Source organism: Sciurus carolinensis, unplaced genomic scaffold, assembly GCF_902686445.1.
Source record: "Sciurus carolinensis unplaced genomic scaffold, mSciCar1.2, whole genome shotgun sequence".
Lineage (NCBI taxonomy): Eukaryota > Metazoa > Chordata > Mammalia > Rodentia > Sciuridae > Sciurus > Sciurus carolinensis.
The window spans coordinates 2,202,649-2,346,827 of NW_025920120.1; the positions used below are offsets into that span (position 1 = coordinate 2,202,649).

The 144,179-nt window shown below is 38.3% G+C and overlaps 1 pseudogene; it reads right to left on the reverse strand.

The window, feature by feature from the left end:
- Window positions 1-26,632: 26,632 nt before the first annotated feature.
- On the reverse strand, window positions 26,633-27,590 carry LOC124973739 (CCR4-NOT transcription complex subunit 4-like; annotated as a pseudogene).
- Window positions 27,591-144,179: the final 116,589 nt, after the last annotated feature.

Below are 144,179 nucleotides of genomic sequence, written 5' to 3' on the forward strand. Positions count from 1 at the left end.
AATAACCTGCTTTAATAAAATTTTGTCTTCTCTAAATATTAATTAATATGTTCAGAGTTTCTAAAACAAAAAAAAAATTAATGAGGCTACGGTATCTTAAGTTAATCATAAGTGTTTCAAGTTAAATAGAGTGGAATGTTCCCTCAAACTATGACTAACAGGTTCCATTTTTTTAAGTTTTGGAGTTTGTATTCATTTTAGGAATCTGATAGGAAAAAACAAATTTTCTGATTTTAAAACTGATGCACACTTTAATTCCTTCATTAGTATAGTTTCTAGTAAACAAAAACTGATTCTTTTTCTAATTGTAATCTTTTGGGGGGAAACTAGGCCTATTTAGGCTTTCTGTAGTGTACATTGGTATCTATCATTTGTTCTCTAATCTCTGAAGCTAATATTCTTTTGTAGAGCCACTAATCATTATTACCAATGTGTATGCATTTTAAAAAACATTGCTGAATACTTAATTGTACTGAATGAATCAACAGAGTACAGGGAGAGCCCCATGTTGGAAACAAAGATATGATTCCTATGCTAGAATTTACTGAATTTTTATAATACTTTGTAAAGGCTAACAGACTCATGAATAACCACAAAAGAAGATATAATGGATATTGAGTAATGCTGAATAATTAAGGAGTAAGGAGCCATAAAATGAAGGAATGATCAAAGTGAGGCAAGTTAGTGGTAAAAAAATATACTAAAAATAAGTCCTAAAAATTCTTTAACTCTTCTTGCAAAGAGAGACAGGGATTATACCTCCTCCCCTTGAACCTGCACAGACCAAGAGAGTATGTTTGAGTTTTGATGGAGTTTTGTTTTTGTAGTGCTGGAGAGTGAACCCAGGACCTCATGCATGTCAGGCAAGCACTCTACCAGTGGCCATATCCTTAGCCCAAGAATATATCTGAAATGACACGTGACACATGAGGCTTGGTCACATAGAAGTTTCCTTTCAGGAAATTCTGTATCAGAACTCATTCACCATGCTGTGAAGTACCCAAGCCACATGCAGCAGTCATGTTCCAGTGCTCTGTGAACAGTCCCAATTAAGCCACACTTACCTGTGTAGAAAATAGCTTGGAAGTACATCTCCGAACCAACTATTGTAGCCCAGGGTTATCTGAGTCTTCCGAACTGAGTCCCTAGACATTGTGAAGGAAAAAGAGCCAAGACTGTTGTGCACTTTCCAGGTATCTGACCTACTCATTTTTAAGCATGATTAAATCATTGTTTTATTCCACAAATTTGGAGTTGTTAAATATAAAGGTAACAAAGGGCTGCTTGCAGAACATTTAAACATTGTCTATTCTTGTGTTCTCAAACACTATTTTATTTGCTTTAACTGCCATATATTACAGGTTTTTATTGTGCAAAGGAAAAAGTAATTGAGAGGGTAAGTTACTCAGACAACTTTCTTGTACTGGTAGACAACAGAGGTAGCTGTTACTATAATTATCAAAAATCTAATCACATATTTTAATCTCCATCTTAATCCTATAAGTTAGGAATCACCATTATGTTTTATATATAATTATAGTATAGTGGGGTTTAAATCTATAGAGGCAGTTGACCCAAGGACAATTCAGACTGAATGGACACCAAAATCCTTTCTTACTGCATGAACTAGTGCTTTCATTATTGTGAGAAAGTAGAAGAATATTCAAGGGAAAACAATATGATAATAGTTTCTAACAGAGTAGTTTCCTCCTCTGTATTGAAAAATATTGAGTGTGCTTCAATATCTTGTTAACATTTTACATATTAATGCAAAGATCTGGTACAGAAGGTTCTGGGTTGCCTTTTTCTCCACAATATTTAGAGTTGAAGAGGATATTGAATTAGTGTATGTGGTGCATATATTCAAGAGGGCAATCTGAACAGAATTCAACCAAGCTGTGGCTCTTGAAAATAAAGATTTCTCATAAAAGAAAATGAATCATTGTCCTTGCCCATTGCACTAAATCTCTAACATGACAGTAACCAGAAACCTGAAAAGAATCACTTCAAGTAGACCCTGTTTTGTGGCTCTGGCCCCACAGATTGATTTTATATTCAGGATTAGAATATGGCAGCTGCCAAAAGCCATGAGTTCAATGGTCCATTCAGAGAAAAACAAAATTTTCAAAGAGACACCCAGTGAAGACAAAGAACAGATATGAAAAAGATCTACTGGTCCATGCTCTCAATTTGGATGTTTACAATCTCTAAAAATAGACATTGAAGGCTAATATCAAGTTTAAATATAACTTCTAGACCACTTGCTCATTAAATCTTTTATATTTCCACAAGAAACAGAACTAAAGAGAAATCATTCAAATTATATCATTTAAAGTGAGAAATTCCAGTTAGTGCTGTTGTTAAGATTCTGGGAACAGAATACATATAAGAAGGGGTAAGACCCTCCCCATGACCCCATCAACCTAGCTCTCTTTTAGAGATGGCTTGAGTCTGTGAAAAGGGAGCAGCAGTTGATTGAGATAATTTCCGGGGATCATTTTTGAAACTTTTTTTTGTGTAAAGATATACAGTTAGGGCATTGTAGGTATTCAAGAGCTATGAAGTGCATCTATTGCAAAGTTGCTCTGACCTTACTTTGGAGTCTACTAAGGCTTTTATAATTTGAATCATTAAATAGGGCATATTTGTATAGCTTTATGTCAGCTGACAATTTCTTAAGGCAACTCTATATGTAACTGCAGAAAAAATCCTTTTGTTTTATGGAACCTACCAAAGGATAAGTGTAGATTCAAGTGCAAGATTTTTAAAGTGAATGGAAAATGGAATACATAAATATTAATACTTCTGTTTCCATAATCCAGAAGAAATTTCTCCCAATTTTGTTGGTTCTATTTAAAGGTATTCAGATAATGCAATGCAACTGAAGTTCATGATAACAGAGTATTTTTCAGCATGTAACTAAACAGAATGCCAGTGTTCCGGTCAGGGCAATGTGATGACTGAGCAGGAACCAATTTCTGAAATGGGTCTGATATTTCACAATGTGATATCCTGATAGTGTACCTAGTGACATTAATCAAGGGACTGTGGAGGCTCTGATATGGCTTGGATCCCACTGTGCTCTGCAGGCTTCCAACAAAGCTTGACAAAGCACTCTGCACACAGGTTTAGATGTATGAGACCTAAGTAGTGTGAGCTGTGGAGCAAGTCTGAAGAGAGCTAGAGTGCACCTTTTGGATTTTTCTTAGTTATTTCTTCTTTGAACTTGTTTTACAAATCTGTGCTTGCTGCCAACCAATCCAAAATCAGCCTGGAAGACCAGCCAATAAAGTACCCAAATTTTTGAATCAGCACATTTGGCAAACAATTATGGTACTTTCCAAAGAAGGTGAAAAACATGGATTTGGGGTGGGAAATATTGAGCAATTTAAACAATAGATCATATTTGCAGCTTGATGATGGGATATTATAAGAAGAGAAGTCTCAAGTCAAAATTTTGAACTAAACATTTCTTTTTTATTGCTATTCCAAATCTAAACAAAAGAAATCCCTGACTGCAAAGTGACACATTCTGAGTTTACCAAACATTTGCTTATCTAGACACTCATAATGGCATTTGACTACAGGCAAAACTGATTCCTTCTCAACCCCCAGAATTTTCCTAATTTTTATATAGCAATAAACAAACCAAAATGTGCTTATCCAGAGTCTGGCAACTCTGTGAAGTGATAAGCTGAATGATTCAGTCACATTTCTTTCTTATCTTCATTAACACTCCAAATAATTGGGATATTAATCCCTATTCCACTGAACTAAGGTTATTTCAATGTAATATAACTTGCTGTGCATTGTATCTGAGCTGTTGTTCACATTCAAGAAAACTGTTGTACCCCTTATAGTGTACAATGAATCAAAATTCAGTCTATAAAAATTTTAAAAAATTTAAATAATTTTTAAACAGTGAAAATATTTTTAATATTCTTTATATTTCCTTTGGAAGGATGGAGTTCATAGGAAATCTACTTCAAGTAAGCACTTCAATCACCCCTTTTTTGTAGTCAGTGCTTTAGAAATATAACTTAAGAGTATTTCTTTAAAAATTTAATAGTTATGATTTACCTTAGTAATCTTTTCTTGTGTGTTAAAATTCTAATGGGCAAGAAAATTTTTCTAAAAACTGTTGCCTGCAATTTCAGTCCTATAAGTTTCTTTTTGCTTTCTTAGAGAGACAAAATTTTTCACTAGTATTTTTCATATAGTATATATATACACACACACATACATATATATACATGTATGCATATGAGATCTCATACTCTTCTTCCTGAAAAAAGAATATAATTTGTAGGTTAAAGAAGTCAAATTTGAGCTCTAAGGCAGGAAACTGTTTCTCAACCTGTGTACATTCCTGCTTTCCATACATTAATTTTCATGCTTAAATTATGAAAGTCTTGAAAAAATACATGGCACTTAAAAAGGATTAATTAATGATGAATAATATATTTAGAAAATGGAATTTGCTTTATTTATTTGCATATGCACCCATGTTTATATGCCTAATTGAAAAATATCACACAACTCTCAGTCTTGAAGACAATCATATGCTGACTAGAATAATGTTAGAGAAACTCTGATACAATATGAGCAGGAGTTCTGGGCTCATATCTTAGGATATCTGGATGTTCAGCAATTATACAGTTATGTTCCTCTTCACTACATGTCCTCACCAATTTCATTCTTGTATGCAACATTCTTGCCATTTTCTTTTTAACTATACAAATACCACCCAAACCAATTGGCTAGGTTCCAGTTCACCTCCTCCTGGTGTTCTTTCCTAATTAGTAAAACATTTACCAATTTCCCCTCCCCTGAAATTGTGTCAAACTAGTAAGACCTTAAATATGCATGGGGTTATCTTGTTCATATAAGGTATTTATTTGGTATGAATGTCCAAAGAGTCTCTTAAAATCCTTGAGAATTAAGACTACACCTTACAAAATGCAGAAAATACTTATACCATCAAAACTCAAAAGAAATAGGGAGATTAAAGACACACATAAACACTCAAAGGTCATTTTGTTAACCTGAGGGGTCTTGATAATGACTGACTTTCACTTCCTGATTTATAGTTTTTGTATATCAAATTATCAAATAGTCAAACTTTTCATTAAAACAAAAAATAATAAAATAATAAATATCCGAATAGAAAAAAAGACAACATCTTGAAGTCCTATTATTTATATATTCATAGCAACTACCATAATGTTAAATGTGTTATACTTGATGCTTATGAATTCTTGTTAACTGAGTCACACAGTGCTTAATCTGAGTCTCACAGTTATTTTTACATTTTGCAGTTACTTGTGATACAGGGAATATTACAGTCTCTTGGAGTTTCAAGTTCAAAATTCAGGTTATAAGTCTCCTTTGGACCATGTTATAGTTAGGATATGGAGAATAGATTCTTTCCACTACAATTTGTAGCTCTTTGTTTTAATAAGCAATATACAAAAAAACATACAAAAAAAACCTTCTATATTTTAAGGGTTTTATACCCAAATTTCTGCTGCAAAATGTTAGCCAACCAAACTTTCTAAACAGGGCTTTAGAGTGATCAGAAATATTCCATCATTTAATTTGTATCTATTCTATGAACTCTGACACTCAGCATTCACATTTTTCTTTTATATCTTATAATTTAAAGATTCTAAAGAATAATATCACTAATTAAAAATCCTGGTGCCTAGAAAGTTCATGTGAAATAATTTGTTTCATTGCTGTATCTGATTACAAATTATTCATGTCTCAATAAAGAGTAAACACTAAATGAAGGCTGTGCATCAACTACATGACTGCTACATTAGAAATTTCTGGCTCTTCATGTTTTGTTGACTGAATGCACATTTCAAAAAGGCGGGATTGCCAAGTTTTACATTGCTCCACCAGTGTTTAAACAGTCCCAGATAGAACACAAATATTGTTTCTTAGGTGTACTTACTTACTTTGAGCCTCTAATTATATTAGAATATATTGACAGAACCAATGAATCTAGAAAGGATTTGACCACACATCTGCCCCTCTTTTAAGGTAACCCTAGAAATAGTTGTTGCTTCAAATCTTAACCAAGGTTTTGGACTATTTTGAATGTTAAATGAACCTAATTTTTATCACTAATGATTAAATAAAAATGAATTTTTGGAGTTACTTGAATTAGTATGTAATTTTCTACCCATTTTACTTTCTGTCTTATTAATACCTATACTATTGTTGACTGATGCCAGTAAAGATCAACGAATTGTCTAATGAAGGCCACCATATTCAGAATATTCCAAAGTGATTCCACAGCATTTCAGTCAGCTTTTGCATCACTGTGAATAAAAGAACTAACAAGAACCACTTAAAAGAGGAAAAGTTTATTTTGACTCATGGTTTCAGAGAGTCAGTCCATGGTTGACTGACTTCATAGCTCTGGGTCCACAGTGAGGAATAACATCATGGTGGAAAGACATGGTGGAGGAAATCAGCTTAAGGCATGGCAATCAGGAAGCAGAAATATTGCTCACCAGGGGCAAAATATATATCCCAAAGTCATGCTCCCAGTTACCTACTTCCTCCAGACATACATTACCCAGCCTATAGTTATCACCCAGTTAACCATATAAGTGGATGAATCCACTGATAAGGTTAAACATCTCATAATCTAATCATTTCACCTCTGAACATTCTTTTATTATCTCACACATGTGCTTCTGAGATCATCTGTCATCTAAACCATAATGCACAGGAAATTAAAAAATACCTTCAGTGTTTTTGGTAGAACTTGGAGAACTTAATAACTGAGTTTTAACTAGCTTCTCTTCAGAATTAGTGATCTTTTTTTAAAAAGCAATATAGATTTTCTTCTGTTTAGCTTCTTTATTTGAGGGGAGTTTGTTGCATTCAGGAAAATAATTGCACTGTGTCAATGGAGTTACAGCAATGGTCCTCATATTCTTCATTACCCACTATACCCAAAACATGTCAAATAAAAAAATAATTTAAATAAAATGAGTACAATTATTATGCAACATTTTAAAATATCTTTTTGAAAATTCCTTTTGCAAATAGATTTATCTGAATAAGTTCTTACTTAGAACTTTCAGAGTTCCCAGTAGAGAGCATATATAGGAATTGTATAGTCACTGATTTGTAAAAACTAATTAATTAAATACTTATCATGTGTGTGGTCTTATGCAAAGCAGGTAGCATATATGATCACATTTTAATCTTTACAGTAACCCTTAGAGGTAAATGTTATTTTGCCCATTTTTAACTACATAAAGTGAGGTTTAGGAAAAATAACTTATTTTACATCACACAATTATTGTGACACAACCAATGGTTGTAATTGGGAGCCAGTGTGTTCACAGTTAATTGGTGTGCTCTGCTCTTAACAGAACCTTAAAGCTTCTCTTAGTTCTGGGAGGTTAGTTTACACATCAATAACAGGGGCATGTAAAAGAATATGTTGCATATTTAATTTGATTGGAGAAGGAAATTTGATAATAATATTGCTAAGAGAGAAGAGGTATTTAAAACTTTTATCTGTTGACAGGGTGTTACTCAGTGATTGAGTAATTGTGTATCATGTTTTACTTATGTTCTACCTCTAGCACTACAAAACAAACAAGATTTGATCTCTGAAAAAGAAAAATCATTCAACTTAATGAAAGGGATTTGAGTAATAGCATAGTTTTATGAGATTTTAGAAACTAAAAAAATATTATAGTCATCTATTCAGTCATTCAATGGGCAGATGTTTTTTTTTTATTATAAAATTGTAAACAAATGGGATACATGTTGTTTCTCTGTCTGTACATGGCGTAAAGGCATACCATTTGTGTAATCATAAATCTACATAGGGTAATGTTGTTTGATTCATTCTGCCATTTTTTCCCTTCCCCCCTCCCCTCCCACCCTTCCCCTCCATCTATACAGTCCTTCCTTCCTCCATTCCTGACCCCCTCCCTAAACCCAACTCCAACCCCAACACTAACCCTTCCCACCCCCCATTATGTGTCATCATCCACTTATTAGCGATATCATTCTTCCTTTGGTTTTTTGAGATTGGCTTATCTCACTTAGCATGATATTCTCCAGTTTCATCCATTTGCCTGCAAATGCCATAATTTTATCGTTCTTCATGGCTGAGTAATATTCCATTGTATATATATACCACAGTTTCTTTATCCATTCATCAATTGAAGGACATCTAGGTTGGTTCCACAATCTGGCTATTGTGAACTGAGCAGCTATGAACATTGATGTGGCTCTATCTCTGTAATATGCTGATTTTAAGTCCTTTGGGTATAGGCCAAGGAGTGGGATAGCTGGGTCAAATGGTGTTTCCATTCCAAGTTTTCTAAGGAATCTCCACACTGCTTTCCAGAGTGACTGCACTAATTTGCAGCCCCACCAGCAATGTAAGAGTGTACCTTTCTCCCCACATCCTCGCCAACACCTGTTGTTGGTTGTATTCTTGATAATTGCCATTCTAATTGGGGTGAGATGGAATCTTAGGGTGGTTTTGATTTGCATTTCTCTTATTACTAGAGATGTTGAACATTTTTCCATATGTTTGTTGATTGCTTGTATATCTTCTTCTGTGAAGTGTCTATTCATTTCCTTAGCCCATTTGTCGATTGGATTATTTACATTCTTGGTGTAGAGTTTTTTGAGTTCTTTATAGATTCTGGAGATTAGCGCTCTATCTGAAGTATGATTGGCAAAGATTTTCTCCCACTCTGTAGGCTCTTTCTTTGCATTGCTGATAGTTTCCTTTGCTGAGAGAAAGCTTTTTAGTTTGAATCTATTCCAGTTATTAATTCTTGCTTTTATTTCTTGTGCTATGGGAGTCCTGTTGAGGAAGTCTGGTCCTAAGCCGACATGTTGAAGCTCTGGACCTACTTTTTCTTCTATAAGATGCAAGGTCTCTGTTCTGATTCCGAGATCCTTAATCCATTTTGAGTTTAGTTTCGTGCATGGTGAGAGATATGGGTTTAGTTTCATTCTGTTGCATATGGATTTCCAATTCTCCCAGCACCATTTGTTGAAGAGGCTATCTTTTCTCCATTGCATATTGTTGGAACCTTTGTCTAGTATGAGAAAATTGTATTTATTTGGGTTTGTGTCCGTGTCCTCTATTCTGTACCATTGATCCACCTTTCTATTTTGGTACCAATACCATGCCGTTTTTGTTACTATTGTTTTGTAGTAGAGTTGAAGATCTGGTATTGCGATACCCCCTGCTTCACTCTTTCTGCCAAGGATTGCTTTAGCTATTCTGGGTTTTTTATTCTTCCAGATGAATTTCATAATTGCTTGCTCTATTTCTGTAAGGTACATCATTGGGATTTTAATTGGAATTCAATGGGCAGATATTTTGAGCACCTTTTGAACACTGTCACTGAAAGAAACCTCGAAATATGCAGAAGGATATGTTTAGGCCAAGGTTTCTTCAGTGAAAGTTATGCAGAAATCATATTAGGCAACACATATATTCCAAGTGTAAGAATTGATGAAAATACCTCATTAAAGTTTTCATTGTGATTTTATTCATTATTATGAAATTATATATTGCTAGTGAGGATAACACATTAAATGTGGCATATAATGTCACTGAACTCATTGTGACTTGTGATGCAGTATCAATAAATGAATTGTTCCATCTCCTTGTGTGTTTTCAGATTCTATGTCCTGACTGCTAAATTCACTTTCTAATTCTAATAATTCATAGATTTATCTGAACTGAATTTTGAAGTAGGTACTCAAATTGCATAAAATAGCAACAGCTTTCAGTCTTGCATTCAAATTTTCATATATTTTGTTCTTTTTCCTATGCCTCCACAGTGAATAAGTCATCCAGTATTGTATTCAATAGAAGAAGCAAGAGCAGACATTCTTGTCCCATCCTGATCTCAGAAGTAGAACTTTCTATAATTCACCTTTAACTAAAATGTTTACTGTAGGACATTGTATTTTGGTACTCTCTCTCTCTCTCTCTCTCTCTCTCTCTCTCTCTCTCTGTGTGTGTGTGTGTGTGTGTGTGTGTGTGTGTGGTTCTGGGATCAAACCCAAGGTCTCATTAATGGTAAGTAGGTTCTCTGTCACCAAGCTACATTCCTGGTAGAATATTTGAAGATAACACTTACAAAATCAAGAAAATTCTCCTATAATCCCTGTTTGCTGATTATTAACAATGAACCATTTTGTTATTCTATCAAATCACTTTTTATCTATTGCATTGATTGCATTTTTGTCTTCTATTTTGTCAATGTGATGATGACCAGCAATCAGTTTTACATACTAGAATAAGCTGAACTTGCTTGTGATTTAGTGTCTTATTAATTTTTAAGGATTTAATTTGCTAATAATCAATTTAGAGTTATTGTGTCTATGTTATCACAGCTTCTAATGTTAATTTCCTAGGTACTTTTTCATATCAAGGGTATTATGATTTCATGGAAAGTGTAGGGAAGATTTTCCATTTTTTTCTTTTTTGTAATAGAGTGTCCAAGGTTGGTTTTGTTTTTATTTATTATTTAAATATTTTCAGTAATTCTCTTAAAGTAATCATCTGGACCTGAAGACTTGTGTGTGTTTGATAGGGTGGTAAGGTACAAATGAAATACTTCAGTAGTTATATGATTACTCATTGGCAAAAAGTTGTGCAGAAACACTTTTTATTCATTTTTATATTTGCACACCTGTTTTATATTCTTATTAAATGCCAATAAATGTAACATACACTTTCTCTTTTCTTGTTGATCTATAAAAATTATTTTATTAGTTTTCCCAAAGCAAAAAAATTTAAATTGGTACATATTCTCTTTGATATTTATTTTGTATTTCATTAATTTCTGCTCTTATTTTTAGAATTCTGACTTTGTAATTCAGTCTTTTTCTAGTTTCTTGAGATGGATGCTTAGATCTGAGATTTTCTCTTTCTTCTCTTTTAATTTGTACATAAAAGACTATATACTTTATGTTCAGCATTGTTCTTTTTGCTCAGGATTAGTTGGATCTTCTGGGTCTTTTGTTTTTCCATATGAATTTTAGGATATTTTTTTCATTTCTGTGAAGCACATTCATAGGTGTTTTGATGGGAAATGCATTGAATCTACTGATAACTTTCTGCAATATGGACATGGTAACAATATAAATTCTGCTTATCTATATACCTGGGAGTTCTTTCCATTTTCTAGTGTATTCTTCAATTTCTTTCTTCAGTGTTCTGTAATTTTCATTATAATTGACATTCACCTCCTTGGTTAGGTTCATTGTTAGGCATCATTTTTTTAAGCAACTGTGCATAGAATTGATTTCCAGATTTCTTCCTCAGTCAATTAATAAATGGTACATAGAAAACTTATTGTTTTTTGTATGTTGCTTTTGTATCTTGCTACTTGGTTGAATTTGTTTATCAATACTAGAAAGCTTCTGAGGGAAACTTTAGGGTCTTCAAATATAGGATCATATCATCTGCAAATAGGAATAATTTGACTTTTTCCTTTCTTGTTTCCATTTCTTATATTTTTCCTTCTCTTGCTTAATTGCTCTGATCAAAAATTTAAGTACTGTATTGTATAGGAGTGTTGAGAGTGGACATCTTTGTCTTGATTCTGATTTTAGAAGAAATGTTTCCAGATTTTTCTCCATCAGTATGACGCCAGCTTTAGGTTTGTCACACATAGTCTTTATGATATTGAGGTAAGTTCCTTCTATCCCTAGATTCTTCAGTTTTTATCATGAAGAGGTATCAACATTTTTCAAAATTTTTTCTGTATTTATTGAAATGACCATGTGATGTTTGTTCTTATATTTATGTGGTGTATTACAATTTTATTGATTTGAAGATTTTGAAATACTCATGCATCACTGAGATGAAATCAACTTGATTATGGCTTGTGGTCTTTTTAATGCAATTTTAATTCAATTTGCTAATATTTTATTGAGGATTTTTGCATCTATGGTTCATTGATGATATTTTTCTGTAGTTTTTTTTTCTTTGAACTGGCCATATTCAGTTTTGGTATTAGGGTGATATGGGCATCATAGAATGAGTTTGGAAACATTTCCTTTCTTTAAATTTAAAGGAATAATTTTAGAAATATTTGTATCAGCTCTTTTGTAAATATTAGGTAAAATTCAGCTGTGAAGCATCTAGTTTGCTTTTCATTGTTGGGAAGCTTTATTATTGCTTTAATCTCATTTATTTTTGATGTGTTTATGTTTTTTATATGTTTTCAGTTTAGTTTTGGTAGGTAATATGTGCTTAGACATTCCAATTTATTGGAATATATTTTTTCAAAATTGTCCCCAGTGTTCCCCTGGATTTCAATTTCTTCTGTTGTGATAGCCCTTCTGTCTCTCTCTACATATATTAATTTGGGCTTATCAATCTCATTAATATGTCCAAGAGTCATATCTTTGTTTACTGATCCTTTTATTATTCTTTTAATTTCTATTTCATTAACTTTAACTTCTATCTATATTATTTACTTTCTTCTACTAGTTTTAATATTGTTTTGTTCTTTTTTCTAAAACCATGTAATGCATCATTAGTTGTTTGAGATCTCGCTTTTTTTATAATGCAGACATTCAAAACTATAAATTTTCCTTCTAGCTTTTGTCATATCCAGAGATTATATTATGTTTTATTTCTAATTTTTTATTAATTCTGAGAGTTTTAAATTTCCCTCAAATTTCAATGACCCCTCATCATTCAATAGTCTATTGTTCAATCTCCATGTGTTCCCATAATTTTTGTAGTTTTTCTTGTTTCTGATTTCTAATTTCATCCCATCAATATCAAAAAATCATTTATGAGATTATTTTAATCTTTTTGCATTTGCTTATCATTTTGTACTTGTTTTATGGCTTAATATGTGATCAATTTGGGGAAATATTTCATTACTGACTGAATTGTTGAATAAAATATTCTATAGATGTGTGTTGAATTCAACTGATCATTATGAATCTGATCATCCTTTCTCAATTCAATCTCATAATCCTTTCTAAATTTTATCTGATCTATATCTGACAAAATCTGATGTATCTTTATAGATTTTCTATCTGGAAGTCCTGTCTGTTAGTGAGAATGGTATGTTGAAATCTCCTACTTTTGTCTTATTATATTGTTTCCCTCATTTATTTTACCCTGTATCTATAATTTCCCATACTCCAACAGGTTGAGAAGCTGATTTGGGAGACCTACTATTAGCCAAGAATAAACCTTTCTTTTACTGCTCAATCAGAATGGTAGAAGGAATTGATAGAGGAAAGCATCTCATAAGGTCCCAAAAATTCTGAGGGGGAAAAAGGACTGAGTTTATGGTAAAAAATAGGAAACAGTTATATCCTTTACATGCTTGGGAAAGTATTTGTGGAATTTTCAATCTTAAATTTGTTCACTGGTTTCCTATTGATTATGGTGGTGGTTGTCAAATTTTTTAAAAAGACTTCAAATCTTTTTACAAAGGAATTACTTCATGGGGGTCCATTAGGTACAAAAAGAGAAATACTGATAACTTCTACTTGCAGTAGGAAGTAGGGGTAAGAATATGCCCATTCTCCCTAAATTTATCCTCCTCCTTCACTTATACTGGCTTTGAGGCCTTATTATCTTTTTACCTGTTGATCCCCATCTGTATCCTAACTACTCCCTTTTTATCAAATACTTTAATTTGTGGTATTATAGGGTCATAGTTTATGCAATGTAAATTTTACTCACATTCTACTATTATGACTTGTACATGATGCCTTCTGGTAATGTTGTTATACATATCACTTGAGAAAATACATTGAGTTTACCTTTTTTGTTTCTTAAACCTCTAACATACAATTATTATACAATAGATGCTGAAAAATATATGAACAATGGATCAGCTATGCTTCCTATTATGTCCTCATTTAGGCCAAGAGCCATGCTATCTTTTGATAACGCTTCATACTTTTCCTTGTATTTACTGACTTTATAATACCTTCCAGGAGAGAATCTCACCTGGTCTCCTCTTATTATTGGAGGCTGATTTTGTAGGAACATCTTTAGTACAATATCAAAAACGTCAGTGCCTGTCATATTTGTTTTCTATGGTTACTGTGACAAACTACCACAGACACAGTGACTGAAAACACAAATGTGTCATACTGATATTCTTTAGGTTATAATTCCAACATATGTTTCACTGAATTAAAATAAAAATATCAGAAAGGTCACATTCCTTCATAGGGGGTCCTAGGGGAAAATCTGTTCCTCTCCTCTCCAGCCTCCAAAAGTCAGCAGCATTCCTTGGTTTGTAGCCCTTTTCCTCCATCTTGAAAGCCAGGAGGAGTGGATCAATTCTTCTTACATTTCATGACTCTGATCTCCTCTCTGACCTTCCTCTTCTACTATGCAAGACACTTGCAATTATTTTTGACCCTACAGATAATCTAGGTTAATCATTCCAACCCAAATTTCTTAGTAATTTCTGTCACATTGGTAACATAATCACAGATTACAGGGATTAGGATGTAATGGCTTTAGATTCATTTATCTTCCTGTATTACCTGGAACTAACAATTAGGATAATGTTGAGAATAATACATCACAATTATATATGTACATTTTTAAAGTTTTTTTCTTTATTTCATTTCTTTCTATATTTCATTTAACCCAAACAATAATTAGCAAGGGTAGTTCTCACATCATTTTCCTTACAATAGTCTTACAAACTTTAATTTATTTATCTATTATCATATGGGTAGTTCTAATTACATATCTGAGTCTTCACTAGAGAATAACTTGAAGGTATAGATTAAAATTTTGTTAATTTCTGAATAAACCACAACTCACATTTTGTTCTATTTAGTCAAATTACTGACTGAAGAAGTTATTATTCAAAGGGAGTTATGTGACTCATATAAACCAGTGTTTAATATTATAGGAATTACAACCATAATTCAGATATTTACAAAGCTTAGTTTTTGAACCAAAATTATTTTCAACACACCTCAGTGCTGACAATGCACTAGTTCTTCATACTGTCTTCATAGAAATCATAAGTAAAAGATGTGTTCACACTGGAAAAAAATGTAGTATAGAGGTTTTATACCAGTGTTATTTTAATGTAAATTTTTCTGGTTGAAAGTTTTCTAGAAAGAAATTATGATGCTTTATGTCAAAAATTATAGCAAAAATTTTAGTACAAAAATCATTTGTAGATTGTGTTAGAGTGTTTTCTGCTTTTGTCAGCACCAAATCTACTATTTGTTTAGGCATGCATCTGATATAAGAACTAGAAATTATGAATATTGAGGATTAAGAGTTTTTTTCTTCTTCTAAATAAGTTGATAATGTTGAAGAACAAATAAGTTAGTGTTAGGAAATTTGAGACCTTAAGAGAGTGTAAATTTATTAAAACTGAGAATGTGATGGTCTCAATATTCTTAAGTTGACAATGAAAATGCGGGAACTTTCATCATATTAAAGAGGCAGCTTTACATGTAATCTTTGCATGTACACATCCATGAATTCTAGCTAGAGAAAGCATAATTTGAGTTGGAAATCTGGAGATGGTCTAGACTGGAGTCTCAAGAACTTGGTTATTGGCAACTTGAATGTTGTTTGATGGACCCATTGGTATCCCCTGTTCTGTATTTATTTTGATTTTAAAAAAACATAAGTCACAAAAAGCAGAGGTGAGTGTTTTTTCTGTAGACAAATAAGACTAGCCCTCATTATAGGAAAATTTCAGTCCCTAGAGTTATATTTAACTTTGTGTTTCTTATTAGGATGCTATGAAGACCTATTAGAGCCTGAGCTAATACAAATAGGGTGTAATCACCTTAAGCCCTATTGCTCATGGCAAGGACATATTTCTCCCTCTTAGCTTGTTGAGAAGGATAAATGTCTTTGGGATTCACATGAGTAGGAAAAAAAAAACTACTCTACTTTACATAATGTACCACCAAGACAAAGTGAATAGAATATCTACAATCTTCTAAACATATGCTCTTTGCCTGACGTTTATTGACACTTTACCTTCAAGAGTATAATTTAAGTTTAACATGCCACCTATTTTGTCAGTGCACAAGTGTTCACTCTCAAGGAAGTATAGAATAAAGTTTTCTGAGACTCCTAATCTCTTGAGAAATTACATCTATTATGCAAGAATATCTGTTTAAAATGTTTAATGAAAGACCATAGATAAATACAATACATAAAACACAATTTTATTTTCCTCCTTGGGAATGAGTCAAGATTGACACAAAGTAGTTCAGAGTTAATCTCCAGGACAGTTCTGAGAGACTAACAGAAGTATCCTCCACAACAATATGTGGTAAGTATAAAGCTTTAGTAGAATAAACATAATTGAAATGTCATCTTCTTAATAGGTTTAGAACAGAACAAAATATTACAAGCTTCTTTCTCTTTTTTCCACTAGTGCCTGGAGATGATACATAAAAATGTGCAGGCCTCTGAAGACCACTTTCAAGTGAAATTTAACATGGACAGATGAGTATCAAACAGAATTTAAGAACAGGAATGCAATTTTTATGAACTTAATAATGTCATCATTTCTTTCAAACCAAGTTGCTCATTTTCTGCTGCATAGATTTCAGTCTAACCTTAATAAGAAAATAGCAATTCCTGTGTGTGTGTTTTTCTTCTCTGAAGCTATAATATAAAATAGCATAAATCAAAGCTGTTTTGACAGATGAACAACACAATTTTGTAATAAGATGAAAATGAAAAAAAAGACTGAAGAGCTGATAAAAGATGAGTTGGACTGGGAGGATTGATGTCAGAGCTGAAGGCAGCATTAAAGATTAGATGCTCATTGAATTTTCAGCAAGCTTGGTGACCCATTCTACATAAATGAAGTTTGTGATATGTAATGAAAGCTTTTTATCTTCACTGAAAGCAAATAAGTAGGTATTTTGTGGCAGGAATGTTAATGTTATCTCGCATTTGTTTCTGAGCAAGAGCACATTAACAGAGTAGGTTTGAAAAGAATTTCACTTTTATAACATCAGGTGCTGAAGGTATTAGAACAAGGTCACGTCTGTAATGTAATGAGGGAAAATTACATTATAAACGTGCAGTGCTTAATAATATATTCAGTCTCCTCTGCAGGGTGAATGCAATATAGGATCACCTCAAATTACTAATTTTCATTTACTCCAAATGATACTCAGACCCCCAAGCCAAATTCAAAAAGTTAAATAATAAAGGCAAACAGGGTGAGGGAGGATTAGTGAGACTCATAATAGACAACTAACCAAAATTAATAGAGTCAAAATACCTGTATGTGAACACAATTTGCTTCAAAATTTATAAATCAGCAAGTTTGGATTACTTTATACAAAAAAGTCTTGGAGGTCCATATTAAGTGTTTGGGAGAAATATCATAGCAGAGAAAGGCAAATGAGAGAGAAAGGTAAGACATTGCTTGTTTTACATTACATTAAAATATAAGAGAAGGTCAAGCAATTATTGGGATTATTATCAAAAATGAGATGGGCTAGAACATAAAATGTCAAAATTCTTGAAATGTGGGTTAATGCAAGTGAGAATTGTTCTATTCCTTTTACAAGTACCTATGAGGGACAGGATGGTTAGCATGTATGCAGAAAGCCCACCATATCTGGGCTGTCAGATCTTGGGAAGTATATCATTTTTCATAATGGATCACTAGGTATTGATCACCTGGCTTTAAGGATTTGGGTAATCATTCCTACAGCCTTCCTTGCACCAGAAACAAACTCATGTAGCCTCTCTTCTTGACCTAAATATCATTGACCTACTTGCCTGACCCTTTGTCTCCTGGGTCATGATTTCTGCCTTGTTGTTCATTCCTGCAACTAAATTAAAACTTGTTGTGATAAGACTAAATGGAGATTTAATTATGAGAAACCAATTTTGACCTCCATCTATAAAATCCTTCAAAGCAATATAACAATTTAATTTCCTGATTAAGCAATTAATTAGAAAAGTATAAGAATAAGTAAAAGAATAAGTAGAAAAGTAAAAGAAAAAGGTGTTCAAAATAACAATAAATCTTTTTCTGAATTAGAAATTTGTTTTAGCAAGAATTCAATTATAAATTAAATGGCAATACCATTTAATAGGTATAAAAGCTACTTCTTAGAAATCCTTTGACCAATGCTATTGATAGGTTTATACTGGCTGTATCACAACCTGAAATTTAGAGTGCCTAGAAGTTAGTAAATTATAAAAGCAGATTAGTCTAATAAATGATTAAGTCATGGCATCCAAACTTTTAATTTTAGAACTGAAAATGCTGAGTCTTAGAGAGAGAGAATAGCTTGCCCAAAATCACAAGGTAATTACTAACAAAAGTCATAAAACTTTAGAATCTAGGTATTCAGGTTCTTGTTTTGCTACAAATAAAACAAAATATTTATTTTACTGACTGGAATAGTTATTCTCCAATCTGGTGATTATTTGTATAACCAACACTTGGGCACTACTGAAGGAAATTAAATTCAGAATCTCTGGGGGGTAATGTGATCACACATATGTTTTAAACTTCTTCTCAAGTGATGCAATGTAGCGAGATATGACTGAATTACATTGGACCATTAGAAAATTCCATTATAAACTATTGCAATTCCTTTATCCCAGGACTAGAGCACTGTTTTACCCAAGGTAATTTTAAGAAAAAATTATTATGATCAATTTAATGATTAGCATAGAAATGCCACATATATATTTTCAAAGCTCCTGACAAGTACTCAGTTAATACTGTAGGACATGTATCAAGGAAAGAGCCAGTGTTAAGGTAACATGGATCTCATTTTTGAAGAAACTCAGAAAATAAATTAATGCTTCTCTAAAGGTTATAGAGTAATGTGGGAACTATTTGAGCTCTAGTGATTACAAAATCAGAAGATTAAAAAATAATCCTGAGGGTGTACTTTAGGAACAATTTACTCCGAAGATATATGGAAGATTTATGAGTGAGTTGAAATCATTTTTGATCAGAAATAATTTCAACCCAGAAAAAATATTAGGGCAGAGCAGAAATGGTGGTAGGAACATTGTCAGAGAGAATATGTTCTTTATTCACATTTTAAAGGCTAACTGTTTACCACTGAAAGAATAAGAACTATCTAGAAAATTAATACAACTAACAGGAAGCCTGGAAATCAACCAGTCAATGTTGTGCGAGGAATAAAATTAGACTCCTAAAACCAAGGTAATCCGTGAACTCAGTACATACATATCACCCAAATATAGCAAATGCTTGAAAAACAAATAGTAGAATGAGAGACTACAATTCAATGCTATAATACATAGTCAATGCTAAGGAATTTGTGTGGCTAAATGAATGTTTAGAAAACAAGTCCATTCCCAAAACTAAAGGTTGAATGCTTTCTCTGAAATGCAGATGATAATCCACCATCAGTGGGGGTAGGGAAGAAAAGACGTTCAGTGGATTAGACAAAAAGGAATAAAGGAAAGGGATGGGGTAGGAAAAGGAAAGACAGTGGAATGAATTTGACATTACTTTCCTGTGTACTTATATGAATATACCACAGTGAATCTCATCATCACAACAAATTAATTTACAACAAATAAACTATTTACAATGAAAATAACTATGGTAAATGGCAGAAAGATCAATAGAAGGAAGGGAACAGGGGGTGGGATAAAGGGAGGGAGGAGGGGAAGGAGAGTACTGGGGTCCTAATTAGAATAAGATATATTTCATGCTTTTATAGTTATATCAAAATGGATTCAACTGTCATGTACAACTAAAAAGAACGAATAAAATAAAAAATAAAACAAGAAGAAAGAAAATAAGTACTTTGGGGATTTCAGAGACAAGGAGAACAAAAGCTCCCAAATGATGGTCAAGGCAAAATCTAAATACCTGACTTTGTAGAAAATAAACAATATTACTTCTCCTAATTTAGTTATTTCTTCAGTGCTTGCTTCTTCAGTCTATTGTCTTGTTACTTTCCACTTCATGTAGCTTTTATCCTGGAGGTCGAGAAGAAGGAAGCATTAAGAATTGAAAGTGACCTTTCTGATCAAGCCTTCTGCAGATTCGCACAAAAGATGCATGTGGTGGTCTCTTTATTCACCCCAGAAGAAGATGTTTATAGACATCATTCCCTTGCCATCTTCTAATTAAAAACTTCCCCTGAAATGGGAATGAATTATTGTGAATAATTATAATTCTGATTGTATATTAAAAGGTATTTATTATTATACAGCCTCAGAATTTTGTCTTCTAAAGAAACTTGTTAGAGAAGACAATGGTGAGTAGAATGGAATAAAAGTGTGATAGTATCATTATGGGTGCTGTAATGCATGGCTCCTTATTTTCTTATTCATTTATTTAATCTACAAAAGTAGATTGAATACAATAAATACTACTCAGAGCTAAACATGGCACCTCTAAAAATGAAAGTTAAGGTTGATCTGTCAATGAAATGGAGTGATAATATTATGATTAGAAATAGTATAGTCTCAGAACTAAGCAGAATGAAAGGCATACTGTTAATGTTATAGGAGAAGTAATATTGTTGAGTGTCATTCAAACCTGGTACTTCATCAATTTTTCTTATTTAAGAAAAGGGAAACATCTACTCACTTTTTGCATGACAGAGAGATAGAATGCAATGTTAGCTATACTTAATTCTTATTCATTGGCAAGTTGTTAGTAATTCAAACTCACACCTTCTATTCTTGCTTCACAACTTAATCTCTCCTATTTCTGCTCTAGTCAAACTTAGTTTCATCCTTTTCCTGCAGTGCTGTAGCACACACCTAACTAGTCTTCGTGCATATGCTACTAATACTCCTACAGCCACTTCTCTAAAATTAATGAGTGAAATTTCCAAGAAGCAAATCTTGGCAAATCTTTAACATTGTGCTTACACAGCAAGAGAAAGGAGGTTCTGTTTGTGCAGTTAATTATATCCCTAGCAACTAATGTAGAATCAGACACAAAATAGATGTGTAATAAATGTTTTGAATGACTAAATAATGTAATTGTAAACTTGGGAGAAATATTTAGATATTTATAAATTTCATGAAATTTAACCAAACTAAAAATCTATTTTGCTTCTTTCAGATCATGGAAGTCACAATGAGACTTCTGGAACTTAGAGAATTGAAAAAGTAATATTAATGACTCATAATATGTCATAAATATAAGTTTATGCATATGTGGAGTCAGGCCTGGGTGAGTCTGAGCACCGGAGGCCCTGCTGCAGCATGAACGCTGCCACACAAGCACAGCGAGCCAGCACCAAGTTGAAGGAAGGCTCGCTGCAGCCTGCAGTCATCAGACCCAGAAACAGTAGGAAGGCCTGTCTCAGCAGCCTGCCCCACAGCACCGCGGACATCCGGGACCTCAATCTCCCACTTCTCACCCTTCATTGAGAAAAAGGAAGTGGGGCAGAGCTGAATGAATGCCAGACTCAAGAAATGACCAATAGTGTTTGTACGTTTTGGACCAATAGCATTGGTACATTTTCAAACCCTAATTAGCATAACTGTTGACCAATCACAGTAACCCAACTGCTATATGAACCCTTGCCACCAATTTCCAAGCTTATTTGGAGGAAGAATACCTAGCGGGAGGTTAGTCATCAAGGTGCTCGTGTTCTGCTCCCGATCGTCAACAAATGCTTATTCTCATGGTGAATTGCTTTCTTCGAATACAAGAGAGAAGAACTTTGGAAGAAAAAGAGGGTGAGTTACTGGGGTGCCCTGCACTGCAGCATGTCTGGGGAGTGGCATGGGTCCAGTTTCATAGTATTTCTTTTTGACCTTCCAGAGGTCAGTATGTGCTGAACATGCCTATACTGACTTTTTACTTTTGTTTTTCTCTTGTTATTGGAAAATGCAAAAGGTGCTTTGAAAGATACATCTGAAATACAGGCTCTTAGATGATGGTGGAAGAAAATTTGAAGTAGTCAGATACTAAGTTCAGGAAGAACAAGAAATAAATGTACAGGGGAGACAAAAGAACCTGCAAACGAATATAGTGTTAAGTCTTGATTTACATGTGCTTCTGTACTTATGCACATAAATGTACACACATTTTTAAATCAGATAATTAAAATTTATTCCAAATATTTTAACTCCAGTTTTATCAGGATTTTTGTGGACTTTCCCTCACAAATTAAAGTATATCTTATTTGTGAATTTAAGCATCTTAAGCCCTGGAATTTGTTTCCTTGATCAAAATGGGCTAGTGTGTTAAGATGAATTTACTAATGTCTGATGATACTAAAGCACTATAATATTGACTTGTAATTCAGGTTGACAGAGAGTTGATCTGTGACATATTGAAAATGTTGAATTATCTCACAATATTTAGGAGTCTCTTGTGTTATTTTCATGGTCAATACTAGGTTTAACCTTGGTGTGTAAGAAAAAAGTTTAGATATCCATGTTGAATGATCTGTCTCACCTGTTTCCTGAGGGTCACAGAGCCAGTGATAGTTTATGAGAGGTGAATGTTTGCTGAGGTTCATTACTAGCCTCTGCACAGGCTAAACTTGGGCTTTCCAGACCCAGTCTGGGCTTAGGTCTGCATATTTCCTGAGGGTCACAGAGCCAGTGATAGTTTATGAGAGGTGAATGTTTGCTGAGGTTCATTACTAGCCTCTGCACAGGCTAAACTTGGGCTTTCCAGACCCAGTCTGGGCTTAGGTCTGCATATTTAGTGTCATTCACTTGAAGCTGTTTGCTAATAGCCCCTGTTATTTCTTCTTTGACCAGTTACTTAACAGATGTTAATTTTTCTAATATTTTGTGGTGCTATTTTATATTACTTTATTATTGTCATTGATTACAACAGTTCTATTGTGCTGAGTATATAGCTAATATGATTTCAGTGTTTCTAAGTTCTTTAAGACTTACTTCATAGCCCAGTGTATGGTCATTTCAGTAAGTGCACCAAACATACTTGAAATTTAAAAAAAGGCAAAAAAACTCTGCTATTGTTAGATATAGCAATAGTTTTGTAAAAATAATTTAAGTTGGTTTGCAATGTTCTTCATATCTTTTAATTTATTGGCAGATTCTTTTGAATATTAATATTTCCAACTGTAATTATGGAATATTCTATTTTTTGCTCTCATTCTGTAAAAATGTTTCACTGTACTTGGAAACTATAATTAAATATGTAAAGCATGTGTGACTGCTATTGTGTCCTCATGAATTAACACATTACTATGATGATATATTCCTTCATAACTTTGTTAATATCTATTGCCTTGAGATCTATTTTATCAAACATTCCGGTATGCTTACATACACTGAATTCATGATGCATTTTTCATTAACTTACTTAGAATTAATGTTTTAAACCCCTCTTCTCAGCTTCTGCCATTAAACTTGCTCTTAATTCATTAAACTTTAATAAAATTGCTGACATTTTTATTTTGTCTACCATCTTATTAAGTATAGCCTATTAAGTACTCTTGCATTTTGTTTCTCTTTTTTTCTTATCAAAACTTTTAAAATTTGCATTGGAATTACCTTTAATTTTCCTCTCATCTTTGTAAATAATGATTCTTTGCATTTTTCCAAAATTATTAGGAATTTAATTTTAGGGATTTAATATTTACTTAAATTTTCTAAGTTCATTCACATTTACTACTGTATCATCTTATGTAAAACGTATTTTCATGCATATATGTATTCTGTCTTTTTCACATAGTTGTCATATTTTTATGTCTATATTAGGGAAGAAACAGTCATACCTCGCTGTTTTATCAACAGTTATTCTAGCTGTTCTTTACTTTGAAGCGTTTTCTTAGTAGCTTCAATAATAATTCAGATTGTCATGTTTATTGTAGTTGTTTTAAGTATATTGCAACCAATGTATGAATCAGGTATTTATTGGTCAGAATTGTGAATAGAATATGAAGATCCCATCTCTAGTTTTCTGAATTTTTTGCAATGTGTTCCATTGCCTGTTTATGAGGTGCAATTTCTTGTTTCCCTGACCACAAAGATTGTTTCTTACTAGGGGCATAATCATCTCATCACCTATGTCCCTCAAGCTGGAGTCAGGAAAGGTAGACTGTGAAATGAGTACTTCAAAAGCTGTCTGCCTGGTTCCTTTGCATGTGCCTGCCTTAACAGAGTTTGTCAGTTGTTAAAACTCCTGTAACTTGAGCTGATTGCTTTTTACATTTTGGCCACATCTAATGGTTGTTTGAAGAGTTTCAGCACCCAAAAGGAACTGACTCTATTATTACAAGAAGACAAATGTCATGAAACCAAATATTAATGAGGTATCAATCATTATGTTCTTGTCTCCCATTCTCAGACCTTACAATTTTATATTCTGATTTGACATGCTTGTACTGGGAAGTTACAAAATTACAATTTTTTTAAACTCCATGTTAAATTCAGTAACTAGGGATCAGTATTCATATTTTTATGCTTCTTCTATATCCCCACATGAAATAGTAATTGTAATTGGGTTAATACTTTGTTTTTAAATATTTAGGGGAACTTCAATTTCTAATGTTATAACCAATTATGCAATTCAGTACTTATAATTAAAACACCACATTTTTTAAAAGTTTATATATATATTTTTTTGTAAACAAATGGGATACATGTTGTTTCTCTGTTTGTACATGGCATAAAGGCATACCATTTGTGTAATCATAAATTTACATAGGGTAATGTTGTTTGATTCATCCTGTTATTTTTCCCTTCCCCCCACCCCAAAATACCACATTTCTAAATGATTAAAACAAAACAATTGCATTCTAATAGACTTACCTTGAATAGAAGAAAAGGTGTACAGAAATTAAACACTTACTGTTTCATAAACAATATTATGTAAGAGTGGACTGCAACATTTTACTATGGATTACCTACTATCTACCATAATTAAATGAGCACTTATTAGAAGTCTCATCAGTGTGTAAATCATGATGTCATGTGCTCTTATACTTATGTAAATTGACTTCTCTTATCCATAGCCACAAAGATCTAGCTATTTCTCTAGATCATGAAATGTTATTGGTCTGAAGGGAATACAAAGAATTAGAGGGAGCTTTGTAGATTCATCTATAATCTTGCTGAAGATAAGAGAATGAATGCTTTTCTGTCAAAGTATTCTAGTATGAAAACTTCTGTGTGCCACACATTAAAGGCAAAGATGAGATAAAATTTAATTATGTAAATTATGTATCAGAGTATGGACTTGCTGTATTCTACTTGAGAGAATCAGAAGATGAACAAACTCTCTTTTGCACATCATCTCAAAAGCCCAAATTAAATGACAACACTACTAAGAATGACTCCTTAGAAAACACTACCTCTAAATGTCACATAGGATCTTAGACCCAAAAGGCCTGAAACCTTCAAGGGTAGAAGAACAAAACCATAAATATTCTGGAATCAAACTTATATTTTTACATATACATAATATTTCCTCTGTAATTAAAAACAAGACTGAAAGGATAAATATCTCTCCTTGAACAGCTTCTTTTCCACACGAAGTATGTCTGTGACATGTTACCAAAGAATAATCAGAGCTCTCAAATATGCTCAAACTCTATTTATAGCATAGTGTTGATGTGTGTATCAGTCAAAATAAGTAAATGCCCTACCAGTTAGAGTGACTTTAATCCCTCAGGTTCTCATTAATTATATATTAAAAATTGTTTTAACCACTTCACTTTTGTATGTGAAATAAGACTTTTTTTTAACTATAACATTGGGCTGTTACAGAATCACAGTTTCAGTGTCCATATATTTGTTTTTCTTTTTTTACTTATATGCCATAATAAAGTTTGGTAATTGTCCTATTTAGCAAAATGCTTCCAAACATTGACTTCGTATAATACTCCATCATCCTAACAAAGTGCAAAATTACAAGGTACCTGTCTAATTAAAAATATTTTAGATGATAATACTTTTTTTTACAGAAATTTCCATGAGTAATAAGAACCTTCTGTTATCCAACAGTTCCCTCCCTACCCACCCAACAAAGAGAAGCATGAGTCATTCAAGAATTTTCAAAGGCTTTCAGTGAAACCAAATTCAAGTCCATAGAAGTACTATTGAAGTGTGGTTTGCTGTGTGTTTAAAGGGCATGATGCTATTGCATGGAAAGGCTATCCAAGAATAGTAGCCTGCCTGGCCTGGAAAACTGACAGAATTGTAAATTGCTCAGTGCTGCTGCAATTGAGGGAAGCTTTGTGGCAAGACCAAAAAGGTACAATTAAGAGAGTTGGCATTGGTTCATGCGGCAGATATAGGAATCCAGAGCCAAGACCTTTGGCAGTTGTTGTATGTGAAAAGTTCTAAAGAGATGTGTGTGAAAGGGAAAGTTTGTCTTGGATGAAAATTCCTGCTAACTCAGGTATGCTATAGCTTTTTGAGAAACATCAAAAGGATCCAACCCCAAGTCATCTTCTGGTTGTTTAGAAGAACCAGAGACATATGCTGCTTGCCAGTCTGTAGAGAATGATACTGTTTTTTTGTGATGTGAAGAGACTCTGTGGCTCTGGTGCCATAGGCCAATTACTAGATGTCCATGGGGAGCTGGGAAAAGGAGGAAAACCACTTGGGATCGGGTTGGAATGGCAAAAATTGGCAGAAAATAGTGACTGTGAATCTGTTAATACCTCTTCAAATGGGGACCTTGTACTGTGATTGGATGTACTTTGGGGGATGACTGAATTGGATTTTGATAAATCAGGTGGTGGTGAAGGTGTATCAGTGTTTGATATCTGCTGAGAATTACCACAGTTCCCTACAGTGAGAGATTCTGAAGGTGTATCAATGGTGCTCTGCAGTGGTGTCACTTGGTTCTTATTTTTATCAACTGAATCCATAGATAATTGAAGAAAATTGGAATTTAACTTATACAATTCTTAAAATAATTTCTGTTCATATTTTTGGTGTGTATCAACATGAATTTCCTTTTTTGTGAAGATCACCTCCCCATTCATGTAGGTACATGCTGTCAGGTTTTGGACACTGCGTATTCTGAAAGAAATAAATGCACCATTTTTATTTATTTATTTTTTGCACCAAGGATTCCTTAAGAGTTATGCTATCTACCACGACATTGTTGACACACTGTATAGCACTTATAGCATTTTATGACCAGATATAGGTCAGATATAAGCCCTGGCACTAGGACCCTGTAATCCTGCATATGATGTGCTATTATTGATGACAAACAGTGTGTTTTACCAAATTTTGCAAAGTATTCTGGTTGTTTTAAAACCCCTGGGTCAGCTAGGCACTGGGACAGACTTACAACAAAGACGAGATTTTTTTGAGAGCATATACACTAGTCAAATATTTGTGATTTTTCTGTTTTCTCTCATTTTGTTCTCATTCTTTCTCCTTTGCAGTTCTTCCTGGGAGAGTGGTTCTTGAACTTCTGGATCTTCTGAATGTGGCTTTCTATGTGCAGGACAAAGACCATTTTCATCAGTGCAACTTCTAGGCCAACAAAATTGACAAATCCGGTGGCCACGGTAGGTGCAAAGGAAAAAGTTTATTTCATATATCTCAAGGACTCCATGCAAAGACTGCATTCCACAGGATCTTCCTTAGCATCAGGATTTTGAAACATCTTCATGTTTATTCAACAGTGGCAAATGTTTATACTAATTTATGGGGAAAGGAAGTTGAGCATTGAGAGCTAAAATGTAGAACTTTGAAGACCCACCTGCCTTTCCTCACTTTTCCCTTAGTGGACTCCACTCCACGCCATTTCCTTACAAGAGACCACTGAACTAGCGTAAGGGGAAAAACTCTTCATAACCAGGCCACATTGCTTCAGAAGTCCAACATTTATAACTGAGAGACAGTCTCAGCTTTTGGTGGGTTCCACAGCCAGACAGTCACCATCTTACATTAGGGTAAGACTTCCCATGTACTTATTTTTTTGAGAAATCTCCTTGTTATTTCCTTAGTGTCTGTGTTTTAGATTTCCACCACAATGTATAAGGGTTCTGTTTTCTTTATATCCTGACCAATGCTTCAAAAAATTCTTTAAAATTTTTTAAATAGTAGCAATACTAATGGAGGTGAAGTAGTATCCCATTGTGTTAATGATTTGCATGACTTTAATGACTAGTGATGTTGAACATCTCTTTTGGTATGTATTGGCCTTTTGTATGTCTTCGTTATAACGTCTCCTCAAGTGTATGCTAGTTTTTGCAGACTACCATAAAAAATACTGCAGGCTGGGTGGCTTAAACAATCACTTTATTTTTTCATAGTTCTGGAGTTTGAAAAGTCTAAAATCAATGTTTAGACAGTGTTCAGCTTTTGGTGAGGGCTCTCTTCTTGGAGAGTAAGCCTGTGGTGTCTCTGAAAAACTCAATAATCCTGTTGAATCATGACAACTGAAGATCTTATTTAATCTTGATTGCAACTATAAAGATCTCCCTTCCAAATATATTGTCACATTAGGGAATAGGGCTTGAAGATTTAAAATTTGAGAGGACACAAAGTCCATAACAAAGTATTCTGTCCACATTTGAGTTCTATTTGTTATTGTTGTTGAGATAAAAAATTTTAAAGTATATTCTGGATATTAATCATTTATCAGATACATGCTTTATACACATTTTCTCCTGTGGATTGCCTTTCTATTCTGTGATAGTGCTCTTTGAGACACAAAAGGTTTTCATTTTGATGTAGAACAGTGTATTTTTCTTTGTCTTTTGGTCACTGACCATCCATGTCAACCAACATATCAGCTGTTGCAGGATCACAGTGCTTATGTTCAAGTAACCCTTACCCATAGCCTAACATTACATCACAAAGGCTATCATTTACCTCTCTTACTCTCATCACATATCTATTGTGTCAGCTAATATCATGACAGGAAAGATAAGTACAGTACAAGAAGGTATTTTGAGAGATAAAACCACATTCACATACCTCGTTAACAGAATTTTACTTTTCTTACAATATTTTGTGTCTTTGGTTTTCATACTCAAGAAATAATTGCTAACTGCATTGTCATGAAGCTTTCCCCTGTTTCCTTATAAGAATTTTATAATTTTAGCTCTTCTGCTTATGTCTTTTATTCATTTTATTTAAGTTTTATATTTAGGATAAGGGAAGGATCCAACTTTATTCTTTTATTTAGGCACATACATTTTCCACAGACTGTCAAAAAGATTGTCCTTCCCCTACTGAATATACTTGGTATCTAAAATAGTATGATCATAGTGTAGTCACTTTTATCCATGGATAGGATGTTCCAAGACTTGTGGATGCCTAGAAATGTAGATAGTTCTAAACCATGTACATACACTGTTTTTACCTATTTTGTGCAAAATTTCTATGATAATTTATAAAATAGTCACAGTAAGTTATTAGTGATAGTAATAAAAAGTAACAATAATGATAAAATAGAACAATTAATAAAATTATACTGTAGAAATGTTATGTGAATGTGGTTTCCTCTTTCTCAAAATGTCTTCTTAAATCCTTCCTGTCAATACAATACCTGTGATGAGATGAAGTGAGGTGAGTGACAGTCTTTGTGTTAGGCTATGAATAAAGGTTACTTGAACACAAGCACTGTGATACTGCAATAGTTGATTGGATGGTTGCTATGGCTACTAAGTAACTAGGGGACAGGCAGTTTATATGCTGGACAAAGGGATGATTAATGTCCTTGCACAGATGATATTTTATTATTATACTCACAAGAGCATGCAATTTAAAACTTGTAAATTGTTACTGTAATTGTAATACTGAAATTTAATATTTTTGTGCCGTGTTTGACCTTAGGTAACTGAACCACAGAAGGTGAAACTGGACAAGGAGGACTACTGTGTAAGTGATTATTTCTCAACTTTATACTTCATTCCATTAATTTATATGTCTCCACTACCTTCCACTGTGCCTTTTTTTGTTTGGTCTGGTTTTACTTTTTTGTGCTGCTGGGGAGGAAACCTAGAGTCCTTCATCATGCTAGGCAGTTGGTCTACCAATGAACTTCAATATTGCTCCAATGACTATAACTTTGTAGTGCATTTTGAAATCAAGATGGAAGTTGTCGTGATCCTTGATATTTCCAAATACACTTCAAGGGGATAAGTTCTATTTTTAATAAAGGGAACCAAAGAGTAAGAATATAAAAATACTACTTTTTGTTTTTAATGTGAGATAATTTTTAGTATATTCAGATTTGTGCAGTTATCACCACTAATTTTAGAATACTACAAATACCCTGTACTTGTTACTAGAGTGTACCACCACTCTATCATCTAATTAAACTTTAGTTTCTATAGATTTTGTTTTTATGGATATGTCTGTTTTGAATTGTTCATGTAAATGGAATTATACAGTATGTGAGTTTTATGTCCACTTTTTCACTTAGCATAATAGCTTTTTAGATTATTTTCTTTTTATTTTCACAGACTTCATTATGATTTATTGTTCACAAATACAAATGGGGCACAACTTTTTGTTTCTATGGTTGTACATAATGTAGATTCATACAATTCATGTAATCATATGTGTACATAGCATAGTGACATCTTTCATTCCATTGTGTTCCACTGTCTTTCATACCCCCACACCCTCCCCCCTCTCATTTCCCTCTATGTAATCCAAAATTACTCCATTCTTCTCTCCCCCCCAACACCACCCATATTATGTATCATTATCTACTTATCAGGGAAAATATTCAGTCTTTGGTTTTTTGAGATTGGATTATTTCACTTAGCTTGATATTCTCCAGTTCCATCCATTTATTTGCAAATACTATAATATTATTCTTCATGGTTGAATAATATTCCATTGTGTATATATACCATAGTTTCTTTATCCATTCATCTGTTGAAGAGCATCTAGGTTTGTACCACAATCTAGCTATTGTGAATTGAGCTCCTTTAAACATTGATGTGACTGTGTTTACTGTAGTATGCTGATTTTAATTCTTTTGGGTATAAAACGAGGAGTAGGATAACTGGGTCAAAAGGTGGATTTATTCCAAGTTTTCTGAGAAATCTCCATATTGCTTCCCATAGTGGCTGCATCTATTTGCAACTCCACCAGCAAGGTAAAAGTGTGTCTTTTCCCCGACATCCACCCCGAATCCTATTATTGCTTGTGTATTTGATAATAGCCATTCTAGGTGGACTGAGATAAAATCTTGAGGTGGTTTTAATTTGCATTTCTCTAATTACTAGAGCTTTTGAACACTTTCATATATTTGATAATTGACTGCATATCTTCTTCTGTGAAGTGTACAGTTCCTCAGCCCATTTTTTGATTTGGTTCTTTGTATTTTTGTCGTAAAGTTTTTTAACTTCTTTATAAATTTTGGAGACTAGTGCTCTATCTGAGGTTCATGTGGAGATTTTCTCCCACTCGGTAGGGTCTCTTTTCACATTATTGATTGTTTTCTTTGCAGAGAAAAAGCTTTTTAGTGTGAATCCATCAAATTTATTGATCCTTGTGTTCATTTCTTGACTTTAGGAGTCTTTTTAAAGAAGTCTGATCCTAAGCCAAATGAATATTTGGGCATATTTTTTCTTCTATTTGGTGTAGGGTCTCTGGTCTAATTTATAGGTCCTTCAACCATTTTTAGTTAAGTTTTTGCAGGGTGAGAGAGTTTTAATTTCATTTTACTTCATATAGATTTCCAAATTTCCCAGGACCATTTGTTGAACAGACTTTTCCTCCATTGTATGTTTTTGGCACCTTTGTCTAGGATGAGATAAATATATTTTTGTGGGTTTGCCTCCATGTCCTCTATTCTGTACCTTTGGTCTGCCTATCTATTTTAGTGCAAATACCATGCTGTTTTTGTTTCTGTTGCTCTGTAGTATAGCTTGAAGTCTGGTACTATGATAACTCATACTTCACTCTTTCTGTTCAGGATTGCTTTGGCTATTTGAGGTTTCTTATTCTTCCAGATGAAGTTCATGATTTCTTTCTCTATTTCTATGAGGAACATCATTGGGATTTTAATTGAAATTGCAGCAAATTTGTATAGTGCCTTTAATAGTACAGTCACCTTGACATTATTAATTCTGCCTATCCAAGAACATGGGAGATCTTTCCATCTTCTAAGGTTTCATTAATTTCTCTCTTTAGTGTTTTATAATTCTCATTGTAGAGGTTTTTCACTTCTTTTGTTACATTGATTCCCAAGTATTTTTTAAGGCTATTTTGAATGGAGTGGTTTTATTCATTTCTCTCTCAGAGGATTCACCACTTATGAATAGAAATGCATTCGGTTTATATGTGTTTCTTTTATATACTACAATTTGCTGAACTTATTTATTAATTCTAGAAGGGTTCTGGTGGAGTTTTTTGGATCTTTTATATGTAGAATTTTGTCATCATCAAATAGAGATTGCTTGAGTTCTTCTTTTTCTATTCATATCCCTTTAATTTCTTTGGTCTGTCTGCTTTCTGTGGCTAGTGTTTCAAAGATGACGTTGAGTAGAAGTTGTGAAAGAGGGCATCCCTTTCTTGTTCCAGTTTTTAGAGAGAATGCTTTCAGTTCTTCTCCACTTAGAATGATGTTGGTTTTGGGTTTAAAATATTGAGGTATGTTCCTACTATCCCTATTTTTTTCTAGTGTTTGAGCATGTAGGGATGCTGTATTTTATCAAATGCTTTCTCAGTATTTATTGAACAATCATTATTCTTAACTTTAAGTCTATTGATGTGATGAATTATGTTTGTTTGATTTCCAGATGTTGAATCAACTTTGCATCCCTAGGATAAAACCCACTTGATCATGGTACACTGTCTTTTTAATATGGATTTTATGCATTTTGCCAGAATTGTGTTGAGGATTTTTGTGACTATATTCATCAGGGATATTGGTCTAAAGTTTTCTTTCCTTGTCTGGTTTTGGTATCAGAGAAAGATAGTAGGATATGATGTGACTATCAGGGTCATAGGTTATTCTGTGAGTCTCACATGCCATAGTGAGGTATAAGGTAAGTGTCAGTGGTTCCAGTGACAATATTATGTGAGCTTCAGAGGCCACATTGATGGCATGATGTGAGTGTCAGAGGCCACAGTGATGCTATTTGTGAATGAGGTTACAGGGAGTGTTTATGTGAGTGTCAGAGGCCCTTTGAGGATATTATGTGAGTGTCAGAAACTCCATTGAGGACATTGTGTGAGTGACAGAGGTCAAAGTGATTGTCTTATTTGCATGCCAGATGCCTCAGTGGGGATATTATGTAAGTGTCAGAGGACACTGTGACGGTATTGGGGGAGTGTCTGAGGTCACCCTGAACAAATATGTGAATGTGTGAGGCCAGTATTTGCATATATATATATATATATATATATATATATATATGTACACTAGAAGGTTTTATAGAAGGTTATATACTGTACTGGAGTTTTAAGCAAGATGGTGAAAATGATGGTGATGATTATGGTTGTAGGTTACCAGGTAATGATAACTGCCATTCTTTGAGTATTCTCTTTGCATAGTCCACTGTTAGGTTTGGGGATGAAATTAAGTGTTCTTTAAATACTAAGCAGAAAAGTTACTAAAACATAAAATCATCTTTCAAATCATCTTTCAGTGTGAGTACAAACAATCCTTGCAGGTACCTAGTATCTTATTCTTTCAACTTTATCTACCAAGCACCTACTGAATCCTGAAACAGATATGCACTTCTTTGTTTCTGTAGTCCTATAAAGTAGAAAGTGATATCTCCATTTTACTGGTAAGAAACCTAAGGGTCAAAGATGTTAAGTATTTTGCAGAAGATCACACAGCTATATAGCAGTACCACCATCAAGATAAATCTTGAGAGCCTCTTTCTCATTTTCCATTCTGCCTCCCATCTTTATATCTGTTTCAGGATTCAGTAGGTGCTTGGTAGATAAAGTTGAAAGAATAAGATACTAGGTACCTGCAAGGATTGTTTGTACTCACACTGAAAGATGATTTGAAAGATGATTTTATGTTTTAGTAACTTTTCTGCTTAGTATTTAAAGAACACTTAATTTCATCCCCAAAGCAAAAACAAACCAAACAAACAAACCAAAAAAAAAAAAAAAAAAACACCATTTTTTACTATATAAAGTGATACATTAAGTCAATGATCTACACTGGCAATTTTCAGTTTTGCTAATGAAAAGTCATGTAATATGCATAAAAATCATGACTGATCTTTTGGCTGAAATGTGAATTTTTTCTGTATGTTTTGTGTTTAATTCAACATTTTAGACTCTTCACATTGCAAATTGTGACTTAGTGATAAGTTCTATAATACTTGAATGAAATCTGACATCCTAGAATACCACCTACTAGAAGCCAGGGAAGTTCCACAAATAGCAATGGAAGGGTGCCACTCATCTCTCCTTTTCAGGTACACACATAGCTTTGCTATACTTTTCAAGAGATATAGTTTTCCTCTGAAGAGAGGAAGGCTGTAAGATGGAATCCAACCTTGTAATTTACAGGAAAATAGCTGAGTCTGAGTGACTGAGTATGTGTTTCCAGGTCTTTGTTGTTGTTGTTGTTGTTGTTGTTGTTTTGTAGTTGTAGATGGATACAATACCTTCATTGCTGAGGATCAAACACAGTACCTCACATGTGTCAGGCAAGTGCTCTACCACTGAGCCACAAACCCAGCCCCAATCCACATCTTTTAAGTTAGTAATAGACTGTGAGTTTGTCATGTAACTGTAGAGTTAATGTTCAACTCTTCAGAGCATATTATTTCAGGGATGCAACTGAAATGTCTGTGATATGGGGAAAGAGAAAACAGTAACTCACCTGTTTCTACCTGCATTGGTTTCCAGCTACTTCTCTGGTTTTGGGTGAAATGACTCCTGCCAAATAAGCACACTGGCATTTTGTGAAGTCATTACCATTCCTGAGCTACTTCTGACTAGTTCTGCCATATCCTCAGGATGTTATGGAATTTGGGACAAGTGTTTCTACTTAGATCACTCTACCCAGAGAACTTCATTGTCTCTTTAGAAGGCCAGTTGTCAAGGGAAGAAATTTGTTCCTTTTAGAGGCAAAAAAGTAATCACATAATTGATCGGGCTTTTGGAGTATTTATGTTTTTACACATCAAATTGTTCTTGAGCCAACTGTATACATACTATGGGGCGCCGAGTAACACATACTTGGAGGAGGAATTCATTTTTCCTCTTTATGGTTGAACATGCTCAGATGATCTTGGAAGGTCCAGTATAGGGCATGGAAGAAAGGGGAACCTGAGAAGACTCATCCAACACCTTCCACAGTTATGGGATATCTTTTTCAAATTGTGATTTTTTTTTTATCTTTTGTATTTTATAAATATCATAAATAATATATGAATATGTTCTTACATAAGATTTAAATAATAAAATAACTATATAACTCCTATACAGACACTGTGCTTCAGTCCCCAATTCTTTGTGCCCTGATCTATCGTGGATATACACACACACATTTGTGTTCCCTGCCCCTGTATTTGTCAACTGTCAATAATACGAGTTGCATCTTCCCATTCGTCTCCCTGTGTATTTAGAAAACCACAATAGCTTCTAATATGTATTTGCTTATGAGTTAGCTTGAGTGCATGAAATGTGTAAAAGGGGGTATCTTGATATGTGTTGGTATACTACTTGCTTTGTTCAGTGCATGTATCTATATCTTTAGTGATAGATGTTTAGGTCATTTCTAGTGCTTTGCTATTACATATAAAGAAGTCTTTAGTATCCTTGTGCATATATCTTTGTATACATAAGCAATAATATTCAGGATAGATTTCTAGAAATTGCTGAATAAAAGATGTTACAATATGAAATTTTCATTCCAGGCTAGATTTCTCACAACTTGTCTGTAATCACTTAGAACAATTTCTAACAAATGAGAAAAAGTTCTACATAAAAGTATTAAAATATGGAATAGTTTGAATACACATTCTAGCCACACAACATGTTTTCAAATGAATTTTCAGTGAAAAGAGGAAGTGAATAGAACTTATTTTTTCATAATGAGAAATATATCTTCATTTTCCTACAATTATTATGGTCAAATAGGTCCATGTAGATAACATTATAATGAATGAAGACCCAGGTGTTCCAAAGAGTAAAGGAACAATAAGTGAGTGTAGAAACTGAGAAAGTTACAATGATGACTTACAAGGCTTTGTAAATCCAGTTTAGTAAGATTATTTTCTAAATGCATGATAAAATGATTTTAATACTAAAATGCACTCAATTCAAAAGTCTCCATGTGAGTCAGGAAGATGTTTATTTTTAAAGTAAGAATTATGAAGATACTATGAATATCTGGTGTATGATTTTTATTTAAAAAAGCTAATTATGATAAATAAGCCAAATTATATTTGGAGGATTGCAGCTAATTTTCAACCATAGGACCAGTCGTCTTATTGTTGAGGAATACAGTGATTTCTGCTATAAAGAGACACAATGCACAGAAAGCTGCCCACAAAGGTCTCACATGGGCACCTCCATGTAGAAATAATTCAGTTAACTCATGATACTTTCAACTGAATGACAAAATCTGCAGCATGTTCCCCTCTGCAGTAACTATTTGTAATAGTTATTACTGGCAAATGACCTGAAAGGTTGCCCATAAAGAATGAATGAATGAATCTTGCATATCTATAACAACAGAGCAGTCTTCAAAATTAAGAGAACTACTTCTATGCAGAATATATAGAATATGTTGAGTTAGACAAGGGGTGGAATAAAATAAAGGTAGAGAGACTTTTACCTTCATATGTGAAGTAATGACAACTATTCACTTATTTTTGAGAAAATCAATGCAGATTTTATTTAAAAAACTAAAATATAAATAATTACTTAGTGGAGAGGGGGTGAAATAGAGTCACAAGACATATAAGTCAAACTTTTATGAGTGTGTCAATTAATAGAATTTTGTCTTTTGCACTATGCAAATTTACTTCCCAAAATATAAAACAGCATGTCCTGAAATAAAGCAGAAACAAATGAGTCTAATGGTACATCAAATTAGCAGTATGTTCTCCCATAGAAAAGAATTATTTTAAGGAAATGAAACAAGCATAATGCTCATTCTTAAGGATATATTTCAAGGATAATATACAATGCAAATAAATATTAGATTCCAATCAGAAGGCTTTTGCTAAGAGTTTTAAGATTATTGTAAATTAAATATTAAAGGTCAGAGCACTACAGTAAATGAGTTAGCACGGCTAGAAACCAAGGTCTCACTTTAAAGAAAAAATTAGAAAATACAAAATTGAAAAGTAGGTAAAGGTACTGTAATGGTAAATTTGAATTCAGACAGCAATATAAATTCATATATTTTTAAAAAAATTATTTTCCTGCCCTGCTCAATGAAAGAAAACAGATGATAAGACATCATAGCAGCACTCAAACACTGAAAATGTAATTTTCTGAAAATAGTTTGATAGTATCTAACAAAAATTTAGGTAGTGCACACCGGTATTCCTAAGGACTGGGCAGACTGAGACAGAAGGATCACAAGTTTAAGGCCAGCCACAGCAATTTAGTGAGGCCCTGTCTTAAAAATAAAAAGAGCTGTGGATGCAATTCAGCTGTAAAGGGCTCCTGATTTCAATCCCCAGTACAAAAACAGAAAAAGACAAAGAAATAACAGAAAACAATGTAGGTGGGTATATATTTTGATTTAGTAGAACCAACCACTGGGAATTTACTATGTTGTAATGCTCACCCATTAGGACCAGGAAGGTAATATAAATTAGTATATAGTATGCTGATTTTAAGTCCTTTTGGTATAATCTCTTTAAAAAACAAAATATTTAAGCACAATTTTGTGACTTTGAAATTATATATATATATATATATGTATATATAATTTATTTACATGTTTGAATGAAATTCATTATTTTGTCTGATTAAAATTTACTAATGAAAAATGGGAACAAGAGTATGTTAAAAAAAATAGGGTTCTCAAAGCTGCCTTTCTACTCAAGGATCCTCAGGACATTTTTATGAGCTCCATGAGTTTAAAGCAATTTTCATGTTTATATCAGGAGCTTTATTTTACTTAAGATTTGTTGGTATTTATACTGATGGTGCAAAAGCAATGTGGGTAAACAGTGTTGGCAATAAATTGTAAAAAAAAAAGCAATGTCCCCAGACTGTAGTAGCAGTTCATGTTAATCAGCACAATTTGAGTTGCAAGATGAATTAGCCACTGTTCTAGGGAACATTATTTTTACTTGGAAGAATGACTGGCAAATTAAGACTTTACCAGATATTTCCATTACATTTAATTCAGCAAATTGGTAATTTGAAAGCAAATATATGATGATATTTGTTGCCAATTATAAAATGTGAACTTTCAAGTGAAAATTAGCATTATATATGTATATCATTTTATATATATATATATATATATATATATATATATATATAAACTTGATTTTTTAAAAATATTTTTCACTGAAATAACACTTGGAAAACCTGCACAACTTAGCCAAAATTGTCCAAATAACCAATGTGGACTTACAAAAGTGTAAACATACTATTTGTCTTTCAGTGCTTGACATTGGATTTAACACAAACCCTCCAGATTTATCTTTGTTGTTGAAAATAACATCATGAATGGCAAAACATCCCTTGAAAGTTCAGAATAGATTAGTGGATTTTAATGTAACACAGAGTACAGTGCTCACTAATACCAAATATGAGTAACTTCTAAGAAATTATCTCATGCTCTTTAGTGTTGTTTCAAGGAATGTCTACAGTTGTCTACAAAGGATATTAAAATCACCTTATATTTTTTTCAGCTACATATTTGTGTGAGACCTAGTATTTTCATTTTAACAAAACCAACATGTTGCAACAAATTCAATGAAGAAGTAGATGCTTTTCAGTTAGTTGCAAGAAAATTATAAAAACATAAATCAATTTTAACTCTTTCAGTAATTTTGTCTTTCTTTTTGGAGTGCAATCATAGTTTTAACCAAAGAACATTATATTTGCTAATCTCCTTAAGCCAAAACCTCATCTTTGGGGGAAAATGGCAGTTTTCAAGGACAAGAATTTTCCTTCCTTCCTTCCTTCCTTCCTTCCTTCCTTCCTTCCCTCCCTCCCTCCCTCCCTCCCTCCCTCCCTCCTTTCTTTCTTTCTTTCTTTCTTTCTTTCTTTCTTTCTTTCTTTCTTTCTTTCTTTCTTTCTTCTTTGGTAATGAGGATTGAACTCAGGGGTATTTAACCACTGAGCCATATCCCCCATCCTCTTTGTCATTTTGAGGCTGGGTCTCCCTAAAATTCTGAGGCTGACCTTAAACTTGTGATCTACCTGCCTCATCCTCCCAAGTCACTAGGATTACAGGTATGTGCCACCATTCCTGGCTAGGACACACATAAAGATTTTAAACATCGAAAAGCAGACATTTAGAGGATGAAATCTTGGGCAGTAGGGTTTTTTTTTTACTTTTAAAGCATTAGTTAAAAGTCTAAATGGCAATTTCTTCATATCTACACAAAAGATAATTATTTACTCAAAGGATTTGATGGAAAAGTTGCTCAGCTGCTGTATTTCTACTTCTCTGGATTTTAACAGAGCAGGTATGTAGTGTGCTGATATTTTTTACTGTGATTGAAGCCAAATAACTAGCGTTTTAAATGACACTGAGTCATTTAAATTATAAATATACTGAATAACACTGAAATATTTTATGATTTTCTGGTGACTTCTTATTAAATTTTATCTTTATTTATAGTCAAATAAAATTTGGAAAATTAATTCAGCTTATTCAGTGTTACTGAGACTTGTTTTATATGACTCATGATTTGATAAAATTAAATAATGTCTGCCAGGGTCCAGCCCTAGCAGGAGTCCATGGGTTCCACACTGGGAAATGGGGCACAGGGAGACAGCATCGGCGATGGATGGAGAATGAAAGATACAGACTCTAGTTCTGGTGCAATCAATCCCACTTTATTCTAGGGAAGGCTGGGTTTATATACATTTTTTTCAAGCTATAATGGCAGTTTTGTGGTTAATATTAAAGAAGTTTCCAAAGCATAGGCAGAAATTGTTTTTAACAAGGAACAGAAAATTATGAGAAAACAGTAACCTTACAGATTATCCTTACCTAATCACAATTGTTTTAAGAATATCTAACTATGTCAATGAACTAATACAATATTTACTTCCTTAATATCTGAACTCTATGTGACCTAAGACTATTCTTATTATTCTCGTGGCTATTATTCTTGCGGTTAAAACAATAGACAAGTAATCTCATGTGACTATCTCTACTAGGTCCATCTGGTTAATATCTGAATTGCTGAGTTAAGGGGTACAGTAGGGCAGCAGTCCCAATTGTAATTGTGTAGCAACATTTATTATAGGGGTGACATATTCTTTGTAGGAAGGAAGGAATGTTATGAAACCTTATTCTCTTACCTCACCACCACACATGAACAAAACCATCGTTAAAATTTAACCAGCCTGTTGGAGACAAAGGCAGATCTACAACTATTTTCTCCAGAGGCTTTCAGGGACTCATTGTATGGTTGCAAAATTATTTTTAATTTTGTTAGTGGTAAAGACCCATTGTTTTTCAGATTGTAGGTAATACTTTCTGGAATTTTTGTTGTATTCCCTTCATCCCCTTAAGCAATCCGTTCAGACTGAAATGAGTAATATATTATCAGAGAAAACACCATGCTTTGGAGCAAAACATCCGGAAATTCCTTTTAGGATGAGCCTTTGCAATCATCCTCCGGAGGATCTTTTGTCAAGCACTGGATGGAATTCTGGACGCCCCCGCAAATGTCTCAATAATTCACTTAAAAGAATGCATTGTGCCTCTGTAGGGCAAACGATCATAGATACATAGAGATACATAGAGATAGATGATAGATAAATTTATGAATTTTATTATAATTTTGAATAAAATATATTTAAATATGCCTCTCATTATTTGACCTTTTTGGTTTTTTTTCTTTCAAAATTATTATTTTTTTACGTTCAGATTTTGTTTTATGATTTGAGAAATTATAGTAAAAAAACATTAAGTAGCTTAAGAAATTTACAACCTAAAAATATCACTTACTCTTTACAACTAAGAATAATTATTTTCAAATTGTAAATATTTGCATACATAAGTATTCAATTCAATGAAATTATAGTAGACATCTTTTGAAATGTTACTACAAATATAATTCTGGGAACATACACTATTTCTGTGATAATCAGGTGATAATTTGTAATCAATGCATGTTGTTATATCATGCTAATTTAATACTCTCCTCTCCCTTCCCCTAACAGTATAAGCTAAAGGTGGGACTCTGTGTGTGTGTGTGTGTGCGTGTGTGTGTGTGTGTGTGTGTGTGTGTGTGTGTGGAGTGTAATCACAGCAAAAAGCCATTCTAAAGCCTCTCTCTCAAAATTATATGAGCTGATAGGTCAGTGTCCTGATTCAACTTAGGAAAAGGTTATATTCTGTCAAACTTCATGTGTACACAAAATGCTGCATTTATCTATTCACATATATATTACATTGCCATGTGGATTTGCTGATATATTTTCTTCAGGTATTTCCTTTAAATAATTGCAACCCCCTCTCCTTTGATGGGTCTGAGGTGAGACCATCTCAATTCAGTGCTAATACCATAGGGACAGCAGCTGACAATGAGTAGTTATAAAAGCAACAGTGCAGGATTTATTAGTTTCTGATGCTCTATAACTGAACAGTAATTGTCATGCCATTCCTTAGCAAATCCTCCTGGGCAGGTGTTGCTAGAAAAAATTGAATAGAGCAGACTGATGAGGGAAAAGATGACTCCTTCTTAAAAGTCATAAAAGAGACTGACCTTTTTTTTCTCATAGTAGATGAACCACATGTATGAATTATCATAGGAACGCAAAATAATTTTGCTTGAAGAGAAAGCATGAAGAGTTTTTAAGAGAAAGTAAGTGTATATGTTTGGAATTTCAGTAATATTGATCATTTCTATTTACTGAAACACTGGTATCTCATTTTTCTATTTATTTATTAAAATTTGACAATTTTACTAGTTGTAGAAGAGTAAGCAGTTAGCCAGACATTATTAGTCTTAATTTTAAATGCTAAATAAATATTTATTGAACAAAAGTCCACTGTTGGGTAGTAGGAGTAATACAGGAAAAATGTATGTTGAATATATACATTTTCAAATATAAATACACATACACATGTTTGCTACATGCATGTATATTTATGTGTGTGGCTGTGTAGATCTTCTTACAGAAGCACTTACATAATTAGCACAACAGGGATAGAAACAGTTATTTTCTTCATCATTAAAGTCTTCACTCTAACTAGAACTTATGAGGTACAATTGAAATTATTTTAAAAACCAGGACATCTCATTTACATATGAAATTGAGTATTTTGCCTATGAGTTGATCAAGTTTTGTGAGAGCTTTAATGAGAAGCAAAATGACATTTATTCTCTAAGAAATTTTGATAGGCATTTTAAGTTATGGCTAAGTATATCAGACACGTAATCCTACCTACTTCCAATTTTTTTTTGTCCAACTCAACTCCATATGGAGGCTGATCAAAAGGGTACAATACTCATTTGAGTGAGAAGTCATTAATTTCAAAAATTTTTATATTAAATTATCAAAAAACTTTAAATTATTCAGAGTGAATGGGAATATGGAATTACATATGAGTGAAAGGCTGAAAACTTTAAATACCAAGTAAAAAACTTAAATCTCAAGTTCTTTATGTCCAAATGCAATATTTAAAATTTTCCAAGCACAACCTTTTTTACCAGTCAAACTTAAAAGTGCACTCCTATGAATGGATGTAGAGTATGAAGACAGGTTTTCCAATGAAGAAGAATTGTGTGGAGAAGCAACGTGGTGTGAATGAATGTTCTGTACCCATTCATTTTTTTCTGTACTAGCTGATGTACTCTGTGGCTTTCTCCTTCAAGTGAAGTGTTTCTCATGATAAAGCTGTAATTATTGTGATGTGTTTGAGGATGTGTTTTTAATATTTCATAAAAGAAACTTATTTATATGGAATGTCATACAGATATACCAACGGAAGGACAAATGTTATAAAGTGATGAATCATGGAAGGAGATGGATATGTACACTTATCACAGATTTTATTTCCAAATAAGTATTGCTTATTTTACCTTTAATTTTGTGTTGTCCCCTTATGTTGCTTTAATCCTTTATATAATTGAACATCTCCTGTCTTCCCTTTGTCTCTGTCTATTCTAATTTTTCTCCTTCCATCTTCTTATGCCTAGTCCTAACTAAGTCTATCTTTCTCATTTCTGTTTGTTCCAATGCCTATTTTCCAATTCGCTTTATTGAATAGTCCTTTCATTCTTGGAGTGGATTTGTTCTTCTAATTTATCCCTCAGTTTTGCTTGATTTGTTTCCTCTCCCATTGCCTAAAACCTCTGAACTTTTCTTTCTTTGAACCTCTGATTCTGAGATATATCCTTCCTCACCCTGAAAGAACCTCTTTCATGAGTTTTCCATTCTTCTATTATTTGTTTGTTTCAAATAAACATGTAACCTGCCTTTTTCTTATCACATCTGTAGGCATAAAGTCTTGGTTTTAGGACCTTTCTACATGGGCCAAAGATTACTTAGGAGAAAAGTGAGTGGGGAGAGGAGAAGCAGACAGGACAGGGAAGAGTGTGAGCAGCAGTCTGTTGCAACTGATCCTGAAGCTGCAGGAGCCCTGAACTAAGTGGGCCAACTGGTCTTCAGATCTCTACAGAGTCTGTGAGCTGGCCACATTTTGGGGACACATTCCACCAATTTTAAAGTTATTTTTCATTTCAATGACTTTGGATCCAGAAAATATACTTTCCTATCAATTTTAATTGTTTTTGATTTTTCTCAGAGGGAAGATGGGAAGTAAAAAATTTTTTGGTCCATTTTTACCTTGAAGTTTATGCTATTTTACCATCCACAGAAGTTCACCTTATATCACAATGTATGATCTTAGAAAAAACTAAGCTTGCTAACAAATTGCCATCACATTTTCTGGTTTTTAAAGCTCTTCTCTGTCCTGGAGGGTAGAAATAATGGGAAGGATAGAGCACATTCCATTTTTCTTTTGAAAATTCAGTGAATATGCTATTGTGAATACATTTGCCTTTTATTTCATCATTATTCTAAGAAAAGATTATTTATTTATGCATTTGGATAGATCTGCTTTAACTTACATATGCTTATGTGCTGCAGAGAATTATACTAATTGCTTTGTATTCATTCTCTCTTCCAAAAACATAGGAATCATTGTCTCCAAATCAGGGATAAGGAAAATCTAAGGAAGATGGAAACATAAATAATCAATATACAGGAAAGTAAGAAGGGAGAATGGAAGAGATAGGGAGGGGCAAATAGGCAGAGGAGCAGAGCAGGAGGGAGGAGAGACTGAGAAAAACAGAAGAGCAAAGGCTTAGAATTTTGTGACTTTATTAAATTCTTTGAACAGTCTCTCCATTACTTCAACTTCTCTTCCTCTAGACCCCACTTGAAATATGTAATTCCAGAGATGATTATCTAATTTAACTTCCCCTGGCAGAAGAAACCTCAGCAAGTGGTTTTAGATTGTTTTTCTTATCCAGTTATATGCAAATTCTTCCATTAGACTCTAATTCCTCTCTCTAAAACTCTATATGCTTTCCCAGACCTTGTGTTCTTTAGCAACTAGGAGACAAGAGTCCTTGATAACAACAGACTGGGGGGGTAATAATTGAAACATTGTGACAATATCATGTATGTAAGACCCTGTGTTACATGATGTCTCCCAAGGAAGCAGGGATCAGGGTGGGGGTTGTATCTTTCAAGCATATAGCCTTGGCAAAGAAAATAAAAACATTAGAATTATGTAGACTTACCTAGCACCTTAAATGTTTAAACTTAGGATTACTCATTAAATTGTCCAGTAAACCTATGAGTTAAGTCCTGTTCAGGCTTCTATGATACAAAATGAAAACTGAGGCCCATTGGGTCTGCTTTGCAGGGCTTGGCCTAGAGCTGGGGAATCTGAATGCAGAAACACAGAGTTCCATTTTCACCACCCCGTTAGTCCATGGTGTACGTTAAGACATCCAAACACATAGGTACTTGGGAATCATTTTTGAAAACCCACCCTTTTAACTAATTCAGCAAATACATGTTTAGTACACACTGTTATGTACTATTCCAGGCAGGGAGGACTATAGTCAAGGAAAATATAAAATTTCTGCTTTCAGCAAATTTATGTAGTTTTGTAGAAAAAGACAATAAGGAATGTGAGTAGTAAATAAAGAAGGTTCAAAATGGGGAATGTCGTCAAGAAAGATGAAGACTGCTTCAGGTCAGTCTTCTCACACCTCTGAACCTTTGCACTGTATTGTTAATAGAAAGAATATGACCTCCCTGTGGCTTGACGAGCATCTGATCCATATAAGACTTCAACAAGTATTTATTGAATGAATGAAAGATGGGATTAAATAAAGAAAGGAAGGAACAAAGGAAAGGGAAGTTATGGGTTGAATTGTGTTCTTTCCCCATAACTCCAAGTCCATTCATATGTTGAGATACAATCCCCCAGTGTTTCAGAATGTGCTAGGACCTTTAAAGAGATGATTAAGTTAAAATGAGACTGTTAGGGTGTGCCCTAATCCAATCTATTGGGTGCCCTTACAAGAAGAGGAGATTAGGACACAGAGAGACATCAGGTATGTGTGCACAGTGTCCACTGTAATAGGAGGTGGGAAAAGGATGGATGCACATGGAGGGGCCCCAGAAGAAACCAACCCAGCCAACACCTTGATCTGTGGCTTCCAGCCTCTGAACTGTGAGAAAGTAAAAGTCTGCTATTTAAACTACTTAGTCTGCAGTGGTCTGTTTTGGTAGCCTGAGCAAATTAATACTGGAGAGAAGAAAGAAAGGAAGGAGAAATAGAAGGGAAAGAAGAGATGAAAGAAAGAAAGGAGGGAAAGGAAGGACAACAAAGAAACAAGAGAGGGAAAAGAGAGAAAGTGGCCCCAGTGACTTTATCAAACTAATTATTGGCAACATCTGGCAGATCCTGAGACAATTCAAGGTGATTTTGAGCAGTCCTAGAAATAAGATGTAGAACACTTTCTGGTCAATTGGGTTGTTTTATTTGCTCTTATTTCATACTATTTTGACTCAGGCAATAAATTACACAGTGAATTCGATGGCTTGTGTATCTGGTTGAGGATAAATCTTCACCTGCTACTTGTGTGGAACCCGGCAGCTGCCAGCAGACATGATGCAGGAACCTGCATTCCCTCCTCTGATATCATGGAAGCCAGCCATTCAGGAGGCAGACGGGCAGGCAAGGCTTTTGGGAACAAGTCCATATTCATGGTCAGAACGTTCCAGGAAATCGAGCACAGGGGTTTATTAAATTCATGTCAAGAATGAGAATTATCATTCCAAGTGGGAAAAGTGTGAAGATGCCATGGCCTGGGTAGGAAGCACAGCCTCTCCTGTTTCTGACTCAAGTGTGAATTATTCACATTTCTTCCTTGTGATATAGTTGATCCTAGAGGCAAAGCCTAAATGCCTCGAGTTGTATTTCTCTGGTTTTCCTTCAGAATCATTGTCTCCATGTGGCAGGGCTGGTGTCACAGATCTCACTCAACATAATCACCTACCAAAAGTCACCTGCTTTGTGGCCCCATTCCTCATGACCCCAAGAATTGACCAACTATATAGGTCTGAACTGAAGTCCTGAAATTCATCTTGGAGAATATATTTGATTTTTTTTTATTGTAAACAAATGGTATACATGTTGTTTCTCTGTCTGTACATGGCGTAAAGGCATACCATTTGTGTAATCATAAATTTACATAGGGTAATGTTCTTGATTCATTCTGCCATTTTTTCCCTTCCCCCCCACCCCTCTCAGCCCTCCCCTCCCTCTATACAGTCCTTCCTTCCTCCATTCCTGCCCCCCTCCCTAAACCCAACTCCAACCCCAACACTAACCCCTCCCACCCCCCAATATGTGTCATCATCCACTTATTAGCGATATCATTCTTCCTTTGGTTTTTTGAGGTTGGCTTATCTCACTTAGCATGATATTCTCCAGTTTCATCCATTTGCCTGCAAATGCCATAATTTTATCATTCTTTATGGCTGAGTAATATTCCATTGTATATATATATATACCACATTTTCTTTATCCATTCATCAATTGAAGGACATCTAGGTTGGTTCCACAATCTGGCTATTGTGAACTGAGCAGCTATGAACATTGATGTGGCTGTATCTCTGTAGTATGCTGATTGTAAGTCCTTTGGGTATAGACCAAGGAGTGGGATAGCTGGGTCAAATGGTGGTTCCATTCCAAGTTTTCTAAGGAGTCTCCATACTTCTTTCCAGAGTGGCTGCACTAATTTGCAGCCCCACCAGCAATGTTTGAGTGTACCTTTCTCCCCACAACCTCACCAACACCTGTTGTTGCTTGTATTCTTGATAATCGCCATTCTAATTGGGGTGAGATGGAATCTTAGGGTGGTTTTGATTTGCATTTCTCTTATTCCAAGAGATGTTGAACATTTTTCCATATGTTTGTTGATTGCTTGTAGATCTTCTTCTGTGAAATGTCTATTCATTTCCTTAGCCCATTTGTCGATTGGATTATTTGCATTCTTGGTGTAGAGTTTTTTGAGTTCTTTATAGATTCTGGAGATTAGTGCTCTATCTGAAGTATGATTGGCAAAGATTTTCTCCCACTCTGTAGGCTATTTCTTCACATTGCTGATAGTTTCCTTTGCTGAGAGAAAGCTTTTTAGTTTGAATCTATCCCAGTTATTAATTCTTGCTTTTATTTCTTGTGCTATGGGAGTCCTAAGGAAGTCTGGTCCTAAGCCGACATGTTGAAGCTCTGGACCTACTTTTTCTTCTATAAGATGCAAGGTCTCTGGTCTGATTCCGAGATCTTTAATCCATTTTGAGTTTAGTTTCATGCATGGTGAGAGATATGGGTTTAGTTTCAATCTGTTGCATATAGATTTCCAATTCTCCCAGAACCATTTGTTGAAGAGGCTATCTTTTCTCCATTGCATATTTTTGGCCCCTTTGTCTAGTATGAGAAAATTGTATTTATTTGGGTTTGTGTCTGTGTCCTCAATTCTGTACCATTGATCCACCTTTCTATTTTGGTACCAATACCATGCCGTTTTTGTTACTATTGCTTTGTAGTAGAGTTGAAGATCTGGTATTGCGATACCCCCTGCTTCACTCTTTCTGCCAAGGATTGCTTTAGCTATTCTGGGTTTTTTATTCTTCCAGATAAATTTCATAATTTCTTGCTCTATTTCTGTAAGGTACATCATTGGGATTTTAATTGGAATTGCATTGAATCTGTATAGCACTTTTGGTAGTATGGCCATTTTGACAATATTAATTCTTCCTATCCAAGAACATGGGAGATCTTTCCATCTTCTAAGGTTTTCTTGAATTTCTTTCTTTAGTGTTCTGTAGTTCTCATTGTAGAGGTCTTTCACCTCTTTTGTGAGATTGATTCCCAAGTATTTTATTTTTTTCGAAGCTATTGTGAATGGGGTAGTTTTCCTAATTTCTCTTTCTGAAGATTCATCGCTTATGTATAAAAATGCCTTAGATTTATGTGCATTGATCTTATATCCCGCTACTTTACTGAATTCACTTATGAGATCTAAAATTTTTCTGGTGGAATTTCCTGGTTTCTCTAAGTATACAATCATATCATCAGCAAATAAGGATAGTTTGAGTTCTTCTTTTCCTATTTGTATCCCTTTAATTTCTTTGGTCTGTCTAATTGCTCTGGCTAGAGTTTCAAGGATGATATTGAATAGAAGTGGGGAAAGAGGGCATCCCTGCCTTGTTCCAGTTTTTAGAGGGAATGCTTTCAGTTTTTCACCATTTAGAATGATATTAGCCATGGGCTTAGCGTAGATGGCCTTTACAATGTTAAGGAATGTTCCCACTATCCCTATTTTTTCTAGTGTTTTGAGCATGAAGGGGTGCTGTATTTTATCAAATGCTTTTTCTGCATCTATTGAAATAATCATGTTATTCTTGACTTTAAGTCTATTGATATGGTGAATTACATTTATTGATTTCCTGATGTTGAACCTACCTTGCATCCCTGGGATGAAACCCACTTGATCATGGTGCACTATCTTTTTAATAAGTTTTTGTATGTGATTTGCTAAAATTTTGTTTAGAATTTTTGCATCGATGTTCATTAAGGATATTGGTCTGAAATTTTCTTTCCTTCATGTGTCTCTGTCTGGTTTAGGAATCAGGGTAATAATGACTTCATATAATGAGTTTGGGAGAGTTCCCTCCTCTTCTATTTTATGGAATACTTTGAAAAGTACTGGAATGAGCTCTTCTTTAAAGGTTTTGTAGAAATCAGCTGAGAACCCATCTGGTCCTGGACTTTTCTTTGTTGGTATGCTTTTGATGACTTCTTCTATTTCATTACTTGAAATTGGTCTATTTAAATTGTGTATGTCCTCCTTGTTCAGTTTAGGCAATTCATATGTCTCTAGAAACATGTTGATGTCTTCAAAATTTTCTATTTTGTTGGAGTATAGATTTTCAAAATAGCTTCTAATTATGTTTTGTATTTCAGTCGTGTCTGTGGAGTGATATTTCCTTGTTCATTCCGAATTTTAGTGATTGGGTTTTCTCTCGTCTTCTCTTTGTTAGTGTGGCTAAAGGTTTATCAATTTTGTTTTTTTTTTTTCAAAGAACCAACTATTTATTTTGTCAATTTTTTGTATTGTTTCTTTTGTTTCAATTTCGTTGATTTCAGCTCTGAGTTTAACTATTTCCTGTCTTCTACTACTTTTGGTGTTGGTCTGTTCTTTTTCTAGGGCTTTGAGCTGTAGTGTTAGGTCATTTATTTTTTGAGTTTTACTTCTTTTATTAAATGCACTCCATGAAATAAATCTTCCTCTAAGTACTGCTTTCATAGTGTCCCAGAGATTTTGATATGATGTTTCTTTGTTCTCGTTTACCTCTAAGAATTTTTTAATTTCCTTCCTAATATCTTCTGTTATCCATTCATCATATAATAGCATATTGTTTAATCTCCAGGTGTTGGAGTAGTTTCTGTTTTTTACTCTTTCATTAATTTGTAACTTCAATCCATTATGATCTGATAGAATACAAGGTAGTGTCTCTTATCTTCTTGTATTTGCTGACATTAGCTTTGTGGCATAATATATGGTCTATTTTAGAGAAGGATCCATGTGCTGCTGAGAAGAAAGTGTATTCGCTCTTGGTTGGATGGTATATTCTATAAATGTCTGTTAAGTCTAAATTATTGATTGTGTTATTGAGATCTATGGTTTCTTTGTTCAATTTTTGTTTGGAAGATCTGTCCAGTGGTGAGAGAGGTGTGTTAAAATCACCTAGTATTATTGTGTTATGATCTATTTGGTTTCTAAAATTGAGAAGGATTTGTTTAACATACATGGATGAGCCACTGTTTGGGGCATAGATGTTTATGATTGTTATGTCTTGCTGATTTATGCTTCCCTTAAGCAGTATAAAATGTCCTTCTTTATCCCTTCTGACTAACATTGGCTTGAAGTCCACATTATCTGAAATGAGGATGGATACTCCAGCTTTTTTGCTGAGTCCGTATGCATGGTATGTTTTTCCCTATCCTTTCACCTTTAGTCTATGGGTATCTCTTTCTATGAGGTGAGTCTCTTGCAGGCAACATATTGTTGGATCTTTCTTTTTAATCCAATCTGCCAGTCTACGTCTTTTGATTGATGAATTCAGGTCATTAACATTCAGGGTTATTATTGAGATATGATTTGTATTCCTGGTCATTTGGTTCATATTTAAAATTTTTGACACATCTTGGTTCCTCCTTTATTTGACAGTTCCTTTAGGATAATTCCTCCCTTTGCTGATTTGCTTCTTTGTTTTTTATCTCTTCCTCATGAAATATTTTGCTGAGAATGTTCTGAAATGCTGGCTTTCTTTTTGTAAATTCTTTTAGCTTTTGTTTATCATGGAATGATTTTATTTCATCGTCAAATTTGAAGGTAAGTTTTGCTGGGTATAACATTTTTGGTTGGCATCCATTTTCTTTCAGAGCTTGAAAAATGTTGTTCCAGGCCCTTCTAGCTTTTAGGATCTGGATTGAAAAATCTGCTGATATCCGTATTGGTTTCCCCCTGAATGTAATTTGGTTCTTTTCTCTCACAGCCTTTAAAATTCTGTCTTTATTTTGTATGTTCGGTATTTTCATTATAATGTGACTTGGTGTGGGTCTGTTGTAATTTTGTGTATTTGGAGTCCTATAAGCCTCTTGGACTTGATTTTCCATTTCATTCTTCAGATTTGGGAAATTTTCTGATATTATTTCATTGAATAGATTGTTCATTCCTTTGGTTTGTTTCTCTAAGCCTTCCTCAATCCCAATAATTCTCAAATTTGGCCTTTCAGGATATCCCATAGTTCTTGGAGATTCTGTTCATGCTTTCTTACCATCTTCTCTGTTTGTTCAACTTTGTTTTTGAGGTTAAATATTTTGTCTTCAATATCTGAAGTTCTGTCTTCCAGGTGTTCTATCCTATTGGTTATGCTTTCTATGGAGTTCTTAATTTGGTTTATTGTTTCCTTCATTTCAAGGATTTCTGTTTGGTTTTTTTTTCAATATCTCTAACTCTTTATTAAAATGATCTTTGCTTCCTGAATTTGCTCTGTTAACTGTCGATTGGTGTGATCATTCAGTGCCTGCATTTTCTCTTTCATCTCATCATTTGCTTCCCTAATCATTTTAATTATGTACATTCTGAACTCCCTTTCTGTCATTTCTTCTGCCATGCTGTCATTGGATTTTTTTGATGTAACATCTAGATTTGTTTGGGGCATTTTCTTCCCTTGTTTTCTCATATTGTTCAGGAATCAGTGGGTCATTAAGATATTGCAGATTTTCTCTATCGACTTATAATATCCCTGAAGATTGCTAGTATATCCCCTCTGATCCTTCAGTAGCCTGAAGTCTTGAAGGAAGTTGATAATGCGGAGCTCCACGAAGAAGTTGCCTCTGTAGGGTTGGTGACCCTCAGGTGGGGTATATTTCCTGCTAGTGGGCAGAGGTGCCTCCACTTGTTGTCCAATGGTCATCCAATGAGGAACTGGACTGTGGGCTGAGGCAAGGCCTGTTTGTGCCTGTCTCTGGTTTTACCGTCCCTGTGGGAAAACCTCCCCCGGCAGGGAATACTCACTCAGTGGGGACGTCTCACTGGTCAGTTGCCCTCCTAGAGGTTCCCCTCAATCTACAACTACCGCCTGGGCTGGGATGTCTTCCTCTGCAACGTTCCTAGGAGCCCGGACCTATGTCCTGGACCTGGGAGCCTCACCCTTCGCAGGCGAGTCTCCTTAGGCTGCCTCTCCCAGATAATCTGCCCGCAGCCCTGGAAACTTCGCTCTGCCCCTAGGCGTGTCTCTGTGCGGCTCTTCCACCAAGAAGTTTCCTAGGTCCTGGGACCCTGCTGTGCACCTAATCGCCTGGCTATGCAGCCCCTCCTCTGAGCCACCACCTGGAGCCCGGTACAATAGCTCCGAGACCCAGAGACCCACCACACACCTCCTCCTCCAGACAGCGGCCCGGTTTCCGACACAGTCACTAGGAGTCCAAGCAACTCACTTTGCATCTCCTCCTCCCGCCAACCGCCCGTAGTCCTAGGCAGTCACTCCAAGTCCAAGTGACCCGCCCTGTTCCTCCTCCTCCTCCTCGGGGTAGCCCCCTGGGTGTTCAGGAGCGGTGGCTCCGAGACCAAGCGACCCACCATGCTCCTCCTCCAGGCAGGCCACCAGTGTTCGGGAGCGGTCGCTTTTAGTCCAATCAACTCACCACTCGCCTCCTCCTCTGGCATCCGCCTGTAGCTCTGATGCAGTCACTCCTAGACCAAGCAACCCACCAGTGCTCCTCCTCCAGGCAGGCCACCGGTTTTCAGGAGCGGTCGTTCTGAGTTCAAACAGCTCGCCATGCAGCTCATCCTCTGGCAACTGCCTGTGTCTCTGATGCAGTCACTCCTAGGTCAGCGACCCGCTGCGCTCCTCCTCTTCCTCCGGGCAACCTCCCGGTGTTCAGGAGTGCTCGCTCTGAGTTCAAACAGCTCATCACGCAGCTCCTCCTCAGGCAGCCGCCCGGAGTCCCAGTCCATATTTGATTTTTTAAACACAGGATTCTAAAAACACAATGCTTAAGTCAGGAGTTAAATCCTTTCCGCCAGTGGATATTTCTGGCATTTTCCATGTGGTAAGGAAAGTACATTTGAATCTTTTTTGTGCAGCATTTGGGTTGCCTGCCAGTCACCCCATCTAGGCAGCAGTGTCTTCTGGTGAATGAATTAAGAAGTCACGTAAGAAAATTCTTCATTTAGCAAAAACAGCTGATAACTAGGTACCAGGCTTTATGTTATTAGGAGTTGAGGCCCAAGACCATGGCAAGTAGGCCGTACAGGTCTGTTCTGTGCCTTCAGGGACTGACAGGGTGCTGAGTGCTGGAAGGGCAGCAGTGGGTATGGAGAGACGGGGTTGGATATCAGGGGTCTTAAAGAGGTGGACCACTGGAAATGGCAGCTGCTCAGGGCTAACAGCGGCAGAGGAAAGACTCAAGGACAACTCCCAGACTTATTTTGGAAACCAAATGGGTAGAAAAAAATACAGCTGCAAGGGGAACCCCAGAGTGTTTGCTTGTATAAGAAAATGTGAGTGTGTTGGGGAATGGCTATGGTGTCTTTCCTGTATAAGGGACTAATGGTTTTGAGACTAAAGAAAGGTAACCAAGAGACTTCATTAATTCCATTCACAATCTTTAACATAGTCATCAAATTCCAATGAGTAAATGGCCAGACTTGGTTTTCTTTTCACTTTATATGAAGTCCAAGATGCATTGTTCCTACAAGAAAGCTCTATGATGAAGGCTATACAGATAAGGTCCACAATGACAGCAGAGCACACACAGAACACAAACACAAGACAACATGAAATAGGAGAAGAGTCTTGGGGGAACCTTCCTCAGCCATCCTCATCACCGAGTGTCAGCCCATGAGCAGACCCTGTGATACTCACGTGCAATCCCCTTGCACCTCGCAGAGGCTGGGAAATGAGCCTCACTTCACTTAGTTTGTTCTGTACAAACAAAACATTTTAGCAGGCCCTATGACATTCCAGACTAGAGCACTCTCAGGACAGACTGGAAGATGTCTGAGCAGTTTGTGAATGTAGTCAGAATGTTCCATCCAGCTCAGTTCAACCTTCTCTGTGCTATCCATTTAAGAAGCAGATCTTTCTTAATAGATCTAATTAAAAAAAAAAGTGAACAGGAAAACTGAGTTTTCTGTGATGACAAAGAAGCCAAACAACCAGGATTCTGCCCCCTTTTTAGCAAATAAGTCAACATATTGCTCAGAAGGAATTTATATTAACAGTGGATATTTATAGTGGAATCATATTCAGGAACAATCCCATGACTTTGAGTTTTTTATTCTGTTTAAGACAAAGACCTTCACTGAAAAAAGCACCCTCCAGAAAAGAATTAAATAAAGTGATTCAACTAAAAAAAATAAAGATGAAAATGACACATTAGAAAAAAATCAAGTAAGGTTGTTGGAAATGTCTGCTTAAGAAGGTTATCACTGAACAAAGACATGTTTTATAGATCACAGACAGGTCCAGAGGTGGGTGTAGTGTTGTCTTGTTTGAAGAAGCTCCAAGAGGCTGATGTCATTGAGATAAGTTGGTAGACAGTAAACAGGAGACACAGTCAGACATACGGGGGTACCAGGATGTCAGGAATTTTGTAGTCTACTGCAGATGAATTGCCCTTTCCTATGAGTGCGGCAGGAGGCCATGAGACTATTTTCAGCCAAGAGCCCTTATAATTTGTAAATGTCTTGAAGGGCTCAATTAGCTATTATGGTAAGAATGCATACTGGAGAAAAAAAAGTGTAAAAGTGAGGGGCCCAGGTAGAGATGACTGTAATGATTGAAATTATGAAAATCAGTTACAGATTGTATTATGATGGTAGAGTCAAAAAGATGGAATGACTGTGTCTTAAATTAAGTACGAAGATGTTAGATAACTTTCTATATTTATCAATATTGGCAGTTGGAGGAATTAGGTTTAAATGAATTGAAAGGGAGGCTCAGAGTGGAGCAGGTTTTGGTATTTTCAGGTTTGCTTATCTGGCTTTCAGTTGTAATGCAGGAATGGCATGTGACTTTGTGGTTTTGCAGCTCAGTGGAGTGTTCAGACCTGACCAAAAAAAAAAAAAAACTTATAGTGTAATTCTGATATTCCAGAGAAGAAAAAGGGCATAAGGTTGGAGATCTGGGACAATTTGTTTGGGGCATAAGGAGGAGCAAGAGACAGCAAAGATAAGGAAAAGGCCAGGACAGCATGGTGCTCTGGAAACCATTGGGTTCCAGAGATATTTAGAATAAGGAGATGACCATTTGGACCAAATGCTTTAATAGGTCAAGTTTAAATTAAGGTTGAGAATATCTGATTGGTGGTTTCAGGCATTTGAAGGTAGAGTCAGTGTATGTTGTTTTTTTAAATTGCCCACCTTTTTAAAAAATTTTTTATTCTAATTTATTATACATGATAGTAGAATGCCTTTACACATTTTGATACATCATACATAAATAGAGTATAATCCTTTGAATTGCTGATTTTAAAGATCATAGATGAGACTGAATGAGTGGATTTGGAGACAAACAATTCTACCAAAGTTTTGACTATGCATTGAGAGCATTAAAGAAGATGGTATATGAATGCTGAAGTGTAATGAACTAAAATTCTAAGATTTTTATTTTTCTTTCTTTTTTCTTTATGGAGAAAATAGCAAACATCAGTAAACTGGTAGGAAGTAAAATAAAGAAGTAGGAACCGATGTTACTAGAAAGACAGGGTGAGGGGGATTTACTTGCCTAAGCACTTACTGCAGTTTCTTCTGGTAAGTAAGCTGATTTGGGACCTTGCAGAAATGAGGGGAACTACGTGTTGATAGCAGGAAGGAGAGAGAGGGGTAGAAAAATGATGAGAGCTCTGTTTTGAATAAGAAATGAAGAGGTTAAAGGAGGCTTTGTGACTGAAAAAGACTAAACTTTGAACTGACTGAAAATATGAATAATTTCATAAAATATAATACTGAAAATTATAAAACTTTATAATCAATGTTATTTTTACTTTACTATTATTTACAGATATTTCATATATATTCATTTTCATTTTCTGAGATCTCATCAGATATGTTTCATCATATTGTCTCTGACAAGAATTTGTAGGATTTCAAAGATTTTAGGTTTTCATAAAAACAATAATTTAGTTTTTTTTTTTAATTCCATAAATATTACATAAACATTTGGTAAAAAATAATTTTTAAAAGTAATTCTGGTATTCAGCCATCAAATTCAAATAAAATTCCAGTCAAAGTTTTTCTGCTCTGCATTGATTTTTCATGACGTGTTTCTAAGAAAGGAACAATCTGTGGTAATCTTTATGCCATTCTGAATCTCCCATGAACTCATTAGGTAGAGTAAAATGAGAGGAAAGGACTATTCCACCTCTTGGAAAATCTTTTAAAATTGATAATTATTCATGCCTCCAGTACAAATTATTGGCAATAAATTGAACACTGGATCTGAAAAGGGAGATATTTTTTAAAGATATTTTTTGAACAATACCAGATAATTAGCTATTTCTTCCCTGATACGAGCTTGTTGGCAAAGAAGCCATCGTCTCATATCTCTCTGTAAGACATGCAAGTGAAAGAACTGTAGAAAGACACAGAATTCCTTTAAAATCTGTATTAATTACTTTTCATAATGAATTTTGCACTAAAATAATGCCAAAAGAGAACAAGTATTATTAAATGAATTTTCTGAATAATATGCTATTTGAAGTAAATATGTGTAAAAGTAAATATGTGCATAATCTTTTCTACTGTGATTTCTACACTGGTACAATATAGAAAACTGGACAAAATTTAAAATTTCCTATTATAAAACATTTAAGCAAAATCAATATTAATAATTACACAGGAATTTTTTACATTGAAATTATATTGTATACATGACTTGAAAATTTCTCAATGGACAAAAAGAGAGCATGAATATCATATATATTCCTCAGTTTCTTGTGTTTTCAGAGGTTCATGTTACTTCCATATCATATATTTTAAATCTATTTGCATGCATATGAATTTAAGATTTGATACAAATTTTTAATTTGAAATGCAACACTGGTGAATAGCCTTATAAAAAACTTTTACTTGATATATTCAGAGAAGTGGAAGAATCTGAATATTTTTAAATGGAAGCATATGCATATATATAATTTCATAACCATTGACAATTTTTATTTTAAATATGCTTATTTATACAACTTCTGTTCATATAGACTGTATAATGTGTTATTTCTCTGAAAATTATGACTTACAAATTGGGACAGAAAGTGTTACATGTAAATGTGCTTCCTTGCTAGCATTTGAAAATGGGCAATGTTATCTGGCCTATAGGGAGGATTAGAGATTCTTAGCAGACCTTTGTCTTTTTTCCTGGCATAAAGGAAGTAAGTTCTTATGTTCACACACCCTAGTCCCCATGTCATTGAAAAACTGCATTCCTATCATGGTTGTCCTGTATTTATTTTCAGTGATGTTTACAAAGATCTATATAATCACCATATCATTTTTTGTCATGTTGGGTAAAGTTAATTTCTCCCTGAATTCTATCAAGATTACAAAGTCGCTGTTTTCTATAATATAATTCCTTTCCCTGTAGCAAACCTTTCTATTGAATGCTGTTGTTTCCCTTTGTCTTTTTTATTATTTCATGTTCATTGTTTTTGGTTTGACTTTGTGATGCCATTTTCCCATTTGTTCACCATTTCATAGAGATTTAGCTAGTGCTGAAATTGTTAAATGTCTTTAAGTGTACAGATTCTAAATTCCCCTTGGTTGCTGAGAGACTCAACCTTCCTACTTTTTTATTTTACCTTATCGTTGAAGGGCTTGATTCATAGCCAAGACTGTTAGCTTTATACCTTGTTTTTAATGATATATATCTTTTATTTACATATTATATATATTTATATATCTTATTTATATATTATATATATTTAGTATAAATGTATATATATACAGATATATATATGTATATATACATATATAGGGTGTGTGTGTGTGTGTATATATATATATATATATATATATATATATATATAATTTTTTTTTTTTGGCATCATGGGTTGTTTGCTAAATCTGCTTTCTATTCTGATAAACACTCCTGGCATGTCAGTACCATCCTATCCCCCATCCAACATGCTGACTGAATGACTCCCATTACTCTGTATTAGTCTTCAGAATAGGCACCCACCTTTACCTAGAAGACCCACTTCAAAGGTTCCAGCTGTCACCTAGCTGACATTTCTAGGACAAAAGGAGCAACCCTCAGGATTGGGTGTGAAGTGTCCCAATTCAAAGATAACCTAAACAACCATGCTCACTGCATGCTCCACTGTCCTAATCCCTCACCAGTCAAGATTAGGTGTGGTTGCTAGGGCCTTAGGCTAGGTTCCTGACAAGGATATTCTGGGTGTGCTCAGTGCCGGAGGAGCAGACTCAGAAGGATATAGCCCTGGAATCCGTGATCAGTCTGGTGATCCACGTGCCCACAAGAACACTGCCACCCAACCAGGCCCACTGGAACTAGTGGGGGATAATTGCCCTCTGTCATGATGCCTGGTGTGGCCAAATGATTGCAGCGACACCTAGTGGTCTTGCAGCTTAGTGTGAGCTGTAAGGCTTCAGAGGAGTACCTTGTCCTGCCTGGTCATGGACAGATCCATGGACCACGGGGCTGTGCTCTCCTGGATGAAGAGGTTAGAATCACATTTTGGAAAACCTCAGTTTCCTGGCACTTGCTCCCTTCTACTTGGCTCTGAGCACCACAACTGAGCTGGTGCTTGTTTTCAATCTTGGTGTGAATCGGCCAGGAGCGGAAGCTTCTCTGGTTGTCATGGAACCGTGATGCCATCATGCTGTCAGGCCTTTCCTCTGTGACCTCAAGTGGAATCTGCACTGTGGGCGGCAGGTCACGGGAGCTACTCCCCAAACTCCATGTTGCACAAGGTTCGGAAAAACACTATGTGGAGAGAAACAAGCTGTTCTCCAACTGGAGACTGGAATCACCGAGCCATTCCTACCCAACCTGCCCGATGCATGACCCTTCCATCTGGATAACAAGAGCTCTCCCATTTTGCTCTTATGACACAGGAGCACTGGTAACCAAGTGAGGCATTGTCCTCAGTGCAACTGAATGCAACTGAATCACTGAGAGATCAGGGATATGAATTTCAGCCCTTATCCTACTCTAATAATTCTCGAGAGAAAAAGCTGCAAACATACTGAGAGGTGTTAGGGTCCTGTTCCGACTAATCCCCGGAGAGTCAAAGTGAACACACAGTAATGCAAATCACACAATGAGGTTTTATTAAAGCAAGCTTGATCTTGGACCACGACCAGCCCCTCAGACCAATACAATGGCTGCGGGGTGGAAGCAGCTCCTATTGGTGAGAAAGCGCTCTATTTAAGAGCTTTTTCAGCATTCATACACAAGGACCTGTACATTATTGGTTAAAATTCAGATAGCTAAATATTTGTCCTCTTTTGGTTTGGTCCCTCCACTTTATTTGAATCTTATTGGGTCCCGCCAAAACTGAACGGTCCTGGAGGGAGCAGGGAGGAGGGAAGGAGTGAATTATGAGGGAGAGGGGTCAGGGCTAGTTCCCCTGTCCTTGATAGATGGGGTCTCTGGACAGCTGCACATTCCTCAGATAGATATCTCTGAACAGCCTTGATAAACCTGGGGCCCAGCACATCTGATTTGACTTGTATTGGCCCTCAAAGTCACCATGGCAGCTGCTGGTTCCTCGATGCTTGCATGCACTTTTCCTGGGGGCCCAGTTCACGAAATAGCTTGTTTATATAAGAGAGCTGCACGGATGGCACCCCGTTCTCAACATTCCCTCCTTGAGTTGTTCATAATGAGGAATCATACTCATTGGGGCATCCCGCATATCCATCCTCTGGGGTCGGTACTCTCTCATATTGTTGCCTTAGTTGAACCGTGCTTACGTGGTCCTTAACAAAAGCTATCAACTTATTCAAAATGTAGGGACCAAAGTTTAGGAGCATGAGTAAAATAATAAGTGGACCCAGCAAGGTAGAAATTAAAGTGGTGAACCAAGGAGAGGAGTTAAACCATGACTCAAACCAACCCTGCTGTGCTTCCTGTTCCTCCTTTTGTTTTGCTAGCCCTTCCCTAACCTAAGCCATAGATTCTTTAACTACTCCCGAATGGTCGACATAAAAGCAACACTCTTCATCTAGGGCCATGCATAATCCTCCTTGTTTCAGGAGAATCAAATCTAATCCCCTCCTGTTTTGCATCACTACTTCCGCTAGAGAAGTGAGGGACTCTTGAAGGTGTGAGATGGAGATTTCCAGTCTCTCAATATCCAAATCAATAGCTGCTCTTAAACTAGAGTACTGTTGGCTCTGAGTTATTAAGGAAGCTGTTCCTGTCCTGGCTCCAATGAGTTCCATACCTAGAACCATACTTAGGGTTAGGGCCATAAGAGGTTCCCTCTTGGCTCTCAGAGGGTCCCCTCTTAGTTGCTGATAGAAGTCCTCATCTGAATGGTACAACAGCCTGGGAACTAGCCTAACGAGAATGCAAAAACCCTAGGAGTTACTGATTACCTCTGTGGGCACATGGCGTGAGTCCTGTAGAACAGGCCCACCAAGCATCCTGCTGGGGAATTAGGTATTGACTCGAGTTGCCCAGTGGCATCGTTAAGTTGCATAAGGGCTGGTGAGATTTGGGGATATGGCCTATACAGAGCCCTTGTCCAGTAACATGTTGTAAGGTTAAGGTACCCTTTGCCATTGGCATTCAGCAGAGCTGTGGGAAGGAGTGTAGTTCCCTAGTTAATGATCATCCAGATTTGGTTCCAAGGGCGGTGAGGGGTTCCCTCAAACCAGCACAATGCTTACAGTTAGAAAGCAAAGGGCTACTGCCTGGATCAGTTTCCAAGTTATTTTAAATGAGGTGTGTGGATTGTCTTTTATGCAAGCGGGGAGTCAGAGGATCACTTGGAACAGTTGGGTGTTCCACATCCTTCCACCGGAAGCTCAACCTCAAGGGGTTGTCTGGGTGCCACCACGCTGTCCACTCTTCTGCCTCTTTCTTTTCCTCAATGCTGGCCAGGCGTAGGTGTGAGTGATGAACCCAGGGTCTGATGCCATCAACCTTAACAGCAGTGGGGGTAATCAAGATAACCACGTAAGGCCCTTTCCAATGTCCCTCCAAGGTGCGGGCTCAGTGTCTCTTTATCCATACCCAGTCTCCTGGGACAATGCCATGTTCCAGACTCGGGGGGGTCACGGGTCTCATAGAGTGAGCATACCAGGGGCCAGATTTCACACTGCACCTCATATAAAGTCTTCAAACTGGCTAAATAATTTGGAGCCACATCAGTACCTCGGTCAGATAATGTACGGACAACTATGAGGGGTGGAGCTCCGTACAGAATTTCGAAGGGCATCAATCCATGCACGTAGGGTGAGCTCCGAGCCTGGAAGATGGCATAAGGTAGGAGGGTCACCCAGTCCCCTCCAGTCTCGATGGCCAATTTGGACAAAGTCTCCTTCAAGGTCCAATTCATCCTTTCTACCTGCCCTGAGCTCTGGGGATTGTATTCACAATCCAACTTACAATTGGTCCCCACAGCCTGAGCTAGCCCCTGCAGGACTTTGCTGATGAAAGCCCGTCTGTTATCCAACCCTAACATCTCAGGAACCCCGTACCTGGGTATGATCTCTTTGAGTAAGGCCTTGGTTACCATTTGAGCTGCTTCCTTCTTAGTGGGGAAAGCCTCAACCCACCCAGAGAAGGTGTCCACCATTACCAACAAGTATTTGTAGCCATATCTCCCAGGCTTGACTTCAGTGAAATCCACTTCCCAGCTCCATCCCGGTGCCCTCCCCTGTACTCTGATACCTGTATGTAAGGGTCCCTTCCTACTGGGTTTCATAGCCTGGCACCCTGGCACACTGGTTCACGATTCGCTGGATCTGGGCTGTCTGATGCGGGAAACTGAGGTGGGCCGTTTCCAGGAGGGTCAGGAGCTTCCTTTTTCCCAGATGGCTGACTTGATGCAGGTTGGTGAGGAGAAACTCCCAATACTGACGGCAGGATAAGTCGCCCTTCAGGGTTGCGATACCAGCCTTGTGGACCCGGTCCTGCACTCTGGTGGTGGTGAATCCATTTCAGGTCTTCTGGGGTGTAATTGGGTTTCAGTGGTAGTCGTAGGAGCTCAGGCACTGGCAGGGCTAGGGCCAGAGTCACAGTAGTTCTGGTTGCCTGTCTAGCTGCTTTGTCAGCTCACTGATTCCCTTCAGCTTCTGGGGTCTGGGCAGACTGGTGACCAGAGACGTAAACGACTGCTACTGCCTGGGGCTTTTGCGCTGTTGCCAACAGCCTCTGGATCTCATTCAAGTTGTGTAACCCTGTCCCTTCGGTGGTAATGAAACCTCGCTCCTGGTAAATGGCCCCATGAACATGCACAGTGCCAAAGGCATAGCGGTTATCAGTATAGACAGTCACCCGCTTCCCTTCGGCCCTTTCAAGTGCTTTGGCTAGCGCGACCAGTTCAGCCTTTTGAGCCGAGGTTCCTGGGGGTAGGGAGGCACTCCAAATAACAGTTCCTTGTAGATCCACTACCGCCGCTCCCGCACGGTGCACCCCATTCTGCACAAAGCTACTTCCATCCGTGTACCAGATCAACTCACTGTTGGGGAGAGCAGAGTCCTGCAGGTCAGGGCGCACCTGGGTCCCTTTGGCCACAATCTCTTGGCAGTCATGTAGAGGGGCTTCCAGATCTGGGGTTGGCAGCAGGGTGACTGGGTTCAAGGAGGCTGGCTCAGAGAAGGTGATCCGAGGGGAGTCTAGCATGAGCCCCTGGTAGTAAGTCAGTCTGGCATTTGTCAGCACCTACCCGGGGGGTACCTCAAGACCCCATCAATGGTGTGAACGGTCACTATCTTCAAGTGCTGACCAAAGGTGAGCTTGTCAGCATCCTTTACCATCAAGGCGACTGCTGCTATGATTCGCAAACATGGAGGCCAACCTGCCGCAACAGGGTCCAGCCTTTTGGACAAGTAGGCCACGGGGCACTTCCACAGCCCTAAGCGCTGTACCATCACTCCCTTCACTATTCCCCTCCTCTCATCTACGAAGAGGTGGAAGGGCTCCAAAGGGTCTGGCAGCACCAATGCTGGGGCCTCTAGGAGGGTAGTCTTAAGCCCCTCAAACACTTGCTGTTGTTCCGGCCCCCAGACCCAGGGGGTCCTGTCCTTAATGGCCTCATACAAGGGTTTAGCCAACTCTGCATACCCTAATATCCACAAGCAGCAGTAGCTGGTGGTTCCCAGAAATTCTCGGACTTCTCTGGCTGAGATGGGGACCGGGGGCCTTAGGATGGTTTCCTTCGTGGCCTCTGTCAACCACCTGGTTCCTTCCTTTAGCTTGTAGCCTAGGTAAATAGTAGTCTGCCTGCATATCTGCGCTTTCCTTGCACTGGCCTGATAGCCAAGCCTCCCAAGTTCTCGGAGGAGGTCCTCCGTTGCCCTTCGGCACTCAGTCTCAGAGAGGGCCGCCAGGAGCAGATCATATTGCAGTAAGGTGGTGGAGCTGTGGTTCTGCCGGAAGGTGCCCAAGTCCTCACTCAAAGCGTCATTGAAAAGGGTGGGGGAGTTCTTGAAGCCCTGCAGAAGTCTGGTCCAAGTAAGCTGCCCAGGGGTTCCTGCATCTTCATCTTGTCACTCAAAAACAAAGATGAGTTGGCTGCTGGGTGCCAGGGCTATGCTAAAAAAAGCATCCTTTAAATCTAGGGTGGTGTACCAAACATGTGTCGGAGGCAGGTGGCTCAGCAGGGTATAGGGATTGGGGACAGTCGGGTGGATGTCCACAACATTTTCATTCACCTTTCTCAGATCCTGAACTGGCCTATAATCTCTTCCTCCTGGCTTTCTAACAGGAAGGAGCGGGGTGTTCCAAGCTGAGTGGCAGGACTGCAAAATTCCCGCCCCCCGGAGTTGGCGGATGTGTGACACAATCCCTCTATGCGCCTCGGCAGACATTGGGTACTGCCGGACCCAGGACTGGCTGTGCAGTGGTCTTAAGTTGCACTATCACTGGGGGTTGGTGTGCTGCCAGCCCTACTCCCGCCACCTCCGCCCATGCCTGCGGGAAGGTCTCTACCCAATAGCTCATCTCGGGGGGCCAATCAGCCTGAAGTGGGAGTTCCCTGGGGGAGAACAGATGAAATTCATCTGCAACAGACATGGTCAGAACTTGGAGGGGACTGCCCTTGGCCATCTGTAACCTTAATGCCACCTGGCTCAAAGTGAATATGGGCCTGCACTTTGGTTAGCCCATTTTGGGCATCCCAAAAGAGGAGCTGGACACTCGGGGATAACCAGAAAAGAATAGGGTTACCTGGTGTCCACCCAGATCTACCCGTCGCTTGCTAGTCCAATGATAGGCTTTGGATCCATTGGCTCCTGGAACCAGACTAATCCTCTGTGACAAGGGCCCCATGGGCTTGTTGAGAACCGAATACTGCATTCCAGTATCCACCATAAGTCCCACCGGCTTCCCCTCCACAAATACGGTTACCCAGGACTCGGGGAGGGGTTCTGAGCCCCGTTCCCCCTAGTTGCTGTCTGTCCCTGCCAGGAGGACTCGGGCATCACCACCCATTTTATCTCCTGGCTTCTCCCACTTCTGTAATTTGGGACACTCCTGCCTCCAGTGCCTGCCTGGAGGCACTCCTTGCAATACCAGCACTGTTCCTGATCTAGCTCTGCCCAGTCCTGCTGAGGTCTAGAACCACTCCTCCCAAATCCTTGTTTCCCATCCCCTCTCACCCCAGCCAACAGTATCTTTGCCATTTCCCTCTGTTGTCTCCTGTTCTCCTTACTCTGGTGCTCTCTATCTTCTTTCCTGTAATACCTGGTTTTCTTTTCTAATTCTGTCCTTCCACATCTCAGGGGACTCTCGAGTATTGAACACTCATTCTGCTACCCTCATAAGATCCCGAATAGCCATTCCTCCTAGTCCCTCTTGCTTATAGAGCTTTTTCCTAATATCCAGGGCAGCCTGATTTATAAAAGACATGATTACAGCAGATTGATTCTCCTCTGCCATAGGATCTAAGGGAATATACTGTCTAAAGGCATCATACAATTGTTCAAGGAAAATGGCTGGGCTTTCATTTTCCCCCTGCATTACAGCTTTTACCTTAGCCAAATTGTAGGGCGGTGAGCTGCTGCTCAGAGACCAGCCATAAGAGTCTGGCGGTAGACTTGGAGACGCTCCATACCTGCAGGCATCCAAAAATCCCACTCAGGTCTGTTCAAGGGAAAGTGATCATCAATCAGGTTCGGTAGGGTGGTCGGTCTCCCATCGTCCCCAAGGATGTTCTTCCTTGCTTCTGTGAGGATTCTCTCATGCTCTTCTGTTGTGAATAGAGTTCTGAGGAGCTGCTGATAGTCATCCCAGGTGGGACTGTGGGTATGCAAAATGGACTCAAACAATTCAGTTAAACCTCTGGGGTCCTCAGAAAAAGGGGGGGTTCTGGGCCTTCCAGTTATACAAATCACTGGAGGAGAAGGGCCAGTACTGATAGGTGTGTTCCCCTCCTTCCCCTCCCCTGCCTAAGGTCCAGACAGGTAAAATTGGGGCTCCCATCGAAGATGAGGAGGGATCCTCATCATTGTTCTCCTCCTGCTGTCTTCGAGGACGTAGTCCCCTCGAAGGTCCTACAACCCTAGGTCGAGGTGTTGGCGGGGAAGTGGAAGAATCAGCCCCCTGTGGTAGAATCTGGGGCTGCTGTTGGGCATAAGGTGGAGGATTTTCCTCCAAATCCAGATCTAAAAGGGATGGGTAGGGACCAGACATTTCTAGGAGGACTGGTTTTCCTGGTTTCTCAGGGGAAGAGGCAGGAGTCTCAGAAGAGGCTGGGGGTGGCGATGGCACCTGGGTAGTCATTGTCAAAGCTTTGACTGGGGCTTTTGGTGGCCCATGGAGAAAAGGACTGAGCCATGATGGAGGGTCTTCCACCAGAGCCTGCCATACTAATATGTAGGAATACTGGCCCCGGTGCCCCTTCAAGCCGGGCCTATTGATGACATCCCGGACTCTTTTGATGACTTCCAATGAGAAAGTGCCCTCAGGTGGCCAGTCAACATTGAAGGTTGACCATTCCATGGAGCAGAGTGTCACAAACTTACCTTTCTTCAGGTGGTCCACACCAAAGTTCCGTCCTTTGGTGCGGTCCTCAGAGAAATGACTCAGGAGGAAAGTCTTAGGAGTTACCTGAGCCTGTCCCATAGTAAGGAGAAACAGACCAAGCAGACCAAAGAGAACGAGGGAGGCAATTTGAAAACAAATTCTCACAGGACTCTCTGAACATCCACTGGCCGGTCAGCCACACCACTCTCACAGGTGCAATGCCCTTCTCATTCACACTACCAGAATCAGACCAAGGATCCTTACCAAACAGCCACCCAACTGGCGTCCACTGGGGACGTCGGTGTGACTCCTGATTGTCGGGGATGTCTCCCAGGACTTTTGACAGTGGAACCTCCAGAGTAACTTGCAACCCTTTCCTTGTACCAAACGAGAATTCTCACCCAAACTCTAACTAGGACTTATGTCCTACCAGGAGGTGGCCAATCCTCCTTCCACGGGAAATTTCCTTAGAAACCTTGGTACTGTGGGTAATTTGTCTCTCCTGGGCTGGAGTCAGATGAATCTATCCCGGGCAAGACCCCAAATGTTAGGGTCCCATTCTGACTAATCCCCAGAGAGTCAAAGTGAACACACAGTAATGCAAATCACACAATGAGGTTTTATTAAAGAAAGCTCAAGATTGGACCGCGACCAGCCCCTCAGACCAATACAATGGCTGCGTGGGGGGAAGCGGCCCCGATTGGCAAGAAAGTGCTCTATTTAAGAGCTTTTTCAGCATTCATACACAAGGACCTGTACATTATTGGTTAAAATTCAGATAGCTAAATATTTGTCCTCTTTTGGTTTGATCCCTCCACTTTATTTGAATCTTATTGGGTCCTGCCAAAACTGACCAGTCCTGGAGGGAGCAGGGAGGAGGGAAGGAGTGAATTATGAGGGAGAGGGGTCAGGGCTAGTTTCCCCTGTCCCTGATAGATGGGGTCTCTGGACAGCTGCACATTCCTCAGATAGTTATCTCTGAACAGCCTTGATAAGCCCAGGGTCCAGCACATCCCATTTGACTTGTATTGGCCCTCGAAGGTGCCGCAGGGGCTGCTGGATCCTCAGTGCTTGCATGCCCTTTTCCTGGGGACCCACTTCACAAAATAGCTTGTTTATACAAGAGGGATGCACGGATGGCACCCTGTTCTCAACAGAGAAAGACTGAAATTGGATGAGGAATGTTTCCTTTCTTCCAGAAAATATGGTTTCTGGGAACCCAGACCATGAGAGCCATCACCACTTGACTTTGCCTGTATATATTTCCTGATATCGTCTGGCTAAGTTGATTAGGCTTTCCCTCATTGAAAGAAACTGGCATTTCCCAGGAGAAACGCCTTCCTCTAACTCGCCCATACCTCAGATGATAGGCAAGATCCACAACCATCACTGACTTGTGCATTTTGCACAGCATTCTGCTGGTCAGAATTTGCCAAAGTAAAATGCCAAAAGGAAAATGAAAAGAAAAAAAAATCAAGGAAGTTTTCAGATGATTATGAATGTAATGGCTGGGGATGCAATGCCGAATGATCGCCAAAATCTCCTTTCATACTAACAACCTGAGCATATTCTAATACCCACAAAGACCTGCCTCTCCTACAGCGTTGTCCTCCATGAATCACTGATAAAGTTTTCTGCTCAGGGATCATCTATAACCGGTTTCCTCCTTAAGTAAAGGCAAGATAATTCTTTCCCTCAGGACAAACCCCTAATTGTATGTCTTGAGCTGCAAAAAGGGTCATTTGCAAGAATGTTGTGAAAAGGAGAATTAATAATTCCTTAGTCATTGATTGGCTTTGTCTAGGGTTAATTCTCTGCATAGAATTTTACACAGAACCTCAGGGGATCAAGTCATGTACCTTAAAGGAGCTCATCATGTGCTGACAATATAGCCCTTCACTTAGAGCTCTGGCTTTGCAAGTGGAAAGGCCAGGGTTGGATTCCCCAGCACCGTGGGACTGGGAGTGGGGTGAAACAAACAAACAAACAAAAAAACACTTCTGAGGGATCCAAACTTCCATCCTCCCAAACTATTTCTTGGTTCTCCTCTGTTATTCAGTGAAATTGGCAAAGTTCAAGATCTACTAGTTTTACCTACAAGCAATTTCCATTGACAACATTCTGCCCAGAGCTGCACTCAAAGGGAACACTGCATCCTCATTCACCTGCAGTGCTTAAGGGTATGTGTTCCTTCACATCTTTCAATGCTCATTAGTTCAGACGCTACATCTCACGCATGACTATGCTATCCCCATCTTTTCCCAGCAACTTCTCCAGATAGGCAATGTGCACCACTTTGCAGTGGCATAAAGTTCAAAATGATACCTCACTGGTCCATGCCAATTTTGAACCTTTTGGATGATCCCAGACTGCCAATGAAGGGGATTCCACACCTGAGCACTATCCATGTGAAACACAAGGTCTCCTGGAAAACCAACATGTGAAGGCAAAAGACTACCACCCCTGGTCCTGATTCTTCCTGTCAGATTTAGTTTGCATTAGCTTGCTTACAACTTGATGAAAAGTGGTACAATTTGGGGCTGAATCCATGTTAGTACTGATAGCTTTTAGGAGAAGAAGGGGAATTTAGCACCTACTCTCCCACTATCACTGGATCTCCAGAGTTAAAAGGTACAGAGCACATATAGAGACTCTGGTTAATTTTGATGCAAGTCCTCAATAGATGCACTGTGAAAGTGAAAAAAGCATATGTTGTTCTCATGTTTACCATGGATCAAGGAAGTATTTCCTTGTGCTTTGTAAAATAAATAAATAAAATCATTCATTGCAAGAAGTAACACTGAAAGAAGAAACCATTGACATTTGCATGTTGCAGGTTGGTGGTGTGTAAAAGCAAGTCCAGAAATAAAATGCACTTGACAATTTTCCAATGCCTGTGGTACAAGTTTCCTGCTCAGTAAATCTGACCCCACATTCAGATAATCTTGAACCACTCCTGTTTTGATATTCAGGTTTTGCCCATGTTGGGTCTTCATGTTTGCCTTTTTGCAGAGCTGTTTCTGTTTACATTTGTGATATTGCAGTGCAGTCTTTATTTCAAGAGCTGGGTTCCGTGCTGCATATTACAAATTCAACTCCTTTGAATTGTAGTTCATGGGTAAAAGTGCTGTGTTTTGAAGGAAGCCTTTTCTCATGGTTCTGTGCCAGAAAAACTGTGAATCAGCATATGTAGAATCAGCTATCCCTTGAGAGCAACTTGAAAGTGCCATGAATTGGCAAGGGCTTTGAGGTCCTTGCAAGGGGAATTGAGGTCTGTAATGATGGCTGCGTAGAGGATGAACTGACAAGTACTACTTCCTCTATTTGTAGAGTAAGTTGAACCTGAAGACTTGTCGTGGAATTTGAGGGTAGACCATGATGTCCTAGTAGTATTAGAATGTCTCTTCATTGAAGAAGACTTTCAGCACCAACATCCTTCTGCTCTTGGTGCCAACAAAATGTCCTTGCTCTCCCTATTTGAATATTCATCTTGGAAGCTTTTCATCATAGCCCTTTCAGCACTGTGCCTGTTCCTATCTGGAATTATGCCGTGTGATGCTGTGTTCCTCATGCCATCAGCAGGCTCTTATATGATCCACTGGCTTGTAGGTGGCCTGCTCCTGGGGATGCTAAGCAGACTGGTGGAGATTTTCCACAGGCCTTTGTGCCAGACACGTTCTAGTCTGCTAAGGAGAATGAATACATATGTGAAGACAGATAGGCCAGACATTCCTGAATCTCAAGGTGAGTGTCGGTGGCCCTGGAAGTTCCAAGCTGGCAAATATCTGAGTGCAGCCTAGTTGTAAGGCCACAACCAAGGATGTGAGGCCTTGCAGTTGTACTGAGCACAGAATATCTCTCCTGACATGTCAGCACCATCCTATTCTCCATCCAACATGCTGACTGAATGACTCCCAGGACTCTATATTATCCTTCAGAATAGGCACCCACCTTCACCTAGAAGACCCACTTCAAATGTTCCAGCTGTCACCTGGCTAAACTTTCTAGAACAAAAGGAGCAACCGTCAGAAATGGGTGTGAAGTGTCCCAATTCAACAATTACCGAAGCCAACATGCTCACTGCATGGTTCACTGGTTCACTGCCCTAAGCTCTCACCAGCCATGTTTAGGTGTGCTTGCTAGGGCCCTAGGCTACTTTTCTGACTAGGATATTCCAGGTGTGCCCAGTGCTGGAGGAGTGGGATCAGAAGGAAATAGCATTGGAGCCAGTGCTCAGCTTGGTGATCCATGTGTCCCCAAGAAAACCGCCACCCAACCAGGCCCACTGGAACTGGTGGGGGATAATTGCCCTCTGTCATGATGCCTGGTGTGGCCAAATGATTGCAGTGACACCTAGTGGTCTTGCAGCTTAGTGTGAGCCGTAAGGCTTCAGAGGAGTACCTTGTCCTGCCTGGTCATGGACGGATCCACGGATCACGGGGCTATGCTCTGCTGGATGAAGAGGTTAGAATCACATTTTGGAAAACTTCAGTTACTTGGCACTCACTCCCTTTTCTTGCCTGTGACCATCAGAACTGAGCTGGTGCTTGTTTTCAATCTTGTTGTGAAGCAGCCAGGAGTAGAAGCTTCTCTTTTTGCCATGGGAACCGTGATGCCATCATAATGTCAGGCCTTTCCTCTGTGACCTCAGTCAGAATCTGCAGAGTGGGTGCCAGGTCTCAGGAGCCACTGTTAAAACTACATGTTGCAAAGTGTTCCGTAAAACCCTTTGTGGAGAGAAAACAACTGTTCTCCAACTGAAGCCTGAAATCACTGAGCAATTCCCACCCGACCTGCCTGATGCTTGCCCCTTCGACCTTGATAACAAGAGCTCTCCCATTTTTGCTTTCATGTCACAAGAGCACTTGTAACCAAGGGAGGCATTGTCCTCAGTGCATCTGAATGCAACTTGATAGGGTCTGATATGACTTGTCCCAGATATCTACTGATCCCCATAGAGTCAAAGTGCACACACGGTAATGCAAGACACACAAGGAGGTTTTATTGCAAGCTTGAGCCTGGACCACAACCAGCCTCTCAGACCATTGCAATGGCTGAGTGGGGAGTGGCTCCAAGGAGGGAGAAAGCCCTCTATTTAAGAGACTTCTAGGCATTGACACACAATGACCTGTATGTTATTGGTTACCATTCGAAAGGCTGACATGTAGTCCTTCTCTGGTTGGGTCCCACCAATCTATTTGTTTCTCATTCAGTCCTGCCAGAACTGAATGGTCCTAGAGGAAGAAGGGTGGAGGGAAGGGGTGAACTATGCAGGAGATGAGATGGGGTTAGGCCCCCCTGTCCGTGATAGATAAATTTTCCAGGCAGCTGCACATTCCTCAGACAAATATCTGTTAACAACCTTGATAAGCACAGAGGCCTAGCAGTCCTGTTTGTCCTGTATTGGCTCTTGAAGGTGCGGTCACAACTGCCTGAATCCTGGTGATTAAGACAGTTAGCTGCACAGATATCACCTTATTCTCAACAATCTCCAGCAGGCGTCTCAGAATGGGATTTGCCCCACATAAAGATCAGAGCTACGGCTTCCAGGATTATCCAAGATGGCTGCTCTGGCTTCCAAATATGTTGGCAAGTGGGGAGCTGCAGCTCAGGGTATGGACGTGGTCAGCTGGAGGTGCTGGAGGCAGGGTGTGGTTGGTCAGGCAGGGGTCCTGGAGGTCGGGTGTGTTTTGTGTGTTTGTGAGATTCTGGAGGCAGGATACAATCAGTTGATCTGGGGTCCTGGTGATAGGGCACAGTCAGTTGGTCTGGGAGTCCTGGTGGCAGGGAGCAGTCAGTTGATGTGAGGGCCCCAGAGGCTTGGAGTGATCGGTCGGACTGAGGGATCCTGGAGACAGGGCTCAGTCATTCTGCCCAGGGGTCCTATGGGGCCTGGCTGTCGTCTCAAAATGGTGGCAGTCACGTGTAACCAAACCTACAGGTACTGTAACAGTGAACTTCCAGGCAAGAGCAGGCAGCTGGTGCTCCTCTGGTGGTTGGCCATCAGTTTGCTGACTGTTGTCAGATGATCGGGAGGTGAACCTCATGCCTATAAATGCTCTTTATTTATATAAAATTTAATTTTTGTTTTCTGCATTACTAGGTTATGAATACAGGGCACTTTGCCACCAAGCTATATTCCCAGCCCTATTGGTTTTTATTGAGTCAGGGTCTCACTAACTTGCCCCAACTAACCTTGAATTTGTAATTCTCATGCCTCAGTTTTCCTATTTGCTAGGAATACAGGCACACACCACCATACCCAGCTTAAATTAATATTTAAAAAATAACGCAATTTCAGTAAATATTTCCTGATACTAGATAACACTAAGTGTTTTACATTAATCTCTGAAATAGTTCCTGTTTTCATAAGTTAGTATTTAAGAAATGCATGGAAGAAAGTCACTCATGATATAATATTAAAGGCACAGATAATTTTCTGTTGCTTCACAGAAGTGCTTCTTGTCAAAAGTCAACTCTGAATCAAGATTGGACATTTTGATAGAACTTTTGAATTTCAGACAGGATAAGAAGAGTCATTTTAGAGACACAGAGAGCAAAGAGTAATGCTGACAGACAATTTGTGGTGTTTTCAAAGAAGAGAGTTTAATCTTACTTAGCCAAAACTTATAATATAAAAAGGATAATAGAAACAAAGTCTACAAAAGTAGACTGGCAAGTGTGGGGTTGTGATTAGAGTGGATGCAGTAGGAAGCAAGGAGACAGAACTCCATGTTCCTTTTTTAAACTCACATTTGAATTCTGAATTAAACGTGTTGAATTCCTTTGTCAACAAACCATTCTTTACTGGTCAGGTTTTGATCCACAGTAATAAGGTCAGGCACTGAAGTAAAAACTCTCACTATAGATTCCTCCTGTTCTGAAGGGGTTGATAAGCACAATGATCATGAAGAATTGACTGGGATCAACTGATCTTCAAATAATGTGTTTTTTTTTAATTCCAGTAAATTAAATAGTTTGCTAAAATAATACTAAAAATAGGAGCTATGACAATAAATTCATTATTAAGCTAAGACAGAGACATTTAAATGAAAAATCCTAAAGCAAAAACTTAGGCTAAATAATGCCATTCCTCTTAGAAAAAAAATAGTGAATAAATCAGTGTATTTTAAATTCTGTATCCCTTCAAGTGGATATTTACAGAGGTTGTCCAGCACCAAACTTTCTGGACACATAGGCAGTATTATTTACTTTGAAGGTCAGGGCTCAATGACAAATGCAGACCAGGAAGATCAAGTGACTGGACCCCAGGGCTCCCACCACCTCTGCTGCCAGAACTAAGCATAAGACCATGTGTAATGAGCAGCAAGTGTGGTCGCCACCTTCTGTTCCTTTCAGTCACCTCAGTAAACACCCTGTAGGATTCTACAACTCTGTAGTGTCACACATGTCTTCTCTGTCTGCATCATCCTGTGACCCACCCTTTCCTTTCCTTGTTCTGCCATGTGTTTACTAGACACAGAACTTGCCAAGGACTATGTTAGAAAGACCAGATGATAAAGGAATGCATGACAAAACATTTCTTATGTAGACTCAGTTTCATTTCCCTCCAGGAATATTTGTATTTAGACTGCACATAAAAACTCAAGCTAAAATTATTGCAAAGATATTAAAAATGATTAACCATCACTTATAGGCAAGTTGGACCTCCAGGTTAAGGTATAGCTGAATTTAAAGGCAGAGGTTTCATTTCCCCAGCTTTCCTCCTTTACTAATTAAAAGAATGACAGGTGAGATATACCTTTGAAGTTTTAATTAAGTTTCTATTCCATACCTTTTACCTTTCCCTTAATCCATTTTAACAGGTGTGTTAATCAGATTTCCACTGCTGTGACAAAATAACTGAGGTAAATCAACTTAAAGGAGACAAGATTTATTTTGATTTTTGGTATCAGACACATTGTCATTCTTGGCCCCATTTGAATGTGCCCATGGCAAGGCAGAACATGGCAGTGAGCACAGAGCAGAGAAAAACTGCTCACTTCATGGTAACCAAAAAGCAGAGAGGCCAGATGCCCAATATAGCCTCAAAGGGCATACTCTAAATGTCCCATTTCCTTCAGTTAGGCCCCACCTCTAAAGATTCCACCATCTCCAATAGTCCATGAAGTTGTAAATTCACCAGGGGATTAATTCATTATGAGGTCAGACCCCTAGTTATTCAGTCACCTCCTGAAGACCCCAGCTCTGTACCCTACTGCATTCAAGACCAAGTCATTAAAAAAAAAGCTTTGGGGACAATCCAGATCCAAACACAGTAACAAGCAACCAAATTGTGTGATTATCATCTGGTTGAAGTTTCCAGGTTTTTGACATGGAAGAAAGCAAACCTTTTATGGTAGTGGCCCTCTATTCCCTCCTCAGCTAGAAATTCTAGAGAAGATTATGGATGCATTGAGTACCAAAACCGCTTTCTGACAAAGGGTTGGAAGTTGTGCCCTCTGTCTCCATGTATGTGAGAAGAACTCAGGAAGATGTGCTGTCTCCAAGTAAGTGAGAAGACCTTAAGAAGATGTGCTGTCTCCAAGCATGTGAGAAGATCTCAGTGGGGAGAGATGCTTAGTTCACCTAGGGAGGCAGGACATTCAGATCTTGGGTTTCTGGTTTTTACCACATTTCTTCATACCCTAATATAAAATAGAATCCACAGAATCTCCAGAAGTGAAGGATTCTCATCACCTCAGATAGTGGGCATTTCACATCTGACTCCTAACAACAGACCCTCTTCCATGATTTGATCATATGTGAGAGCCCCAGTCACCCCCATCCCAATCCTGGCTATTGAACCCAGGGCCTCAAACCTGCCAGTCAAGCTCTGTGACATTGAATTATTTCTCTTTTTTATTTTATTTTGAGACAAGTTCTCGCTGAGTTACTGAGACTGTCCTCAAACTTGTGATACTCCTGCCTTAGTCTCCCATATAACCAGGATTACAGGCATGTGACCCCATTCCTGTTCTCTTGCATTTTCTTATGCCATCACATAAGTGAACTTGCCTAGACAAGGCATGCATGCTTCTGCCCACAACTCATGACCCAGAACTTTTCCATTGACTCAGTCTGTCTGCAAGAGGACAAGTAATTGTTCATTTTCTAAGAATAAAATCATAAAATCTCTGGAGAATATTCAAACAAGAAGCCAAATTCCAAGGAGGTTATTTATTTTGAGGATCATAAAACTGAAACAGAGATGCACAGAACTGTTCCTTCACTCTCACTACCTTCATGCTTAGTCACAATCTTGGTAAAAACTCTATGGAACACCAACTTAAAACTGTGCTTAGGGTCAGGAGTGTTAATTTTTTTTCACTAAAGAGAATCAACATAAAAGACAAAAGTTCAAAATATAATTCAAGGTCCTTTCAGTCTAATAACATTAACAATAAGAAACTAAAAGTCATCAATGCACATTATATCCTCATTTTACCTCTGACACTGACATAATACCTTCATTGTGGGCTCCTATGCTTATTAAATGCCCAAAGTTGCCTCTGAATCTCACAATACACCCTTACTGCGACATCTGCCACTCATATAATATCCTCATTGTGACAATAGGCATTCACATAATACCATCTTGTGGTCACTGACACACACATAATATCCTAAATTGGCCTTTGGCCATGATGTAATATCCTCAATATGCCTCTGACACTTAGTGACCTACTGTGACCTCTAACACTCATAATGCCCTCAGTGTGGCTTTTGACATTCAGTATTTCCTCACTCTTGCCTCTGTCCTTCACAGAATATCCTAATTCTGGTCTTTGACCTTCACAAAATATCCTAATTCTGGGCTCTGGCAATCACACAATTCCCTCACTGTAGCCTCTGACACTGATGGGCTCTCACACTCATAATACCCACACTATTGCCTCTGAAACTCACAAAATACACTCAACGTGACCTGTGACATTCATGTAATACCCTTGGTTTGACCACAGGCACTCACATAATACACTCCTGTGGCCACTGACTCTCATAATAATAACCTCACTCTTACCCCTGACCTGCATATAACATCCTCATTTGGCATCTTACACTCAAATAAAAGCCTCACTGTGGTCTAAGACACTCTCATAATATCTTCAATGGTGCTTCTAATACTCATATGATACAAATACTGTGGTCTCTAATAATCACAAACTATACTCACTGGGACCTCTGACACTTATATAATATCCTGAATTTATTTCACCCCCATGCACATGCCATCAATATGGCCTCTGATGCTTATTTCAATTCCTCACTATGTTCTCTGAAACTCACATAATAACTTCACTGTACCTTGTGAGCATCATTTAATATCCTCACATAGGCTTTGACACTGACATAATATCCACCTATGCCCTCTGAAACTCACACAGTACCTTTCCACAGCCTCTGACACTGATATAATACCCTCATTGTGTACCCTGACAATGATACAATACCCACACTGTGAGTTCTAACACATAATATTTTAACTTGGTCTCTGAAACTAATATACTCATTGTGACCTTATAAACTCATATAGTGTCCTCACTGTGGCCTCTAACACTGACAAAATATACTCAATATGACCATGGAAACTCATAATAACCTCACTGTTTTATTCAGATATTTTAGTGCTGTGACTAAAAAGATATAACCAGCACAATTGTAGAGAAGAAAAGGTTTATTTTGGGGGCTCATGGTTTCAAAGGTCTCTGTCTATAGAAGGTCAGCTGCATTCCTCAGGGTTCAAGGGGAGGCAGAACACCATGGTAGGAGAATGTGGCACAGGGAAGCAGCTCACATGATGAACAGGAAGCACAGAGAGTGTTCTCCACTTGCCAGAAACAAATACATACCCCAAAGACAAGCCCCACTTTCCACCTCCTATAGTCACACCTTCCAACTCGGTTTCCTCTCAGTTAATCCCTATCAGGGAATTAAATCACTAATTGGTTTAAGACTCTCACAACCCCATCATTTCTCCCCAGAACATTCCTGTATTGTCTCACATGTGAGTTTTGGGGGACACCTCACATCCAAACCATAACATTCCACCCCTGGTTTCCAAAACTTTACAATGCAAAACACATTTTGTCCTTTTCCAAGAGTCCCCATAGTATTAACAGTTCTGAGATTGCTCAAAATTCAAGTCCAAATTCTTCCCTAAGGTTCACGGCTATCTTGTATTTTGAGCTCCTGAAAAATTGAAGGCAATCTACAAGTATCCAATATATAATGGTACAGAGTAAATATTTCAATTTACAAAGTTATGGGCATAGAAAGTAGGGATAGGACTAAAACAAGACTAAAATCCAGCTGGGCAAACAACTCCTGAAGCTCCACATCTGGCATCTGGGGCACAAGGCATCATGATGCTTTCTTCAAATGACTTGTGTAGTTCCTCCCTCCTATGTCCTTTTAGGTACAGCCCAAGTAGACTTGTGCCTTGAGTCTGCTGGATTCCTTCAGATTTCCTGGAATTATGTCCCATGTTACTGGCATTTCTTAATCTCAGGGGCCTCCACTGTAGCTTTGACTTCCTCTTCACACCTCTACACTTTGATTTCTCAAGGGGTGCCTTCAGGGACTCTGATGATGCTGCACTTTTGAAGGTCTCCCAGGATTTTTTTTTAAATCTTGGTGGAAGCCTCCATGAATCCCTAATTCCAGCATCATGCATTCCTGCAGAACCAGCACCTCATGGTTGATGCCAAAGTTTGCCACCATCTTGAGTAATAGCCAAGTCTCTGGGGACCCTTACTGCAGCAGTCTCTGAATGTCTGGGTGCCTGAGAACATTGAAAAAACTTCCTAGGCCCCCTTGTGCAAGTAGGGTATCCCACTGGTCTCTTAAGAGAATTTTCATCTTTACTCCCTTGAGACTGAGATGGGTGTGGTCTTGCCAACTCCTGAGATGCCCTCAAGCCATCTTTCTATTTTCTCTAGGCAATGTCTTTAGCATTTCTTTAGGGGAAGTAATGTCTTTAACAACTGCAACTTCCTTAGCCCTAGTTTTACTCCAACCTTGTGAGTCCCAATTTTTTAAAATCTTTCTGCTCTGCTTTCTGCTCCTGAATATCACAATAAACTTGGCTAAAAATTGCCAGCAATATCCATGCCATAATTTAGGAATGATTTGGACTGCAATGTCTGCACAATTCATAGTTTTACAAGTCATAGAATATTGGGCCATAGAAACTAGAAAGGCCATAAAAATACACACATAATAGATGTTACAAAGATAAAAGAGGTTACAAGATGACAGAGGCACAGGGAGAATGTATGATATGATCTTCATATAGGTTACTCATGCCATGGAGCTTACACAGATCAGGTCCTTTAGGCTGTTCAGGACATAAGGGTTACACAGTTTATTCTGTTTACACAGTTCATAGAGGTCATTAAAGGTACTCATGCCATAGAGGCTATGAGGATTTTCAAGGTTCCACAGGTCAAAGAGACTATTCAGACAATTTGAGCCTTGAAAGCATTAGATGCTGTGTGGGTCATACAGGTTGAGATTTTCAAAGAAGTTATACAGTTCATAGAGATCCCTCAAGTCATAGATATTATGCAGGCAATAGACGCTACTCAGGTCATGGGGGCTATTCAAGTTGTAGAGAATATACAGGTTATATAATTTTCTCTTAGGTAATAGAGGTAAATAGGACCATACAGACTACACACTGAATAGGAACTACTAAGTTAATTTAAGCTATTAAAGTCACAGATGATATTCTAGTCTTAAAGGCTCCTGAGGTTGTAAAACATATGCAGATATAAAAGGTATTGGTAATATAGTACACTGAAGACATAAAATCTCCATAGAACATAGAAGATCCTCAGATCAAGAGGGTATGCAGATCACAGAGATCATTCAGACAAAAGAGGATATGCAAGTCATAGAAGATATGGAAGGAATAGAGGTTATGTTGGTCAGGAAGTTATGTAACTCATAGGTGCTACTAAGGTTGCTCAGGTCATAGAAACTACTCAGCTCATATTGTGGTCTTTGAAATCATCAAGTTTACTCAGGCTATAGCTACTGCACAGGTCACATAGGATACTCAGGCCAAAGAAGTTAAAGAGATTACAGAGTCTATACAGGTCACAAAAGCTATGCATATCACAGATGTTATACCAGTAATAGATACTACTCAGAACCAAGAAGCAACATATTCATAAAGTATTCTCATGCCACAGAAGCAGACATGTCCAAAAAACCCAATTATGGGTCATCACCTGACCCAGGGTCATAGGAGGGGGAACGCTTTTCACCTGCAGATGCATATGTCGACTTCACAAATGTTTCAGATTAAAACAGAAGCTCTGTCCACAAATCCTTTTATGCCACTAGAGGGAATGCATGGATAGATATGATTACTACTGAGGATGTTCAAGTAAGTCTCCCTGGGGAAGTTTATAATGAAAGGGGAAATGCAGGATTTGTTTCCACTGTCATCACAGCATGTTTACCTATTACTGAAACAAGATCAAAGTTAACCCTTTTTTTAAAAATGAGCAGCCAATCACAGGGTTATTGGAAATGAGTGCTGATGTTGCAAATTTACCCCTCTCAGTATGGTCTCATGCATGGCCCTTACAAAGGGCTACCCTGGGGCATAGGAGGTAATAATGAACAGGTATCTAAATGTTCTCTAGTGTTACAATGCTCTGCCCCTTGCAACACACAGCAAGTTATTACTCATAGTCAACCATACATATTCAATTGCAAGTGTCTGTCAAATTGCCTGTTCTGTAGGGACCTCTGTGATTCTGATTGCCTTGACATTAAAATGGAAGTTTACCACTCCTGTCTTGGTAGAAAAAAGGGCAATTGTCTAAGGAAAAGGTGGAAGTCCTGGAGGCCCTCATTCAAGAACAGTTATAATTGGGACATATTGAACCCTCTACACAGTTCATGGAATACACACATTTTTAACATAAAGAAGGAATCAAGGAAATGGAGGTTATTTTAAAATTTAAGAGAAATTAATAAATGTATACAACCTATGGGTCCACTTCAATGTGGATTTCCTAACCCTAATCTAATCCCTCAGGATTTTTCCTTAGATGTAATAGACATAAGGATTTTTTTTTTACTATACCTGTCTTTCCTAATGATTGAAGTAAATTTGCTTTCACAGTTCCTGTATTCAATTATCAAAAGCCTGTTGATAGATATCAATGGACATTTCTTCCTCAAGGTGTGTTAAATAGCCCAACATTATGTCAACATTTTGCGAATAAGGCTCTTCAGCCTTTCTGATGATTGTTAGTGGCAGTTGTGGCTCACCATTAGCTCCCAGAAAAAGCACTCTGCAGACACGAGATCTCACACAAGAGACTTTATTTATGTGGATGTCTAATGCATCTGCTCAGGGTGAAAAGAAGGGGCAAAAGAGAAAGATGGTGCATGGCTTCTCCCAGATATTGGAATCTCGCAGGCTGGAAGGAACCAATAGCAGAGGAGAATTCTTGCAAGCTGACTGATGAACCAATAGTATGTTAGGACATAACGTGGGAAGCAGGAAAATGGCGGCAGCGTAAGCCAGAAATTCCTGTAACGTAAGAGGCGGGCAGAGTGCAGATTGACAGGTGATGGGGAGGCTGGAAATTCCTGTAACGAAAGAGGCAGGTGGAGCACAGATTGACAAGTTGTGGGGAGGCCGGAAATTGTAACAGGAGAGGTGGGCAGAGTGCAGATTGACAAGTGGTTGGGAGGTGGGCAAAATGGCTGTACCTGGTGGGTGGGAGAGCAGCTTTATACATTACATCCCCCCATTTCTTTTTTTATTAAAAAAAAATCTTGCTCTCAGTTCTTTTTGAAGCCCTCTCTCTCCTTTCTGCCTAGGTAACTGGGGTTGGTTTTTCAGGTGAGATGTAAAAAGTTCATTCTCCTTCCAGACTTCCAAAGGCAGATGATTTTCATGGACTTCATTTCCTCGAACTGACTGATCCCCTATTTCTACACTAACTGCCTGTCCCTAATTCTGACTTCATTTACCCCTCTAATACTAGGAACTCCTTCACTGCTGTAGGGAAAAGGGGTGATGACTGATCTGGCTTCTTTGAGCTGGAAGTGGGAAGCGTGGGGCAAGCAGTGCAGAGTTCCCTTTTAGAAATTGGGTCAATTGAGGGGTTCATGGTAGAAGTCCAGTTGGGAAATAGCAGGTCGTAAAGGCAACTGGGGATGGGTGCTTCTATGAGAGAAGAACAAAAAGACATGAGTACTGAAATGAGATTGATACAATATAAATGTTGCAGAATCTGGAACATTCTAATGCATATTATAAAGATGACAGAAGTCAATAATTCCTCACCAGGGGGTGGAAGAACTGAGAAGTTTTTCCCATAACAAGGCCTAGCAAAGGCTGGAGAGGACAGGCCTTTATTTGGGAACTTTAACATTGTCTAGGTTATCAGGAATGTAAACACAACATTTAGTAGATATACTAGCAAACATAGATTAAGCCTACCTGTGTCTGTAGGCCTTAAACTGACTAAAAACTTCTGACTCTGGCAGTTTCTCTTGATAGTTATTATTACTTTTAAATGCCGAAGAATGGCTATATTTTGGTTTTAACTGCTTTGCTAGGTGTTTAAGATCAAGCTGGTCAAAGTGACCTGTTCCTGTCTGTTAAAGAGTCAGCTGAGTTTCCACAGGGGTCACTCATGGAGAACTTAAGAGCAGCTTCTTAGCTCCATTAGTGCCATTTGGTTAGGGAGGGTCTTCTTGATGAGTTGGCACCCCTTGGAATCATTAGGGATGTCTCCCTTTTTATATGACCCTCCTCTGCAGCAGGTGCACTGAGTGACTTTTCCTCTAGTGGCCTCATCAATCTCCTTGGTCAGGAGGTTGGGTGACCCAGAGTTGCAAAGCTTTTGGAGAAATCCTCTTGTTCCCTGGCTTCAGGCTGACTTTGAGGGCAAGACCCAAATATGGAATTTTCTTGACCTCTGTATTTAATCTCAATCTCTAAGTTTGATCTTAACCATCAAACAAGTCAGTCTCACCAGTCATAAAGTAAGAGTACTGGGCTTTAGCTTTAATGTCTATAACTTTATAGTTATTTACCCCCTTTTATTTAATCAGGGTTTACATTATCTATTCTGTAGGTGATGGCTTACTTTTCCAAGTTAATTTATGATGTTCGCTCTTGAAGCAGTACTTCTTCAAAATATTGATCAAGCAACAATTAGAGTTTACAAGTAAAATACAAAATGGAATCATCAACAGTAAAGCATTCAGTTTGTGCAATAGCTATCTTGAATTTTGGCTGAGTTCCCATTTGAGATCACAGTTTAACAAACATCAGACTTTTGAACACAACTTTAAATGAGTTAAAGTCTGGCTTACTTTGGAGCCATTCTAATGTGTAGCAGAGTTGTGAGGCAGAGCCTTATCTCAGGTAACGTGGGGTTTTTCAGTGAGGGGCAAAGGAGTATTAGAAAATAAAGGGTTATAAATACAGATTTTGAAAATTAGGCTGAGATCAGATGGAGCTCTGTTCTCTGATGGAAATGCAGATCTAAAGAGTTATGTTAGCAATCTTTATACATGTGCAATGTTAGGTTCCAAAGTTACTGTAAGGTGGGCAGGAACCAGAGAGCTGATGAAACACTGGTTATCTAGCATAAGAATTCCTTCCTGGCCAAGAACCTAAGAATCACACAAGAATCATGCAGAGGCCCTGACCAATTACTGAGACTTCCTCAAGGTGAAGTTAGTTGTATACGTGCAGAATAGCAGTTTTTCAACCGCACTGGCAGCTTGCCAGGCGCCATCTTGGCCAGGCTCCACCTAGGGCCAGGGGTCCGTACGCAACCCCGACAGTTCCCCCTTTTTTCTTTTAAAAGAAAAGCTCGGGACCAAGCCTGTCTTAGGCGGAGTGGTCAACTACCGTCCTTACCCGTCATCGGATAACTGTAGAGCATGCTACAGCTCCTGTCTTAGGTCGGTACGGCGTTACCTACTACCTTACCCGTCTGGTCAATGGTCCAGCCTCGCGAGCCACACTTGTGGGGAGCTGCCGGCCTCTAGGGCAGCCATGGCCTGATGGAAGATGATACGATCTCTCGCTTGACTCTGGCGCACACGCATGATAGTGCGTGAGAGGAAGATAACAGCAATGATCATAAGCATGCATAATGCTCCCATACCAGCCCACTGCTTAATAAAACTGAAAGAGGAGGATAACCAATTTAGCACTTCAGACATTGGAGCTACATCAACTCTAGTAGCATTAAGGCTAACAATTTGAGATCTAAGAATAGCAGTAAGATTATCAAATTCATAAGACCAGTTGGTACGTAGCTGAACAGACAAGATTCTAGACAAATTTGCTGCATAGCTGAAGTTATGGTAAGCTATGGGTGTAACACAAAGTCCTCTTAGGTGATAAATGCATCCTACGCTTAACAGTTCCTGCAAAATGTCCATTTGTTCCTGGAGTAAGTCCACCCTCTGGTTCACCAAGAGAATTCCTGCTTTCATGTGTTGATCTACTGTTTGTTGAGTAGACAGAGCAGTAGCTGTCTGCTGGACCACTTCATTAAGCTTAGTTGCTGACTGTACTGATGTCGTCAAGGCTACAGCTGCTGCGGCTGCTGATGCAACTATGGTGGTAATGACTGCTGCGGTGATTCCAAAGTCTCTCTTGTTTCTAGAAAGCAATACTGGCAATTCATCATCTGTAATATAGACTGGGACTGGTAGGAAGGTAGGAACACACATTAAGTCTGCCAGCAGGAACCTAGAAGCATTTTAACATTGAGAGATAGCACAAATCTGAAGTACAATTGAGAGAAGCAGTTGTTTTGTTACATAGTTGAACTGTTCCTCCTAAGAGACTAAAAAGAGGTTGTAAGTTAGTTTATTCCGTGGAAACACACAAACTGAGTCGCAGCTCCAGTAAAGCACCGAGTTACCCTTATTACCCAGAGTTAAAAAACCCCAAACAAAGAGACAAAGAGAAAGTTTATCTTTAGGGGACCTGAAGGTCTCCTCTATTCCCCCTTTTTGTTTATAAAGAGCATTTTTGAGGGTGAGATGTGTATGTTCGACAATACTTTGTTTTTGTGGGTTATAAGGTACATCTGTGGTTAGAGTTATTTTAATTTTAGTGAGGAATTGGTTCTTACCAATTTTAGTTTTTAAAGAAAAATTTAGACTTTATAACGTAGTACAATCTTTAACAGTTGCTTAACCATAATTGTATAAACCCCTATTTTTAAGACAATTGTTCTAAAGAATAAAACTTAATAGACACAAAGTTAAGAGTAAATTAGTGTTTCTAAGAAATCCTTGCCATTTTACCATGTCATTTTACCATATAGATTGAACTTTGGCTTATATCAGAACATTAGTATTTTACCTTAGGAAAAACCTTAAATAGCTTTAGCTGTTTTACATACATACAACCAATTTAGTTACACACAGACTTGTTGAAACTTATCCTTTGTTATACACAGACTTTTTTATCCAGAAACATTTCTTTTTACCTTTTACTAAATATATTTCTATACCCAGAACCTTTTATTTATTTATTTATTTTTTTTATCTGTTGACACCTTTTTGTTCACATTTTGAAACAACTCTTATGAAATTTTTGAATTTAGATAAATCACTCTATTTTAATAAGATTAAATATTTTGTTGTTTATAGTACTCTTAATTGAAACACAGTTGAAACTTTTGGGACCCTTTGTATATAGAATTTCACTTGTTAGGACATAACTCTTAGTAACCTTGTTTCTAGTTTAGTGAGGACATAAAGTAATTGTAAACCCTTTTTATTTACCAACCTATGAAAACACCAATAATGTTTAAGTATGATACCCCATGTAATTTAAGAAGTTAAAAGTACTTGATGTTATTTAACAATTAGCATTTTAACTTTGTAAATTAACCAGACGTCTCTACAAACACATTTGAGTAATCCCATACATGTTAACTCCAATTTATTTATTTTATAAAAACCAAGATATCAGACAAATGTCCTGAACAGGATCCGTTGCCTCTTTCCTGCTGAAGAAAAGTCCTAGAAGCAATTGATATTAGACATTGTTTAACATTAACATTTCATTAGTTTGACCACCTGGAGACTTGCAAGTTATTTTTAAAGATATTTTACTTTCATTAGTTTACCCAATTTAAATTGAACCTTTTTAAATCACGTGAATAAAAGTATTTGGATCCATTTTTAAATTTTAATTTTAAGAGCGTTCAGTATTGACGCAGACAAAACATGACATTAGACAGCACAACATAACACATAACACAAAATCAAAGGCCTTGTAACTTTATAGGTAAATGTTCATTGCAATGAAACAGCTGTTCAAAAACTTCAGTTGAATAAAAAATAGAACTGATCAAAAAGAAAAAAAATCATTAACCTAGGTATGCAGGATCAAAATTATGAGCTCAAAAATACAGCATTAAAGAAAAAACAAAACAAAACAAGAATCCTGAAGAATAAGTTAGTTTTGTGTAGCGGCCCAGGAGTTTAAAACGGACACTTTTTTTCTTCTTTTCTTCTTATCTTTAGGTTACCCCCCTTTTCTCCTTGAGACGCTGTAGTTACATTCCAATGTGGCAGGGGGAGGGAGGATCACCCAGGACTTTTTAACCCCTTTTTTACCTGGTTGAGAAATCAGGTTAGGTTTGAATGCAGAAAATCACAAAACATTATTTTTTACTACTTTTAAGGAATGGAGCTGCTGAGCTCTCTGCCTAGGGGGACCCTCCCCTAAACTGATTTTTTTTTTCTTTGTGCTCTGTTTGTGGTTTTGTTTGTACTTTCTCCTTTTTTTTTTTCCACTGCACCACTGTATATTTTTGTAAGCTCAACTCTTGTAAAGCCTTTTGTAACGCCTTTTTTTTGTCTTCTAGCTGCTGTCCTATGCCCTCCAATTCCCTTAATGTCTGTTGACTAATTGAACCAGCTTGAGAACACTTTCTTTACTAATTTTATTTAACTCCATTTCTGAGAGTCCCTCTTCACTCTCATCAGAATCTGACTGAGTGCTAACAGAGCCCTTTTGTGACTCTTCTTTTACCTTTTCTAACACTTCCTCTCCCTGCGCAACTGCCTTTTGTAACGCCTCCCGAGGGGAATGCAAACAAGTTCTGACTAATGACCAAACTGCTAACGTCCCTGGGAGCGTTACCGGACAGCGCTTTAAATCTTCCCCCGGGTGTTCCCTCTGTGGGATAGTTAACAATCCTTCCTCCAGAAACCAAGATGAAATCTCCTCTACCTGCTTTAAAAATGCCCGAGCGGTTTTTGTCTTTAAGGAAGTGCCGTTAGCTTTAAGAATTTCTTTCAAGGGACCTTCCATTCGATATCTAGCAACCTCGTTCCCCATTTTTTGAGGAAACTTTCACCTCTCGTTCCTAGGAACTTTATCGCAATTACAATATTCTCGTCTCTAGGAAACCTCCCTGTCCACTGACAGATCTGGGTGCACACTTTCACCGATCCGTTGCTCACCTCACTCACCTCTCCGCGGCACGTAAGATTCCCGGGTTTCGGCGCCACCTGTCGCTCCCGCCAGCAAGAACGACCCGGAGACGTGATGGGTGGCAAACTTCCTTATTAACAGCTGATTCTTCTTTTTCTTCCTCTTTTTGGGAAGTTATTGTCACTTATATAGGAGCTGTGTGCCTGAGATCAATGTACTGTCACAGCAGTACATTGTGGCCCTGCACAGGAGCACTCCCAGGCACCAGGCATGCCACAGCCATGAGGTCATCAGAGACCCCAATTTCAGTCACTGTTGTCCCATTTTTGCTACTGCACATTACACTCTTTCTTAAATGTCATTTTACATATACCCTATTGATGACAGGTCCTATAATAGAGCATTAAATGATAGGTATACCATTACAGACAAGTTTAATTTGGAGAACAGCAGCTTGATAAATTTTCTGCTTTAAAGGCTTGTATACCTGGAAAATATGAACACATTTAATATACAAAGAATAATGTTTTAAAGTATGTTACTCCTTGGAATAGCTTTATAAATTAATCAAATGTCTCTAACAAACACATTTGAGTAATCACTCATTTTATTGTAGAAAAACCAAGATATCAGACAAGTGTACCAACAGTGTTTGACGTCTGTTTCCTGTTGAAAAAAAGTCCTAGAAAAATTGATGTTAGACATTTTATAAATATCAACATTTTACTAGTTTGACCACTTAGAGACTTGTGAGTTAATTTTAAGGACATTTTACTTCCATTAGTTTATCCCATTTAAATTGAACCTCTCTAAATCACATGAATTAAAAATATTTGGATCCATTTTTAAAATTTTAATTTTTATGCAGGCTTATATTTAACACAAAAGCAAAGGCCTTGTAATATTTATCTCCATTGCAGTGTAAGGATGTTCAAAAATAACTCTAGAGTTGGATAAAAAGAACTGATCAAAATCATTAACCTAGGTATGTAGGATCAAAATTGTGAGCTCAAAAATACAGCATTTCAGAAAAACAAAAGTCCTAGAAGAAAAATGATAATGGTTATTAATTAAAGCATGAGAAAATGAGAAGGAGAGAAAAGTTGAAAGGGAGAAAAGTATTCTGAGTTGTAGCCCAGGAGAAATTTAAAATGGACACTTTTTTCCTTGGGTGTGAAACTGGTCTCCCACTGAGCCTTTCTTCATTTACATTTCAATGTAACCCTTGACTGAGGTCTAAATCTGAAAGGGGCTAATAGGTTTGGAGGGCTTGAGCCTGCAGGGAGAGCCCAGAAGCGAGAAAGAAAAACTTGAAAATAAGGAATAAGTCAAGACAACGTGTTCAGGTTTTACTCCCTCCGCGCCAGCCACCTCCCGTAAAGGAGCTAGAATGTGTGCACGAGACCGCATGGTGGGGGGACTTGGTGGGCTGAATGGAGGAGTGGAAGGGAAACAGAATGAGGCAAAGGAGAGGAATGAATAGAGGCTTCTGCAGTAGGAGGCCTGTAAGGAGATGATTCATCAGCTGGGTCAAACTCAGAAGAGAAAGAAGGATTAAAAGGGGGAAGAGAAGCCAAGAGATTCACTGTCTTAACAAATAATCCCATGAGCAAGTGTATCAATAAAGCCTACCCAAGAGTTAGTCCCCTTACTCAAACACATCTTTCTACATAAATCCTCGACATAGATCTGTACCGAGTCAACCCAGTGCTGGCTTTCACATTCTAAAGAACAGCACTGCCAGTTTCAATCACTGAAGCACCAAGATCTGAGGGCTGAAATATTTTCTTTCTAAACATAGCATCCAAAACAAAGTTTTAATATGCCAAACTCTCAATAGAAAAAACAAGAATATATATTATTTTAAAACTAAACTTTGCTCACAGCTAGACCCACCTACACAAAATTATATACTTTAAAATAATATTTGCATGACCACAGTTTTCTTACTGGAATCCAAATTAGGCAACTGCAATGTTTAAAGGAAGAGTATGGGACTCAGGACAGTCAATGAGAGCCTGTGATCAGGATACCCTGGAAATACAGCCCAGAGACATTGACTTCTAACCTCAGGTTAGTGAGGGCATCAAAGTAGCATAGGCTCCATCTGCCCTCCTCAGATCCTTGTATTGGCAACTTTGCACTCAGGGCATAGTAATCCTGACAGAAACCCTGGGGCTTAGAAACAACTTGACTGGTCTCAGGTGCAAGTCTGCAGCTCAGATCTGAAGGGCCAAATCACAGTGGCAGGAATCCTTGTGTATGGTTGAGGAATGGTTCCATGCCATTGCTTTATTGGTGATGGGTTTCTCCCAGAGAAATGGGACAGAGACCATGCTTTTTACATGACTTGATCAGTTGCCTCCTACACCATTTCAGTTATTGAGCATGTTTTGACACTTTTGTTCATAATGGAATTTGCTGGGAATTTGCACCATGAACTCAAGGCAGTTCTCTGTGTTGTCACCCTGCTTGCTCCCAAGTGATGCTCACTAGGAGCAGCCCTGTATTTGGGGGAAGTCTCTAACACCTGCAGGTGTTTCTCCTTCTCCTTCACATGCCCTCTCCACAGCCAGCTCTGGCCCCATCCAGCCCAGGATTGCATTGATAACTCAGAACCGAAGTGTTGAGGGTTGTGATAATTCTGTGGCATTGAAAATGGAGACCCTTTCCAGCCATTTTCTATGTCACAGGTGCTGCCCACATACTTGTAGTACCAGTCGAACTTCATTTCCTTTGTGAAGTACTTCATGAAGCATGGATGCAGGATATCCTCTGCGGTGCAAAGTATGTTTGGGATAGAAGTGTACTCTCCTGTAGATGACAGAAAAACACAGATCTCATAAATTAAAATCATAGGTAGTTTGGCACAGCAATTAGTACTGGTAAACTCTAAGAGGAGTCATTACACCAAGGGCTGTAGGATTTGGTTCACCAGAACTTTCAGGCATTACTGGAAAGACACATGACAGCCACTTTTAAAGATGGTGCACCAGTGCTTTATAAGGTAGAAGAAGTCCAATCTATGACCAGTGTCCCATAATTTATCTGCATTTGAAAAAAGTGCTCTGAGAAAGCATGTCAAACAAAACTATGGTGACATTATAAACATCAGATCTTTTGATGCTGATTAGATAAAATATCCAAATATCTTTCCATATCTGAATGCTCAAAAAACCCAGAATTAGGAGAGCCTGTCTGAACAGAGCACGCTCCGAGTCCCGGAGCCCCTGCAGTGCAGTGTACTCCTGCAAAGAACCAGCGGAGAGGCTCGATCTGCAGTCAGCCTCAGGGATAAGGTCAGGGCAGCCGGAGACCTCTTCAGGCGGCTCTGCCCACTCCGGCTGCGGGCTCTCTTCACGGGGCGATCCAAGATGGCGGCCTAGAGGGAGACTGCACCCCCGGTCGCTCCAGAACCCAGGAGTTAAGAAGGGGAGGCATTGAGAGACTCGGACTGAAGTGGAGCCACGGGTGAGTCTGCCCACTGGGTAAAGCTCGGCCCGGGTGGCAGGCCCAGATAGAGGTGGCTTATCGGAGCCGGGCAGGGCAGCTAGAGTCATCCACAGACAGTCCTGCGCACTCCGGCGGTGGGCCCCGCCCACACAGCCAGCTTCTCCAGGTTCTCGGAACGGAACTGGCCCGCTAGTGAGAGCCTGTCTGAACAGAGCACGCTCCGAGTCCCGGAGCTGCTGCAGTGCAGTGTACTCCTGCAAAGAACCAGCGGAGAGCCTCGATCTGCAATCAGCCTCAGGGATAAGGACAGGGCAGCCGGAGACCTCTTCAGGCGGCTCTGCCCACTCCGGCTGCGGGCTCTCTTCACGGGGCGATCCAAGATGGCGGCCTAGAGGGAGACTGCACCCCCGGTCGCTCCAGAACCCAGGAGTTAAGAAGGGGAGGCATTGAGAGACTCGGACTGAAGTGGAGCCACGGGTGAGTCTGCCCACTGGGTAAAGCTCAGCCCGGGTGGCAGGCCCAGATAGAGGTGGCTTAGCAGAGCCGGGCAGGGCAGCTTGAGTCTTCCCAAGGTAGTCTTCCACACTCCGGCAGTGGGCTCTTCCCACACGGCCAGCTGCACGGTGCAGGCCCACAGTGAGAGCATTTCCGCACAGAGCCAGTTCCAAAACGTGGAACCAGTAGGGGGCTAGGGGCAGTATTCTTCGAATGAGCTGCTTTATCAGATTCCTCCAAGACATCAGGCTACTGAAGGCTGGGAGGTGATACACTGGAAATCTACTGGGACACTATAAGCCAATAGTGGAAAACTGCAATATCTCAGGGTCCCACTGACAACTGACCATTATGAGAAAACAAGGGAAGAAAATGTCCCAAACAAACCTAGATACTACATCAATAAAACCCAATGACAGCAGAGCAGAAGAAATGTCAGAAAGGGAGTTCAGAATGTACGTAATTAAAACGATCAGGGAAGCTAATGAGGAGATGAAAGAGCAAATGCAGGCATTGAAGGAGGAGATGAAAGAGCAAATGCAGGCATTAAATGATCGCACCAATCAACAGTTAAAAGACCAAATACGGGAAGCAAGAGATCATTTCAATAAAGAGTTAGAGATACTGAAAAAAAACCAAACTGAAATCCTTGAAATGAAGGAAACAATAAACCAAGTTAAAAACTCCATAGAAAGCATAACCAATAGGATAGAACACCTGGAAGACAGAACCTCAGACATTGAAGACAAAATATTTAACCTTGAAAGCAAAGTGGAACAAACAGAGAAGATGGTAAGAAATCATGAACAGAATCTCCAAGAACTATGGGATATCATGAAAAGGCCAAATTTGAGAATTATTGGGATTGAGGAAGGCTTAGAGAAACAAACCAAAGGAATGAACAATCTATTCAATGAAATAATAACAGAAAATTTCCCAAATCTGAAGAACGAAATGGAAAACCAAGTACAAGAGGCTTATAGAACTCCAAACATACAAAATTACAACAGACCCACACCAAGGCACATTATTATGAAAATACCTAACATACAAAATAAAGACAGAATTTTAAAGGCCGCGAGAGAAAAGAATCAAATTACATTCAGAGGGAAACCAATAAGAATATCAGCAGATTTTTCAATCCAGACCCTAAAAGCTAGAAGGGCCTGGAACAACATATACCAAGCCCTGAAAGAAAATGGATGCCAACCAAGAATCTTATACCCAGCAAAACTTACCTTCAAATTTGACGATAAAATAAGATCCTTCCATGATAAACAAAAGCTAAAGGAATTTACAAAAAGAAAGCCAGCATTACAGAACATTCTCAGCAAAATATTCCATGAGGAAGAGATGAAAAACAACGATGCAAATCAGCAACAGGAGGCGCTAGCCTAAAGGAATAGCCAAATAAAGGAGAAACCAAATCATGTCAAAAACAAATATGAGTCAATTGACTGGGAATACAAATCATATCACAATAATAACCCTGAATGTTAATGGCCTGAATTCATCAATCAAAAGACACAGACTGGCAGATTGGATTAAAAAGAAAAATCCAACAATATGCTGCCTGCAAGAGACACATCTCATAGAAAGAGACACCCATAGACTAAAGGTGAAAGGATGGGGAAAAACATACCATGCACACGGACACAGCAAAAAAGCTGGAGTATCCATCCTCATCTCAGATAATGTGGACTTCAAACCAAAACTAGTCAGAAGGGATAAAGAAGGACATTACATACTGCTTAAGGGAAGCATAAATCAGCAAGACATAACAATCATAAATATCTATGCCCCGAACATTGGCTCATCCACGTACGTCAAACAAATCCTTCTCAATTACAGAAATCAAATAGACCACAACACAATAATACTAGGCGATTTTAACACACCTCTCTCACCACTGGATAGATCGTCCAAACAAAAATTGAATAAAGAAACTATAGATCTCAACAACACAATCAGCAATTTAGACTTAACGGACATATATAGAATATACCATCCAACAAAGAATGAATACACTTTCTTCTCAGCAGCACATGGATCCTTCTCTAAAATAGACCATATTTTATGCCACAAAGCTACTGTTAGTAAATACAAGAAGATAGAGATACTACCTTGTACTCTATCAGATCATAATGGATTGAAATTAGAAATAAATGACAGAATAAAAAACAGAAACTTCTCCAATACCTGGAGACTAAATAATACACTATTATATGATGAATGGATAACAGAAGACATCAGGAGGGAAATAAAAAAATTCTTAGAAGTAAACGAGAACAAAGACACATCATATCAAAATCTCTGGGACACTATGAAAGCAGTACTTAGAGGAAGATTTATTTCATGGGGTGCATTCAAAAAAAGAAGTAGAAATCAACAAATAAACGAGTTAACACTACAGCTCAAAGCACTAGAAAAAGAAGAGCAGACCAATACCAAAAGTAGTAGAAGACAGGAAATAGTTAAAATCAGAGCCGAAATCAACGAAATCGAAACAAAAGAAACAATCGGAAAAATTAATAAAATAAATAGTTGGTTCTTTGAAAAAATAAATAAAATTGATAAACCCTTAGCCACACTAACAAAGAGAAAGAGGGAGAAAACTCAAATTACTAAAATTCGGAATGAACAAGGAAACATCACAACAGACACGAGTGAAATACAAAACATAATTAGAAGCTATTTCGAAAATCTATACTCCAACAAAACAGAAAACCTTGAAGACATCAACAAATTTCTAGAGACATATGAACTACCTAAACTGAACGAGGAGGACATACACAACTTAAATAAACCAATTTTAAGCAATGAAATAGAAGAGGTCATCAAAAGCCTACCAACAAAGAAAAGTCCAGGACCAGATGGGTTCTCAGCCGAGTTCTATAAAACCTTTAAAGAAGAGCTCATTCCAATACTCCTCAAACTATTCCATGAAATAGAAGAGGAGGGAACCCTACCAAACTCGTTCTATGAAGCCAATATCACCCTGATACCTAAACCAGACAGAGACACATCAAGGAAAGAAAATTTCAGACCAATATCCTTAATGAACATCGATGCAAAAATTCTCAACAAAATTTTAGCAAATCGCATACAAATATATATTAAAAAGATAGTGCACCACGATCAAGTGGGTTTTATCCCAGGGATGCAAGGTTGGTTCAACATTCGGAAATCAATAAATGTCATTCACCATATCAACAGACTTAAAGTTAAGAATCACATGATTATTTCAATAGATGCAGAAAAAGCATTTGATAAAATACAGCATCCCTTCATGCTCAAAACACTAGAAAAAATTGGGGTAATGGGAACATTCCTAAACATTATAAAGGCCATCTACGCTAAGCCCATGGCTAATATCATTCTAAATGGTGAAAAACTGAAAGCGTTCCCCCTAAAAACTGGAACAAGGCAGGGATGCCCTCTTTCACCGCTTCTATTCAACATCGTCCTTGAGACTCTAGCCAGAGCAATCAGACAAACCAAAGAAATTAAAGGGATACGAATAGGAAAAGAAGAACTCAAACTATCCCTGTTCGCTGATGACATGATTATATATTTAGAGGAACCTGGAAATTCCACCAGAAAACTTTTAGAACTCATAAGTGAATTCAGTAAAGTAGCAGGTTACAAGATCAATGCTCATAAATCCAATGCATTTTTATACATAAGTGATGAATCTTCAGAAAGAGAAATTAGGAAAACTACTCCATTCACAATAGCATCGAAAAAAATAAAATACTTGGGAATCAATCTCACAAAAGAGGTGAAAGACCTCTACAATGAGAACTACAGAACACTAAAGAAAGAAATTCAAGAAAACCTTAGAAGATGGAAAGATCTCCCATGTTCCTGGATAGGCAGAATTAATATCGTCAAAATGGCTATACTACCTAAAGTTCTATACAGATTCAATGCAATTCCAATTAAAATCCCAATGATGTACCTCGCAGAAATAGAGCAAGCAATTATGAAATTCATCTGGAAGAATAAAAAACCTAGAATAGCTAAAGCAATCCTCAGTAGCAAGAGCGAAGCAGGGGGTATTGCAATACCAGATCTTCAACTCTACTACAAAGCAATAGTAACAAAAACGGCATGGTATTGGTACCAAAATAGACAGGTAGATCAATGGTACAGAATAGAGGACATGGACACAAACCCAAATAAATACAATTTTCTCATACTAGACAAAGGTTCCAACAATATGCAATGGAGAAAAGATAGCCTCTTCAACAAATGGTGCTGGGAAAACTGGAAAACTATATGCAATAGAATGAAACTAAACCCCTATCTCTCACCCTACACAAAACTCAACTCAAAATGGATCAAGGACCTCGGAATCAGACCAGAGACCCTGCATCTTATAGAAGAAAAAGTAGGTCCAAATCTTCAACTTGTTGGCTCAGGATCAGATTTCCTTAACAGGACTCCCATAGCACAAGAAATAAAAGCAAGAATCAACAACTGGGATAGATTCAAACTAAAAAGCTTTCTCTCAGCAAAGGAAACTATCAGAAATGTGAAGAGAGAGCCTACAGAGTGGGAGAATATCTTTGCCAACCATACCTCAGATAGAGCGCTAATTTCCAGAATCTATAAAGAACTCAAAAAACTCTACACGAAGAATACAAATAATCCAATCAACAAATGGGCTAAGGAAATGAACAGACACTTCACAGAAGAAGATGTACAAGTAATCACCAGATATATGAAAAAATGTTCAACATCCCTAGTAATAAGGGAAATGCAAATCAAAACCACCCTAAGATTTCATCTCACCCCAATTAGAATGGCGATTATCAAGAATACAAGCAACAATAGGTGTTGGCGAGGATGTGGTGAAAAAGGAACACTCATACATTGCTGGTGGGGTTGCAAATTAGTGCAACCACTCTGGAAAGCAGTGTGGAGATTCCTCAGAAAGCTAGGAATGGAAACACCATTTGACCCAGCTATCCCACTCCTTGGCCTATACCCAAAGGACTTAAAATCAGCATACTACAGAGATACAGCCACATCAATGTTCATTGCTGCTCAATTCACCATAGCCAGATTGTGGAACCAACCTAGATGCCCTTCAGTTGATGAATGGATAAAGAAACTGTGGCATATTTATACAATGGAATATTACTCCACAATGAAGAATGATAAAATTATGGCATTTGTAGGCAAATGGTCGAAATTGGAGAATATCATGCTAAGTGAGATAAGCCAATCTCAAAAAACTAAAGGACAAATGATCTCGCTGATAAGCGGATGAGGACATATAATGGGGGGTGGGAGGGGCTAGCATTAGGTTTAGGGTTAGGTTTAGAGTTAGGCTAAGGAGAGCAGTAAGAATGAAGGAAAGAAGGACTGTGTAGAGGGAAAAGAGGGGTGGGAGGGGTGGGAGGGGTGGGAGGGGTGGGGGGGAGGGGAAAAATATAATAAACATCATTACCCTATGTAAACGTAAAAAAAATAAATAAATAAAAATAAAAATTAAAAAAAAAAAACAGAATAAAAAAAAAAAAAAAAAACCCAGAATTAAAAGGAATGAACCACAAAGCTACAGAGACACAGATGCATACTACCTATTCTGCTGCAAGATGCAACATACCTGGCTGAAGAGAAAATATGCTGTATGACCCACCTTTGTTGACATTCTAGAAAAGGCAAAATTATGGTCAGAATAGGAGGTTCACAGGATGAGGCTCAGGAGGGTCCTGAGTGTAGGAGCATCTGTCCACATGGAGTTTGGGGAAAATACCCTCCCTGTATTTGGTTGTGTTCAGAAACTTCTTGACCACTTCTTGTACAGACATTTGTGGAGACTTAATCTTTTAGGCCTGATGGATATTAATTCATAATCTAGCTTCTTTCACCAAGTTAGGTGGGGAACTGAAAATTGCAAGATTATATTCAAGACTTGGTTTTCCTCACAACCATTCTCAATCCTGATGTTGCCCTACATACCTAACAAGAATCCTTAAAGAGCAATGACCTTCTTATCACCCCAAACATTCTAGAAGATATAGGGACCAGACCAAATTTGTTTGTTTTTATTATTTTAGATCAAGTAATCTGGAGCAATAATGAGTATATTTCTCATCAAGGAAAAATAAATAATTGCATGGCAGAAGTTATGACCCAGATTTCTCAGTGTTGAGATGAGATCAATCAAACATAAATTCAGAATGATACCCAGCATAATGGATCAGAATCCAGGGACTACATATCAATATTTTATCATGTTTAACTTCATATATGCATGGATCATTCCAATTAAACACTGTTACAATTGGGTGGAGCAAGTGGAGGAAAACACACTTATACACATGTTTGCAATTTCAGTATTGTTTGAGGGTCAAGATGCAATGGGCATATTCAGCTGTCAGAAAAAAGATATTAATATCACTCTATAGATGCTCCAGTATGGGTTTCATAATACAATTACAGTTCACAGGACAGCTATTATATCAGTTTTGGATCCTGTAATACAGGTATTACATTATGATCAATAACTTAGGGCAGATATTACATTAGCTTGAGATGCTTTATCATTGATATTATTTTTTTATAAAGGACTACAGGTTAACTATTATATTTGTTATGGATGCTATAGAACACATCTTCCATCAATATTCAAGGTATATGGAAGCTATTATATTAAGATTAAATGCTGAACTATGGATAATATACTAGTATTAAAACCTCAGGGAGGGACTGGGGAGCTAGCTCAGTTGGAAGAGTGCTTGCCTTGTAAGCACAAGGCCAAGGGTTCAATCCCCAGCACCAAAAAAAAAAAAAAAAAAAAAACCCTCAGGGAAATTATATTAGTTGATTAGTTGTACTTGCTACAGTATGAGTATTACATCAATATTAAAGGGCACAGGGCAGCTATCACATCAGTTTGAGATGTCATTGTATAGATATCACATTAGTGTTGAAGGCCACAGATAAATATTTATGTCACAATTAGAAGCTCAAGTATGCATACTGTGTTAGGATTAAAGTCCATATGGTATTTAATGCAATAATTGTAATAGTATCTCATGAATATCTTATTAGTTTAATGACCAGAGTGCAGACATTTTATTAGCTTAAGGTTGTATATTATAAATATTATGCTAACATTAAATGCTACAGAGCACCTGTTTATTAGTTTTAGATGTTATATTGAGTATTAAATAAATATTAAAATTCACAAGGAAGTTTTTATATTGATTTTGGGGTTTATGTAAATGATGTTATATAGTAAGATTAAAGGTCACAGGACATACATTTCATTGGCATTCAAAACCATAATATGGATGTCATATTCAAATTTAAAGGTATAGGGATCTAGTATATTAATTTTGGATGCTAGGCTAGGAATAGCACAGTAGATTTAAAGGCTACAACACAGCTTATATACTCATAGTTGATACTATAGTTAGGATACCATATTTGAGTCCTCTGAGTGGTTCTTATATCCATTTTTGATGTTGTAATAGATAAATTACATTAATATTAAAGGGCACATAGCAACTCTTTATCAGTTTTCCGTGCCCTTGTTTGAATATATCAGTTATATTCTGTCACATTTGGGGACCACAGCAGGGATATTGTATTAATATTGTAGTCTACAGAGTAGTTATTATATGTGTTTATATGTTCACTATGAATATAATAGTCATATTTAAGGGACAAGGGAATCTGCTGCATTAGTTTAACATGGTACAGAAAGATTTGTTTTTTTTTATTATTAAGGACCACATAGTAGCAATTACTTTTAAAGGGCATAAGTTTATCATATTCATATTAAGGGTTCCAGGACCAACAGTTATTTGTTAGGTTCAGATTTTATAGAATGGAAAGCATATTATTATGAATGATCAGAACACATAAATTATAGCAGTTTCTGATGTTATAATATAAGTACAACATTAGTATTGAAAGACCACAGGACAGTTTCTATATGAGTTTAAGAGGTCATATTTTCCATATTATATAAATTTGAAAGGAATCAGGGAAACTTAATTTTGGAGGCAAACTGATAATATGCTAGTATTAAAAGTCACAGGGCATCTACTATAATGGTTATAAATGCTAAATATAAATATTATGTTAATAGGAAAGGCCACAGTGCATACTAAGGATATTGTGAGGAATATAGTTTCTATGGTGTGTGCATCTTCTATGACCTTAGTAGCCTGTATGACATGAGTAACTCCAACAATCTGTGTAGCAAGTAAAGCATGAATACACAATCATTAGCCTCATTGACATGAACAAATTCTATAACCTGTGTTGCTTCTATGACCTGTGCAGCATCTATGGCCTGAGAATGCTCCATGACAAGTTTAGACTGCATGTTGTAAGTAGTATCCATGACCTACATAAATCTATGTCTTTTATATTTCCATGAATTGTGACACATCCATGACCAGATAGCTAATATGATGTACTTCACTTTCAGTTCCTGAATATTCTAAAGAACTTCTCTAGTACCTATACCTTTAGGAATTATTATGACCTATGTATCATCTATCATGTGTATAAACTCTGCAAAATACATAACCACTGTGTCCTCACTAGCCTTTAAGAATTAAGGATCCCCTCTTTCCCATGAAGTTTGAATGACTCAAGTGTACTTTATAACTTTTTAGTGTCTTTGATCTGAGTACCTTCTATGACCTACCTATTATCTAAGACAATATCTTCTAATTTTTTCATACAATCTATGACTTGTGTAGAGGTTTTGTTGTGCATAATTTAAATAACCTTAGCATCCCCTATGATCCACATAGCCTCTATGACCTTAATAGCCTCTATGAACTGATTATCCTACAGGAATTGAATATCCTTTGTGACCAACCTAACACCAATGAATTGTGTACCTGCAAAGACCTGCATATCCTATATGACCTCATAGCATCTGTGGCATAAAAGTCTCTATTACTTATATAACCTTTATGGCCTGAGTAGCCTGAATGAACGGATCAGCCCTAATACTTAGGAACAGGTAGAACCTGTGTAGCTTTATGACTGAATTTCTTACGTAAACTGCACAGCCGTATGGTCTATATTATCTGCATGTCCTCTGTAGAGTACATAGCCTTAAGACTCGAAAACTCTACATTTCAGTAGCCACTCAGATATACCTAGACTGTATGACCAAGTAGACACTATGATCTATCTAGACTCCATGGCCAGTGTAGACTTTATGGACTGGATATCCTAAATTAAATTAGTAGTCCCTTTGATCTGTGCAAACTATATGATCTTTGTAGTCTCTATGACTGTTGTTATGGTTTAAATATGAGGGGTTACCCAAAATATTATGTATGAGAAAATATAAGAATATTTAGAGATAAATTGATTGTATTATGAGAGCCTTAACCCAATCTGTGTATTAATCCACATAGAGATTAAATGAATGATAAATATACACTGGTAAGGTGTGGCCGGAGAAGGTGGGTCATTAGGGTATATGTTTGGTTAACTGTGCTTAGTCTCTGCTTCTTTATATGATACATTGAGCATCTTCCATCCACCACACTCTTCTGCTGTGATGTTCAGCCTCAACTCAAGAACTGAAGAATGAAACCTGATGCATGTGAACTGAGACCTCAGAAACCATAAGCCCACAAATAAACCTTTCCACCTCTAATTGTTTGTCAGATCTTTTAATCACAGCAGAAAGAAAGTTTACTAAAACAACTGTGTATCTTACATGTCCTGAATATCCTCTGTGTGTCCTTATGGCCTACCCATTTAGTACTCTAAGTGATCTTGTAATCAATATAAAATTCATAGCCTTGATGACCAGAGTAGCCTCTATGACCTGAGTAGCTTCTATTATCAGTTCAGTATTTATTGCCTGAATAGTCTCTATTGCCTGGGTCCCCATTATGACCTGAGTAGACTTTATGATAAGAGCAGCCTAAACCTCCTATATTGCCTCCATTACCTGAGTAACCTCTGTGGCCTGAGAAGCCCCCATGTCCTGTGCAGCCTCTGTCATTTGCATTACCTCTATGGCTGATAACCCATTTTGACCTAAGTATAATCAATGACCTGCTTAGTCTCTAGGGTCTGAGTAGCCCCTATTACCTCTGTAGTCCCTAATGATTGAGTACCTTCCACTGCCCACACTCCCCCTAGGACATAAGTGGAATAGGTGAACTGCTTAGCCTTTATGACCTGTGAAACCACTGACTTTGAGCACTCTAAACCTGAGTATAGTCTATGGCCTGAAGAACCTCTATCAGTTATGTAGATTCTATGACCTGCATACCCCTTATGACCTGAGAAGCTTCTAAACATATGTAGCCACTATAACCTTTGTTTATTTTATATCATGTATAGTCAAAATAACCTTAGTATCTTCTGTGACCTGCATAGCCTTGATGGCCTGAGTAGCCTAAATTAACCTAATGTCTTCTCTGACCTCAGTAAGCACTATTATCTTCACATTCTGCATGGCCTGAGTAGCCTTTGGTATACTAAGTAATCTCTCAACTTTCATTTTTTTAATCACCTTAGTAGCTGCTAAAATTGCAAGGCCTTTATTTCCTGAGCAACCTAAATGTATGACTTTAGTAACCTAAGTGATCTTAATAGTCCCTATGATCTGCCTAGACTTTATGACCTGTATATTCCCCATCAACTTAGTAGTGTATAGGACTATGACCTGAGTAACTTCTCTTGTTTGCATATGCCCTATGACCTGAGTAGAATCTATGATCTGTGTAGTCTTTATGACATATTTTTCCTGAATCACCTGTATAGGCTCTAAGGCCTGAATAGCCTCTATGAGCTTTGCAATTTCTGTAACCAGCATCATCTTTATAGCTCCAGAAACAGTTGTGCTCTGAGTATCCTCCAGGATCCATGTAGCTTCTAAGATCAAATAGTCTCTATGACTTGCATAGCACTTGTGGCCTAAAATGCTTTTCTCTCTTTCTTTTTTGCTTACGTCTATGAATGGAGTAGACAGTATGAACTGAGTGGTTTGTATGACCAGCAAAACCTCTATTGTTTGGGGAAATCCTAAGTCTTGGTTAGCAGCTATGAATGTCTCAAGTGTGTAAGGAAAACCTTCACACATTCAAGCCCATCAGGAATGCCTATGGAGAGGAGCAATCCACTCTGGTCACTTAGGAAAGTAAACAACTGTCCCCAAATTTACCTAGTGTTAGCAACGGAACCTGTATAGTCTGATTCCTCATGGCACATTGTGATTGGGTTAAAAGTCTATAAAATGTATGGTTTCTCCTGCAATAAATGAGTTTGCAGGTTGCTCGCCACAAGCCTGCTTTTACCCAACTCCTGGGGTCTGGGTTATGGCTCCATTGGCTCTTACCTGTGCCTGAGCTAGCCTGGCACCCTACACTCTATGACTTTGAAGCCAGTAAACCTGCATAGGTTCTATAGTCTGGAGAGTCACAAGGATCTGTTTAGCCTCTATGACCTGATTAGCCACTATGGCTATGAAACCACTGTGACCTCTGTCACCTTTATGATCTGAGTAGCCTAAATGACTTCTGTACTCTCTGATCTCTGTAGCCACTATGACCTATGTAGCCTTTGTGGTCAGAATAGACACTATATGTTGTGTAGCATAAATGGTGTTAGTAGTCTCTATGATCTGTGACTCTGTGGCTCAAGTAGCCTAAAATAACCTTAGTAGTTTGTAAGGTTTATGAAGTCTCTATGGCCAAGGTAGACTCAATGACTTGAGTTACCTCTCCAATCTGTTGATTCTCTATGATATTAGTAACTCATATGACCTGTAAAACCTTTATTCCATGAGTATCTTCTCTGACCTGGATAGCATTTAATGCCTTCATAGCCTAAATTTCTTCAGTAGTCCCTATAACCTCAGTAGTCACTAATACCTTCACTACCAATATGGACTAATTAGCCTCTCTGAACTGTGTAGCCTCTGTGGAATGTAAATCCTATATCATCCAAAGAGAATTATGACCAATTTAGCCTTTACAATCAAAGGAGCCTGTATTTCCTACCTAGCCTGTATGGCCTTATTAACTTAAATGGCCTTAGTAATTCCAATGAGCATGTAGTATCTATGACCTGTGTAGGATCTACATCCTGAGTGGACTCTATGTCCTGTCTAGACTCTAAGACTTGAGTAGCCTTTGTGACCTTTCTGACCTCTGTGTCTAATATAAGCTCTAAAAATCTCATAGACATTATCATCTCCATATGCTTTATGGCCAACATTACTAGATGACCTAAAAAAACACTATGCCCAGTAACTCCATAGCTTGAGTAACATCTATTGACTGTGTAGTCTAAGTAACCCAAATAATTTTAGTACCCCATGACAATTTAAATCTTTATTATCAGCATAGTTTTGTTTCTTTTATTACCTCTAGGACCTCTCCAAATTTAATGGACTCAAAAGCCTAAATAAACTTAGTAGCTCTGAAGTTCTGCATAGGCTCTATGGAATGAATTACCTCTATGACCTATATTACCTGTATTTTGTGCAAAACCTCTTTGCCATGATAAGTCTTTATGGCCTCTTTAGTTTTTATGATCTTCATAGTATCTAAGCCCTGAAAAGTCTCAATCATTTGTGTAATCTCTATAATCTATATAAAATTAATGGCCTGAGTAGTCTAAGTGATCACAGTATCGTATCTGACCTCTGTAGGTACAACAGTCTTTGTAATTACTAGGGTCTTAGTAGCCTCTATGTCCTGTGTAGCCTCTTTGATCTTTGTATCATATGTTACCTGAGTAACTTGTATGTCCTGACTAGCCTTTATAACTGGAGTAGCGTAAATTATCTCCCTCACCTGTGTGGGCTTATTACCCTTAATGACTTTAGTAGCCCCTATATCTGCATAGTTATTATGATCTGTGTAACTTCTATGATCTCATTAGCTTTTATGCCTTGTGTACCCTCTGTTCTAGTCAGTTCTTTTTGCTACTTTGTCTAAATAATCTGGCCGTCACAATTGTAGAAGAAAAAATGTTTATTTGAGGGCTCACAGTTTCAGAGGTCTTAGCCCATAGAAGGTTAGGTCCATTCCTCAGGGCTCAAGGAGAGGCTGAACACCATGGCAGGAGAGGGTGGTGAAGGGGAACAGCTTCCATCATCAGGAAGCAGAGAGAGAGAAAGTGGGGGACTCCACTCTCCAGATACAAAATATATACTCCATAGCCATGCCCTCATTGAACCACTGCCCCAGTCACACCCTACCTGCTTCCAGTGACCACTCAGTTAATCCCATCTGGGATTTATTCACTAATTGGGATAAGATTCCCACAACCCAATAATTTCTCCTCTGAACCTTCTTCCACTGTTTCACATGAGAGCTTTTGGGGGACACCTCACATCCAAACCATAACACCCTCTTTGACTTATGTAGCCTCTATGATAAGTTTAGTCTCTGTGACCTACAAAACCTGCATTTCCAGAGTACCCTAATATATGCAGAGCCTCTATGGCCAGCATAACCTCTATGACCTGCTAGCCTTTATCAACCACAGAGGTATTATGGCAAGAGTAGTCTCTTATCTGCATGTTCCCTATGACCTGTGCATTACCTGTATCCTGAATAGCTTCTATGGCCTGAGTATCCACACTGCTTTCCAGAGTGGCTGCACTAATATGCAGCCCCACTGGCAAAGTATGAGTGTACCTTTCTCCCCACATACTCGCCAACACCTGTTGCTTGTATTCTTGATAGTTGCCATTCTAATTGGGGTGAGATGGAATATTAGGGTGGTTTTGAATTGCATTTGTCTTATTACTAGAGATGTTGAACATTTTTCCATATGTGTGTTGATTGCTTGTAGATGTTCTTCTGTGAAGTATCTATTCATTTCTTTAGCCCATTTGTCGATTGGATTATTTGCATTCTTGGTGTAGACTTTTTTGAGTTCTTTATAGATTCTGGAGATTAGTGCTCTATCTGAAGTATGAGTGGAAAAGATATTCTCCAACTCTGTAGGCTCTCTCCTCACATTACTGATAGTTTCCTTTGCTGAGAGAAAGCTTTTTAGTTTGAATCTATCCCAGTTATTGATTCTTGCTTTTATTTCTTGTGCTATGGGAGTCCTGTAGAGGAAGTCTGGTCCTAAGCCAACATGTTGAAGATCTGAACCTATTTTTCTTCTATAATCTGCAGGGTCTCTGGTCTGATTCTGAGGTCATTAATCCATTTTGAGTTTAGTTTCATGCATGGTGAGAGATATGGGTTTAGTTTCATTCTGTTGCATATGGATTTCCAATTCTCCCAGCACCATTTGTTGAAGAGGCTATATTTTCTCCATTGCATATTTTTGGCCCCTTTGTCTAGTATAAGAAAATTGGATGTATTTGGGTTTGTGTCCATGTACTCTATTCTGAACCATTGATCTACCTTTCTATTTTGGTACCAATACCATTCCGTTTTTGTTACTATTGCTTTGTAGTACAGTTGAAGATCTGGTATTGTGATACCCCCTGCTTCACTCTTCCTGCTAAGAATTACTTTAGCTATTCTGGGTTTCTTATTCTTCCAGATGAATTTCATAATTGCTTGCTCTATTTCTGTAAGGTACAACATTGGGATTTTAATTGGAATTGCATTGAATCTGTATAGCACTTTAGGAAGTATGGCCATTTTGACAATAGTAATTCTGCCTATCCAAGAACATGGGAGATCTTTCCATCTTCTAAGGTTTTCTTTAATTTCTTTCTTTAGTGTTCTGTAGTTCTCATTGTAGAAGTCTTTCACCTCTTTTGTGAGATTGATTCCCAAGTATTTTATTTTTTTGATGCTATTGTAAATGGGGTAGTTTTCCTAATTATTCTTTCCAAAGATTCATCACTTACGTATAAAAATGCATTAGGTGCAGTATTTTATCAAATGCTTTTTCTACAACTATTGAAATAATCATGTGATTCTTGACTTAAAGTCTATTGATATGGTGAATTACATTTATTGATTTCCTGATGTTTAACCAACCTTGCATCCCTGGGATGAAACCCACTTGATCATGGTGCACTATCTTTTTAATATGTTTTTGTATGCGATTTGCTAAAATTTTGTTTAGAATTTTTGCGTCGATGCTCATTAAGGATACTGGACTGAAATTTTCTTTCCTCCATGTGTTTCTGTCTGGTTTAGGTATCAGGGTAATATTGGCTTCATAGAATGAGTTTGGGAGGGTTCCCTCCTCTTCTATTTTAGGGAATACTTTGAGAAGTATTGGAATGAGCTCCTCTTTAAAGGTTTTGTAGAACTCGGCTGAGAACCCATCTGGTCCTGGACTTTTCTTTGTTGGTAGGCTTTTGATGACTTCTTCTATTTCATTACTTGAAATTGGTCTATTTAAATTGTGTATGTCCTCCTTGTTCAGTTTAGGCAATTCATATGTCTCTACAAACCTGTTGATGTCTTCGAAATTTTCTATTTTTTTGGAGTATAGATTTTCAAAATAGCTTCTAATTATGTTTTTTATTTCAATCATGTCTGTTGTGATATTTTCTTCTTCATTCCAAATTTTAGTGTTTTGGGTTTTCTCTTGTCTTCTCTTTGTTAGTGTGGCTAAAGATTTATCAAATTTGTTTATTTTTTTGAAGAACCAACTATTTATTTTGTCAATTTTTTGTATTGTTTCTTTTGTTTCAATTTTGTTGTTTTCAGCTCTGAGATTAACTATTTCCTGTCTTCTACTATTTTTAGTGTTACTCTGTTCTTCTTTTTCTAGGGCTTTGAGCTGTAGTGTTAGGTCATTTATTTGTTGAGTTTTACTTCTTTTATTGAATGTGCTCCTTGAAATAAATTTTCCTCTAAGTACTGCTTTCATAGTGTCCCAGAGATTTTTTATGTTGTTTCTTTGTTCTCATTTAGCTCTAAGAATTTTTAAATCTCCTTCCTAATATCTTCTGTTATCCATTCATCATATAATAGCATATTGTTTAATCTCCAGGTGTTGGAGTAGTTTCTGTTTCTTATTCTTTCATACATTTCTAACTTCAATCCATTAATATCTGATAGAATACAAGGTAGTGTCTCTATCTTCTTGTATTTGCTAACATTAGCTTTGTGGCATAATATATGGTCTATTTTAGAGAAGGATCCATGTTCTGCTAAGAAGAAAGTGTATTCACTCTTGGTTGGATGTATATTCTATAAAGGTTCATTAAGTCTAAATTATTGATTGTGTAATTGAGATCGATGGTTTCTTTGTTGAATTTTTGTTTGGAAGATCTGTCCAGTGGTGAGAGAGGTGTGTTTAAATCACCTAGTATTATTGTGTTATTGTCTACTTGGTTTGAGAAATTGAGAAGGATTTGTGTGACATACATGGATGAGCCACTGTTTGGGGCATAGATGTTTATGATTGTTATGTCTTGCTGATTTACATTTCCCTTAAGCAGTATGAAATGTCTTTCTTTATCCCTTCTGACTAACTTTGGCTTGAAGTCCACATTATCTGAAATGAGGATGGATACATCAGCTTTTTTGCTGAGTCCATGTGCATGGTATGTTTTTCCCCATCCTTTCACCTTTGTCTATGGGTATCTTTTTCTATGAGGTGAATCTCTTGCAGGCAACATATTGTTGGATCTTTCTTTTTAATCCAATCTGCCAGTCTATGTCTTTTGATTGATGAATTCAGGCCATTAACATTCAGGGTCATTATTGAGATATGAATTGTATTCCCGGTCATTTGGTTCATTTATTTTATTTTTTTAATTTATTTATTTATTTTGACATGACCTGGTTCCTCCTTTATTTGACAATTCCTTTAGGATAATCCCTCCCTTTTATGATTTGCTTCTTTGTTTTTCATTTCTTCCTCATGGAATATTTTGCTGAGAATGTTCTGTAATGCTGGCTTTCTTTTTGTAAATTCTTTTATCTTTTTTTTTATCATGGAAGGATTTTATTTCATGGTCAAATTTGAAGTTAAGTTTTGCTGGGTATAAGATTCTTGGTTGACATCCATTTTCTTTTAGGACTTGAAAAATGTTGTTTCAGGCCCTTCTAGCTTGTAGGGTTTGGATTGAGAATTCTGCTGATATCCACATTGGTTTCCACCAGAATGTAATTTGGTTCTTTTCTCTCACAGCCTTTAAAATTCTGTCTTTATTTTGTATTTTAGGTATCTTCATTATAATGTGCCTTGATGTGGGTCTGTTGTAATTTTGTGTATTTGGAGTGCTACAAGCCTCTTGAACTTGATTTTCCATTTCATTCTTCAGATTTGGGAAATTTTCTGATATTATTTCATTGAATAGATTGTTCATTCCTTTGGTTTGTTTCTCTAAGCCTTCCTCAATCCCAATAATTATTAAATTTGGCCTTTTCATGATATCCCATAGTTCTTGGAGATTCTGTTCATAATTTCTTACCATCTTCTCTGTTTGGTTAACTTTGTTTTCAAGGTTAAATATTTTGTCTTCAATATCTGAGGTTCTGTCTTCCAGGTGTTCTATCCTATTGGTTATGCTTAATATTGAGTTCTTAATTTGGTTTACTGTTTCCTTCTTTTCAAGGATTTTTTTTCAATATCTCTAACTCTTTTTTGAAATGATCTTTTGCTTCCTGTATTTGTTCTTTTAACTGTCGATTGGTGCGATCATTCAATGCCTGCATTTGCTCTTTCATCTCATTGTTTGCTTCCCTGATAATTTTAATTATGTACTTCTGAACTCCCTTTCTCTCATTTCTTCTGCCATGCTGTCATTGGATTTTATTGATGTAACACCTAGAATTTTGGGGGGGCATTTTCTTCCCTTGTTTTCTCATATTGTTCAGGTATCAGTGGATTGCTGAGATTTTGCAGATTTCCTCTATTGACTTATAGTGTCCCTGATATTCCTAGTATATCACCTCCTAGCCTTCAGTAGCCTGAAGTCTTGGAGGAAGTTGATAATGTGGTGCTCCACAAGGAAGCTGCCTCTCTAGGTCTGGTGGCCTTCAGGTGGGGTATATTCCCTGCTAGTGGGCGGAGGTGCTTCCACTTGTTGACTAATGGTCATCCAAAGGGGAAGTAGGCTGTGGGCTGAGGCAAGGCCTGTTTGGGCCTGTGTCTCTGGTTTTACCGTCCTTGTGGGAAAACCTCACCTGGCAGGGAAGACTCATCTGGTGGGGAGGTCTCACTGGTCAGTTTCCCTCCTAGAGGTTCCTCTCAATCCACAACTACCTCCTGGGCTGGGCTGCCTTCCTCTGCAATGTTCCCAGGGGCCCAGACCTACCTCCTGGGCCTGGTAGCCTCACCCTCCACAGACCAGTCTCCTTAGGCTGCCTCTCCTCAGAGAATCTGCCCACAGTCCTGGAACCTTCGCTCCACCCCAAGCGTGTCTCTGTGTGGCTCTTCCACCAAGAAGCCTCATAGGTCCTGGGACCCTGCTCTGCACCTAATCACCTGGCTATGCGGCCCCTCCTCTGAGCAGCCAACTGGAGCCCCATACAGTTTCTCTGAGTCCCAGCAACACGCTGCATGCCTCTTCCTCTGGTCAGTCACCCGGTGTTCCAGTGCAGTCGCTAGGAGTCCAAGCAACTCACTGCATGCCTCCTCCTCCTGCCAACCGCCCATATTCCTGGGCAGTCACTCTGTGTCCAAGTGACCCACCGCGCTTCTCCTCCTCCTCTGGGCAGGTCTCCTCCTCTGGCAGCTGCCTGTAGCTCTGGTGCAGTCCCTCCGAGTCCAAGCGACCCACTGCACTCCTCCTTCTCCTCCAGGCAGCCCCCCCTGGTGTTCAGGAGTGGTTGCTCTGAGTCCAAACAGCTTGCCACATAGCTCCTCCTCTGGGAAGCCACCCAGAGCCTCAGTGGTTGCTCTGAGCCAAGCGCTGTGCTGAGCGGCATCCTCTATGATGCTCCCAGCTGTCTGAGTTCAGTGCTCCAGTGGGGGGAGGGGTGTCTCATTGGGCAACTCTACTTCACAAAGTTTCCTGCATTCCAGGACTACCGCCCCATCTGGGATGTCTCCCCAATGGGAGAGACTCACCCGGTGGCTTTGAGTTGGTCCCAAGTCTCTCAATATCTCCTCTTTTGAATCCTGAATCCTGGAGCAACATGACATGCAGCCGTCCTCTAGTCCGCCATCTTGAAAACCCCCCAATATCATTCTTAATGGATAAAAATTGAAATATTACCTTTCAAAACTGTAGCAAGACAGGGATGCCCTGTTTCAGCACTTCTATTCAACATCATTCTTGAAATACTAGTCAGAGTAATTAGATCAAAGAAATTAAAGGAATATGAATAGGAAAAGAAGAACTAAAAGTATCTGTATTTGTCAATGACACAATTCTATATTTAGAGGATCAAAAAAAATCCACCAAAAAACTGGTAGACCTAGTAAATGAATTTAGCAAAATAGTGGAATAGAAAATCAACATACATAAACCTAAAGCATTTTAATTCATAAGCAATGTAATATCTGGAAGGTAAATGAGGAAAACAACTCTGTTCATAGTAGCTTCAAAAAAAAAGTACTTGGGAATCAACCTAATCAAAGAGGTGAAAAATCTCTACAAAGAAAATTATGGACATTAAAGAAAGAAATGGTAGAAAATCTTAAAAGATGGAAAGATCTCCCGTGTTCTTGGATAGGAAAAATTAATATTATCAAAATGGTCTTACTTCCAAAAGTGTTATACATATTTAATGCAATTCCAATTAAAATTCCAATGACATTTATCAAAGAAATAGAAAAAGGAATCATGAAATTCATGTGGAAGAACAAAAGAACCAGAAAAGTCAAGGCAATCCTTTACAGAAGCAGTGATGCAGGAGATATCACAATAAGAGACCTTAAACTGTACTATAGAGGAAGAGTAACAAAAACAGCATGGCATTGGCACCAAAATAGACAGGAATACCAGTGGTACAAGATAGAAGAAACAGAGACATACCCATATAAGTACAGTTACCTCATACTAGACAAAGGTGCCAAAAACTTATGATGGAGAAAAGATAGCCTATTAAACAAATGGTTCTGACAAAACTGAAAAGCCATATGCAGTAAAATGAAATCAAAACCCTATCTCTCACCCTGTACAAAACTCAACTCAAAATGGATCATGGATCTAGGAAGTAGTCTTGAGACCCTTCACCAAATAGAAGAAAATATTGGCCCAAATCTCCATCACAGTGACTTAGGACCAGATTCTTCAACAAGACCCACTTAGCACAAGAAATAAAAGTAAGAATCAATAAATGGGATAGATTCAAACTAAAAAGCATTTTTCTCAGCATAGGAAACAATCAATAATGTTAAAAGAAACCCTACAGAGTGGGAGGAAATCTTTTCCACACATACTTCAGACAGAGCACTAATCTCCAAAGTGTATAAAGAACTTAAAAAACACTTTACAAAAAAATACAGACACCCATCAATACATGGGGCTAAGGAACTGGGCAGACACTTCAGAGAAGAAATGTGGGTGATCAACAAATATATGAAAAAGTACTCATCATCCCTATTAATTAGAGAAATGTAAATTAAATTGACCCTAAGAATTCATCTAATTCCAATTAGAATGGATAATATTAACAACACAAGCAATAATAAGTTTTGGCATGAATGTGGCAAAAAAGGCACACTCATACATGGTTAATAGAGTTGCAAATTGGTGAAGCCACTGTGACAAGTAATATGGAGATTTCTCAGGAAATTTGGAATGGACCCTTTATTTGACCCAGCTATCCCACTCCTCAGTTTATACCCAAAGGACTTAAAATCAGCAAACTACAGTGATGCAGCCAAATCAGTGTTCATAGAAGTTCAAAACACAATAGCTACTTTGTGAAACAAACCAAGATGTCCTTCAACTGATGAATGGATAAAGAAACTGTGGTATACATACACAATGGAATATTACTCAGACATAAAGAAGAATAAAATTATGGAATTTGCTGGTAAATGGATGAAGGTGGAAATTATCATGCTAAGTTAAGTAGGCCAAGCCCAAAAAACCAAAGACCAAATGTTTTCTCTGATAAGTGAATGAGGATATATAATGAGGGGGGATGGTGGGGAGAAGAGAAGAATGAAGGTACTTTGGGTGGTATAGAGGAAAATGGGACAAAATGGGTTGGGGAAAGAAAGAGTAGAATGAGACAGTATTACACTATGTAAATGTTTTATTACATTAATTTTGTGACTCTACATTGTGTACAACCATAGAAATGAAAAGTTGTACCCCATTTGTGTACAATGAATCAAAATGCAGGGAATTCTCAGATATAATTGTACAATCATGAATCAGAGATTACTGAAATGAAGAATCTGATTCATTTGTTCTGGGATGGAGCTGGGTTTTCTGAAAATGTAATGATTTCTCTAGCTATTCCAAGACCACAGTGGGATTAGAGAGACTTTTGAAAGGTAATGAGGTTGACCACATAAAGAAAATATTTACTAGTGAATTTGAGTTCAAATATTTTATGGTATTTATGTATGCTATTAAAATATCAATTAGCAACAACCCCATTTGAATATTTTGTTTGTGCTTTGTTTTCAAATTAAATTTATTTTAATATGTAAAATAAAAATTATACATATTTATGCAATAAAGTTTTGATATATGTATATGTTGCACTATGTTTGTAACAAGATAAAATTCCAGCTTTTTGAATAATTGTCATTTTTATTTAATATTTTTGTTTTTTTAGTTCTACATGACAGTAGAATCCATTTTCATGAACTTATACAAGCATGGGATATATCCTATTCTAATTAGAATAACAATTGTTTTGTGGGTGGGCATGATGGTGGAAAGAAAGAACGCACTGTGCCTGGAGGAGGTCAAACTAACAAGCCATTTACAGACAAAGATTGATGCTCGCCTTTGCCTCCAAGAGCAGCATGTTACCTGTGGGCACTTTTGTGCTACACTTTTTGACCTGGGACACTGGGGAGACTGGGTTACTGTGAAGTGACTGAGAGGAGCCAGCTCTGAAGCTCTGTCCAGCCTGCTATACCTACTGTTTTGATTGGGCCCAGAGCACAGACCAATGCCCTGTGAATCCTGTGCAGGAGTTAGCTCCAGTCAGGACATGAGGGTCCATGCTCAGCTCCTGGGGGTCCTGCTTCCCAGTTTAGGGGGACAACCCAGGACATTTACTCAGGTCAGTGTTGTTCGTGCTGCCTGGTGCCTCAGGTAAGTCCTCATAAAATTTTCAGTGCTGTAAATATTTGTTTTTATTATTCTAATACCAGGTGCCAGAGTTAAAATCCAGATGATGCCTTCTTCATCTTACTTGTCTAAATCTCCAGTATACAGAGTCACCATCACACTTTGATCAAGAGAAAACATTTACATTTACTCTCCCACAGTGATACAGGTCATGACATAAGGATCTCAGGGAAGCAGTAGTGTGAGCCTGTCCTGCCCCCATTGCTCTTCCTCCTGCCTCTACCCGATGAGAGCACTTCTCAGAGGCATCCCAGATCTGAGTTTCACAGGGAGATATTGTTAAAAAGGACCAAGGAGGGTTTCTGCACCCCACTCTCCTTACTTCTCCTTGGCCCAAGGGGAATAATCATGACTATGTTCACCTGAATTAAATGAAAGAATTTTCTATATCTGACAAATATGGTTATGTTTTCAGTTGGATTTATACATTAAAAGAGAGTCCCTAGTAGTGTCCCAAGAGAGAATTGTCTAGGTAGAGAAACAGGAGCCTAATCTACAGCTCATGTCCTGGAAGTATGTTAGTCAGAGAAGTAGAAAAAAGAAATGGAACTCTCTGGTGCTCACCCAGAATACAGAGAGAATATTCCCCTGAAATTAGAGTGACCCACCATGGGTCCTCAGAGTGGTGCAGAAAGGATGAACTTTGGGTTCTGATTCTCCATGGATGATGGTATTCACCAGAATATGCTCCTTTTCTCCAGCCTCAAGTTTCACCAGAAGACAATTAATGTAATCTTATTTTATGACTTTCAAATATCATGCGATTCTCTCCAATGAGTCATTCTAAATAGAATACATAAAGTTCACATCTAATCCTTAGATCTTCAGATTATAACTTTCATAAAAGAGAAGACACTTGGGAGATGTGATTAAGTTGAAGATTGAGGATCTGGAGATATTACTGGATATTCAGCAGGAGACCAACATAAGCATGAAGGTTCATAGAATGATGAGAAAGTATGGAGAGTCAGAAAGGTTTTGACTATGGTGAGGGGCATTCAGTGATGAAGGAAAGGGCCAAGAGCAGGGACATGTAAGAATCTAGGAGCTGGAATGTCTGGATCTGGATTCTGTCCTCAGGAGAATGCAGTAGGATCACAGCCCTCCTAAAACCTACATTTCATCTCAATGAGAATTCTGACCTCTAGAACCATGAGGAAACCAGCCTGTGATGCTTTAAGCTTATGATGACATGGTGATCTGTGGAGCAGCAATATGGACAGGGATACTCTGAGAGTGGCTATCCTATGGTCCACCAAACATTCCACATTGCTATCATTTGGTGTCTATATTGACTGGAGGCAGAGAAACTTTTACCCTAAGAAGAGATGGTACCAGATTTCTTCTAAGGTAGAAAATACCTAGAAAAACCTTCTCCCATATTGGGATTACTCTTACAGCACCAAAAGGAAGGGAGGGTTGTTCTTGCTTTCTGTTCATTGGTCTCCATATTAGGACTATGAATTAGGTTACAGGAGAGAGTGTGTGAGGGGAGGACTGAGTCAGTGTTGGGGGTATGGGACATGAGGGAGGGCTCAGGGAAATGCAAAATGCCCCCCTGCTCATTTCTGTAATGGAGACAGGTAGAGCTGGGAGGTGTGCAGGCCTGTGTTTTGTAGAAGATACTGCAGAAGACCTGAGTTGCAGATCAGGTCAGCATGTTTTGGGCAGAGACAACAGGAGGCTGCCATTAGAGTGAATTTATCTCCTCCCATCTCATAGTTCTCACTGTATCTTTGGAAGGATTATAGCCACGTGGAAGCAATAGAGTTGATGTCAGACAGACCTGGGTTGAAATCCAGCCCCAGACCTCATGGACCATGGGACTTTGCTCAACCAAACTGTGTTCTGATGTTTGGGCCCCTCCTCTGTGGAAAGCATAAGAAAGAATATCACATGGTGAACCAGAGGGTCGACCAGATTACCCACCTTGAAATATGATGGTTGTTAAATAAATCAGAGTTCTGTCTTAAGTACCTTTGAATATCTCAGATTTAGGACACTACATGAGGTCTAAGTATTCAGATATTATTTTGAACTAGCAGCCATTAATATTTATTCTACAGAAAGCATGTGCCTCAGTGTACTCAGAGGTTCAAATTTTGTTTTTTCTACCAGAGAATCTTTTAACTTCCCATTTATGTTGTGCATTGGAAGGTTGAAGCAGGAAAGTGACAGTCATTGCCTGAGTCTCACATGTATTAGTTACAAACATCTGATTTAATAGATTACAGAAATGTGTGGTGTACAACAACAGTAATATAATCCACCACAGTACTGAGATCAGAAGTCCCAGTGTCCATCTCCAGGTGTTTTAGGGTTGGGGCCCCTGCAGAGGTGACAGAGGACAGTCTACTCCTCCATCTCTATCTCTGGTGGCTGCAGCTCCATGACTCCAGTATCACCCTTTGTCTTCCATGTCCTTTGTCCTTTTGTCCATGTTAATTATTCCTCTTTCTAATGAGAATAGTGGGGCCTGCATCCAAGGCACACCTGGATAATCTCTAATATTTAAATGTCTTGATTTAGTCTGCAAAGGCACTTTTCCCACATAAGGCACATATACAGACTTCATGGAGTAGAACATAATGTCATGATAAACACACTCAGTCACAAATCACTAGAAATAAACTCCTAGGTGTGTACACCCCACCACTCCTGACTGGATTTCCCTCTTCTACTCTCTCCCTAAAGAAGAAAATCCTTTCCCTTCCTAACTATATCCAGTCCCACAAAGCAAACTCAGGCTCACACAGGAGGAACTAACTTGTTCAGGATTTGCTTGAAGACTTGCTCTGTCACTATCATCATGCATTGGGAAGGACACATCTGAATTGGTCCTTCCACACCTGGGGATCAGTTTTATATATAAAGGCCAGTCATGGGCCATGAATCCCTGGAACTTACCATTGTTGAGTATCCCTCATGCCACAGGGATGACCCACCTCTGCTTTCCACTGTAAACCTTCAACTCACTGTGAACAATAGAGTGGGTGAGGATGGAAGGAGGTGAGTAAATTTACCAAACTATACTTATGTCTCTCATGATGAAATTAAGGGGGCATTTTTAGTGTTTTGAAAAGTTTTGAGTAAGAATATATTTTCTGGTCATGTCCTAGCTCAAGAGATGAAAATATTTCCTCACTTAGGAATACCAGGGTCACTTTGGCTAATGTAAATTTTTTTATGAAGCTCCCTAATCTTGCACCAATGCCCTGTTCCTCCTTAAAATGTAGTCCCTCATTGTAGATGTCAAGTGAAGATGCTATTTGGAATTTCTAACAACCTACCTGTAATGTGGATAATGATGCTAGCTTCTACAATGCATTTATATACTAAAAAAAGGTAGAGTATGTGTGTATTTATTAATTTTAATTGTATATTTGTTAACACACAGCTGTACATTTAATGTAGTTCCTTATTATCTGCTTACTATGTAACTTAACAATTACTTCCAATGTGATGCCAGACCTGCTAACAGCCCTGGAGATCAAATCTTCACATATGATTCTACTCTCTTTCTAGTGAAATTCTGAGAGTGGCAGTAATATTGATCATGCAGGATCACTCTCATCTGTTTCCAACTCACCATCTCTCTGAGAAGCATATTTCTTTAACTCCTATAATTTCCTGTGTGCCTTACCAAGGATTTGGAAATCTGAAGAGAAGTCAGTATCCACTGACCCCAGTAGGCAGATGCATGGATAGAGGCAGGGTTCTGCAGAATCACCAGGTTATATGTTGCAGACAGCTGAAAGACCAGACCTGCCTATTCACTAACCCCATAGGTAGGAGTTCCATGTCTTGAGTACTGGAGAAGTTGTCAATTAGGGAAACCAGACAATTCTGTTTCTCATATCATCTATGCTGACTGTCAGACCTGCCAAGGCAGATCATGACTATAATGTAGACTCCAATTCCATGTATTAAAGCAGGCCCTGCTTGGAATATCTGTGGTGACTTCTGTTTTGCTACATAAATTCAAACTGATACTGCAACTCAAAATCTCAATAAGCATTGATTTAGGTTATTTATTAAACTGGAGAAGACATTGTCAGCTGCTCCTTCAACTGAGGAAGAAAAAGGAGAGTGAGGGTGAAGAGGAGCTCCCTGAGTCCTTCTAATAAAACCTCCCAGTGACCTTCATGGTCTGACTGTCTCTTAGAAGTGTTCTCAGCAGGTGGAGGCAGCAGGAGGAGCAACTGGAAAGGATCAGCCTCACAATTCTACTTCCCTAGAAGGTTTATGTCATGGCCTGTATCACTGTGGGTGCGGACCTGTAATACTGTTGAGAATCATAAGTGGCAACAACTTCAGCCTGCATGCTGATGATGGTGAGAGTGAAATCTGTTTGAGATCCACTGCCACTGAACCTTTATGGGACTCCAGATTGCAAATTGGATGAACAATAAATGAGGAGCTTAGGCACTTTTCCTGGTCTTTGCTGCTACCAGTTCAAACAATTGCTAATGCCCTGACTGGCCAGGCAAGTAATGGTGACTATTTCTCTTTGAGATTTATACAAGGAGTTTGGAGACTGGGTCATCTTGCTGTCTCCTCTGGCACCTGCAATTGAACAACACATGAAAGAAAATATGCACAGACTTAAATGTGTTGTAAGAGGATTTACTTTAAGAATCAGACTGCAATGAACAAATTGGTCTGAATAAATCTCCAGGATTGTCCCTCCCTTCATGGGAGGCAGAGCAGCAGAAGTTCCAGGAACTGAGTAGGGGTTTTCATGTCCATGTGTGTCCTGACTGGGAATGACTCCTGCACAGGGTGTGAGCAACTTACTAAGACATCCTCAGGGCAGTGCACTGTGCTGTGGGCACAGCAACAGGGCTGACTCCTCTGTCTCACTCAGCACAGAATGGTAGTCCCCCTGTGTTCCAGGAAAACCCAGATAAACTGCTCCTCTCTGGCACCAAAAGAAAGTCTAGTGCCATCTGAGTAGTTTCCCATTTTGATCTCATCCAGGTTCAGTGCTTTCTTTCTTTTCTAATGTTTCATCTATGACAGGGGCTGTCCATTATGGCACAATCCCAGACACTGCAGAACTTGTCACCAGTTACTTTCCTTTACACTTATAGAAATCACTGAGGCCAAAGAAGATTCCTCTTTGCTCTCATTTCCTGATACTCATGATTTGAAGTAAAGAGAAAATGAGAACACTTGGGGAGTCACAATTTATAACAAATTGTGTCACCTGCTTTCATTCAACCTCATGACTCCATCTAAGTGACTTTTCTTCTTTTTTGAATGGTCTGGCCAACTACTTCCATCGTAGTCATCCAAGATCAGGGATTTTTCTTCCTTCCCATATGAGGAGTATGAACCTCCTTTCTAGCTCAGCTTGTGATTATGAATTACTTGCATTCACTGGATGCTCAGATCATTGCTCTGATTCTCTCTCCTCTAGCAACCCAAGTCCTTGCCTTCAGAAGCAGAGATCTTATTTCTACCAAGTGCCTACTGACTTCTACTTTGTTCCCTAAAACTGTGTATTCTACATCTCCAAATACCTGTCAGCTCCTAAGAGAACTCAATTCTCAATGCCTGGTTTAGAATGGTTGGGACGAATCAGGGTGCAAGAGAAGCATATGGAGTTTTAAAGTGGAAGCCCGGCATGGGGAGTCCTGTTGCAGTGGGGTCTTCAGGGTTTCCCCTCATGGGGTGGTGGTAGTGTTGACCCAGTATGGGGGTCAAAGAGGGGTGAGGCAAGGAGGCATTTGGAGGGATAGAAGTCCCCTGTACAGGTGACAGCCCATGCATGAAGCCAAAGACACCCATTCAGGGAGAAAAGTTGATGGTGGCCACAAAGTGTCAGAATGGAGCATGGGTGGGTTTGTTAGAGGGAGCATGTGCATGGGAGGTTTGATGATGATGGCTGATGGAGATTGGTTTTAAACAGAGGAGTTTTATGGTTTGCATGTGTGGTGTTCCCCAAAATCTCATGTGTGCACAGATTTGCCTGTAGGGAATATGTTTCCCCAGGGGCCACAGCACATAATCATTCTCTTTCCTGTGAGTATAGAGATCTCTTGCTCTTGTGACGGTTAAGAATGTCACAATAAGACTTATTGGTTTAACTCTACATGTGTTCTGATGTTATTGTGTTGCAATTTTAACATTATTTTATTATTTTCTCTTAGATATTTTTATTTGATGTGTCTTGGATGTTGCCACCCACAGAAACAATCCGGCAGGAAGGAATCGAAGGTGGACTGGGAATGAACTACTTCTATTATCTTTCTCTGTAGTGGGCTGCTTTCTTGCTTGCTTACTTGTTCACTAGTTTATAGAGGAAGAGAGGCTTGCTTAGAGGAAAAGAGACTTTGCTTAGAGGAAGAGAGACTTTGCTTAGAGGAAGAGAGACTTTGCTTAGAGGAAGAGAGGCTTTGCTTAATTTTAGAGGTGCTACGCTTTCAGAGAAGCCATTTCTTAGAGGTCTGCTTCTTAGAGTTCTGCTTCTTCTTCTTAGAGGTGCATCCTACATCCTATCAGAAGTGCTGCTTATCAGAGGTGCTTCCTATAGGTGCATGCTAGAGGCATGTCCTTAGTTCTGCGTTCTGTGATCTGTGATCTCCTCCCAGGTGAAGAGAATGTCTTATATACACTAAGGCAGCCAATCAGCTTAGAATTAAGTAGCATGGTTGGAGCATGCACCATGGTACCAATCAAGAAATAATGAGGAACATCTGTTGACCACTAGCGCAGAGGAGACATTAACTAATCAGGCAAAAGGTCATGAGAGATCACGCTGTGCTAACACTAATTATGCGCCACCTCTTGGCCCAATGCCAGACACCATCTTAGAGCTGCTTAAACATGTCTCTACACTTGGAGAGGTTCTTTTTTGACCTTGTTTATTTGAGGTTCTTTATGATTCCTGTATTTTAATGTCCATGTTATTTCTGTGGTTAGAATGTTTCTATGTCATTATTTCACTGCAAAGTTTCATAATAACTTTAGTTTGTATTTCCATTTCTCTCTGTCTTACTGACTCTCAAATTTGGTGTGTTGATGTTGCCCAGAAATACTTTTCATATTGTGAATATGGTGTTTTATTTATTTATTTGCTATGTTTGCAGAGTGAGTAAGTCTTTTTACTCTGTTTTAAAGGTCTGAAGTTCTGTTTTCTATTTAATTTAATCTGTTGGTAATACTTTGAATTAATTTTTAATTCAATTTATCGTGTCTTTTTTTTCAGTAGCACTGATTGGTTTCCACTAGCTCCATTTTTTTGTTGTTGTTGAAGTGTTCTTTCATTTTCTACATTTGATCCTTTAACTACGTACTTATATTTTATTTATCTCATTGAATGTTTAATAATCAGTTTTATAGCATTTCTCTAGAAATTTTGCTTTTTTCACATCCGTGGTTTCCATTTGGGGGATTGTAAATTTGGGGGTGAAATTGGTTTGCCTCTTTCCTCCTGTTTTTAGAGGATCTATGTTTGTGCTTGTATTGGTTTGAATTATTTTTTCCTCTTTTGTGCACATTTCATTTGGTATGTACAATCTTTTTTGTTCTTTTAACTTCTCTCTATTTTTCCTGCATAAGCAGATATTTTGGATTTGGAACTGAGATCCCCTTCCAGAAATTCTGCTCATTTATTTTGGGTTCTTGCATCCCCTATTATGTATGTTGATATATTAATGGTGCTAACGTGCATGTGGAGTGAGGTTTGCTGTTATTTGGCTGAGGTGTGAGTGTAGCTAAGCAGCAGGATCTTTACTCTGAAAATTTATAGCATCCCAATCACTTCCCAGTCCCTCTATATGAAAGAGAGGTTAATGTGATGGACTGACAGATCTGGCTCCATGAGAATGTTACAGGCCTGACTCTAAGAAAATGACTAAACAGACTCCATTTTGCTCTGAGACTCCATGTTATGTAGGAAATAAGCTTCTCCCATGGGAACACCACACCTCTGTGACCATCATCAGTTACTTGGTGTGACGTGTTTAATAATACACAATGGCAACTCCTATGTAGTAAAGAATTACTCTCTTTTGATTCCTATTGCTCCTAAACAATGTACCATGTGAACAGTGATTGTGTGGATGTTAGCAACCATTCTTTAGTTTGTACCTAGGTAAGGGTCATTCTGACCCACTTTCCCCTCTGTCGATGATCTCATGATGTTAATGTGTAATTTTGGATCATAGAAGCAGACACTTATGATTAATGTAATTTTTGGTATAAGAACCTCTACAACCCTGTGGTTGGGGCTGTTCTCCCAATAGCCATTTTTTGGGGGCATTGTGTGGTCAGTTGGCCAGCTTAATAAAGACTCTCAAATTTGGACTTCTCAGTGGTGATTGGTCTGTTTTTAATTTGCGCCCCATAACATTTGGAGGCCCCAGCGAGATTCTCGCTGCCTGGTGGGCAACCACTGTGCACCACTGACCTGGAAACTCCTGCAGAGTGGAGAGGCCACAATGTTGCTCCTAGGGGAAGGCCTCTGAGAGATGTTCCTCAGTCCCAGGCTGCACGGTCTGTGGAGCCCCACCCCAGGACTGAACTAAATTTTCTGAGAGAGTCACCTGTTTCTGCACCCCTGGGGGACTAGTAAGTCTGTTTCTGGCAGATACACATCTGGGGACTCTGAGGAAGACTGGATACAGCATTACTTCCTGAGTATGGGGCTGGCAAGACCTTGCTCAGTTCCTCTGGTCTGCAATCTGGAGTGGCCACTTGTCTGTGTCTTTAGTATTTTATCTGTTCTGTTTTTGTTTGTCCTTATCTGTTTTTTGTTGCCTTTAAGTGTAAGCATGGGTCAGTCTCCCTCATGTCAGTCATAGACTCGCTTCCAGTGCATGTTAACTAATTTCCAGGAATTCCAGAAGAGAGCCAGTGACTATGGAACTGGCTGCAATGTCTTTTCTCTCTCTAAATTCTGTGAGAGAGAATGACCAACTTTCAAGGTCAAATGGCCCCCTCAGGGGTCCACCAAATTGTCTTTGGACAACCTGAACATCCTGATCAAATGTTTTATAGTCAAATTTGGGTAAATATGGTTAAAAATGTTTTTAGCCATGTTTGCTGAAGCTTATATTAAAATGTAAACTGCTGCCAATAGGAACTTCCAAATATTGGAGTTGGTCCACAAAAATGCCAGGCTAAAATTTTGATGACTGCTATCCAAGAGACCAGGAAAACCAGTTTAGAACAAGACCCCAACCTGAGGGGGGTATCTCAAGGAGACCAATGGAAGCAGATCCCTTGCTGTCTCTTTGGGAAACTCCTTCAGGGAGGGATAAGGCATAACCTTTGTCTATATTCTCTTAATTCCTTTTCATCTCTGCACATCAGGATGGAGGCCAAAGACTTTTAAAAGTTTTGTTTTTTGAGTTCATAATTTTGATCTGGTGCACCTAAGTTAATTTTTTATCAGACCTATTTTATCCAATTATAAAGTTTTCCTAATGCTCTGTTTCATTCAAAGGCCAGTTTACAAAAGTTAACTCTCAATCTAATGAGTTTTATAAAATAAGTTATAAGGTCCTTGTCCATCTGTTTATTTTATTTATATGTACACCGGTGTATTGTCATGTCTACATATATTTGGTACCAAAATTGACATATGAGCTCGTAAAATAAAATTGTAAAAAAATGGATCCAAATATTTTTGATTCACATGATTTAAAAGGTTTTTAAATTGGGTAAACAAAAATATGGCTTTCAAGTTACTAATATAGTTTTGTTTCCAGTTGGTCAAAAAATAAATAAAATGTTAATTTTATAAAATGTCTAATATCCATTGTTTCTAGGTTTTTCTTCAACAGGAAAGAAATGACTGATATGGCTCAATACAATTCTCTGATAACTTGGCTTTTAAAAAAATAACTAAATTAGATAACATATATGAGATTGATCATGGATGTGTTTGTTAGAGATATCTGATTGGTTTAGAGAGTTAAAATGCTGTTAAATATAACATCAAGTACTCTTAACTCCTTAAATTGCACAGAGTAACATACTTAAAATGTTTTTGGTGTTTTCATAAACTGGTAAATAAAAAAAGAATTTAAATTTACTTTGTGTTATCACTGAAAACATGGTTACTAAAAGTCTTAACTAGGTATTATTCTATATAAAGGGTCCAAAAGTTTCAACTATATTTAAATAGAGTTCTGTAAGTAACAACGTATTTCATCAGATGAAAATGGAGTAATTTATCTAAATTCAGAAATTTATAAAGGTTGTTTCAGAATATAAATTTTTAAAAGGGGATCAAGAGATTAAAACATTATAAAGTTTTAGATATAAAAATATATTTAATAAAAATGTTTCTAGAAAAAATCTTTATGTGATAAAATAAGGATGCAATATGTCTATGTAAACAACAAGAGCGTCTAATAAGTGATTAAAAAGTGTTAATTAAGGGTAAATTTTAAAATGTTTATGTGTATATAAGTAACACAACAGTTAAAACTATTTGAGGTTTTTTCCTAAGGTCAAATATTAATGTACTGATATAAACCAAATTTTAGTCTATATGCTAAAATGACCAATAATTCTGAAAGTATTAATTTACTCTTAACATTGTATCTGTTAAGTTTTATTCTCTAGAACACCTAGTCTTAAAATTGGGAGTTTGTACAATTCTGGTTAAACAGGAACTGTTATTTTAGAGTATTGTACTACATTACAATGTCTAAATTTTCTTTAAAAGTTAAACATGGTTAATATAAAAACATCAATGCAATTATGATTCTGTTACTCTTTTTTATATATTAAATGTGTTCATATCTTCCAGGTGTATAAGTCTTTAAACAGTTTAAAAAATCATTTTATCAAGTTGGTGTTCTCCAACCTACAGTTGTAATGGTAATTTTAAACTTATCAGAATAAGAAATTTTATTGGGGATTTATTTATATCATTTAATATTATGTAACTTGACCCAAACCTTATGTTACCTTCTGCACTGGGATAAAAGGGTAAATGTATTTCTAAAAGATAATGAGAGCCTGATATATTTAAAAGTTAATATTATAAAACAGTAAAAATATTTTGTCACTTTACTAAACAAAAGGAAAGTTAACAGCTCTCTCAGCTTTCTTTGATTCATGTTTTAGGTGTAATATCATACTGTGTTAACTAACATTCATATAGACTTAGGAAACAATATATTTAAACTTTATAAAATGATATTTAAAAAAAGATAAAGATCAGCTTCAGAACTAGACTGCTTTACCTAAGATTTATGAAGAGCCCCGTCTTACCTGAGATAAGGCTCTGCTTCCTACCTTACTACATGTTACAATGGCTCCAAAATAAGTCAGACTTCAGCTCATAAGTTATATTCTAAAGATTAATTTTTTGTTATAAAAATTACTGTGGTCTCAAACATGGAATATTATATATACCACAGCCAAAATTTAAGATAGCTATTACACAACTAAATATATTTTTACTGTTTTTAGTTCCATTTTGTATTTTCCTCATAACTCTGTAACTGTTGACTGATTAATGTTTTACAGAGGTACTGCTTCAAGAACAATCTAAATTAATTTGATATAATAAGCCTTCACTTTTAGGACAGAAATATAGACCCCAGTTTAATAAAAGTTGGTAAATAACTATAAAATCATAAACATTAAAGTTAAAAAACCTAGTACTCTTACTGTATGCCTGGTGAAACTGACTTGCTGGATGTTTAAGATCAAAACTTAAAGATTGAGATTAAAATAAAGTGGTCAAGAAAATCAATATTTGGCTCTTGCCCTCAGAGTCAGCTAAACCCAGGGAACAAGAGAACTTCTCTAAGAGCTTTACAACTCTGGGCCACATGACCTTCCGATCAGGGAGGTTGATGAGACCACTAGAGAATGAGAAGTCAATCAGTGTACCTGATGCAGAGGAGGGTTCTTGGGAAAGGGAGAAATCCCTAAAGCTTCCAACAGAAGACACCTCATCAAGGAGACCCTAACCTAATGAATGGCACAAAAGGAACTACGAAGCTGCTCTCAGTTTCCCTAAGAGTGATCCCTGTGGGAACTCAACTGACTCTTAACAGCAGATAGGAACAAGGTCAATTTGACAAGCTTGGTCTTAAACACCTAGCAAAACAGTTAAAACCAAAACACAGTCGTTTCTGGACATTTTAAAAACAAAACAATAGTTATTTTCATGTAACTTAGGATATACACTTGTGTTAGTCCCCAAAATAAATAAAACTGTAGGTAACAAAAAATGTTCTTAGACAAAAATGCCTGATAACTATCAAGAGAAACTGTTAGAGTTAAAAGTTTTTAGTCAGTTTAAGGCCTACAGATCATCCTAACCTCCAGTACAGGTAGATTTAATCCATGTTTGCTGGTATGATTCTCTAGCCCTGAGTAACAAAAATAAAGGGATCTCTACTAAACAAAAAGATCATACCAGTAAAAGGATATTTTACAAAAATCAGATGACAGTAAGTAACTTAACTAACTGTTGTGTTTACATTCCTGATAACTCCAACAGTGTTAAGATTACATTCCTGAAAACTCCTTATCCTCTCTAGCCTTGTTAAGTTTTGTTAGGCCTTTTTATGGGAACAACCTCTCAGCTCTTCCACCTCCTGGTAAGAGATTATTAATTTCTATCAGCTTCATGATATTCATTTACATGTTCCAGATGCTATTTATTTTGTATTCATGGCTTTTTGTTTCTTTCATAGAACAAGACTTTTACCCCTAGAAGGGAACTTTTTACTGCTTGCCCCACCCCACATTGCCCCCTCTCAGCTCAAAGCAGCAAGAGCAGTCATCGCCCTTTTTCCTTACAGCAGTAAAAAATCCCTAAAATTAGAGGGGTAATAATAAAAATTTTTAAAAAACCAGTCAATATAGATAGGTAAATTGGGTTAAATCACAAAAATAAGGGTCAGTTTGGGTCCAGAAAGTTGGAGGCAAATGACCTCACAGATTAAAACGTTAATGCTTCCAGAGCACTTCCTCCACCCTTATGAAGAACCTGCTCCTGTTCTAACCTGTTGTTAAATCTCTCTAACAGGTTCAACTTGTGAGAAAACCAGTCCCAAGAGACCACTGATTTCCAACACCCATTTCAGTCAGAAGACTATGTCTACATCAAATTGTTCCAGAAAGGACTATCACCTGGCTGAAATGGAAGGGACCTTACTCACAACATGGGTTCATCACATGTGAGTCAAGACAACAGAAAAATGGACAGCCCTCAGAGTGCCCCAACCACCATCTAAAGATAAGACTGAAAAAATGTTAATCGTGTTTTTTTCTTGCTTGGACTACATCAGGAATAACTCTATGCTTAACTGTTCAACTTTTTGAGAATGCCAAATGGGCTAAATTCTGTATACTATTATGATGGGGAGGAATAAAAGGAACATATGGGGCTAACATCTGAACAAACAGCCCCTGTCTTAGTTCCCCTCCTAGTGGAAATAGGTATAATGGGTTCCACAGCTATAGGAACCACTACACTGATTACTGGGAATCAGAATTTCAAAACTTTAAGTAGACAAACAGATTTGGACTTAAATATGTTAGAGATAAAATCCAGTTTGTTAAGCTAATGGTGTTGCACACTCACTATAATCACCTATACACTACTAATAAATCAATGATTTGATTATGTACAAAAAACCAGTGGGGGATGTGATGGACTGACAGATCTGGCTCCATGAGAATGTTGCAGGCCAGGCTCTAAGAAAAATGACTAAACAGACTCCATTTTGCTCTGAGACTCCATATTATGTAGGAAATAAGCTTCTCCCATGGGAACACCACACCTCTGTGACCATCATCAGTTACTTGGTGTGACATGTTTAATAATATACAATGGCAAATCCTATGTAGTAAAGAATTGCTCTCTTTTGATTCCTATTGCTCCTAAACAATGTACCATGTGAACAGTGATTGTGTGGATGTTAGCAACTATTCTTTAGTTTGTACCTAGGTAAGGGTCATTCTGACCCACTTTCCCCTCTGTCGATGATCTCATGATGTTAATGTGTAATTTCAGATCATAGCAACAGACACTTATGATTAATGTGATTTTTGGTATAAGAATGCCTACAACCCTGTGGTCGGGGTTGTTCTCCCAATAGCCACTTTTTGGGGCATTGCATGAGACAGTCAACCAGCCAGCTTAATAAAGACTCTCAAATTTGGACTTCTCAGTGGTGATCGGTCTGTTCTTAAGTTGCGCCCCATAACAGTTAAGAAATAAGAATAATGGAAGCAACCAAAAATAACCTTAGAATAGATGTCATTTCCTAGTATGAGGTCCCTAAGTTTCATCTGAACAGATGTGGTGGGGTCAACATTTATTATCAGCAGCAAAAATAAATTGCTATGAACTAAATAAAGACATGGAAACGTCAACTGTTGTCCACTATAGTGATAACCAAAACAATGTGAATAGGTTAGAAATTACATAAACTTCTTTCATACAGTGGAATTACAGTTCCTTAAGTGGAGAGAAAATAAAGTAGAAAGGCAAGTTTGAAATATTTCAAAAGTGAACAGAGGGGAATTGGGAGAAGGGTAGCAGATGATGGCAATAAAAAAGAAAAAAATTAAATAACCAGAACTCATGAATAGAGAGGAAAAGAAACAAGGAAATTTGTTTGTTAGAGGGGAGTGAATGTGGAGGATTAAGAAGAGGAACTGAAACAGATACAGATAAACAAACAAAAAAAAATCAAACCAAATCAAAGCCACATAAAATTTTACCCAAAGTTAAAACAAGGATAAATAATGATCAGGTAAGAACACAATTCAATAAAAGAAAATTGGGTGAATATATGTGTACTTTCAAATATATCAGAGAAGCAAGAACAGGGACTTGAACACACATGTACAATCCACAGAATGGGAAAGAGCAAAAAATTTAATTTTTTTAATTCACATTTTTCAAAAGGGGGATTCTTTTTTTTGGATGTTTTGGGGATTTTTTTTTGCTTGTTTCCCTTCTGGTTTTCTATATTATTGAGGTGAGGACAATTCTTAATGCGAAATGGAGGACCTGTTTCTGCTGAGGTCCTCAACACTGTTAACAAGGATGACTATCCCTGTTGATGCTGCTGTGCCATTCTCACCTTTCATTTGGGATATATACCTTTGACCATGGGATAGGAGTTGTGAATCTGACTTCTGTGAGTTTCTCACATCATTCCAACCCTGGTGACCTGAAACCAAAGCTGGTTGCCATAGCTCTCAGCTTCCTGTTTCACAGCACAGGCCAGTCTGTACTGGAGAGTGCTCAAAGTGGATGTACTGCGTCCAGAGTAGTTTTGAGGCAGAGGTCCATGCGGGTAGTCACAGCTTCCCATCTGGAATACTGAGCTGAGGAGCAGGTAGACAGTGCAGTCTTCCTATACACCACCACCTTGAGAGCTCCCTTTTTGGATTTTGTATTATTAGTTTATTGCCTTGCCTTTGCTTGCTTTGGGTTTGGTTGACTCTTCTTTATAGTTTGTCAAGACAAGAAATTTGGGTGATTTGTTTAAAATTTTCTTCTTTCTTTTAAATACAAACATTTAGAGTCCTATATTTACATTACTTTTTCTTCTACTTCAGTTTTGCCCATAAAGCAACATGATTGTTCTCTCACCTGAGAAGAAAGAGGAGAAACATGAGGACCTGGGGATTGGTTAGAAACATCACCTTGAAGGATCTCTCTGATGCTGTTCACAACCTGTTGCCTGAAGAAGCTTCCATACTTAATGATCTTGCTGCAGGAACAATTTGGGAGAGGTAAAATATTTTAAAACTCTTAATTATATGAAATCATGCCTCCTCAAGATACCTACCAGCTGGGGTTTACACCTAGATATGAGCAGTGTGGACAGGCATGAGACTTTCTTTAAGTTTGGGAAATATTGCAAAGTTGAAGGGATTGTGGAGATATAATTAACACCCCAAGGCAGTTTATTTTGAATCAACCAAAGGGAGATTTTTCTGGATAGGCCTGACTTCTTATGTCAGATTCCTGAAAAAAGGAAGCAAACCCTCAGCCCTGTGGAAAAATTATTTTTATTGGTCTCCTTACTGAACAGCCAAAATGGCAGAGAACTTCTGGTGACCTGCAAGACTGACAGTCACCAAAAATCCAGCAGCCTTAGTCACTCAGTTTCTGAGCACATAATTCTGAGAACAACTTTAATGTATTTGGAAGGATGTTCTTCAAGCCTCCAGATGAGGATGCAGCCGAGGCAACACTTTGATTGTAGCTTATAAGACCCTGCGGAAACACCCAGTCTTACTCTTGTCCACTCTCCTCACTTACAAAAATTGTGAGATCATAAGTTTATGGATTAAAATCATGAAGTGTGTTAATTTGTTGTGAATCAATAGAAAAATAATAAAATGCCAGGCATGGTGTTTTATGTCTGTAAGCCTTGCTACATCAGAGACTGAGGCAGAAAAATATCAAATTTGGGGCCACTTACAGCATATTAATGATTCTCTCTCTTGAAATAAAAAATATAAAAATGGTTGGAAGGTATCTCACAGGTAAAGCACCCCAAGGTTCAATACCATTAAAGAAAAGATAGAAAGAAAGAAAGAAAGAAAGAAAGAAAGAAAGAAAGAAAGAAAGAAAGAAAGAAAGAAGAGAAAACTAATGCAGTAATACAATTTTCTGTGTACTGAGACAGGATTATAAACTTGCAAAGTACAGAAATGTGGGTCTGAATTGAGTTCAGTATTTCTTCAGGCTATAAGTTTGAGCTTTTCCACTCCTTTGGGAAGATGCAGAAGTGAAAGACTTGGCCACACATATGGAAGTCATCATAGAAAAAAAATACATGAGCATCTCATTAGGAGAAAGGAACTAGTAAGAAATCTATAACACAGCACATACTTTTGGGATAGACACAGAGATATCTGAATCAAGGCATAAATATAACACCACAATTCTGTTTTTGGAATAACAATGGTAGTCTTCTTTGTGAGCTTGAGCAAATAACTGTGGTGAAAAATCTAATATTTTGATGATAATATAAGCCTGGGTCTGAATACCTGACACCAATAATTTCAACTGTTCAAAGTTATTTTATTTTAAATGGTTGAGAAATATTACTTAAAATTTAAAATTACTTTCTGGGCAAAATACAACTGAATCTAGAAAACATATTCAGAAATTTTACCTTGAGATCTTGATTCAGAATGGAAATCATGAAATTATGAAATGTATGGGGTGGGATAAATAGACACATTTATTTAAAAATTTTTTAAATTTCAGATTCATTATTCTGTACATGGGAAATCCTAAAGGGTCAACCAAAATTCTCAAAGAACTGATAATTGCATTCATCAAACTAAGAGGATAAAAATATGTGTACAAAAGTCAGTAGTATTCCTACACACCCACAGTGAACTCACTAAGAAAGAATTTAAAAAAATAATCCCATTCACAATGGAATCAAAACAAAATACCAGGGAATACATCTAGCCAAGAAGGTGAAAGAACACTACTGATAATATAAACCACTGAAAAAAGAAATGGAAACAGACATAAGAAGACAGAATGACATACCATGTTCATGGATTGGGAGAATTAATATCATTAAAATGGCCATGTTATCCACAAAGATCATTAGATTCAATACAATTTTTATCAAAATATCAATGGATTTCTAAACAGAAATAAAAAAAAAACTGTCCCAAAATCCATTTGGAAACATTAACAAAATTCCTGACCACCAAAGCAATGCTGAGCAGAATGAATGTGATCATTCTTGATTTTGAATACACAATAAAAAAAAGCAGAATGGATCTGTGTAGGAATAGTCATGTATCCAATGGAAAATAAAAGAAGGCCTGAAATAAACGCACACATTTAAGCCATCTAGTTCTCAAAAAGGAGCAAAAAAAACTTATGTTGGTGAAGAAAGCTTATTTAAAATTAAACTTCATCCTGCAAAAGATTAAAAATTAATCCCCAAGAAGTCTTTTTTATTTTTCAGACAAAAATAAACTCAAAATGGACCCAAAACCTTAATGTCAGATCTGAAGCTTTGATTTTTTCTCCTAGAGAGAAACATAGGGGAAACACTTCCAGGTACAGATATAGGCAGCAATTCCCTAAGCAAGATGCTGTTGCTATTGCTCTTCTCGACAAATGGCAAAAGAAGGGAGCACTCCCCATCAAGGCCAGACTGGGAAAGGTAGGACCAACTGACAACCCGTACCCAGGCCTCCAGGCGGAGGACAATCAGACGCGTCAGGGAGACCAGCCACAGCAGGAACTCATTTATTGAGGAAGTCACACAGCTTTTATGTAGGGTGAAGCCTAGGCAGGAACCAATCAGCTTAAAGGTCAGCAAGTCATGGGGGGGTTTCACGCAGGCAAGAGTCCCATAGGACTATATGGAAAGCACGAGCTGATCACGTTTGTGGAACTATTGTTAAACAATCCCTGACTGTGGTCCAATTTATTGTCATTAACTTTTGAAACCATCTTTGAGGCCTTGATCTTGCTCACCCTCCAGGAAGTAAGGAGTCAGCCTGAGTTAGTTAACGTGTCATTAGTCCCAACATATCCCCCTTTTTTGTTTTATATTAAGGGTGTGTCTGTCTTAGGTTGCCCCTGTGAGGGTCTTACCCACCATGGAATATTACCCTAGCAGTTTGGAGGTCCACCTTACTCGAAGGTGTGCCTGTCTTAGGTTGTCCTCCTCTGAGTATCTTACCCGTCATTGACTTCCACCTTAGCACTTCAGGTGGGCCTCTCAGGAGGAGCAGGGCTTAAGGGAAAGACACTTAGACCCCAGTGTCCTGATACAAGTGATTCATGATCCTATAGGGCTCCCAATCATCCTTATGAAGGATGGTATAATGCTGTTGGACCACTATGGGCTGCACAGACTTAGCCTGGCTTTTCAGAAAATGGATAAGCTTATTGATTATCCAAGACCCAAAGGTGAACACAAGAATAATTGTGATTAGTGGTCCCATAAGTGGGAGGAGGTAGGGAGCCACCCGTGAAACACAGTCCAGAGGAAATTAGAGTGGAGCTTGCTCCTGCGATGTTCCAGATCTTCTTGTAGGTTTTCATTTTATCTTGTACAATGCCAGAGCGGTTGGCATTGAACAGCACTCTTTGCCAAGGAACAGGAAAACTCTCCTTCTTTCGCCATTAGCAGATCCAAACCACGACGATTTTGCTGGACAACAGCAGTCAAGGAATCAAGTTGAGCCTGTAGATCTAAGATGGTACTGGCAACATATTGCATATCAACAATTATTTGTTGAGAAATATTATTATAGAGAGCAAGAGATGTGCTTATGCCTGAAAACCTGTCCTTACTCCTGTGGCCACTCCTATCCCTAGTAAGAGGGGTATAATGCTTATTGCCCTTTTTGCTCATGGGTTGGAGTGCTCCACAGATGGTATGGGTAGGGACTGATTATTTGGGAGGATTGTGACCTCTGGGAATAAGAGGGAAAGAGCACATATTCCTATCCAGTTACCAGGGAGCACATTGGATGTTGGTCCTCCACAATAAAAGATCATACCATTTGGGGCAACCAGGGGTGTATTTGCAGCGGGAATAGTGACATTTTTCCTGCATATATTAGAGTTCAAAGACCCCATGTCCTCAGTTTGATTAGAGGTTGAGCTAGAAAGAAAATAGGTCACATTGGGGGAGCCAAAGGGGGTTATGTCACTACAGGGGGACAGTATAGGGCAACTGGAGGAGAAGGTTATGGTTTCATTAGGGCTTAGCAGAAGACCTGTGACCCTAAGCAGTCCAATCCAAAAGCAAAGCCAGCAGTCTTCTGCAAGAAGGGAGTTAGTGAGATTTAAAAGCTGAAACATAGCCTGCAAGATGGCTTGAGTTTCGGGATCAAGGTTGAGCTCTCCCCTCAGCTTTGGTAAGGCTAAGGGGTGATAAACAGCGAACCTAGGGTTTGATTCTTCTAGCTTTGTATAGTCCTTCCAATTTGTTTATCTTGTGCCCAATCTTGAACCCAACCTTCATCACTTTGCCCAGGGGAGGCAGGAGGGACCAGCACATGTTCTTAAGCTGTTCCACAGGGCATGAAAATCCAATGCCACTTTTAGACCCTTTGGACTGGCTGGTCCACAGAATTTGTCCCCCATTGTTTTTACATTGAGAGACATCTCCATAGCAGTAGGCTGGCATGGAATTATAGGTCATTGTACATGCCATAGGACAGGGCAGGGGCCACGAAAGTTTGCTGGGTAGGGGCGCGGATCTTTTTCCAGCAGGCACTATCCCCTATTTTGACCCCACAGTCAGAAGTAGCAACCACTATGGTTACCCACTTACCATGGGAGGCCCACTGAGCTGGTGTGCAAGATAGTCTTGAGGTATAACTACTCGGTGCAAGGTGAGTTCTAAAGGAGTAGAAGTGGGAGGCTCTTAGGGGGCTCCCTTGAATAATCATAAAGACTGTGAATTTGGAGTAGGGATCTCATAGTGAATTAGGGGCTCTCAGTGTGATTAGAATACTTGAGATAAACATCCAAAAATGTGATGCCTAGGATGAATGTCAGAAGAGAGATGATGAGAAGTCCAGTAACAATGAGGCAGAGAGTACAAAAGAAGGAATATTATACCTCAAGCGGGTCTGCCAGCACTTATGAGCAGGTCAGGGCCATGCCAGTATCCAGTTAATGGATTCTTCCACTGGACTTCAATCTTAAGGTAAGGCACTTGATTAGCTCAGTGTTGTTGGAAGGCAGTTAAGGGTTGATTTTTTGAAAAAAATTAAAATATTTAATGTAAGCATTGCTATTCTTAATTGATCATGGGGGTCATTTCCCCTTTTTTGTTTTATTAGTTAATCTTTTAAAGTTTTATTATGTCTTTCAATTATGGCTTGCCCTTTTGGATTATATGACATCCCTGTGGTGTGTTTAATATGCCAATTGTTGAAGAATTCTTGTAATGATTTACTTGTAAAACAGGGCCCATTATCTATTTTGATCTGTTGAGGCAGGCCTAAAATGGCAAAACATTGAAAGAAATAGCTTTCAGCGTGCTTGGTCTTTTCACCAGAGTGAGCATTGGCCCAGCAGGCATGGGAATAAGTATCAATAGACATAAATATATATTATAATTTTCCAAATGGTGCATAATGAGTCACATCAGTCTGCCAGATAAAGTTAGGTTTTAAACCTCTGGGGTTTACCCCGGGGGATTGGAGAGGTGGAATCTGTAAGAAAGGTAGGCAAGATTTGCAGGTTCTTACAATCTTTTTAAAATCCTTTACGGGGACCAAAGGAAACTTATGATGTAACACTCTCCAATTTAAATGGGTCAGGTCATGAAGGCCTTGGGCTAGTTGTAAGTTCTGTTGAGGTTGGGTCATAGTTATTGAGGTCTCTGATGTGGCTAACTGGTTGGCCACAGCATTGCCTGTGCAAGGGAGTCAGGTAGATTTTGATGTTCTCTTAGATGCTGTAAGAATATGGGTTCAGCATGCTCCTTTAACAAGGACCGTACCTGAGTCATCAAGGGAGTATATGAGTAGACCAATGTAGGTAGCAGGTTTACCACATATAGGCTATCTGAGAAAGGATTCATAGGCTTTTGTCCTTGAGTTAGGGTTACAACAAATGCATATAACTCCTTAAATTGTGCTGACCCCAAAACCGGTTCAAAATGGGTAATCACTTCCTCTTTCACTAATCTGGGAGGGGGGGTAAATTACAACAGCAGATCCCTCTTTTACTCCATCTGTGAATACATTCACAGCTTTAGGGAGGGATTTAGTGAAAAAAATATAGGGAGTGCCCATTTCACTTTGCAAATGAGGACACCCATTTGGTTGACCCATAATGGGAATCAATCTTCCCTAGAAGCCCTGCAATGCACAGGATACTCTATTGTTATTCCTTTTAACCCATTCAAAATCTTACAGGTGATAGGGCACTGTCAAAACATCAGGCTCTTTTCCATAGTGCCTAAGGATGGCATCCCTGCCTTTAATTATAAGGTCAGCCAATTGGTCAAGGTGAGCGTAGACCCTAGATGCCCCCCATATGACTGTGTGTATCCATTGAAGGGGCTCTCTCTGCTGAGTTAAGCCTGCAGTGGAAAGCTGAGAACCAGGGAGAACCCAGATGCTAAGGGGATCTTCAGGCTGGTATCGAGCCAACCACGTAGAGTTAAGGGCTACTTGTATTTTTTGGAGTATATGTTGATGGTCTTGAGTTAGGGTAACAATGTCTGTAGGATCTTTGTCCTGTAGCAGGTCAGAGAGAGGGAGGATATCCTCCGTAGAGTTAGGAAGCCATGGTCTCAACCAATTAAGCTCCCCTAATAACTTTTTAAATCAACCAAGGAATAAGAGAATTGGAGGAGTAATTGAGGTTTAAGGGGACAAACAGAATCCAATTTGAGCTCAGTTCCCAGTATCTTGAAGGGAGGGACAGTTTGGACATTTTCATTAGACATATGTAGTCCTCCTTTCTCCAAAAGGCCTTGGAATTACTTGAATGCAGAGCTTAGTTGTAAGGCATCAGTGGCTCCTATAATAATATCATCCATATAAATATACAAGGGGTAATTAGTGGCCTTTTTTGCATGGGTTGAAGGAGGTCAGGAACAAAATGTTGACAAAAGGCAGGGTTATTAGCCATGCCTTGGGGTAGAACCACTCATTCATAACATTCATCTGGCCCTTGGTAATTGGTAGAGGGCACTGAGAAAGCAAACTTCTCACAATCATCTGGGTGGAATGGTATTGAGAAGAAACAATCTTTGATATCAATAACCAGAAGCAAAAGATCTCTTGGGATAGAGGGTATCTAGGGAAGACCCCTTAAAGGGGTTCCTACTGGAACCATACGACTATTAATTTTCCTGAGATCTTGAAGCATCCTCCATTTGACTGATGTTTTTTGGATGACAAAAACTGGACTATTCCAGGGACTTAGAGATGGTCTGATATGACCTAAGGTCAGTTGTTCTTGTACAATATCTCTTAAAGGTTGGAGTTTATTTTGAGGTAATGGCCACTGTTCCACCCATACTGGGTGGCCTGGGAACCAGTGGATAGCTGGTGTCATTAGAACAGTGGCCTTTAGGATTGGGGTGTGGCCTTACCCCATGGGACTGGGACCTTTTTCCTAGGTGCCACAAAAAGAGGGTCCCCTCTATAATTATTAAAAGGTCCAGGCAGATTGAACTGTTGTTCATATTCCTCCTGCTCAAGGAGGTCATCATACACTGCCTTGTGATCAGTCGTTATATAGACCTTGGCTTCCCCCAAAATATCTTGTCCTAACAGATTTGCAGTAAGACCTGAGGTTACAAGGGGGTGCACATCTCCCTGGGCACCGTCCACATCCAGCCATTTCAGTCAATCTTTGGTCTCTTCTGATTTAATATCACCTCCTACCCCTAGCAACTGGGAGCCAGGAATCAACCTCCATTGAGGTGGAACTTCCTCCTTTCTTAACACAGTCCTATCCACTCCAGTGTCAATGAGACAACAAAACTTCTTTCCTGCTATAAAAATTTCCATTTTGGGGGGCTGGGGAGACAGCTCAGTCGCTAGAGTGCTTGCCTTGCAGGCACAGGCCCTGGGTTCGATCCCCAGCACCACACACAAAAAAATAAATGTCCATTTTTGGCCTGACCCCAGGGACAATGGGAACAGTCCAATGTGCCTCAGAGGGGCTATCGGGGGAGAAACCTCCTTTGTGTGATGAGGCTGGAGGGTGCCCCTTGATTAGTTTAAAGGTTTCCCCTCAATGTCAAATTTAGATTTGCAATCCCTCTGCCAATTGGAATCCCTTTCTGCATCTTGGGCAAGGCATCTTGGGGGTGGCCAGTCTTTGAGCTGAAACTCTAGAGTGTTGGGGCAGAGCCTCAGAATGCACCCGACCAGAATGTGTTGGGGCAATCCCTCTTGAAGTGGCCTGGTTGACTGCAGTCATAACATACTCCTTTGCCCTTAGTTGCAACTGGTGACAAGGCTGCCATGAGAGCCTCAACAAGTGAGGCAGTTTGGGCCTGTAGGGCTGTGACCAAGGACTGAGACTGATGTGCTAGCATGCCAATATCTTTGGTAGTCACAATCCACCTTCCCATGGAGTGATCTTTCATCCCTGCACAGGCCAATTTGTGATCAGTAGTCATTCCTTCCCAAACTAACATTTTAACAAATTGATCTCTTAGGGGCCCCAGAGGAAATTTTCTCTGAAGGCTTCTTTCTACCCTTTCAATGAAGGTTGCTAGGTCCTCAGTTGCTTTCTGGGTAATCCCTGTGATGGGGGATTCTGAGGGGCCCTCCTCTAGACTTATCCATGCTGCTAACTCTAGGGCTCTTACTTGGTCTTGATATGGGGCCAGGATGGCAGCCTGTAAGAGACCAGTAGAGAATTGGTCACTGGACCCTGAGAACATTCCATAAGTAACCAGGAGGAGAGGATTAGCAGCCTGCTTTCATTCAGCCTGAGCATGATGTTCTTTATTAAAAAAGGCACACCACCTTAGATATAAAGGACCAGGAAGGACAGCTTTAGTTAGGTTCTTCCTATCCTGAGTGGTGCACTGCTTGTGGGCAAGGCCCTGGAGAATGGTTTCAGCCCAAGGGGAATTGGGCCCATCCTCTGAAACTGCTTTCTTTAGTTCCTTTAAATCTTGTGCCTCCCATGGGTACCATATAGCAGGCCGGTTACCCCCTGGGTTAGCATTTACTGGGAAGGCCATACAGGGAGGGAGGAGGTTAGAGTCAGTGAGTTCTCTCCCAGTATAATAAAATGACTGCCAGAAAGAATTCCCACCATCTGGACAAGATGGTGGCAATGAGCCTCCCCAGGGCGGAAGTGGACCCTCGCTATGTGTAGAGGCTGGCTGCCCTCATGGTTCCTTTGAATGGGGTGGTAGCAACCATTCCCCAGGTGAGGATGGGCAATAAGAAGGAGGGTGAGGGCTTTCACTGGAGTCTGATGTGGCCCCAGAATCAGGTGTGGCCATGGTCATGTTAGAAGCACCAAAAATGATATCAAAGGGGTCGAAGGGCTCTCCTTTAATATCCTCAACCTTGGGAGGAGCAGACAGAGATGGATTGGGCTCCTCATTAAAGGTCTCCCAATGTTGTTTACTATGTGGCAAGTTTCCAGAAGGAGATGCAATGGGAGGAGTTGGTGGTTCTTTAGGTGGCGGCTCTTTGGGGGAAATTTGGAGCTTTCTATGGGAGGTCCTGGAGAGAAGCAGGCCTTAAGGGTGGATAATGTAGGGTAAACTCCCAATGTGGAATCCTCCCCTAAATTGATTTCCCTCTTCCTAACTAGATGTTCTACATGATCCCATGTGGACCAGTCAAAAAGGTTAGCGACAGGAAGACAAGGGACCACCCAAGTAAAGGTGTCCCAGGCTTTTTCCGCCTGTGTATCAGACAACTCAAGGCTCTTACTTTTTGGCATAAACTTAAGAGCCTTGAGTGCAGGGTCATCATATGGGTGTGCATTTGCCCCATCCTTTCAGGGATGCCCTTACCTCAGAACTTGCTTAGCCCGACCTGCCGGTACTTTTGGTTTTGTAGCTGCTCCTTTGCTTTGGCCACAGCTTCTTTGAATCACCCTCGAGGTTCCCCACGTTGGACGCCAAACATTGGGGTCTTTAGCCCCCTTGCTCTTCTCAACCAGTGACAAGGGAAGGGAGCACTCCCCAACAAGGCCAGACTGGGAAAGGTAGGGTTGACTGACCGCCAGCACCCAGCCCTCCAGGCGGAGGACAATCAGACGCGTCAGAGAGATCAGCCACAGCAGGAACTCATTTATTGAGGAAGTCACACAACTTTTATGTAGGGTGAAGGCTAGGCAGGGACCAATCAGCTTAAAGGTCAACAAGGCACCGGGGGTTTACACAGGTGAGAGTCCCATAGGAATATATGGCAAGTACAAGCTGATCACATTTGTGGAACTGTTGTTAACCAATCCCTGACAGTGGTCCAATTAATTGTCATTAACTTTTGAAACTGCCTTTCATGCCTTGATCTTGCTTACCCTCCAGGAAGTAAGGAGTCAGCCTGAGTTAGTTAACATGTCATTAGTCCCAACATTCTCTCACCTGGGAGATTAACCAAATGATCTGCTAGACACTAATGATCCTGGAGAAAAAGAAATCACAGGTTTGGGTTACCTAAAAATATCTAAAAAGTCCACCCCACCCCACCTTCCTCCTTAAGACTCCAAGATTTTCCACCCTGTGAAAGGGAAAAGCTTTTTGTGACCACTTAAACCAGATACTGCACATGGACTAAATTTTATCTTCCTTAGAAAGCACTATGGAGTCACTGTGTCCTTCAGGAGTCAGGCTGTGGCCTGTGCCCTTTCTTCTCATAGTCAGCCACTCTACTTTCTGTTGATCAACCATATTTTACAACTGAGCTTCAATATAGCTACCTCTGGGTCCCCTCCCAGTGTTGGTGGGGGATAACCAAGAGGGGAGGCTGCTTCCCACCATCCAAGATTCAGCACAACTGCACCAGGAAGAGAGCTGAGTATGGGCAAGTGACAAAATCTAAGTAGTCAAAGGTATGGACCATTTAAGTGCCAAGCTTGTTCCAAGGAAACAGGATTCCAAGGAAGACTGGTCTTGATGGAAAGGGATAGGAGACAACAGAATCTCTTTCCCAACCAAAAATTCTCTTTACTCACTCTGGTTTTACTATTTTGGATAAGAACTTTAAATTTTACAGATTATTTTCATACCAGCTAAAAACTAGAGGAACCTAAATATTAAAGAGGAACAATATGACTGAATCAATTGATACTTTGTTCCACAACTCTTATGCAGACTTAAGTATGATAGTTTAAAAATAAGGTGGTTTAAGTAACTCAGAAAATACTCAAATGTAAAAAAAAAAATAGAAAATTGCATGTATGATGGTATTACTGCTGTGCCATCTGATGATGTACTTTTTGAGCTAGAGTTCTCAAACATATTCAATTATAGTGCTGCTGCTAAATTTGTGGGGTGGTGTGCAGAAATATAGACATATGTGACCTGATTAGACTCACTGTCCCCACTTAGAGCCTCAGAACTGCCTGGGGCACCCAACTCTCTCCTGCAAACCCTACACAGCTGCCACTGGGAACTAATATTAGGAAGCTCATCTAGGTGTGCCTAGCCTGTCCTATTTCATGGAAGGTGCCATGCCAAGAATAATGGCACTGGATATTGTAGAATCCAAGACATTTTGAGGGTTTTCCCCCTAAATATTCAGAATTGAAATAAACATTCCCATGGAACTGAATGTGTCAAGTTGTCTGGGCATTGAGCCCTGACCCTGACCTCAGGAATTTTACCATCCAGGGTGAATATTCACAAGTGAATCTTTTGCTTCTGACTGGTCCTCTAGCATTGTAAGGGAATTCAAGATTGCCAGACTATCCTGTCCATCACTGCTGCAGTTCTCTGAGTCTTTTTCTCCCTCCCTCTGCTGCCTGACCCCCCTCAGCAGGACCCCACAAGGGAGTTCCTTCATTAACACTGTTCAAGGTCATATGTTGATATGCTGTTTGTTAACACTAAGATGAAACTAAAGCCCTGGTCCCCTTACTGTCTTTACTTCTTTTTTAAAATTTATTTTTATTGTAAACAAATGAAATACATGTTGTTTCTGTTTGTACATGAAGTAAAGGCATACCATTTATGTAATCATACAATTACATAGGGTAATGGTGTTTGATTCATTCTGTTATTTTTCCCTTTCCCCCACCACTCCCACCCCTCTTTTCACTCTACACAGTCCCTACTTTCTCCATTCTTGCTCCCTCCCAATCCCCCATTATGTCATCATCAGCTTATTAGCAAGAACATTCATCCTTTGTTTTTTTGAGATTGGCTTATCTCAGCATGATATTCTCCAATTTCATCCATTTGCTGCAAATGCCATAATTTTATTATTCTTTATGGCTGAGTAATATTCCATTATATATATCACAGTTTCTTTATCCATTCATCAACTGATGGAAATCTAGGTTGGTTCCACAATCTGGCTATTGTTAATTGAGCAGCTATGAACATCTATGTGACTGTATCTCTGTAGTATACTAATTTTAAGCCCTTTGGATATAGGCCAAGGTGTGGGATAGATGGGTCAAATGGTGGTTCCATTCCAATATTTCTGAGGAATCTCCACACTGCTTTCCAGAGTGGCTGCACTAATTTGCAACCCCACCAGCAATGTATGAGTGTACCTTTTTACCCACATCCTCGCCAACACCTATTGTTGCTTGTATTCTTGATAATCACCATTCTAATTGGGGTGAGATGGAATCTTACGGTAGTTTTGACTTGCATTTCTCTCATTACTAGAGATGTTGAACCTTTTTTCATATATCTGTTGATTGCTTATAGATCTTCTTCTGTGAAGTGTCTGTTCATTTCCTTAGCCCATTTGTTGACTGGATTATTTGTATTCTTGGTGCAGAGTTTTTTGAGTTCTTTATATATTCTGGAAATTAGTGCTCTATCTGAAGTATGACTGGCAAAGATTTTTTCCCACTCTGTAGGTTCTCTCTTCACATTGCTGATAGTTTTCTTTGCTGAGAGAAAGCTTTTTAGTTTGAATCTATCCAAGTTATTGATTCTTGCTTTTATTTCTTGTGCTATGGGAGTCCTGTTAAGGAAATCTGATCCTAAGCTAACAAGTTGAAGATTTGGACATACTTTTTCTTTTACAAGATGAAGGGTCTGTGTTCTGATTTCAAAGTCCTTGATCCATTTTGAGTTGAATTTTGTGCAGGGTGAAAGATAGGCATTTAGTTTCATTCTGCTGCATATGGCTTTCCAGCTTTCCCAGCACCACTTTTTGAAGAGGCTATCCTTTCTCCATTGCATATTTTTGGCCCCTTTGTCTAGTATGAGAAAATTGTATTTATTTGGGTTTGTGTTCATGTCCTCTATTCTGTACCATTGATCTACCTGTCTATTTTGGTGCCAATACCATACTATTTTTGTTACTACTGCTTTGTAGTATAGTTGAAGTTCTGGTATTGCGATACCCCCTGCTTCACTCTTTCTGCTAAAGCTGTCATTAATTCTTGTTGATGCTGATACGTGCATGGGCAGAAAATCCTAGGAGACTGTGGACCATGTCATACATGCCCCAGAGTTTGTGCCACCCTTCAACTGAGCACCTAGTCCAATGTGCTCAGAAGGGATGGCTGCAAAATTGAACCTCAATTAGCCAAGAGTGTACTAACCTCAAGTTATGACTCCCAGAGGGACATGGCACACCATGACTGGGAGAACTTTGGACATATTTGTTACCAGTCTACATTTGGCTTAGTAAGGGAAATGGTCTTTTGAAAATGGTCTTAGTTATGGAAGTGGCCAATTCCTCATATCAAGACCTGAGAACCAGTCATGGCTCCCATTAGCCTATAATTCATGGGGGAATTTGGGGCTCCTGGTTCCAAAATATTTCATTTTCTGTTCTTACCACTTGACTCTATTCCCTCTTCTTATCCCACTTCCATTTTTCTCATCATCTTGGGCAAGACAGCTGTGTACTGGGCATCCATGAAAACCTGTGTATGTCCATTAAACTTTCTAATCAGTCTTTCAAGATAAAGATATTTTCAATTTCAAAAAAGGAGCAATTTGCCCTTTGACAGTCACATAATATCTTGACATGGCCTTGTTCACTCATATAATGTCCTCATTATAATATCTTACACTCACATAACACCCTCACCATGGCCTATCACACACAGCATTTTCACTGACTTCTGACACTCAACTAATGCCCTCAATGGGACCTGTCACACTCACATGTTATGATCACTGTGACATCTGACACTCACGTAATACACTACTGTGGCTTTTGACATTCAGTTAATACCCTCACTTGGACTCTGACTCTCACAAAATATTCTCACTCTTACCTTGACATTCATACAATATCATCACTATGACCTTGACAGTCACATAATATTACTATGGACCCTGCCACTGACAAAATATACTTACTATGACATATGATGCTCTCAAATATACTTACTGTGTTCACTTATATTCATATATTTATTCAGAATAGCCCCTGAGATTGAAAGTTTTTCGTAACTGTGGCCTCTGACATTTCCAAAATTTCTTCTCTTTGGTTGATGATGACTCTCACATATTATACTCACTGTCACGTGTTCCTCACATAATACACTCAGTGTGACATCAAACACTCATATAATACCATGCTGTGGCCTCTGACACAGAATGTCCTCTATTGGTCTCTGACACTTACATAATTCCTTCAATGATTCCCCTGACACTGACTTTAGACACACATAATTCCAAAATTTTGGCTTCCTACACACATATTATACTCAATGAGGTAATTGAAACTTACATAATACCTTAAATGGAGTCTATGACACTGATATAATATTCTCACTTGGCATCTGACACTGACATATCATTCTGAATTTTATACTCACATAATACCCTCTCTGTAGCCTCTGACTTTCATACAATTTGCTCACTGTTAACTCTGACACTTATACTGGAACTTCATAAAACCATCAAAGTTACCTGTAAAACACAAAATATCCTAACTTGGCCTCTGACACTGACATAATATTGTCACTGTGACCTCTGATCCTCACATATTATACTTTGTGACTTCTGACACATAATTAACTCAGTATGACCACACTCATATAATACCCTCAGTGTGACCACAGGCACTCAAATAATACCTTTAGTATAACCATTGTCACTGATAAAATGCCCTAATGTGACCTCTTATCCTCAAAAAATGCACTCACTGTGATTTCTCACACTCATATAATACCTTAAGTGTGACCTCAGATACTAACATAATACCTACATGTGCTCTCTGACACATAATACCAAAACTGTGGCCTCTGACACTCAGAATATTCTTCTTGGGGCTTCTGACACTAACCTAACACCTTCACTGTGCCCATTGTTCATCACATAATACCTTCATTCTGCCCTCTGACAATTATAAAATATCCTCAATGTGGCAGTTCCAGATTTTCAGCACACCTCTGATATTATATAATTTACTCACTGTGACTTGAACACTCTCATAATACCTTCATATGGCCTCTGGCATTCGCATAATATCCTCACTTGTCCTCTGACACTGACATAATATCCTTACTGTTTCTTGTGTCACTCACATAATACCCTTACTGTGGACTCTGATCACAAAAAACATTCTCACATATTATTGTCACATTGCCTCAGTCACCCACAAAATATCCTCACTATGGTCTCTGACATGGACATAGTACAGTCAGTATGATCTCAGACATA